This window comes from Genypterus blacodes, unplaced genomic scaffold, assembly GCF_046128005.1.
Source record: "Genypterus blacodes isolate CSIRO-AG114 ecotype Tasmania unplaced genomic scaffold, CSIRO-AGI_Gbla_v1 ptg000029l_1, whole genome shotgun sequence".
Classification (NCBI taxonomy): domain Eukaryota; kingdom Metazoa; phylum Chordata; class Actinopteri; order Ophidiiformes; family Ophidiidae; genus Genypterus; species Genypterus blacodes.
Genome location: NW_027466842.1, coordinates 2,045,001 through 2,151,155, shown reverse-complemented (window position 1 = coordinate 2,151,155; position 106,155 = coordinate 2,045,001). Strand labels below are relative to the sequence as shown.

The following is a 106,155-nucleotide window of genomic DNA, read 5'->3' as shown; positions in this document are numbered from 1 at the left end:
AATGTCTTGGATGATGGCCTCAACTACTGCAACCTCCGCAACCTGCTGACAGGTGAGTACAGACCATTGATTAACTCATGCATGTTTTTTGCCATTATGAAATCGCCTTGATTCATATTTGTTGAGGTACTGTGTGTCTGAATGAACACTAATCTTGATTTTTCTCATTTCTGTCTATCTGTGTTTGTGAATGAATGTTTGAATTCCAGCGAGTGAGCTGGACAAAGACCCGGGCTTCATGGAGACCACCAGTCCATGGGCTTGTTTGAGCTACGGAACTGCAATCTGCAAAGTCTGACATGTTGACCGGCTGGTTTAAGTCAACCAAGTTATAGCCCTGATATCATTTATTTACGTTATTATTCATGATCATGAGCAGTGTGCAGGTTATGTTGGTGTAGCAGAATATGAACCCAGATGATGTGAAGCTGATGCATGCCTGCGCTTTTTCTTCTTCTTGTAGAGCAAAATGTAGAAGCCTGAACTCTCCACCATATTTAGTTTTTTGTGTTTCAGAATTCTTTGCTTCATGTGAGCTGCTGAGCTGTAAAGATGTGAAATGAAATGCTCTTATTCAATAAAGCTAAATGCAAAACATTCAGTGCGTTCTTTATTAATGTGGCACAATAATTTCAAAAACCTAGTTAAATAACTAAAATAAAGTTATTCATATTTTTTTACATCACATACAATATAATAATATGTTATTATGTCATTATGGTTAAGAATAATCACTTGTATAATATTTTGTTATATTTTGGTCCACACAAGAATGATTTCGTGTTTGAAATATTTAACATTTTCACTATTTAACATTTTAAAACTTTTTGATGATATTGATAATTGATAAAGAAGAAAATGACCCACAACAGCAATAGAAACATTTGAACATCCAGTGTGTGTGTGTGTTTGTGTGTGTGTATGTTTGAGGCATTACATCACACTTTTATGTTGCTGATGTTGTTGACTGCATGATGATCATTCTCCAGACAGATGACTTGTTCTTTATTGCCTGTGAAAAATGGCACATTATGGTATGAAGAGGCAGGAGTGAAAGAGGAACATCCCATAATTTTCTTTACTCCCTTTGAAACACACAACCGGACCACCAAACATGTCAAGTAATCAGAAATAACCGCTGAGATACTTCAGGCACATTGGGATTCACCAGTTGTGTTATTGTGCTCATTCATGGGATGGTTGGAGATGTTGTTTGAGATGAGTGATATTGATTGATTTTGATTGTTTATTTATTTTCCTGCATGCCGCTTGTTTCCATGAAACCAAACTGCATTCTATGCATTCTGATCATTGCTGTAAGTTTAGATCTGTATGTTTAGTTGAATATTGGTCAATGTAACTTAATTAAATTAAATTTGATTATAGCTATTATATCAATTTACTTTCAACATCCAGGATCGTACTGGTTACTATTTATGACCATTTTTCACTTTTGCCTGTTATTCTCTGTGGTTGAAGGTAAGATTAGGAAAAATAACATTTGGACATTTTTCTGTAACCAGAGTGAATTCTTGTTCCTCTTTGAGACCAGCAGCTGAAATGAGGCCTTAGGTTCTTATTTTGAGAGGTAAAACATGACAATAAAGCATGAATAATTGTTTCAGCTGACGATCAGTTGTTTGTTGTGAAGTGGGACACAAAGTGGTGTGACGCTTCATGCTGATTTGAGGACTTTTTCTAACAGGTTTTATGCATCAGTTTATTTAACAGGATAGAAATGTCAAATACAGGATCAACAACACAAATTTCACAACGTATCCATGCATGTAGAGGCTCCGTATCCGCTGCAGATCCAGTCGTTGCTGTACTCTGTGAAACCTGGAGCGTAGGTCAGTCCACTTCCTGTAAATAGACAACAACATCCAGGCTGTTTAGGTGGTAAACATTCTAATTCATGGATTCTAACTAAACACTAACAGTAAATATAATCAGTATCAAATATCAGTACAACAAACGTACCTTGCAGTACACTGCGGAGATTACAGTAGTTGGTGGCATTATCAAGCTTGGTGTACCAGGTTGCAGAGACAGATGTGCCCTGAACACAAATAAAACCAATAGATCATCTGCAGATTCATCCCTACGAGAATTGAAATGTGCATGTAAATGCAGCATGTGACTTACAGCGACTTGGCAGCCCTTGCCCCTGGCCACACCCATCATGGTGAAGTTGATGCTCTGCTCTTGCCAGAACTGAGCAGTTTGGTTGGCCCGGATAAGATCTGGTGTCACTGTGTCGAGCTGGAGCGAACATGCAGATGGAGCATTTTCATAAATGATCATGAACTATTTTACCACACTTAAAAAACTTTCCTTTTGCAATTCAAGCTATCATATAAACAAAAAGAAAGAAGTGCTAAACTCCCCTACAGAAGGTTTGTTTGTACCTTGAATGAGGTCATGAGTCCAATTTGAGACACCATTGCTGAGTTCACTTGTGGACACGGCAATCCAAGCAGCCTGTGGACAGAAAAAGTCAAATATATGATCATCTATCTATCTATCTATCTATCTGTCCGTCCGTCCGTCTGTCCGGTTACTGATTCAGGAACAGATGAAGTCTTACCAGACAATCTTGCACGCGGTCTGTGGTGCTCCGGCTAGTTTGCCAGTTGTGATGACGCACATTCCCATCAAGAAAGCACAAGCTAGAATCAAAGTCCTCACAGCCATGATGAAGCTCTTCTCTTGTGTCTCTGTGAGCAGTGTTTTAACACTGTACAGCAGAGTTTATATACTGTGACTCTCGCTGAAAAGGACTTTTTGATATAAATGCGTCACTGATTTGCATGACGGCCTCCTGTTCACATGAAACCTGCTGTCTTTCTGAGCACTCGAGGAACATTCAGCAGAATTTAGAACAAAGGGCTTTGTGATGAACTAAAAGCATTTCATATAGTGTATGTCTATGAGGCAAATGTTTTTGTTATTCATGGATTAAAATTGTTACAAGTTTACGCTTGAATTGTACATATTTGAATTATTCTTATTTCTTAAACATTTTCAATTGTTGGTTAATTGCCTTTGCTTCTATTGTTATATTTTGCTTTAGCTACAGATTTTTCTTAAGTTGTTGTTTAATTTCCACTGGTTATGTTTTTGGTCTGTTGTTCTTTTTTATTCCTTAAGCGCAAAGAAAAAAAAATTATCATGCTTGATAAGTGCAATACTAATAAATTATCATGATATAGTAATAATATAAAATAATTATAATTATTAGTATTATAATTATAAATCACATTTGTAGGTTTTTGATATTGTTGTGTGTAGCTCATTCAACTACCACCCACATGATGTGAAATAAAAACAATGGCTCGTGCAAAACACAAATAGAAGTCAAGAATAAGATGTAAATTAGAGTACAGTTTCAGTACTTTAGATGCTCCCAGACAGCCGTGAGCGGTGTGGCATAAAATGTAAATTTGTCCCCCCCTTTATCTGCAATCATCTCTACACCATAGTTAATTATAGAGACTTGTTGAATCAATTGTGGTTTCATTCTTGTCGTGATCCCTTATCAGCACTGTATAACAGCATACAAATATCCCTATTGTTTTACAAATCTGGCGGCTTTGGACGGCATGATCAGTGTGAAAATAAGATCACGACCCCAAACCTCAATGGCAATAACTCAATTGGGCTTTTATGGTCGCAGATCTGAAACTACAATAACACAACCCAGTCCCCTCTCAGTGGGGGGGGTTCTGTGTGGGTACAGTTACTGTATATCTATAAAATGTACCTTTTGCACCAGATTTCAGCTCCCTGCCAGGTGCCTCCTCCTCTCTGTCTGTAGAGGGCACCAGACTACAACACTCCACCAAGTTCCTCCTCTGCATGCAGCAGCCAAACCTGAGAGGCCCACCAGCAAACATGAAGGAGATTGTGTTTTCTACAGCCTTTATATTAAATTACAAGAAATCATGAGGCTCACTGTAGGTATTTGGTGGTGGGAGAATTTTGGGTACATTTGATAAAGATCATTTGATGCCTGTGTAGTATTATTAAATCTCTGTGTATGGCCAAGAAAATGCTGTGCAACAGTATGTCAACTTTAATTGTAATTTGTGGGGCTACGTGCTCATTTTTGGATGTATACCTCTTTTGTCTGTGAGTTAGGCCATAAATTGTTGTGAGTTCTGAGTGCCTGACCTAGATGTGACGCTGTGAGAACTCGTCGGCTCCAAATGTAGATTTTGTTGGAACATCCAGTGCGGATCAAATCAGAGCCCAGAGGGCACATGACTTGTTAGCAGTCACGAGGCTGAGGATTCTGTGGTCTGATGACTGAGGACTCATCTCTATAGTCATGATGTACAACAGTGTGTCTTTGGAAACATGGCACAGAGAAGTAAACCATTAGCAAACTCTCACCAAACCAAACCAGTTCTAAATCGGTCAGTTAATCAATTAATATCAGTCTGTGCACAATGAGGTGTAATTAGACAAAGTAATTGAAAGCGCGCGCGTGTGTGTGTGTGTGTGTGTGTGTGTGTGTGTGTGTGTGTGTGTGTGTGTGCGTGTTGGGTGTGTGAGATCAGAGCTTTTAATCATTTTACCTTTTTTGCCTAACTAAAAGCCACATTAATCAATAAATAAAGATGATTTCCCAAAACATGGGCCGCCTGGGAGGCTGAGCTCAAACTCCAACTAGACATAGACTGGTGGGACGAAGTCATACGCAATCCACAAACTGTCTCGTCCAGCCTAAGGTCGTACACGGGGTCAATTTTTTCGAAATCTAGATCGGTCGAAATGTACACAGAAGTAGAGGACAAATGAAATAGATGTTTGAACCCTCACTGTAACCTAAGCCACATGTATTTTCTTTGCCCCAGGCTGCACAACTACTGGTCTGGTTACCTCAACACACTGTCTAACATATTGGGAACCTTTTAGTGTCATCCTCTGCTTATGATGATGTTGCCTTGAAATAACCTCGGCAGACTATTCAGTGTTTACTGTTCATCAGCAATAAGTATTTGACTATTATTACGTATCATATTATTATTCCTAATAGGGGGTTATTCATTTTGTCATAATGATGGTATGACTGTTTGTCAGAGAGCTTTGTTTTGGAATTCTTGAGGGGCCAATATGTGGTAGTAGGTTCAGTAATGCAGAATTTTAGTTGCATAAAGTGTTCACTTTGCCTCAACTTATGCAATTTCAATTGAATTCCAAAGTTGTCCCTTTGCACATTTTGGCCCTCACATCTGGATCTTTTTCTTTAGTCCATGGCAACATTTTCTGTGAACCTTACTCACTTTGACTTGACCCGAGTTCAAAGTTTGACATTTACAGTAAAGAAATAACTGCACCACATTCATCCGTAGGCATTGTAATTTGATGGTCAAACAATGTTATGCTAATGACAGCAGCCTATCCAACACACATCCTCAAAGAGAAAAACCAAAATCACCAATATTGATTAATACAGACAACAAAATTGTTAGCTGAGTAACAGAGATCATTTGCTATTAATGTAACAAATATTATACCAATAAAGAAATTATTGAGAAAAACAGAAGTTGAATTTAATGATGCCAATTCTATATTGACAACAGAATTGTGAGTTTAAAGGGGCAAGAGGCATTTTCAGGCATTGTTGCCAATACTTTCAATTTGGCTGCCAGAGTCAATGCTTAAAATGATGTGTAAGGAAAATGAACTGAATAGAAATCCACAAATTCTCTTACATTCTAATGAGAGATTAGTCAACTAACAAATGATTACTCAGACCTGTTGCAGCTTGTCTGGCCACTCTAATGCAGAGCTAATGATATTGACTGAAAGGCAGATTCAGGTTAAACAGTTCAAAATGCTATCCTGAATATTTTTTGATACAGGTCTCATCCTCTGGAGTTCATATCACGGGACAGAAACGTCAAATACAGGACGTACAACCTTTCAATTTATTTATTTGCAGGTAGAAAGTCCGTATCCGATGCAGATCCACTCGTTGGTGTACTCTGTGAAGCCTGGAGCTTTGGTCAGTCCACTTCCTGTATACAAACATTGAAACTGTTAGGTGGTAAACATTCTGATTCATGGATTCTAACTTTAGACACCAACACTAAAGTCACAGAAAATATCAATAAAACAAACGTACCTTGTATTACATCATGGAGATTACAGTAGTTGGTGCCATTATCAAACAGGCTGTACCAGAATGCAGACACAGATGTGCCCTGAATACAAATGAAACCAATTGATCATCCTCAGATTTATCCCAGAAAGATAAATCAGGCATGCATAGATAAACAGAAACATGTGACTTACGCCCACATAGCAGCCCAGGCCCATAGATGTGTCCACCATGGTGAAGTTCACGTTCTCCACTTGTCCATCCATGGAAGTGTGGTTGGCCTGGACAAGAACTGGTGTCACTGGGCCAAGCTGGAGGGAAAATACAGACGTGCATTTTAACAAATCATCCTGAAATGCTTCACCACACATATCAACTAACATAACAAATAACAAACATTCCTTTGCAATTCCAATTTTTGCAACTTGCTACCATGTACCAGCATAATACAAAGCTTCAAATGTTTCTTTAATACCTTGTATGAACCCATGGCTTTAACTTGGGACACTATTGCTGAGTTCACTTGTGGACATGGCACTGCAAGCAGCCTGTAGAGAGGAAAAAGTCAAAATATATAATCATCTATCTGTCAATCCATCCATCCATCTGGTTACTGATTCAGGAACAGATGAAGTCTTACCAGACAATCTTGCAGAAGGCCTGTGTTGATTTGGTTTGGCCGTGAGTTGTGATGACGCACGCTCCCACCAACAAGGCACAAGCTAGAATCAAAGTCCTCGCAGCCATGATGAAGCTCTTTCCCTGTTTCTCTCAGGGCTGTGTGTGGATAATGTTGGTTTGCCAGGGTTTATATACTGTGACTCTGTCTGAAAAAGACCGAATGATCGTTGGCATATCATGTATGGACGTGAATGATTGATTTGACTTGTAGTTGAAGTTCACATGCACCCGTGATGTTTATCACAAGGCTGAAGTCAGACTGAACGGCTTGAATTCAGAACAAAAGTAGTAAAACCAGATTTTAGTATTTATAATATACTATGTCTGTTAATATCTAAAAATCTACTTGTCATGCATCATTTTAAATTATATGTCTTCACTATCTTACTGGATACATACAGGTGCAGCTCAATGAATTAGAATAACTTGGAAAATGTCATTTATTTCAGTGATTCAATTCAAAAAGTGAAACTCTCATATGTAACAGATTCAGTTCACACCAAGTGAAATATTTCAAGTCTTCATTGTTTTAATTTAGATGATTATGGCTTACAGCTCATGAAAACCCCTAACTCAGTATCTCAGAAAATTGTAATATTGTGAAAAAGTTCAATATTGTTGACTCACGTTGTCACACTCAATCAGCTCATTAACTCAAATCACCTGCTGAGGTTTCAGAACAACATGGGGAAGATATTCCAATTTATTGAGCTGCACCTGTAGTATTCACCCTACTACAAATAAAACAATAGTTAAATTACCATTGTCCTTTAAACTTGACACAGGAAATTCAACAAATCTGCTCACATACTCAATTCGGTTCATTCTGATTTTTCAAAATAAAGCAAACTTAAATGAAAAATGGAGGAAATATGTTGATTCTTCTAAATGTTATTATTAAAGACATAATTAATTGCATTTGTTTCTATTGACAGTATTAAGTACAAATCACCCTTTATTGTAGCAAATATAACTTTAAATGTACCTGCATTTGTATGTTGTATTGTGTTTGTATCTGTTTAAACTCTCTTCTTCAGGCTGTGCATTATGTGATAAAAACTATAATCCATTTGATTTAGGAAATGTCATGTTCCTGCACATAAACAATGTCAATGTGACGGTAATATAAATGTCATAATACAGTCTTGTGTTTAAAAGCACAAGCCTGTCATCCTCATTCGTTAATGATGGTGACATTTAGAATTGGTTGTGGTTTCATTGTTCTCATGATCACATATCTCCTCTGCATTTCTTCACACACACATGTCTATTGATTAACAATCCTTGTAGCTTTGGAAATCATGTCAGCCTGAACATAAGCTTAAGACCCCAAACCTCAACTCAATAAACCTCTGGCTTTTATTGTCTTGCGCTCATTTGAAACTACAGTAAACACAACCCAGTCCCCTCTCAGGAGAGTGTGCTGTCTGTGTATATTTGTATTTATATCAGGCAAATTTATCATATTAAAAATTGCTCCAGATTTCAGCTCTATGCCAGGTTCCTCCTTCTCTCAGTCTGTAGAGGGCATCAGACTTAAACACTCACACACTGCATGCAGGCGCCAAACCAGACTCCTGTCAGGCCCCTGGCAGCCATGACGATATGCAGCATAGAAAATATAATCATATGAATGTATCCTATAGAAGAAAAGAAAGAGAAAACAAATGAATGAATTATGAATGGAACATTGTATGCGTGTGTCACATACATCTTGTTATCTCTGCTTTGGTCTCTTTGCCAGATCACATGGTGGCAGTGAGCGGATGGTTAATTTGCTCACACATGTGCAGAGATGATCCGCACAATGGTGAATATAAAGTGTTCCAATGAGCAACCATCTGCTGACTCCGCTGAGCTGTACAGCACAGAGACGGAGAGGCGAAATCAACCTGATGAGATCCAAAGGAGACACTGAAAATTATTTCAATGATCAAACAGCTACAATTGTTTCATATCCAAGTATTTGCATTAAATCAGATGGTCAAGATCTTTGTGAAATCATTTATTCTTTAACCTCGAATGCCCCCTAGAGGCTGAAACCTACACTGCAGCCTATGTAGCTCTGTGCTCACCGCCATAAAACATGAGAAGAGGAAGTAGTAGAGGAAGATTGTTTTTTTGGGCTGTCAGCTTGTCATGTACTGGCTCCATTCTCCCAGTTTGGAAATGTAGCTTGGAAATGTAGCCAGGAAATGTAGTTTAGATATTTGCATAAAAGTTACATTTTTTGTGTATTTGAACATGTATTTGTGTGTCTTGCACTGCACAAAGCCTTTCCTTCTTCTTTCTTGGCCAAATCTGTTTGTTATTAGGCACCAAATGGCATTTAAAAAATAATTAATTAATTACTCACATATTACGTACATGTGTGTTACTATTTTTGAACCCGCTTAAGTAGATTAACAAGCCATGATGAGTCATCTATTACTGGGAATTACTGGGTTTAATTGTGTTTTCATCACATCACCTTCCTGGAAATAATGTTGAGCTTCATTCTACTTGATAGTGATTTTTTTTGTGATATGCGTCATTCGTGCCAAGCATTTTTTTCATTATTAATTAGTTTTATTATCATAAGTAAGTAAATAAGTATTATTATCTTTCAGTCCTTTCCATTGATGTGTGTGTGTTGTTCTTATTTATGTTTATGTTCTATTTATTTATATAGATTTTATTCAATCGTTTATTAAATAATTTTCGCCGTTTTCTTCAGTTTTGTTATCTACATGCAATTATTCATTCATTTATCTTTAAGAATGAATGAAACAATAAGACTACGAGGAATTCGATTATATGCCGCCACACTCTCGGCAGCGGTGGGACTGTCGTATTCTCCCGCGATAAGACCCGCTGTGTTTCTCCCTGTGTGACGTTTTACGGAAGTGCAGACAGAGCTGAGGAGGGTAAGCGGGGTCTTGCAGCACTTTTCGATTTTCCACCTTAGAATGAAAACTCTTTAAAGCTCCAGCATGTGTCCGTCTCCGTGTTTCTTCGTCGCTTTACTGCGCACATATGCTCTTTGAAGTGATGTTACTGTGTTGCAGCAGGAGGTTGTGGTTATACTCTCTGTTTACATTGTTTACCGAGGACGTCCAGTAAAGTGAGAAAGGCAGGGATTGAAATCAACCGAACCGGAGACTCATTTGACTGTCCAAAGGTCTCTTTGCTAGTCAGTGTCTGGTTGTTTACATGCAACAGGCTGCTTCATGCACCGCTTCGTCCAAGTGTGAAGTGTTTCTGGTATCCAATCCTTTCAGAGTATTTAATAGAACTCAAAAGTGTTCTGGTACCAAATATAACCATGTAGCTACTTTCAGTCTTAAACTGTAAGTAGGTCAGCTGCAGTCAAGCTACTGTCTCAATAAGGTAACAATTTAATGGGGAAGTAACGAGGGATGGTAGCTACTGTAACTACATTGAAGCTACTTACAGCGGCTAAATATGTGTGCTGGAAAATGTGCACAACAATGATTAAAGTCAAATTAAAATCTGTATTTCTTTCTGCAGTGTGTTCAATAATGATTATTGTATGACTTGAAAAAGTCAGAAAATTAGTAAGATTATTCCAAAAAACAAATAAATAAATAACAAATCTTTGGCTTCATGCAGGAAAATAGCCGTAGATTAATTCCATTGCAATGTAGCTTTGTGAATGAATGTTTGTAGACCCGACTTATTCCATGAGACTAAGTGACTTCACCAAGCTGGAGTTCAAGACTTCAGCATTGCTCAAAATGGAACAATGAACTGATTAAATGGTGCAATGATGGTTAATATTTTGCATAAATGCACAGCGATCATCAACAATTTTGAGTGTAACATAAATGTGCATTAATATACTTCTAACATAAAGAGCATCAAGGTGAGAAACCCTGTATGTGTGTGTGTTTTCAGCCTTTTTGAACCCTGAACATCCATCGAGACCATCATGTCAGAGTTGAGCGGGAAGGTCCAGACCGTTCTGGGTCCGGTGGATCCGGACCAGCTGGGTCGCACCATGACCCATGAACACCTCACCATGAGCTTCGAGTGCTGCTACTTCCCTCCGCCGCCAGGTGATGAGGCAGTGTCAGAGAACCCCTTCCAGATGGAGCACATGTACTGGCTGAGGCAGTACCCCTACAGCTGCAAGGAGAACCTGCTCCTGCTGCAGGAGACGAGCGCAGTGAGGGAGGAGCTGCTGGCCTACAGGAAGGCCGGCGGGGGCACGATAGTGGAGAACACCACCACGGGCATTGACAGAGACCTGCCCACCCTGAGACAGCTCGCCAAGGACACTGGGGTCCATGTCATCGGTGGAGCCGGGTACTACGTGGACTGCACTCACTCTGAGGACACCAAGCGTATGACAGTTGAGAAGGTGCGGCCCCGGTTTTAGGTCCAGTGCAGTTGTGACAGTTAGTGTGGGCGGACACAAAATGACTGTAAATGTAACTTCCAGACGGAAAGTTCTTATTATTTTGTATTTCTGGGTTGTTATAGACAAGGATGACTGACTTATATATATCATTGTAATGTGATTCCTTCGGAGAGAGAACAGAGAAATCAGAAAAGTGAAGTTTTGTCGTACTAATCAATCAACGCCTCCTCTGATCACACATTCACATCCTGTTCCTCAGCTCACCGACATCATCGTCAGCGAGGTGCTTCACGGCGCCGACGGCACAGACATCCGCTGCGGCGTGATCGGAGAGATAGGCACCGGCTGGCCAATCACGGAGAGCGAGAGGAAGGTGCTGAGGGCCACCGCGCACGCTCAGACCCAGCTGGGCTGCCCCGTCATCATCCACCCGGGCCGCAACGCCGCCGCCCCTGCCGAGATAGTTCGCGTCCTGCAGGAGGCCGGAGGCGACATCGGCAAAACTGTCATGTCTCACCTGGACAGGTGAGGCGTCTGTGCGGACAGTTTGCTGAATCAGGGAAATGAAGGGATGGCAGGGTTTAATTGACACTATGACAACCTTTATTACATCGTTTATGTCATGTTGTCAGATATGATTATTCTTTATATTATACTTTTCCATCTCTTCTTATGTTGATAGTCGTTCCCTCCTTGTCGTGGCTTTTCTGATGTTGGCTTTCTGAAGCAAAAATGTATTGGAATTGACTTTAAGTTCATTTTCTCATCTGCCATGTAGATTTTTGGAAATTCCCAGGAAATTAAAACATACTGTACATTTATATTTAACCATTAAAAGGAGGATAAAATACAATAAACCAACAAAAAACTGAACAATCAATCCCAAATGTCAGGAGGACTTCATGGCCTTTCTGTTTCCTCACTTCAGGACCTTATTTGAAGAAGGTGAACTGCTGGAGTTTGCTAAGCTGGGCAGTTACTTGGAGTATGACCTGTTTGGCACGGAGATGCTGAACTACCCCTACAATCTGGAGGTGGACATGCCCAGTGACAGCCAGAGAGTCAAGGCGTGAGTCACAAAAACGGGAGAGAAATGTGAAATCGGGACACGTTTTACTGTCAAAAATGCTATGATCCGACCTGAGAACGTGCTGGTTTCTGTTCTGGTACGTCTGTCTTAAGCCCCTTTTGTCCTCTCATTGGCGTCCGTCTTTAGATTGGCGTTCCTGGTGAAGGAGGGCTACGAGGACAAGATCCTGGTGGCGCACGACATTCACACCAAAAACCGCCTGACCAAGTACGGCGGCCACGGCTACTCTCACATCCTGAGGAACATCGTGCCCAAGATGCTGACCAGGGGAATCTCCCAGAACCAGGTGGACAAGATCCTCATCCACAACCCCAAACACTGGCTCACCTTCAAATGAGGCAGAAATGAAACTCAAAGCAGGAGAAGTTTTGATGTAAGCAGTGATTTTTATCAAGAAAATGTTGCACTTACACAATGAATGATTCGGCAACGATCACAGCCCGGACTGATTCTGAATGGGAAGCATCAGACTGAGACCAATGAATGAAACCAAAATCTCCTCCGTCTCGAATTTTAGCAATAGGATAATTATGTACTGGACCTCGAAAATGGAACAGAACTTTAATTTGATATTTGTCATTTGTTTTACCCCCCAAACAGACACGTATTTTCATTTCCTGTCTACTTTTTCCCCTGCTCGTGCTCACAAATATGTACGCTGATTGATTCTGCTGCCAGTGTCATATAGCCGCTTCCTTTGTCTCACGTCTGTAAACAAGTTGTGGTTTAGGTTTAATTAGTGCGTGGTGGATCGTAATCAGTATGCTGATCAGTGCGCTCTGCTCTCAGCACAGTGCGGCTGTGTGTTAGATGAGTTGTCCCGTCGCCCCTCAGTGGGTGTCTGGGTGTCTGGGTGTCTATAGGAGGCAGACTGGGCTGGATGAAGGACATGGTCTCCTCTCATCTGGGGAACAGGTGGCCTCACAGGGTGACTTCACCGCATGATCAATGGCATCACCGCAGCCGACTGTGCACCGCAAATAACTGTATAACTTTGATGAATCTTTTCCGGTATAGCGGATAACAAAGTGAGACAGAGGCAGAGACGTTTAATTTCACATTTTGAGGCTTGACAGTCAAAGAGTTACCCCCGGGGCCAGAACCCCCCCGTTTCTACATTCAGAGCCTCCCCCAAAGCTCCGGAGACCTTTGGAGTGGACACGTGGCTGCCAATCTGACTGTCCAGTTTTTTGGCGGCGGTGACTAACCACTTGACCACCCAGTCCCCCCCCCCCCGCCCCCCCACTGAGCTGTCACATGGAGACGGACGAGAAAAATGAGTTACATGATCAAGTTGTGTTCCACGGCTCTTGAATACTAATGACAGATGGAGGCGGGGGGGGCTTTTGCCATTTGCCATTTGCCATTTTCTCTTTCTCTCCTTTAAAAGTGCTTTTATGCTGCACAGTTATTAGGTTTCTATAATCATGCAAACACCATATATTTTAACATTTTCCACCCAAAATGCAACTACAATCAAGTATTTGTGAATAATAAAGCACACGTATCGACTATTGACACTAAGAGTGGTGATTATGTGGATATCATTTAAGGATTATATATATATATTTATATATATATATATATATGTGTTATTATTACGTGGCAATGATCAATACATTGAACGGTTTACAGCCTCATCTACACCCGTTTCAGGGCAGAGTTATGTCATCACAGCAGCTGAATGACATAAACCTGAATTGGTAAAGCTAAACAGTTTCATTCAAGGTGCAACAAGAACACGGATAAGAATTTCACAGGCATGTTTCATAATTCAACCACACTGTACATATTTAGATTTGTGGAGCTACTCTTTCAAATGTGAACTCTGCAAAGTAGGATTCATATTTTCCCTCATTTTTCAACATGTAGATGATTCAGTGTGTCTCTAATAAATCCAGTTGACAGAGACTTAGGTATGAGCGGTGGATCAGGGAGGATTGGAGCAGATCTTCCTCCCCCTCCCCTGGTGTCCTCCTGTTAGTCTGCGTACACCATGAAGCCGGAGAAGGTGCTGTACTTGTTGTTGTTGCCCCCGTGCGCCTTCCCTCCGTCCAGCTTGATGTAAATCTCGTCCCCGGGCTCCAGATGGAGGACCACGCTGTTGCTGGCGTAGTCGTAGTTCTGATCGGCGTCTTGAGCGATGGCGCTGGCTCTCACCTGGACGGCAACACAGGCAACGGCAACGTGTTTCAGAACCACGAACAGCTCCGTCACATTTTACTCACTAAAATATGCGTTAATAAGATCGACACATGCATATCGAGTATCACGTCTCTCCTACGCAAAAGGCGTAAACATAATATAGACTATGATTGACAGAGTTAAGGTTATAATGACTTGTTTTACCTGGTTGTTCTTGCAGAGGTCAGCCCACATGCTGGTCCCGTCCCCGCCTCGCATCAGCACATGGTAAATAAAAAAGTAAATCCCCGGTATCGAACAGGTAAATTTCCCCGTAGATGGATCATAGTGGTTGCCAAGATTAGTGACCACATCGTCGAATTTCAGCACTTCATATCCCTCATGTTGCTTCTTCAGCCCCGCATAAAACGCGATCTTTGGAACAGTGTTGTAAGTGGCCGCGCTGATGGCACCGGTGGGCCCGTTTGCCCCCGCTGCTCCCGGTGGACCCGTTGGGCCCCGTTCCCCCCTGTCCCCGGGCGGACCTACAGGTCCTGGTAGCCCGGGTTGGCCGCTCGGTCCCCTCGGACCCATCCTCCCTGCGCGCCCTTGCTCCCCTTGAGGACCTTGGATGAACGTTGGCATCGACTGAACCAACCGGTTGTCTTTGTTATTAATCGCGTTGGTCGCCTTCGCCGTGGCTGTGGCCGCGGTCCCGTGGGAGTCGCACACCATCTGACAGGATCCGAGCATCTCATAGCGGGCTGGAGTCCCGGCAGAGTTCACCACGACCGGGATCAGAATCACCAACACCAGCACCAGAGCGACGCCGCAAACACCAGTTGCGATCATCTGCGCTCTGCGGGTCCGCGGTGTTCTGCGGAGTGGATGGTTTTCCAGCCTGATTGTGGGCGAGATGTTTACAGAGGAAGAATCTGTCCTGAACTAGACGGGAACTTTTCTGGAACAGCCCGGGGAATGTTTACGCGTAAAGGCGACCATCCACAACTTTTACGCGCCGCAGCATCCGTCCAAAGCCCGGATCATCTCCGCATCTCCGGATCCACAACGAAGCAGCGCCGATCTGTGACAACAAGTACATACAGAAAAGCCGTTAAAGGGGATGATGTGAAGCTGCATAAAGTTTCTGCCCGCCGCGGTGCCACATGAGAGAGAGAGTGGGCTGGAAATGAACTGTTAGCCCCTTTTTCTGTGTTTGGAGAGGTGGGGGTCGGGTGGGGGGTGGGGGGTGGGGGGGTGATGGATGGGATGGATGCATGCGATCCTTTAATCCGAGGAGAGAAAGTGAGACATGGGACAACCATTAAACTGGCACAGCACGCTTACATAACCCTTAAAGTTTCATTATTAAATACGTTATAGTTTTTTTCCCCACGCTATGTATTGTTCTTACCCTATAGGATTTTCATACAAAGTAAACAAATGGAGGCGATACTAACAACGTATACCAGCAGCTTTAAAGGTCTTAAGCATAATTAGGCTCATAAAAAAACAGATGCTCTTCTCTTTTGGTGCCTGGTCGCACTTCAGTGGCTCCCCTTGTCCAATTTATCATTTGGAGAAAATCTATAAGTCCAGGGAAAGGAAGGAGGGAGCCACTGGGAGGAGGCAATGAAGGATGACTTCACACTAAGGTACTGATGAAATGACTGAATAATGCTGAATGCTGAGGCTCTGAGAATGAAGATAGGCTGAGTTTACTTAATTAATTACCAATGAGGGATTCACGCATTAGACTCATGCATTAGATAATGAAGTGATCAAAAAGTCAGAAAATTGTTTAAGGGTGTGTAGAGGCTGATTATTGAAATCCTTAACTAACTCATTTGGAATTGTCTATCAAATGATCCAAATGATGCTTTTTGTGTGTCTGTGATTGATAGAAAATGTCCAGATCCAAAAAAAAGTTTTGCCACAGGAGCCACCGGGTGTTTGAGTGATGAAGGGCTAATTGTTGCAGTGGAGGGCAGATGTGGATGATGATGATGATGTGCTCATGAATGCAAAGCCTGTCCCCCCCCTCTGTGTGTCAGCCGCACCTCACTGCTGGGGTGGAAAGATGGATGAAGAGGAGGGAGAAACTCAGATAACCATGATTGTGTCCATCGAGAGAGAAGCTGTGATTGCAGCCTGAATGAGACCCAATGCGCAAAACACACTGATCTGCAGCGGCCTACACACCTTTTTAGCACTATTAATGCGTAATTAAAGGGCTTGTCAAGCCTTAATAGCATAAGTAATGACTTTTATTAGTTGCTTAGATATACTTAAGACCTCATACTGTCACTGAAGAGACACAATGTTCCTTTTTTTGGAGTGTAAACATCAAGTTTGGCTATTTCGTCTTTGTTCAGTGGAGACAAGTGTTTAGTCTCAGAGTTTTATTCCATTTTATCTAAAGATGTAACTTTTCTTTAAAATTCCTCCCTGGAGGCTACTCAGTAGAAGTTTTACTAAATGCACCATATTTTTTTTGGGGGATGAAGTGGTGCAAAAGTAAAAATACTGAGATAATAAACCCCGAGTTAATGATGAAATAACCCTCAGAGGTTTCAGTCAGACAGAGAACAACAGAGAAAAGAAGCCAGTGTTTCAGAGGGGCAACCAGTGACCATGACAACAGGCTTTAAATGAAAGTATTAACACGAACAGCTATACAGTACAGTCCTAGTATTTTTTGCATTATTCAAAATCTAACTTCAGCACTGAACTGAGACAAATAATAAAAGAATAGAACTCCTTTAATTGCATCTATAGAATAATGAGTCCACAGCACATTATCTTATGCCGTGTCTGTTTATTTGTTTTGTTATGATTCTGACACTCGAGGGCACTGCATGTCAGAATGAATACAACATTAAAAAAAAGCACAACACATACACACATACAGCGCACAGATCAAAAACAAACACGTTTTCTGTAGGATGGGAGCAAAGTGAGGAATAGAAGAGAATAATATTCAGAGACGTACACGTGCACACACACACACACACACACTGGCACGCACACACACACACACACACACACACATGCAGGGACATACTGTGGTGGCTATGAGTCAGTGAGCACTTGTTAGTGGTCAGGCTCTTTCCCTGCAGTTGGCTCGGGCCTCCAGTGACTCAGAGAATCTTGTCGAGCAGAAGCCAGAGTGAACAGCCGTGTCAAAACCCACCAGAACTGTGGGAAGAAAACACAATGTGGATTAGAAGCTTTTCACAGTATCACACCACCATTTTAGTTGGGGGGGGGGGGGGGGGGGGGGTTGAAGGCAAAAGCTAGATTTCACCAGTTGTTGTTGTTTATTTCCCCTAAACCAGATAGTACTTTGCTAATTCAATTAAAAAGTATAGCACCTCTCTGTCTCCTTTGATCGATCATTTGATCTCTCTGTCTGTGTGTTTCTCTTTAAGCTATTGAATGATTTTTGGTGAAATCTAGTGGGCTGGTTGGTCACGATCCAGGTTAGGGCGCCCATCCAGATTTGGTACTGGTCGGCCTCATGGTGGCGCCGTGATCGCAACTTCCACGTTTGGTCTTAGCTCTCTAAATCAAGGCCGTTATGAATTTCTTCCAAAACTATTGAATGACTCCCAAAGTTGAGCTCGTTCTGCAAAAAGTGCTGTATCTCGTGAATGCCTAAAAGAAGAAAAGAACCATCAATCAGACCTGATGGTGTTGCTATAACAACGACAGCTAAATTTTGTCAATACCTTTTTGGAAACAGACATGGCAGTTTGCTTGTTTGTCAGTGGGAGTCAGTCATAGTCTAGATAATAAACTGTTACACACACACACACACACACACAATGTCAATACGTTTATTCATGCTTGAGTCCATTTCACTAAAGACATAAAGAACAATTACCTCTAACTGTATTTTCCCACCTTGATGCTGCCGCTCGACACTTTTGAAAGGATTTCTCTCACCTCGGTTGCCGTGTAGGAAGATTCCTCTGACAGGTTGTTTTGAGCTTCGCCTCTGTTCATTTACAGGCAGTCAGGCGGCGTCCTGGGGGAGCCTGATGATTCCTGACATCCGGACAAGCAGATGTTCAGAGGACATGAATAAAACATACGGGGGGCCCATTTGACCAGAGAACAGAGGCTTTCCAATCGTCTAATGAAATGTAAGGCGCAATTTCAATCCCCTCTGTCAGTTTAGATTGGTGAAATATTAAATATGTATGACATTTATGTAGCCTGACCTGGTGTGTAAGCAGGCCTCAGCTGACAATCAAGCTAGAAGCAGAGGTTTGTCAAGGAAGCTGTGGTGTTGAATGGAGGAGAAGTGAATGAACCTCTCATTACCAGGGGCAGGAACATAAACAGAAATAATATGTGGCTATTGACAGCCAAGTGTTTATGGAGTGATGAAGCAGTATGCGTACAGGACAGCAGCAGTGGGATGAGCTTCATGTCCAACGCAGCGCAGTTCACACATTCTGCTCTTTCAGAAATCTGTTTTTCTTCCGTCTAGAAAAGCTTGGGCTCGATGGTTTTTCGTCGCAGTAGGGGGGCGGGGGGGTTGCGTTACCACACCGCCCACTCAAAGCTTGTCCGGTATTTAAGAGGAACAAGCGAACGGCATCATGCGTAGTTGAACTTTAGACAGCAAGAGGAGAGGAAAGTTCATCCAAGGTGTGACTTGATGATTGTTTTGGTGTCATTATGTACAGTTTTGGCACGTTTAGGAAGGAGTTTGAGATGTTTATTGTTCTTATTCCGCTCTATTATAGGCTGCAGGTAGAGTCAACTCAAAATACATTCAATTTATCCTGAAGAATTACCTTAACTCCTTTCTGTTTCCATTTGTTTCTTTGTTGAAGCCATACAATGCTTACAATCCCTTTCCTTTCCTTTCCTTTCCTATGAACGGTCTTTAATAGAATTTAAAGTTGAAGCTATGGGGTTGGAATAATGCTTGGATGCACAGAATTTAATAAGCACAAACTTCAGTGGGCACTCGTGAAAGCTGTAAGAGAGCCAGGAGGAGTTGACATGAGGTCAACACAGAGCTTCTGGAGACTGCGTTCACACCAGCAGACGAGTGAAAAGGTTATGACAGTGCAAATCGCGTGACTGTGTTTAATACAGCAGTCAGATATCGTCTTTATGATTCTTATTCTCCTTCTTCTCTATAGAGAGCAGACACAGGGAGGACAGGCAGGAGCACAAAACATGCAGAATATAGAGAATAGAGAAATGGAACCATCACAATAGACTGTAGACTCTCTCTTTAAACATTACAAACGTTTTTTATTCATTTTGTATGTAATTTGCTCCAATACAAAGATGTCAATTAGAGTTCTTTTTGGTAATATAGCAAAGAAAAAGATGCAGATATTCCACAGCGCCCCCTAGAGAGCGGTCCATGAAGTTGGGATGGATCTCATCACATATTTCAGACCCTTGTGGTTTCCCAGTACAGTTCTGTCAGAACCATTTCTCTTCTTTCCCACTTTTGCTTCTACACCGATTAAACAAATCCGAAATAAATTATTACAAACGCTTTGCTGTGCAGTAAGTGGCGTCTCATTCTACCATTTATCATCTCACAGAAGTTCTAATGTCACTTTTTTCCCCCTCTGCATCATCCTTCCCATCCTCCTGTCACCCTGCAGGGACTCAAAACCAAACACAGCGTAACACGTCAGCAGCCCGCAAGACATCTTGAATCATTTAAGAAGACACTCCAGAATAACGAAAATGGACAAAATGGAGAAAGAGACTGCTCACAAAGACAGACAGGAACATAAAGATCATCGGATAAAATATTATCTTCAGTTTTGACTATTTTTTACATCATAATTGTGACTGAGGGTCCCAGGGTCCAAAAATTCAAAGGAATTAAATTTTCCGGGACATTTAACAGGGAAAACAGCAAAAACTCACATTGGAGAAACTAAAATCTGTAAATCTTGGATAAATGACAGGAATTCAGACCCAATTTCCAGCCATTGACAAATTGATTCCATTAATTACAGCAACTGGACAGTCCTAATCAGATCTGTGTCATGTACACACGTGTCTATGGCCCATATAAAGGCCTTATATGTGACCTGAAGCACCATTGAAACAAGCTCTTACTTATGGATAAAATAGTCATTGTTGTGACAGAGGGTCGGAAATGTTTGCCTCTTACATTCCTCTGAGTGTTTTGATTGCTCACCGGCTTTGTGTGTCTCAACCTTGGCTATAATCACCGCGAAAGGATTATAACAAAATCAAAATCCTCCTCGCAACCAAAAATAAATAAAAATAAGTAGATTGATTTTCATCGAGATGCCAATCGATGTGGTGTTTGGCTGATGGCATGGGAGGGAGGGGTGTCACATTCTGCGCCGATGAGATTGAGCGGCAGCGAGGGGCTTAGTGGCAAATACAATCGAGGAGTGTAAACATAGCAGAGGCCGCAGGGGCCGATCAATGCCTCCAGTCTAGGATTGATTAATTACCCCCAAGAAAGAGACTGAGGTGTGAGGGCACCAGAGAAACCTGATCAGAACAAGATTTATCACCCAATCTCTGTATCATCCCAGCCCCCCACCTTCAATCCCCCACCCCTCTTCTCTCAATGTTATTTCTTTTCTTACTTTTTAAAAATCTGCCCTTTATCTTCTATCTACTTGTGTGTTTAACGTGAGCGCATGTGAGTAAGTCCCAAACATGTGACGCAAGAGAAGTAAGCAAGGAGGTCACGGTAACCTTGTGCTGCTTTGGAAAAGGATTCCATAGAAGAAGAAGAAATATCCTATAACGAAACAAGACGCTGCCGTTTGAAATGCGGAATTTTATTGATACTATTGGATCTTTAACTCCCACAAAGTCACTAGAAACCCACTGTGGAATATCAGTGGCACCAATCAGGTCCTCTATGGATATTATAATCAATATTCAATTGATTTTTCTATGGTTGTGTGAAGCTAAGAAGCGATTTCTCTTAAATTCCTTGAATAAAACAAGGGTCTACAATAGTTACATGAAATTAAAGTAAAATTTGCACCAAAAGCGTGAACTTTTTAGCTTTTTCTAGCTTTGTTTTGATGCACTTCAGTATCCTACAGGTGAGCCTGTATGTTCCAAATCTCTGACCTCCATTCTCCATCACGTTTGACTTTTCTTTTTTTTAATGATTGAGTTTCTGAGAGGAAAAGCAGTGAGGAAGACTCCGAAGAGGAAAGATGAAATCCGCTGCGGACAGAAATCAGGCTCACATTCAAACGCGAGAGAGGAAATGTTGAATCTCTTTCACCTTTGGTCTGCAATTACAGTGAAACAAAACACAAGTTGTCTCCTACAAAGTGATTGCAGCCACGCAGTCACACTCAGCATCACTTCATACCTGCAAGAAAACAATGGAGTTGTTGATTGGAGATGCTGATGATTCCTCGGACTGCATATTATGATGTAAAGATAACATGCAGGATAAAGATAGAAGCAGGCCTGCGTCTGTCATGCAGTGTGAGTAAATATTAAAGTGATCAATCCAAATCAGGTTTATTTGTATAGCTCAGTATCACATACAAGCTGCAACTAATCAGCAGTTTAACAGCAGAAAAACTTCTTCAAACTCCTTCAGGAAAAGAAGAGGAAGGCACATTGCGGGAGAAAATTCTCAAACAGCTTCAGGGATTTTGAATATTTCATTATTTCATCTCCAATTATGTGAATTTAACACTCCTGACAGTATTGTTACTACTTAAGCAAAAGAATCGGGTACTTCCTCCCATCACACGCGGAATACTGAATACAATATGATTGTCAATGCACAAACCCCGCTGAGTCTGACTGTGCCGTCGCAGTCAAATGAAGCTCAGGCTGTGACCGTGAATGAAGACTGGTCGTTGTCATTACGGGGACAGCCACATGACAGCGCTGATGTCTGATGTGCGACTGTCTCTCCGTCGCCCTACATCCTCGCTCGAACTAATGATGACCTTTGATTCCCAAAAGATGTCAGGGAGATGAGAGAGAAAACGCAAATGCGACCAATTACTTTAGGGTGAAGAGGAGCGGGATGTGTGAGCACGTCAAGCTGCGAGAGTGAGCAGTGAGGGGCCCCGGGAAAGACAAAGCAGAGTGTAATTAGGATTCAGGGGGCCCTTTGTCAAAGATAATTAAAGCTGACAGCAGCTGCGGAGTGGAAGGGAAGAGAGCAGAAAACCCCTTCAAACTACATGCTACACTTTGGCCTCTTCTCTTCTCTTCTCTCTTCATCTCTCTCTCTCTCTATACCTTGCTCTGACACATACACACACACACACACACACACACACACACACACACACACACACACACACACACACACGCCTACAGCTCCATTCATCACTCTAACTTGCTTTGAAATTGCACACAAGCCAATAAAATAGATGACAGATTAAGAGACAACAAAATCAGTTACGGTGTCTGCAGGTCCAACCTTTCGCGGCTGGACAGCATTATTACAAGCGGTGAAGTGTGTGTGTCTGTGGTGAAGTGTGTGTGTGTGTGTGAAAGTTAAGTGGAGACGATCTGACTAGATGTCTTCTGTATTATCTAGCTAATTACTTAATTGTACTTAATAGGGTTAATTTTAACCCACAACAAATCCTTTTCCTAACACACACACACACACACACGGACTGAAAGCTTGTTTTTAAACTTCAAAGTTTATTTTGCAATTGAGTTAATATGAAACAGACTTGTGTTAAATAAGACACAATACTATATATGGTATTGATATAACCTGGTCAGTACAAAAAATAAAAAGTACTGTTTTTACAAATAAACAGCTAATATATAAAATGTGTGTATATATGACTGTTTTGAATCTCACTAATGGTTTAATTTTACTATTAGTGTTGTAATTAGTAATTAGTGTTGTATTGTTGTTATTGTTTTGCTTATAATCAAACAGTATCTTTATATTCTAGTGCAGACAGTGATCAGCTTCATTCTGCATTATAACGAAACTCAAAAACAGACACAATTTAATTAGTTAGGATCTTATTTCTGCACCGTTATAATGACACATTAGACTTTATTATTGATGGTTATATAGATTGGACCATGGATCATTTGATGTATTGTGTAGTGAATAGGAGTTTTTCCAAAATAATGACAAGCACCATGCAAATATGTCACATTTATTGCGATTCTATAAAATCAAAATTAATCATCATATAAAAAGGGACGTCTCTGCACGCAGGAACGGAATATTTTACCAGGTGTGCACCACAAAGTCACTTCATCTTCAGTACCGTGTTGTTGGCTTGTCACACACACATACAGTACACACACACACACATACAGACACATCTCTCATGCACAGATTTACATCCTTCAAATATCAAATGGCACAGACTTAAGGCCACAAAGTGACACGTCCCTGAATTAATCATTTCATCTCTTTCGCTTCGTTCAGTCTTGTTTGCCGTCCATGAATGCCCAAGCGAGATCGTAGCAGAAGCTGAAGTGCATCGTCACAGAGACCACCAGAGCCGCTGTAGGAAGGCACTTACTAATAAGCTAGATAATTTGTGTTTCGCTGAAGTTGAATTTATTATGACTGGACATCTAAGAATACTGCTCGGTGAACTCCCGGTGGAACTCCTTCACTTTGTCCAGCAGGATCTTCAGCTTATCTGTCGGTGGCAAAATGGTCATTCTACAAGGAGGAGGAAGAGAAGAAAGACAAACGTGAACCATGACCTGTGTGATGTAAGTTAAACATTACTACAGAATAAAGATTCATTGTGTTGTAATTCAGTAAGCTGAGGTAATGCCAAATGTCACACTGAGCGATCGTTCCTTTTCTTAAACTCTTTGACTTTGACCCTTTGCCACAGTTTGAGTTCACATGTTTTGCACCTGAAGTGGTAGGTTCCATCCCTCTGGCCAAAGCCGCTTCCAGGCACGAGGCAGATCCCTGTCTCCTCCAACAGCTTCATGCAGTAAAACATATCCGGAAGCTGACCTTTGTCCTAAGAGGAAAATTAAAACAGAATTACAATATATCTGCAGAAGAAGGGGACCTACTATTGACTCTTGCGGGACGCCTTAAGTAAATACAAGAGCATTCCCACTGATTGATGGCTTTATACTCTGATACTATAGATCACAAAACTCTTCCACAAACCGGTCACAGCCATAATCCTAAATCTTTGATGAAGGAACTTGCTCATCTTCTACGTAATTGTGGGGGAGAGTGCACCTGCAAATGTTACACAGCAAGATGAAGATGGGCGAGCGGAGTCACTAGAATTGATCAGGCGTCAGCAGGTCACCTTTACACTGACCTTATCCTGTGTGAAAGCTAATCGGATTCTCAGTGACTGTTGCTCGTCCTCCCTCCCCTGAAATTCCAACTGTGCGGCGAACCGCAACACAGAACTGAAACAACAACATATCGGAAATCATTTGTTCCCTGAGTGGATAACACAGCAGCGCCGTGATTTATGCTCAACCAGGTTAAGCAGTTAATAATTCAGCGCTTGAGATGGAGGACTAACTTCATCCTCATGTGACATTTGTGGATCTGCAGCTTGGTGAACAGCAGGGGGGGCTCATTTCTCGTATAAACGTAAATATGTGGCACCCGATCAGCAAGTTGCGAGAGTGTTGATCAAACTCACTGTGGCCTCCTTAATGGCCTTCTCGGGGATAGTGATACGGGGGAACGAGTACATGGCGCCCTGCACAGGATTACAGCTGATTCCTGGCACAGTGTTGAGAACCTGCTCAGTGAGCTTGGCCTTTGCCGCTAAGTCACTCAGGGTGGCCGTGCGCTCCTGGGGAGAGGAGAAGAGAAAATGGAGAAAAGAGTAAAGATGACAAATTCAAAAGAGAGATTATCATCGAGCACAGAAAGCTAAAATCCCTCACAGAGTCATAAAGTCATAATTTATCAGTAAAATCCAGATAAATCACGCGTTTAAGCATTTGTCACATTATTGCATCATCACTAAATGCCTTTCAATTGTTGTTAAATTGTCAAACCTACAAGCATTTGGCAAATGTTGACAAAAAAAAATCAAAACAGAAAACATTACATTTGGAATGGAATGATACTATAATGTGTAGTAATACATAAAAACTAATTTGCCAACCACAGATCTACACATAGGAGTTTTTTTCCCATGTATATCTCACACACACACTTCAGGATTCACAATATCTAGCGAGCAGCACTATAAACACCAAATATAACAACTTCTTCTGTAGTCTGTGGTGTGGCTGTGAGTTGATCCTGCCAGACTCTGAATGTAGACGATGTACCTTCTTGAAGCTGTCGTGCGAGGGTTCCCCAGGCTGCGGAGGATTGACCACCAGGTCCATCAGAGCCTGTCCGGGTACAGGTGGACACAGGCGGACGGACACCAGCTTGGTCAGCTGGGCCTTCACCTCAGGGTCCAAGTTGATGATTTCCATGTAACCTCCGCGGAAGCCGCACCTTTGAGGAGAGACAAAAGGAGCGAGACAAAAGTGATGAAGCTTCACCGTTCTGAGATTTTGTGCTAACTTGCATGGTTGTGTATTATAAACACGAGTTATTAGAGTGGGATTTATCTCAGCATCTGCGTTTTAGAGGACTTACTCTCCCATGTAACATTTGGAGGTAGAGTGGAAAGATACCAATTCCACGTTATCGGAGTATTCAGGTCCCATCTCAAACAGCACCTTCTTAAAGGAGTGGAATTGGCAACCGTCAGCATACACGTTATCCTGGTACACCTGAGTGATGGGAGACATTATGACAGACACGTCGAGGTGAAGGATCCATTGAAGAGCAGGCTGACGGATGAGAACAGAGGCGCCGAGACGTTACCTCATCAGCCATCAGGAAGAGACGTTCCTTTGCTGCGAAGCGGATCACATCCTCGATGCATTGTCTGCTCTGGACCTGACCTGTGAGAAACAAGGAGGCTTAGAAAAGAAATGTGTGTGTCTGCCTGCTGCCATCTAGTGGCTGCCCTTCATCCAAACGCAAAGGGAGGACAAAAGTGTGGCCCAATATGTGGCCACACTTAGAATGTGGCCTATATTAGAATCCGTTGAAGCCGCACGCTTTCATATAAGTTGAGCAACCCCAGAAACAAGCGTATTCAAAACCCTAAAGAGGCTAAATCCTCCTGTGCCAAACTGCTGGCACATCAATCAGAAACCTGTCAAACGGTGTCAGCGTGTCAAACTAAACAGGGAGGAACTGGAGGATACACACATTTCCCAGGGAGATGATAGATATTGCTGACTGGCCAAATCCTTGCAATAAGTAAGTACTTGATTTAATACTTGCAAATTAGAAACATTTAGAGCGACTAGAAAGACTGAATTGTCTTTTGTTAATTTCCTATTAGTGACTAATAAAATATTTCCACGTCTCTCAAAGCCCCTTTAGTAACATCGGACAGAGCGGATCCATGCAGTTTTACCCGTGGGGTTTCCAGGATTGATGATGCACAGGGCTCGGGGGTTGCAGTGGCGCCTGGCTTCGTCCAGGGAGCGCTGCAGCTCGCTGTTGTCCAAACCCCAGCTCTTTTCCTCATTGAGGTAGTAGTTGACCTGCACGGCGCCCAGCTCGGCTAGAGCGGCGGAGTAGAGCGGGTACTGCGGTATGGAGATCATGACGCCGGTGCGGGTTGCGTCCTCGCCGTGCACCAGCAGCTTCAGCATGGTCTGAGACGGGGATGGGACAAAAAACGTCAACACAAACCGTCTCGTAGGCATCGTACGTCAACATCTCACACTAGTCTGAGTAGAGACGCCAAGTTAGTTTCAAAGGGGAATGTAAGGGGGTAGTTTTATACCACAATGCCGTCGCTGGCCCCTGTGGTGAGGTAGATGTCCTCTGGGTTACTGGGAATGCCGCCGTCTCTTCTCTTAATGTACTGGGCCACGTCCTGGCGTACGGCGTCGATGCCCTGACTGGCACTGTAAGCCCCTGAGGTGAGAATCACACAACGACGACAGCAATGGTCATGATAACACCTCACAAGCAGAGGAGGAGAACGATTCTTTGAAGTCATATTTGAAACGCAAAATCACAAGATACCTTCTAAATGACATCAGTGCACAGTTTATTTATAGAGCAAACACACTGTATACATGCAACTGTGTCAACTATGGTACCGCTCACATTACAGACTGTGATGTAACTTTGTCACATGCACACCGAGGAGAACTGAGGCACCAAATGGTTCCAGGCGTTGACAGGTGCTTTCCACCACATTGCACGAAAAGCCATCGCACCGTATACACACCCAAACTATTCCCTCCGCAGGACTGAAGAATGCGCCGCGCTCTACTTTTAGCGTCCTCCGGGAATGTGCCGTCGTTCAACAGTTCGGGATAAGAGCAGAGGGCCAAGACCTTGAACACATGGGAGAGATGGAGAGGTTTAACGGGGGTGCAGAGGGCATCGGGGAGAATCCAGAGGAGGGACAATTGGAACACAATAAGGTACACACACACAGAGGAGGAGAATAAGCTTCAAATAGACATTCGTCTCAGAGGACAGGAGCTATCTTAAGATAAAAAAAGCCAGGGGGGAAGGGTGGAGGTGCAGACCTGTCGGAAGAAGGTGATTGGCTGCTGGCCCATGGCATGTGCGTCACCGATGTTAGCCTTGATGACCTCGGCAAAGGGCTTCTTCACTCCCTGCGGGGGGGAACATACCAAAATGAAGTTACAGAACTCACATAGGGCAAGATAAGGGAAGACGCAAACGAGCAGCATCTTCAATTGCCGCTTCTCATGAGGCAGTGATGAGATAACAATTTGTGTTTTTGTGACGATTTGATTTGAAACAGGGGGAACAGTGCCAGGATGGGTGATGATTAGCCCGCTCACCCATACTGCACTTACACAACACTGACACTAGACCTACACATGGCTTACACACATAACCTTATCATAACATACAGGTGAAAGCAAGGTCAGAGTCCAGCAGCTGTGTACGGGACAGTGGACTCAGAGGTTCACTTCACAAACTCTCCTAAAGGCGCCATCGTGCTTGACTGGACTCGGTTTGAACACCCTAGCCTACAGCGGCACCTAATAGAAGTCCAAATGTTTACCTTTCCCCTCAGATTAGGTTGGCAAGACAAATACAGAAGTGGACCAAACAAACGTACAAGGGTATAAAGTATAAACCCCTCTTATTATTGTATAACTTGTGCCATTTGCAACAGCCTTCACACCGATAGGAAACCTTATCATGCTGATAACACAAGCCTCTGACACACAAACACAGAGACACACATTAACCTCACTTAGCCTGGGGTTGAAAGAAGAAGAAAGAAGGATTTACAATAAAGCAACAGCAAACTAAATGTGTCAAACAAACTCTAGAACTTGCTGCTGAAAACTATCAAACGTGTCGAAATAAGAGAACAGATGGGAGGACAAAGGCCAGATGTTTGGAACAGCGTGACATGGCAGAAATCAAAACAACAAGTCTACCCCTCAGCTGCTCCATCCACAAGAGACTTTAGGAAACAACTTCCTGCTCTCTGATTGGACACAGATGGAAGAGGCGTCTCCCCAGGCTGGACCAATGACGTTACAGGGAGCCTCCATCCACAATGAGGAGCTCATAAAGTCTAACTAAGCGGTGAAACCAACTTGAAGGTCAGCGAATCAGCAGGATGTCTTCCATCTCTAAGAAAGAAACTATGTGGCAATGCCTGAGGCTGAAAGTGGTAAACATTATATTAATTAATGACGCAGCTAAAGTCCTCGTGGATTCCAGATGATCAGTGGAAAACCGCATTGTTTAACTAGGTTGCGTCCTTCACATCCGTGCGGTTCCTCCCAACGTGATCTCCTCTGGATTCCTCATCGTCTCACTAAGTTAAAGTTAAACACAGATTGTATATTCAGACCTTATTTGCAGGGGGAACATTTTTAAAGCTCTGCATAAGGCCTTTAATACTGGCAGTGTGTGTGCGAAAGGATTGGACAAAAGCTGGCCTTGTGCGTCCCTGCAAACACTCTTCAAGCTTCAGAAAGCACAAGGTCCCCTTTTCATTTTTCGACCACTCATTAACACAAACCGACCGACCGGCATCATAACTGTGCAGCCTTCAACTGTGCACCTCTTTGTTTCAAAATCCCGTATCAGTATCAATTCTCCCCAATCGGAAAAGACAACACCTGGGGAATATTATCGACGTGGCTTTGGACGTGTAGAGATCTCCTTTCTACAGCAGAAAGGCACTGTAGGAGAGTGTAAGAACGAATCACAGCCTGCATGATTGTGCCTTGTTATTATTCAGACAAAGGGAGGGAGAACAAGAAACCCCAGTGGCCTGTTTTCTCAGAGTAATCCAACGCCGTTCACGGTTCACGTGGAAAAAGGAGAGGCTCTTGGGGAAAAATCAAAAGAGAACAAGGGAATCTTTTAACATTTTAGATCATACAAAAAACGCAGACGCATGAAAACTGTCACGAATGAATCGACTTCGCTTCATCATCAGCTGTAGACGAAGGGATTTACTGTAACAGACAACAGATGAGAGATAACATTGTCCTACAGATGAGGACGGTCCAGATCAAACGGAGCGGAAAACATTTGTTGCCCGGTGAGCCGTCTAGTTAAACGATCCCTCTGCTGCTGTTATCGTCTTTGCTGAGTGCCCCTTTCACCTGGTCGGGAGTTCAAACGCTCATTCCTTCTTGAGTAAACCACTCAAGCACAGGCAGCTTCACACCACACTGCACTCTGTACACTAACAGCTGGTTACCACATCATCATAAAGGGCAGAAGAGTAAGGGATCGGACAGGAATAAGGTCTTATGATTGGACCTAACTGAATCGTTTTATGCTGCAAGTTAAAAGTCCTGATTTTAAAGATTTACCATAGTTAACAGGATACGGCTTTACTGTGAAAGTCAAGACGCTCTATTTGTTTTTGACGACATTTTAGGATCACCAGAACTGTGGGAGATAACATGAAGCTGCCACATTTCGAGGTCACAGAAAGTCAGACTGACTAAGACGAGCAGACGAAAGACAGCAACAAGTTCAGACTTTGGACTTTCACTTCTTTCTTCTTCTTTTTTTTTGTGTTGAGAATCTCATGATCAGCTGTGGTAGAGGGTGAAAACACAACATGAGGACCTCACAACAGGGGTTAGAGAGAGAACTCAAAAAGCAACAGTGGGACAGATGGCCAAGTATGTGTGTGTGTGGGCAGGACACTTCATCTCTGCCGTAAGTAATAGGAAACAGACTGTGGCCTTTTTAAAAGCCGGTCCACAAATCTGACACGTGATCAATTTCACTTATTACTAATTAACTAATGGGACTTTTGATAAGACGGTCAGTTGGCAGCCTACAAAGACATTCCTTTAAAGGAAATGTTTCTATGATTATTGTAAGTATATGACCCAAGAACGGAAATTTGCTGACCTGTGACTATAAAGAGGCAATGAGGAAGAACGAGTTGGACTGAACAGCAGAGTCATGATCCAACATAATCAGCCTTGTTAACTAGGAACTAACTAGGAACAAGAAATGATTCATCTTGTGGTTTGAAGTATTGCAACTACAAAACTACTGTTTACAGTTTTAGATTTGAGAAAGTGTGCAGATTTGTCTGACCGGAAGTTTCATGCATGAGTTCCCAAAAGCCTTTCACACGCACACTCATAGGAATGACTAAAGGGAAGGTCAGATAACACACACACACACACACACACACACACACACACACACACACACACACACACACACACACACACACACACACACACACACACACACACACACACCACCCACCCACCCACACACACACACACACACACACACACACTAAGGTCCATAGATGAGAGATAAAGGAAGTATAAAGGCTCACATTAAACATCTATGTCACAAACCTGTGCCAGCTCTTTCTCCAGCTCCATGGCGCGTAGCACGATGGGTCCCCTCACCGCGTATTCCACCTTCTTGATGGTGGGGTTCATGGTGTCCAGCGTCAGCACTTTGGCCCGGGGAGTCGCGCGGTTCTCGGCCATGTTCTCTTTGGGGAGCCCCTGTCGCGTCGCGCTGAGTCCCGACAAGGCTCTGACGGGAGAGGAAGAGCACAGAAGACACGCGGGAGAGGTCAGCGATCGGACCCGCTGGGCCGGGGGACCACCTGCCCGACCCTCGGCCCGATGCGCCCCGGAAAACAACTCGCTTCGCCCCGTGCTCAACAGCCGGGCGCCCGTGGATGAAATCATTGGAATCCGCCTGGCAGACATATTTCACTGCTTCCTTTCAAACAGATTTTAGGGAACTTTGCAAAACTCAGCGGTGCAAACCAAAACTTGCAGCACACTGATTGCCAAACTCCAGAGACCGAAGTTGCACGAGTTTGACTACGCGCTCCTGAACTTTGGACTTCTGAAAGGGGTGAAAGTGCAAAAACCGCTTTCGAGAAAATACTCGCAAACCTCCAGATATCTGCATTTACGACTGAGAACACCGCTCAGTCTGAATTCCTCCTCTGTGCTCGTTGTACACATGGCAACACACAATTACGCCACAGAGTGTATCCCTCCCCCTTCTGGTCTCTCTCTGTCTCTTTCTCTCTCTCTCTCTCCCCGGTTTCCCCACCCCCCCATCCCGGCGAGTCCCGTATCCCCACGTACCGTTAGCCGCTGTCAATCAGGGCCGATTCTCCGGTTACCAACGTGGATGTGGATGTTGGATGTGGATGTGGAGTTCCAACTTAACCCCAACGCGACTGAAGCGTCTCTGAGCTCCATGGAGCCTGGGAGGAGACTTGAGGTGCTAATTTGCAAAACAACAATTAAGAATGCTCCTCCTCTTTGGACCACATACGTTTACACACCCTGCAGTGCAGAGGGGCCACACAAGTACAAAAAGCATTCATGGATTGTGGATATTTCAGTGTGAAAAATCACATGTGTGTGTTTAATAGTCAGTTTGCAGTCTCAGCTGAAAGATCAGAGAATGAGAACTGTGTTGGGTCAGATAAGTTAAACTGGGGGCAGTGAACACAGCATACAGCTTGTCCTGATCCTCATGGGTACTTAGAACACACACACACACACACAGTACCAGGAGCTGATGGTGATAACACACTGTGATGATTAGATACTCCACAGTACAATTCTGTGCAAGGTTAACAGGTCAAGACATTTCTAAACATTTCTAATTCAGTTAAACACATTTTTTCGCCCACTAAGACATTTTCGTGGTTTTCTAAAAAAATGTGTGAGACGCAAGCAAAGGGTGGATTGAATCTTTAATTTTAACCAACAATCACACGTTGGAGTACTCAGTAACACATGGTTACTGTGCCTGTGTATCACATTACTACACAGAGAAACATCATGATCAGATCTGTAGGGTTACAACTGTGACTCAGACACAAAGATCAATGTCATGATATTGGGAATGACAACTGTGGAGTGTCTTTGTGACGCCAATGAGTCCGAACTGTAGAAGACGGTAAACAACTGAAACATAGTCACTGAACATTAAATCCACCAAATCCAGTGTATTATGTTTTTACAATTCTCCAGTCCAGTGTTTGTAACGATCAGTAAAGACAGAATTCATGGATTACGAGGTTACCGAACAATCTAAAGGGCCTCATTAAAACCCAGTGGCTGCAGTTATATTAGAGAGAGTTTGCGTGGCCACTGTGCGCAGGGCAAAGGTCGGGACGGACGGCGGGGTTAGCAGGAAGAGCTGGTGCTGTGGAGTCTGCAGTGCGAAGCTCTTGCACTCCTCTGTAACTACATAGCACTGTAGTGGCTGATGGGGGAAGCCGAGGGAGAAGTCTTCAATGTCCCCTCTCTGAGCTTTCTCTTCAGGCGAGACGCACAACGTCTCCTCCTGTCTGAAGTATCGTGTCGTGCTGAAAATGTAGAAGAGTTTCAGAAGTTCCCTGCAACGAGTTTTGGAAGGCAAAGGGGGGTCGCCGGGCGGGTGACTAGTTGACGTTTTGACACAGGAGACGGATCGACGTGTTTCCCGGTTGATGAGCAGTAGTGCCAGCACATCAGGGCGCAGGGATACAGATGCGGGTAAGCAGCGATCCCCAACATCCAGGCAGTCTTTCAGAGTCTCTACCAGCGGGGACCAGAACCAGCCCACCAGCTCACTCTCAGCTTTTTGTAGGGAAGGGGAGGGGCCGCACAAAATGCATACATCTGCACCTGGCAGTAGCTGGAAGCGGAGTAGGCGGTGAGCCACAGTGGGGCTGCCCTGGGGAAGGAACACAGGGTAGTCGCAAGAGGTCGGTCCAGAGGATGAGACGGACCGTACCAAGGCGGAGAGCAGCACCACCTCCTGCGGTGCCAGGCGCCACCACTTCTCAGTCGCCACAGCTATTCGCCCGTGAACCATGAGGCAACCGAATTCACTCTCTGCGGCCTGCGTGAACCCGTCCAAGGCCTCCTGGAGTAGAGCAGGGTTTGGAGGCACCAGTGAGTCGGCGCAGTGCGTCAGGTTCCCCAGGATGCCCTCATGTCTGTCCTCCAACAGCTGATCGATGAGGCTGAAGCAGGAGCGCAGATCCCTCTTCAATCTCTCCACATTCCTGATATTGGACAGCTCGTCTTGTCCCAGCACCAGCACCATACAATTCCACACATTTTCCAACAGGCGCCGTAATCGGACCTCCTCCTCTTTGCCTCCACCTGCTGGTCCATTTGTCACCTGCTGCCCTCCTCCATTCACAGCGATGAGCATCATGCTGTCCTGGAACACTCTCCACACCACCTTCCCGCCGGTGTCAGTCTCGCAGTAGGACAGCACCGCTCCCTGGCCTCCTCCGAACATGTGGACGCCGTTCAGGGAGCCGATGACGGAGAACGGGAGCTGTTTGGAGGCTCCTCTAGTAAACAGAGGGACCCCGCTGCTGGCTGTGAGGCAGAGCAACTGCGTTGAACCATCCTGGAGCATCATCCCGGGTTCAATTTACTTAAATCTTGTGCTAATGTCTTCATCTAGCAGATTTACTGGACGACCTGTTACATTGATAGTCAACCAGTAGTCAATAAGCCGGTCGCTCTGGTAGCACCGTGCTCAGCTATTAGCCACACGCTAACCCGGTTATGCGCAACTACATGAGTATTGTTCGAACGAAGACACAAGTATATTATGTCAATTGTGCAGCGACGACATTTCCAACGAGCCGCGCTGGATGACGCAGCATTTGTCGCCTTGTTGGCTACCTTGCAAGTAAGTTTAACTTTGAAACTACTGACTGAGCTTACCCCGACTGGAGTTACCGTCGTTTCCACAGCAACGCTTCCACGATTCCTTCCGGCTGAGGGTGTGTTTTTAAGAGCTGGTCTGACATCCGTTTTCGCCATTCTAAATCATAAAACCACAGAGAAGCTGAGTGAAAAGACCGATCTGGAATCAGCCATTTTCTTACACTGGTTCTGTCCCGTACTTCAAATCTCGCGATAGTATCGTTTGGGATGATGTGATCAGACCAACAGATGGCGCTGTTTTATCACTCATACACATACTGTTTGTGTAATAATGCCTCTAAACTGAGACATTTTCAATCAGTTTCTGTAATAAATTTCGGATTGTTTAAGTTTTTTTGTCTTGGTTTATATTCCCATAAAGAAAAAAACACTTTACTCACCAAATGTGGTCGTTTCTAGATAACTGCAGCAGTCTTATTTTGATTTATAATACATAATATACTGAGTAACACTCAATTTAAAGTAAACTGTGGACCAACTTAAAATGATGTCATCTAAGTAGGATATAGTGAGGTAATTATGGGGATATATACTCTTTGGTGTCACTAGAGCAGCATCGATCCATTTCAAATCATTGCAACCCAGTAAAATCATCCCATAAATGCTGCATCAAACAAATGAATCCGTCTGACCACAAAGAATATAATGCGAATCAAAACTTTGTAGTAGTAAAGAATGTTTTTAATCATTAAATACAAAAACACCAAGAACAGTGATGACTAAAATAGAACAATAGAAAAGGCACGCTTATTTACTTGAAAATTACACTGTGCCATGGAAAATAAAACAGTCTCCTGTGTTCTACTGTGGTTGAAAATAGATGGTGTATCTTCCAGACGTGTTCTTTACTCAGACGTCCCATGGCAGTATAATGGCTTGGCATGAGGAGCAGTGTTGAGGTCAATGTTTCCCTGTAGCATCAAAATGAAGGCCTGGATTAAAGCAGAAACAAAAATGGAAAATAGAATTGAAATATGGCTTTAACAATACTTGATAGATGCACAGATACAATTAAATGACCCCTTTAATTGCAGCTTTATCGACCTTATTGCATTCCACTGTAATTATACCTGTAGATGTCCTAAGTCATATTGAAAAGTACTGACTGTCCATTTGTAGAATCTCTTTCTATAAGTCAATATCTATGAGTAGAAAGAGTTGTGAACAAAAACAGAATGATGCACTCACCAATGAATGCTGTTTGTTGTTTTACAAGAAGGAGCAGACCTTCTGCGGCCTGAAAGGGTTGGTGCTGGAGGACACGCCGGTGAGCAGAGGGTCCTGCAGGGCGTTCTGCATGCAAAACTGCTGAAGGTCTGCAGCAGCCTGGGAGACCTGGATTGAACAAAGAGGGAGTAAACCATCACTTGTGGAGTAATTGCAGAAAAAGCTGCATGCAGAGGCTTAACGGCTTAAATAATAAGTTGTTTTTTACGGTTCTTTCTCTTGGGGAAGTCTATGGAACGCCTAGATGAGATCAGCATTATTTAAGTTTGTTCTCCCTACGTGTTAACGTCAGATGAAGCATTGGGAATCTGTGTGAATATTGTTTGTTATTAGTAATCTGATCAATTTCCACATTTCTTTTGTACATATTACCCTTCTTTTGTGTACTCCGTACATTTACCTGCATTTGTTTTTATTCTCTATAAACCAATGAGCCTGTAATGAACACTGAACTGAAGAGGAATAACTGCCTTCCATCAAGTGACAGCTAGAATCATACGAGCAACTTCAGCTAATGTGTTTAACAGTCATGTGACACGCCCAACGCCGGTGCTTAACTTCCACAGATGCTGGCTCCCGGTCAAAGACCACCTCCAAATCATCGTCGCGATACAGATTGATCAAATTAACCGTAGCAGTGCAACAATCTGCTATTTCAATACTTCCCTATTATGTCTGACGACGTTGCGGGGGCTAACGGACCGCTGCTAGCCAATGGCTAGCTGCTAGCGCCGTTAGCGGGCAGCCCAACAAGTCCGCCCTCCGCTCTTTTAGGGAAGAAAAGAACAAACATAACCGCGTTACCTTCACTCTGTTTATGCTCGCCTCGAAGCGGAGCTGCTGCACGACTTTTTTCATCGCCACAAGACTGGATGAAGACGACATTTTGGCTGCGTTTTGTCAGTGAAATAGACGCTGGCCGGCGGTAGAGTTTGGGCAGGATCGGGGCTGTTGGATGTGGACTGAGACAAAAAGCAAAGATGATGACATCCGGATTCCGGTTCCTCGCGCTTGGAACAGTTCCCCGTCAATACACTAGGGGGCAGCAAATCAAAGTAAAGAAGAACAGTTCATTTAAAATACCTTTATTCTGTTGATACATTAAAAGTAAATTAGATCATAAATAGTATAACCAATATATTATTCTATTAAAAATGGTAGTAATTATCCATCCATACACCTACAACTTGTAAACATCATCTTACATAACAAGCATTTGATACCTCACCAAAATACAGAAAAAAGTGTGTTTTTGAACTAAAATATATCCACTTTGTAGGCGTCCTTCGTGATCTGAGTTTATTTAATTATTTGAATAGCTACTACTCATAATCTGCTTGAAAATGAAAGAAATGTAAATTTGCAGATTAATCAAAGTGCTTTCTTGTTCGATCAGCTTCGGGGAATGGTACACGATGAACAGCTATGACAAAGCAAAAGAAGAGAAAAGAATAATGACATTTAAAAAATTTGGTTATTCAATTTGCGGCATCCTGAGGAAGTGTTGATGGATTGATTCAGTCATGGATTGTCAAGTGAGCTGACTGCGGAGTCATGAAAAAAAAACAATGGCACCAGATGGCCTTCAAGTCAGGCTATTCTCATCTTCATCCACAGAGAAGATACTAAAATCTCCACAACGAGCTCGATGTTTTGACTTCACATCAGTATCTTCAATGGCACTGGACTCCTGCCAGCGACCTCGATTTGAATACTTGGAGCTGGAATTGAAATGGGGTGGAGGGGTATTAATTGCGTGTTAAGTTGTACCTTGTAGGTATGACGCAGCACCAGCACCATTGTGATCCTCACTCATACACCAACATTGTATACAGTACATTCAGAAGACTTTCAAGGCATTCAGAATGTTATCAAGTCTGAAGGGTGAGGCAACATTAAGTAATATCCTGTATAGCTTAAGAAATTGATGGGAAAATGATCTGAATTTAGAGACGACAGAGTGAATGTATGTACCTGCTGTCTGGTATTAGGCGGAGAGTTCGGTAAAGTTCGGCTGTCGATGGCACTGCAGGCCTTTGTGCAACTTTAGGAGTGGAGAAGGTAGAGTAGTTTGATGATTTGGCCAGCTGAGACGATGACGAAGACATCCTCATCTCCGGCTCACTTTCTGTAATTTAATACATACACAAACAAGGATTAGGATATTTCCTTACAACAGAGCATCATGTTATAACAGGAAGAGTCCCCGTCTGTGAGAAGGTGAACCATTACGAAGATGCGTCACCTCCAACCCCCCCTCTAAGCAATAATCTATGTGTTGTATGTTTATGTTGTTATTACAGTGGCTTACTAATTGACAAGGCACTTTGACCGTCTGATGAGGAACATAGTCGTCGGTCTGCAAAAGGAGTCGAGTTCAAAAATTGATTTTTGAGCCAAGAAGCTCGGTCTCCCTCAAAGGCCTTTTTCTGTAACAAAAACAGACCGACAGAAATCAAAAGAAGGCAATGAACAATGGACACAAAATACGACATCACATCACAAGACCTTTCATACCTCTCTGCCCAGGCGTATAGCCGCCTCCGTAAAGTTCTTTCTCTCCCTCTCAAAGTTTCTTTTCTGTTCCTCAAAGAGCTTCCATTCCTCTTTGAGTCGCTCTTTCTCTTCTAACGTGTAGCAGTCGTTCAGGAGAGCTGCTGTCTCATCATCAAATGACGTGTTGAGCTGCTGCTGCTCAGGCAGAAGTGGATAGAAACACATACACACCGTTTAGTCATTAACAAATGTCAGAACAACATCTTAAATAGGGACACATGCACAGGAATCCTTCATCCCAGCTGCATTTAACATCCTAAAATGTAACAGAAACACTGTGTACTGCACGAGATCATCTGATCATCTACTGGCCTTGTGAACTGGTACAGATTTATACCTGGAGGAGTTGTTGCTGTGCATGAATGAACTCTTTGCACTGCTGCACTTCACACCTCATCCTCTCCATTTCATCCTCATGCGTCTCCCTGGGTATCACCTCTTTGCTGGACTCCAGCTGATTCTGCACTTGAGATGCTTGGCAAAGCAAAAACATTGTTGTCAACACACAACACAATGTCATTCAACATCCTTCACCGACACGCTGATAATCTGTGCGACAGTCACCTTGGCTGTCTAATTTCTCCATATGGCTCTTCAGTCTCCTCCATTGCTGGCGGATGCTGTTGGTGAGCTGCTCCCTCGCCTGCTCACAGGATTGGTCCATAGTTTCCCTGCTAGAGTCGCTCACCTTCTCCTCTCCATCTGAACCAGCCTGAGCAAATAGCAGAGAAATAGACCCACATTTCAAACTTCATGCTTCTTTCTTAACAAGTGGGGGTGCAACATTTCAGTTGTGCAGGCTTTTGTCAATATTCAGAGCTTTCTCAAACCCATTCAGGTGTGTGTGTGTGTGTGTGTGTGTGTGTGTGTGTGTGTGTGTGTGTGTGTGTGTGTGTGTGTGTGTGTGTGTGTGTGTGTGTGTGTGTGTGTGTGTGTGTGTGTGTGTGTGTGTGGGGGGGGGTTGTGTTCTCTTCTAAAGTGAGCAATAACAAATACCTGCTCCAGGCTGTCGTCGGAGGCGGCTCCTCTGGAACATGCCTGCTGTGGACTCAGGATATGCATCATCTCCCTCTTCATCTGCTGGAGCACTTTCTTAAGCTCGGTGTTCTCCAGCATCAGAGACTTCTGGTTCACTTCATAGTCCTGGAGCAAGGACTTGTACATCTCACCCTCATGACTGCAGAAAGCAATTCAGAAATACACTCACCTGATGAATACTACACATTCTATAACTCAACAGATACAAACTGTAAAAACTGCTTTCTACCTGGCTGCCACTTTTGCAGTCTTCCATTGGCCCCTTTTTCCATCTGTCCGCCCGAGGTAATTCAATAAATCAATAGCTACACAGGGAGGGGAAAAAGAAATGAAAAATAAGTTAACCTGTTGCAGAATTTCAGAATTAAAGCAGAGACAAGGGTGCTCACTCAATTTCTTGTCCCTTCTGTCGATTAGCAGCTGGCCCAGGCGTTCCTTGAGCTTTGCAGATTCCCTCTCTTTTCTCTTGGCGTCGTGGCTGTACTGAGAGGCACGGCTGGCGATGATACTCTGAAGCTTCTGAACCTGTCCAGGATGATTGAGACAGAAGAGTCTGTCAGGTTCACGTATACACACAAAGTAAGTGTTAACCCATTATCTGACAACGAGGGGTGTTTACCTCATCCTTTTCTGTTTTTAAGCAGCTCTGCAACGTCTTGATTTTGAGTTGTAGCTGCCTCTCTGTCTCATGTAGACCTGATTTCTCTCTTATGGACAGTTCCAACTGATCCTGGGAAGAAGGAAACAAAGCCTAATTAATGAGCATAGTGAGTCAGCAGTTGCTTTGTGTAAGCAGTTAGCTCAGATTTATTGAAATACTGTGGGCTATTTAAATCACCTTTATGAAAAAGGAGCCGAAAGCACTTTGGCTGCAAGGTTCTGACTCAAACAGAAGCTGCTTTTGTATCCTTTATACCAGGACAAATGACCTTCACTTGTCTGCCACCAAAACCATCCCTGTGCTATAAGGTCTTTTCTTAGAACTCCTCGCCCAGTGGTCAGTTCTTTTTTAAGATTTGCACTTATATAGTCAATAAATCAGCAGCCATATGCATTTATTTTTGGAACAGAGGAAAGGAGATGATGTGGAGTCACTTGTACAAGTTATATATATGAAAAGTCTGTAGGTAAACAGTGTGATTCAAGAATGAAAGTTAGCAACGCATCATTCTGACACAAGACTAATCAACTAATCCCTGCCTTGACAGACCTCCATCTCTCATACCTTCAGTCTGGAGTTACTGGTGTACATATGTTCCAGAGCGCCGGAGCTCTTGAGCTGCTCTTTCTCCAGCTCCTCCACATTGCACCTATTGCGTCGGAGAATCTGCAGCAGCTCATACATGGCATTCAGGGCTGGCACCGTGTTCAGCGAGGCTCCCCCTGGTGATCCGGCCTCGATGCATGTGGAGAGGAGGCCCAGAGAGGCGAGCTCCTGTGAAAGAATGCAGAGTGGTGTCAACGTGCGGGTGTTTGATGGGTGCATCTCTGCAGAAACAAAAAAGGCCAAGGACTGACAATACGCAGCAGTGGTGGAACGCATGCTGTCTAATTATTACCGCTGCAAGTACCTGATTGATGTATGAGATGCACTGAGGAATATTGTCCTCTGTGCAAAAGGCACTGATGACATTGTAGGAAGTTTTGGCCAGGGGCAAAGAGGAGTAGATTGACATAAGGTTGTTCTGTCGGGAGGGAGACATTGTCACTTGTGATATGCTGGAGATCTCATGGTTCCCTAAAAAAACCAGAGGACAGAGAGAGACAAAAGAAGCGGACACATTACATCAGATCTGCCCTACTAAAAGCCTTAAAATAGGCTGGTGCTCTGAAACTAGAACATATAAGTAGGGCGCCTTTAGCTCAACCCCAGAATATATCTTATGGGAATTTCTATTTTTGTAATATTCTACCAGATATAGCAGCCGTTTTACCTAGAAAGGTTTCGATTGGTGCATTTGTCCCCCAGTCTCCCATATCACCAACACATCCGGACAGGAGGATGCGATGTCATCAGTCAGGAGCCGGGTGGTGGATTTGCAGTCAGACGGTGGATCAGAGGCCCTGAAATGAAGCATCAGTCCATCACATACAATAGCACTGGATAATCTGGGTGGATGCTTCACACGGGGGATTAAACAGTCAGCTGTGTGTGCCAATGGCAGTTAGTAGGGTTGGAATTTAACCCTGTGGAGTCTGTTTCACACTTGGGTTTGGCATTTGTTAACAACCTAAAAAGCGGTTTTGAAGCTGAAAGGTACAGTATTCCTTTCCCCCTAACAAGCTGGGCCCTTGAGCATATCAATTTTACAAGGGTGTCTGATTTTTTGGGAAACTTTAACATGAAGGTAGAAGCACAATATAATGCTAATCCACTTTTATGGATAGATAACACAAGATTCCAACATAAACAATTTAAACTTCAACTTCAAATAAACTAGAAGGTCAGAATCTGGCCTTGTGGGAGGTTTTCTCCATATATTTCCACATATTATGAAGGTGAATCACTGAAAATGACGAGAAAAGCTCTTCTTTTGCATTACCGGCAGGCAAGTTTTGACAGGGTTTTTGCACTTTGTAACAAATTGCCGCTGGAGATAATAATGTGCTTTTCAACAAGTGTTGTTTGAACGAGCTAAACTAGTTTCTCGCCACTCCCACGAGTCTCCTGAGTACGGTAATGTTCTAATTTGGGAGTCGCTGTTTATCGTATTCAGTCATGCAGACTTAATAGTGAGCATGTTCTCCCTCACAAACACACACACACACACACACACACACAACTAAAACCTCCCAGCACGCTTATCTATTAAAACCAGAACACACACACAGCCTCTATCTGAACGCACAGCAACACAAATGTATTTACCTGCAGCTTATATGACACCAGACTTGTGTAGTTCAGTTGTCACTTTACCGCCATAGCAGCTAGTGAGTTTACAAACTAAATCCCAGTGACGTCACCACGCTCACCTGGACACGAGCTGTAATAAACATACTTACGGTGCGAAATGGGGGCAAAGTCACCGAGAGATTCAGAGGTGTTGGAACGAATAGGTCAAGTTGAAGACTGTGAATCGCTCCCCGCGGCTCAGGTCGAGTCGTCGCCCTGTCAGCAAAGTAATAACTCCCGTATGGAGGCTCCGCGCCGTGCCACACACACACAGACCGTAGCTACAGACGTGAGCGGGGCGAGCTGCTTGTTTTTTTTAAAGCGTATTCCTTCGCAGGCGTCAAACCAAACTCTTCTGTCATTGGACGTGGCGTTGTTAGGCAACCAGCATCCGAGCCGTACATTGGAGGTGAACTATGCTAATAATAGGCGCTATCAGGCGTCACCGAGCGCTGCGGTGACGCCACAGGGGGCCTGTTTCATAATGAAAGAATAATAATTTAACACATATCATATACGTTCAATATTTATATTCAAAACCGGTTGTGCAATGAAAACATTTACAAGTAGACAAACAAAATAGACATTCAACACATCATTCTTATACATACACATCAAATGACATGATCTATCGCAATTCAGTAGTTTTATGTTATTTTATGATTATTATTAGTAGTCGTAGTAGTAGAAGTAGAAGTAGTAATTTAACAATATTATTTATATAATACAGTAACATTTCAAGCAGCTCATAGTCCATTACAGAAAGGATACATCCAAAATGGATACATTAAAAAGGTTACATTTGACTTACTAACTTACTCAACAAAGGTGAGTATAATAATAAAATGGTGTCATGAATCAGACGATTGAATGCTTTGATTATTACTGTGAGTCTATTCCGTAGTTTCGATCCAAACCTGTAAAATGTAGCTTATCTACTAGTCCTTTAGTTTCTGGCACACTAGTTTAAGGGACCAGTCATCCAAAACAGCAAAATGGTTTGGGGCAGCAAGAGGCTGGCTCTGCATCAGTCTGGTATCTTCCAGACTCCGGCTGATCCCTGCACTCTGCTATAAAGGCCTGAAGCTGGGACACTGGAACCTTGTCCTGCTGGTGATGCTAGAAAGAAAAAGGTTACAGTACAGTAAGTCCACTTGTGCGTAGACATGAATAACATAAACTTTAAGTAATTCATTATCAACTGTATCTGTGACTATAGAAACATGGCAAAAGTCTGTGGTATGTCTCTTTGTGAATCCTTAGCCTGACTGACCTTAATAGTCTCATAGGTGTCAGTGATGACAGCGATGAATAGGCTGAGCACCATGTAGATGAAGAGAGAGATAAAGGAGTAGAGGTAGACTCTGCTGAAAAACCACACCATGTAGCTTTTGTCCCTCATCTTCAGAAAGGTGGAGTACATGTCATCTCCGTTGATAAGAGAGAAGAGGCAATCTGTCACCTTGTCCAGGGTCCGGAACTGGGAGCAAATAGTTGAAAGGAATGTTGCCAGAATATGAACCCCACAATACTAAACACTTATACAATCTTACGCTTTACAAAGAATGATGTGATGAGCAATAACAGTAATGATGTGAATATTAGTTATGATTATGGCTGGTTTGTTGGTTTGTGACCTACTTTCTCATGGTAAGGCCCAAGCACGATCCAACCACAGAAACAGTATCCTAAGTAGATCATGGCGGCACAACAGGAGAATCGGATCACATTTGGGAATGCTGCCCTCAGCGTTAAGATCAGGATCTAGGAAGAAATTAAGGTTTTGGTTTTTTCAACATACAACTTTATTTGCATAGTTTGGATGATGCAATACGAAAAGGGAAGTTCTTACATTGTATTTCTTGAAGAAACCAAGGTAACGAATCACACCGACCCACACAAGCATTGTGGCTGTTCCCAGCAAAATACTGCAGACATCATAGTTCGTCAGGTACTGTGAAAGGAAAAAAACACACACAACTGTAGATACTAGATTCTAAATACATGCCACATGGTATACAGTATGCTTCCCATAATCATGACTGAGGCAAAACAGATACAACTACATGTTGTATGTTGTTCATGCAGCGAGTAAGTGAGATGTGTACAAACCTTTGTTTGTATTCCAATTTTAAGTGCCGACCCAGCAATGGTCAGTGTGTCACTGACAATAATGAGGATATACCAGCCATTCACAAACTCCATGCGGTCTGACCAGGTCACAGTTTTACTGTAGTAGGCATGGAAGTATACACTGTACTCCTGCATGAGAGAAATCCATACAATGTGAATGTTTTACGTTTACATTTAAAATTGTACAAAGACATAACTCATTACAGGAGTGTCTGTGACTGGGGTCAAACCTAGGTTAGGTCAGGTTAGACAACAGTGTCAATCTCTGTTCCACCAGTTCTTAACTTACTTTGTCTCATCTATACTTACAACTGCTAATGACAATGATTAATAACTTGTTTCTTAAAACGTACAAACTGCAGTTTGATGCCGTTGATGACAGATCGCGTGCAAAGGACCAGAGAGGCGAAGCAGGCAAGGATCACCAGAGAATCAAAGAACAAGAGGAGATAATCGTTCTTCCCAGCTAGAAATCAGAAATACAGATTTCAGACTTCTTGACACATTTGGAAGGGTTACAAAAATAAAAATGAACTAAACTTACAAGAGCCTTCGACGTTCCAGTCTCTACATTCATAAATTGTGGCGTCATTTTCAACTTCAATCTTTATCTTTCCGCTATGTGCACGATTGTCAAACATTATCTGTGTGAAAAACAAAGGAAGATCTTTGTCACATTGGTCAAAGTCACAACAAAAATCCTTTAATTCCACAATATGAGAAAGCAGAATGCATAGTTTCCAGTCACAAACCACTATATGGAAGTCATAACAGTCTGGTAGCTCGTGGTGCCGCACAGTCTGCAGATTGATGGTTTTCAGCGTAAGGTAGATGTTCACTGATAGCAGCCTTGAACAGACAAACACTTATTAGTAGGGCAGAACGCTTATCACCTGATTGAAACCAGTATTATTAGTAGGTTACCTTTTAAAATCTAGAGAGAAGTTCAAGTGTTTTGCCAAGCTGCTGTTGTCAAATGACTGCAAAGGGTAAATGGAAAAACACTCTGTCCGATGGAAAAACAGAAAAAAGAGCCAAGAAATCACTTCAACAGGGAAATTGTGTGAAAACGTCTGAGCTTCCTCTTTTCATGGTCACAAGTAATTGCACATTATTTTCCATTTGTGCCACAAATCAGTTTTCCTACATACCAAAGATCAAAACACAAAACATCAAACAATGTAGATGCAATCAACTCCAGTTAGATAAAACAATACATTTTGTATTCATATCTATTTCCTCTGTGTCTGTGTACCTTTATCAATATGTGGATCAATGTCAAAGGTCTCATTGCCCGGATTGATGCTGCCATTCCTGTAGAACTCTTGACAGACAGACAGAGGGGTGTATTTGCCATCTATCCTCTCATATGCATGATTTCCTACTGTCAGGCGTTGGAGGTTTATATACTGAAAACAATATAGAAAATGAATAAGATTATAAATATAATTAGGATAAGAGAGTACATCAGCAGAGGCCCTTTCATTTTACTTACCCTGTTGATAACATAAAAGATGTGATCGTACACCTCCGTCTTTGTATACAGAGCGTAGCTTCCCTGCTTTCGTTGCTGGTATCCTTTCAGCAACAGATGTTTGAACGTCATCAGATTTTCATCCTTGAAGGTGACCATCATCTCATTGCTCAGGCCAAAAGAGACTAACTGAAAGGGCAAGAAGAGCAAAATAACATACTTAAATGCTAAATAAGACACACAAATTGACCATCTAGACATGTGCTATATGAACCAACATTGACCTGGGCTGTGATGATTGCAATTTTCAATATTTGTAACATCAGTTTCCATGGTTTGCGACCCCGGGCCTTGTACTTCTCACAGGGGTTCATAAAGAAGTATTTCAGCCTCCGCCTTAAGTCCTCCACCACATTGGAGTCTGGTCCCTGCTGTGTGTTGGTGCTCCATCTGCAGCAACCATTGGCCATCCTCTCCTCTGATCTCACAGCCAACAGGCAGTCAACGTCCTCCATCTGCAATAGAAAGCAAAGAGACGTTTGTCCAGTCTGGACAAACGTCACAAGTCTGTAAGTCTGTCCCAAACGTCACAAGTCTGTAAGTCTGTCCCAAACGTCACAAGTCTGTAAGTCTGTCCTTACTCAGATTTTGTGATAGACTGTGTAAAGTGTAGCATTTTGTTGAATATTTTCTAAATTTAAAGTTCTTTTAACAATGACTTATTTGTGTAATGTTTCACTTCAAGTTCAACATTCATGAAAAAGTTACTTTTCAAAGTAGATAAGACGTCTCAAGAGTCTCCACCATTCCAGTCATTCTGATGATTATCCAACTGGTTCTCCCACATGTACATGCACTGCTGTGATGCTCTACTCTCTTTAAAATGTACGTGTTTCGAAAGATTTCATTAAAATAAGCAACAAAGCTTGAGAGAAGCCACAACTTCTCAAAACAAATACTACTATTTGACTAATCATATTTATGAATCACTTCTTAAGTTAACAAAGATTATTAAGTAAACTACTGCAGTGAAATCATTCCAGCAAACACGCAAAAGTTACTTACATTATTGTTATAATAGCCCTAGATTTAGTGTTAGTGTGTATAATAAGGTCAGTAAAGGCTTCTAATTTAAGGGTAAAAGTACATTTACTAAAAGGAATAATAATACTACTAATAATAAATGAATTACCTGCCGACACCTGCAACACAAGGAGCTGCTGCCTAGTGAACTCCAACACTTGTGCGTCTCTGCAGACTGTGAAGAGCAGACAGTGCTGTCACCATTCCAGACTTCACCGCAATGACTATCATTCCTCTGTGTCACGCAAGCTTGTCCAGTTTTTCCTTAACAAAAATAGAGCTACCGGGCTGGAGCATGATTGTACACAGAGGAGTGGATATACAGGTATCTAGAATCTGCAAATAATTTCCTTTTCTATACATATTTATGTAACTAATATGAAAGTATGGCTGTAACCACGGTCACAGACAAATCATCAGAATCTGATGTCATCTCAGTTGAACGGTTTCACTTACAGCTTCTAATTACAGTCCTGAAATCAAAGACAAGGTTTGGCAAACAAGATTTTAATTTATATAAACAAACTGTAGTATGCAAATGATAGTTTCATGTGAACACAGTTTGACAAAGTAGTTTGTATTATTATTGGAAACTTCTGTAGTGATGAAAATGTAAAGCAACTTTGTTTGTGCTTAATGCTGCACAGACAGAACTCATATCATTATCTGGACCTATGTTACTTTGTTCAAAAGCAGTGTATTAAAAGATCAGAATGGTTCTTTACACACATATACTTAAGTTATTATATCCAGTGATGAATACAGTTTGTTTCTCCCTCTGCACCCCACGTCATAGCTGCCGTGTTTTCACACTATAGTTGTTTAGAAAAAACAGGAGATCAAAAAAAAGGATGATGAGAGGTTGAGGTTTTTTGGGGGGGGCTTGTGATTAAGTACCTATTCGCTTTCCGAAAGCAAAAACTGATTGGTGTGGTAAAATGCAAACCATGAGTAAGTAATTGCCTAATCAAACAGGCACCAAGGAGACGGGACAGAAAGGACTAAATGGGAGTGAGAGATGTGTTTGTACGGCTTTAGCTTGTCCCTTTAATTGCATTAGAAGTGCCTCTTTGAGGTTTGTGGAAAGTTAAAAGACGTTCCTGTTTGATGTGGGAGTGAGAGAGCGTGATCGGAGGGGCTGGAAGTTCGGGTCCCCTCCACTGCTGGTGCACCCTTGGGCTCCAGGATCTATGTTGGAGGTAGATTCAACTTGTATCTCCTCCGGCAGCGGTGGTGCACCGGGGTCCCCGGGCTTGGGAAGAGACGAGGAGCTCACGGAGGAAGGCGTGACCATGCTAGCTCGGCCCACAGAGGTCAAGTCCCCGCCTCTCAGTAACGATGGCAGCTGGAGTGAGCTTCCTACATCTGAAATAGCGGGACTTTTTTCACCATCTGGGTGGACCAGCATGGTGGACTCGTTAGAAAATGTCCTGGAGAGGTCGCTGCTGGTTGTTCCTGGAGTGCTCAGGCTGTAGTCAGTTGAGGAACTGGAAGCCCCTGCTGTGGAGTGAGAGAGATGAAGACAAGATTGAGAAGACATAAGATTAGGATAGTGGGAGGAAAGCCATCAAGAACATCTGGTAAGTATGATTTCATATACCAACCTCTAAGAGACTCGATCTTGTCACTTTTGGCCCTTTGCACCTCGTCTGTGATCTTGGCAATGATGAAATTTTGCGAGCGGGACAGCTGGATGGAGTCGATGAGGGCATCCAGGCCCCGCGGGTTCTCAGACAGCATGTCCAGCATTATGCCCGTCCTCTTGGTTTGTGTTGTCCTGCAGGTGATTTCCTCCGCGTCGTCCCGTGTCAGGATCCTGCGTGAGCGTAGGTAGTCCAGATGGCGCTCGGCTCGGATTTTTTCGCAGAGGTAGGGACGCAATTTAATCAGCACCTGGGAGGATGCAGTCAGCAGCAAAGGAAGGGAAAGAACAGAGTGAGATTTGGGCCCCTGTCAGAAGGGACGACTCTGCGACAATGCAGCTATGAGCTCGGATTTGTTGCAGAGAAATTGATGATTTGGCATTAAAACAACATGTGACTTTTGTTAGGCATGATGTAAGTGTATTACTGGAAATCTATTTCTGTTTTTTGAATGGTTGTCCAGATCCCCAACAAACTTCTCAATGGCTCACATGATGTTGGAGTGTTTCCCCAAGAATTTACAGATATTCTTCAATTTTCCAGATGTATTACTAAAAAAGAAGCTTCCAGAATTGAATAATTATTTCAAACTTATTTTAGTCAATTTTTACAGGAACACATTTTGAAAATTACTTACATTTATATTTTCAATTACTAACATTTTCCGAAAAACATTTTAATAATTGACTACCATGGCAAAAATGTCCAGATTTTCACAAACCAAACTAAATACCCTTATAGTGTCGCTATTGTGTCTCAAATGAAAGATAAACTAGGTGGAAATAGGAACAAAAGCAGCGTAATAAAGCCTTTAGAGTGCATAGGAAGCGTGTGAAACGAGTGCACGACCCTGATGTGGGCTCAGTGAGGGTGTGGTGGGATATTTCCTTCTTCAGCAGGCCTTTAAAGCCAAACAAGCTAATGTAGTTTACTTTCTGTACACATTTTCCTTTGACTTGATTAAAAAAAGACGTATAATCCGTTTTGACAGGCAGATTCGACAGAAAATTGACAGAATACTCACGTCTTTTTTAATCTCTGCCATCTCCTCTTCAGTGAGTTGAGGAACATCCATCCCACTCACCCGTACAGATTAAATTTAGGTGTTCCGGGTGTTTCTCAGGATAACGCGCTAGTTACAGTTAAATAAACTACAGCGACACATTCGTTACACGCTTTGCGAGGCGAGACTCTGCATTATTTGTCGTTAAATCGTTCGTATCGAGAGCCATTCAACTTTTGTGTGGCAAGAGCCGTAAAATCCCCCGGACTTCCTGATTCAGAGGCGGTTTACGTAGACGAGAGGAGAAGTACAGAGAGCCTGTCTGTTTGTACACTCAAACGTCAATTTTTACAAGGTTATTCGCTCACAAAAGATTTGTATTAATGCTGAAAGCTTTCCCATAACGACTCATGCTCAATTATTATGTTAATGATTCGTCTTGGTTGCATTTAATCTCCAAGCAATGTTTGTGATGCAGGTGAGCTGCTATGCCATACAGCGCCGCTAGATGGTGGTGTTGTGTAAACCCACAGTATAATGTATAGTTTACCACACTAACAGCTGTAGTGGAAATCAAAATCTTAATTTCAGCAAAACTGTTGGAAACAAGTAAAAATCCGACTCAAATCCATATAGAGGTAACCTTTTATGTACTCAAATACCTACAGGAAGCTTAATCATAATGAAAATAAATACCACACGAATCATCATGCATCACTTAAGGAAATCCCCCAAACTGGTGCTACAAGTTTATCATCTGACAGTTTGAACAACCTTGTAGTAGTTGTGGTAAAAACTCAATGTTAAGTATTAGGAAGTAGCATGAAATGTTCAATGTATACCAAAGTAAAGAAGAAATCATTTAAAATCTTTATATACTGCAGTACTTGTATTGACTTTCCACTGACAGTTTAGAGGTTCAGTTCATATTGTATACATATGTGCCTGGCTTGTAATTTGTATATAACATGACAGCTGAATGGTTTGCATTGAAGCTGATACATTTGCATTTGTTTGTATTAAGATGTTAGATGTCAGATGCACACCAGAGAAACGCCTACTAGGTCAAAACATGCGGGCGAGTGCACACAGAATATTTGCAGCACAAATACAACACATAAATATTTTTTGCGTGTTTGACGCAAATAACAATGTCCATAAGTTGGATTATAGGGTTTAAGGGGAAAAACTGAGAACCACCGAGGTGAAAGAGGAGGACAAGGAGTCAACATGTGATCTGACAGGAAAGAACCAAATTGTCAGACCGGTATACACAAAATAAATTTCAAAATAGCATCAGACAGTATTTCACTTCCCTCTAATCATGATGCGCCACACACTCTCTGAGGACATGTGCTCCCTGGGGAGATTGTTGTCAGGCTTGTTTTGTCATGTCCTTCAGTGTAATACCTACTATGCAAAGCTAAAAACACCATCCAACACCACTTCTGGCTCCCCGGAACGTTTCTGAACATGTAACTATAATGATTTGAAATAAAGGGGAAATACAGACTCCAATAAAAACAGAGTGCCTGCTGTTTGTTACAAAGCTGTTCCTGAAAAAGTCTGTTGAAATATCAGGTGTTCAAAGGTCAAGCCTGAATTCTAGGGATGCCAGACATCTTTCCCTTCCTGGGGATTAGCATCAGCTCATGTGTGGGTGGCCTGCATATTCTATTTTCCTTTTCATACCCAATCCCTGAAACACTCTAACTCTACTTTAGGGTTAATAGAATAAATAAGCAATCAATGTAGAAAGTAAATCAAATTTCCCATGTATTTGATTCTGCTCTCATAAAAAACATTCAACAAACAAAAGGTAACATGCATATTAAATTGAATTACTGGTGCAAAACGCAGCGTGCACAGTTTACTTTTGCCTTGCCTAACAACAATAAAAACCCTCCCTTTCTCCCGCTCAGGAATGTTTAATAGGAGGCTTGTACCATGTTGAAGTGCCCTTGAGCAAGACACAATTTCTCTGCCAGCTCACCGCGAGACTACAGCAGGAAAAAAAGTCAATTAATTTTGTGGAATGGACCGATCAGTATCACATCAGGACGGAGCTTGTTGAGAGCAGCAGTCTTAAGCACGTCGCTTATGCTCTAACTAACAGCTTTGAGGGAAACGTTTCTTCACTAAAACGCCAACAGTCAGCAAGTTCCAAGCATCATCTGACTGAGCTGGCACCGATATGAAACGGCCCTCGTAACCTCAGCTAGATCAAAAAAGGAAGCTGTGCCAGTCGGCCATCATCATCCTCTTGTTCTCACAGGCCATAATGAGAGCAGAGGCATTCTTCCCCCGATAGTTTCCATTGTTCTTTGATGTGGAGACAAGAGGATGCTTTTTATCCTTGCGGTCTTTCAAAAGAACCTGCAATGTTCATCCTGAGTGGAATGTTGCTTCAGGCGCTGCTCAAGTTTTCTTCTTTCTTTTTTTTTGTTGGTGTGTTTCTCAGTCTGGACGCTCTCATTCAGACCTGAACAAAGGCATCCGAGGGTTCAAACATTCCAGGAGGCACTTGTCCCTTTTTGAGATATTGAAGTCAAACACACTCTAATCCATCCACGCCCTAATAAATGACTGACAGGAATTTCAACCTGACTATGGACTTTTGACACTGACCTCAGACAGAGTGCAGCAGTCTAAATACCATTTCAGACTTAATTTACAAGATAAATTAAGTTGGTCATAGAACTATGTAGCTTATCTTCAGTATTTCTGTCAGAGCTTGTAGTGGCCTGGTGTTAAATCCCTATATGGGACTGCCATCACATGCACAGGCCTGATGAAATATTACTTATAAATGTGCTTCATTCTGTTCTATGTCACTAGTTTTGGAAACAACATTTGTCAAAGCAACAATTTAATAAGGTCTACAGTTTCTCATAGAATAGAATAGAAATAGCTTTACCCATAGCTCCATAACACATTATCTTGTGTGTGCCATATTTTATTCAAAAATGTATTCTTCATTGTCGAATTAGTTGTGGCTTCACTCCAAAGGATTAAAACACGTAAAAACTGAAAATTACATGTTTGAAATGGAAAGAAAGTGGTGGAAGAATGGACGATAGACAGGGAGGTTCTTGGCACACGGAGTGAGAGGAGAGGAGGAGGAGGAGTGGGGGGGACTTGGCTTATGGGAGGACGCGCTGTGAAACATTCCTCTCATAGTTTCGGGACACCTCGTCAGTCTGCGCATACGTCAGATTTTGTTTCGAGTGTATAAAAGGAGAAGTGGACACACAGGAGAGACAGAGGCAGAGAGTGAGCACCCCTGCGTTCAGTGAGGACGTCTCCTGTGATACAGAATCTCTTTCTCAGTGTCTGACGATGTGGACAATCCTCTCTGTTGCCATCCTCTGTGGGACTCTTATATTGGTAAGTAAATAATCTCTTCTAGTTGTTGTCTGAGTGTGTTTCCATGTTATAAACATTGTTTAACATCATGTCTTGTTCTCTGATCATGTAGGTGTCAGCCTCATGTCCTAAGGACTGTCGGTGTGCCCCTGACATCCCCACATGTGTACCAGGAGTCAGTCTGGTGATGGACAGATGTGGCTGCTGTGAGGTTTGTGCGAAGCAGCTCAATGACGACTGCAGCGAGACAGAGCCGTGTGACCATGTAACGGGACTGGAGTGCAACTATGGAGGTGGATATCACTCAACTAAGGGCATCTGTCGAGGTACAAGGAAGCCACACAGCAAATCTCTCCTCTCCTCTCCTCTTCTTCTTTCTTAACTAACTTCTTTCTCCTCCAAACAGCCAAATCAGAGGGAAGATCCTGTGAGTACAACAACAAGATTTACCAGAACGGGGAAAGCTTCCGTCCAAACTGCAAACACCAGTGCACTTGTTTGGATGGTGCAGTTGGATGTGTCTCCCTTTGCCCACACAAGCTCGCAGTGCCTGGAGTGGATTGTGCCAAGCCCAGGTTGGTCAAGGTGCCAGGCAGTTGCTGTGGTCGGTTGGTGTGCCCAGAGGAAGCAGAGGCAAAAAGCTTCATGAAGGAACACCACAGTAAAACACACAAGAGGGGCCGACAGTCTGAAGATGACCTCACTAGAGAGAACGAGTTGGCCCCTGCGTGGAGTCAACGGATGAAGTTATTACCTGGTGAGCAGTTTTATAAGTCCAGGCTTCCCTTCCTGATTTTGCAATTTGATTCATTCATTGATTGGCTTCTCTTCCTCTAACTCTTCCTCACTTCTTTCTCTCAAAAGCTTTCGCAAATGACCAAGTAAGCCACCTGATGGCCAGTGGAGACATGTGTTTGCCTCAGACCACAGATTGGTCACCTTGCTCCAAATCCTGTGGTGCTGGCGTGTCTACCAGAATGACCAACAGCAATATCCATTGCAATCTGGAGAAAGAGTCTCGGATCTGCGAGGTCCGCCCATGCGGCAAAATAGACTCTGCAAGGCTGAGGGTAGATTCCAAACTCCATTATTTCATGTCATGTTCACCTTTACTCCCATTTTCTTTCATGAAATACAACTATGAGCCCTCTTAACACCAATCTCCTCTCTCAAACAGAATGGTCAGAAGTGTAAGCACACAGAAAAGGCCAGACGCCCACTTAAACTATCCTACGCCGGCTGCAGCAGCCTGAAGAAGTTCCGGCCAAAGTACTGTGGATCCTGTGCGGACGGGAGGTGCTGCAGTCCTCACCGGACCCAAACGCTGCCTGTCCGTTTCCGCTGCAAAGACGGAGAAACGCTCAGCAGAAAGGTGATGATGATCCAGTCCTGCAAGTGTGACTTCAACTGCTCACACTACAAGAGTGCTCCACTTTGGAATGACATCTAAGGAGAAGGCTGAAAAATTCCGGGTTTGAGTGGAAAAAAAGAAATATTATGATTGTGGATTGATGGAAATTTCTGCAATTTAAGTTACAACCATCTGTCAAATGAATTCATGGTTTGCGCTTTTGCTTCATAATATTGGAGCTGAATTTTTTTTGCTTCTTTCTGAAGCTTCTTTCTTTAATTAAACCATATATTATAACATATATTTCCAGTTGTACATTAAATGCATTGATTTTATTTAATTCAAGGTTCTCTTGACAAGACGCATCACAGGACAACATCAAAATGAAAAAATAAACTATGGCAGCTACTAATTCATCAATTGTTATGTCAATGTTTCTTTGTTTATTGTATTCAATTTATTTATGAATTATTATATTTAGATGCAGGATATTGTGCATTAGTAATGGTACTAATTTTTAGGTTTTCATATTTCACAAATAAAAAAAACAAAAACATGCAATTTCAAGTCATTTTTATTTCTAGGAAAATAAGAAAAACGGAAAAGTTGTGTTGTTTTTCTTTGTGTGTATATGGATACAAGCTACATTCTCTCTACTGCAGCTGGATGACCTACATTCACTGAATAGTTCAGGGAACCATTGTAATTCTCAGAATTGGTAGTTGTTTAGTAGAAAAGTGAGACTTTAAAGATCAATTGATCAAGATTAACCTCTTATTCATCACAAAAAGGCCACATTATCACAGTATGGAAGCCTGAATCTGAATTCTTTGGCTCTTAGACCACAGACTCCAACTGAGATGACTGTAATGTGCTGCCAGTGTTGATAATAAAATGCTAAAGATTTTTATCACATTCCCCCCAAAGAAATTGAAAACATCATGAAATCTGACCTATTACATTCTGATCTGTATGGTGAATGCAGCTCTGAGGCTTTATCTTCACTCTGCCAAATGAAAGTGTCCCAAGCAAACAAGCTGTGAATCTGAGTTTAACTAAATGTTCTCAATAAATGCAACAGTGTTTCTTTGTTTTTGATAATTGGCTCAGCTCATTAAATAAAGACAAATTGCTCATCCCACTTACTGGAGCCTAATAAGCACATAAGCTCTGGGTGTGTCCATCGTGGTGCTGAAGTTTGATACCCACTAAATTGCCAAGTCAGATGTAAGCTTATTTTCCAGCAAACAGCAGAGAAAACAAATTCCCCAAGTATGATCAGCAGAATTACGTAAACAGGCAAGACCAAAACACCAAGAACAAGAGTGAGTGAGGGGAAAAAAACAGGCACTGACGCACGCAGAGATGAAATGGTTCCATCCGCAGACGCAGAGCACAATAGAGCTTTGTCTCTGAGAACTTGAGAGGAGCTCTGCTTACTCAGGGGAACCGGTCCACTGCAGGAACATATCAGAGCAGCAGCACAGAGGTCCGGACCTTTGGTGGTTTCTTACCACAGATACCGTACGAGACTTCAAATCTTACAACAAAAACAGCCAAACAAGAGGAATCGAGCACAGTTCTGTTTATAAGGAATCATTTTTCCTTCCTGTCACAATGTAGCTCAAATTTACTTACAGCCTGGTTGGAACTGAACACACACACACACACACACACACACACACACACACTCACACACTCGCTGCAGCTATTCTATAATCATTACAGATGCCAACAGAAAAATCACAAGCTGGTTTTCAAGACCAGCGGGATTACAGCGAAGAGGGGTGGGTTTCAAGTGTGTCAGAGCTCAGGAATACACACGTCATCACACATGTCAATCACGGTTCCAAGAGGGAATCACAGCGGTTTGGGGCGCATAGCTGAAACAGTCTGTTTGAACGTAAGCTGTGTGTAAACCCTGGTTTGTTCCACCACACGTACTGTAAACAAGGCGGGACATACAGTAAGACAACCCATCAGTTTTACGAATGAGTACAAATATTTCCTTTCAATGGCTTTGATCCACACGTATGGGGACGATACACAGTAGAACCAAGAGTTTCCAGTACAAAATGTACACACTGATCACGAAGAGATCTGAAACCATTCATATTCACATTCTACTCCAAACTTGCCCAACACATTAGTTGAGAGGTCCAGCATTTGTATAAGGTGCTTTTCATTTCATTTCATTTACATACAATCTGCAGTTTTACTTTTTATGTGCATTACCAAATTATACTTCTGGGAGACATGAACGGAACCACCCTAGCAACCCCCATAATGACAACATGAATGATGTCACAGTTGTAACCACCCCAGCAACTCCCCATCGTGAATGACATCACATACACAGTGGAAGAATGTGCCAATGTGGCTGCAGTGCAAACTTGCCCAAGAAATGAGTTCAGGGGTCCGGTGTTGACGTAGGAACTTTTCATTTCATTTTCATTAACTCTTGATTATTGAGGAGCACAATAATAAAAGAGGTGTATGTGTTTTTTTTCCAATTTATCCCCGCACAGCACTTTAAAAGAGTGGAGAAATTGGTGTTATTAGATGGCTCCCTGCTGGATAAACCTAGTATTACACTATTCTAGGTTTCTATACTAGGTTGTATAGAGATATTGAGACATTGCAAACCTCGGAAATCATAAATGCTTTGTCACTTTAGAAAATATGCTGCTGAAAATGCCGTGGAAGTGTGCACTCCGTCATCAAACATGGTCTTGTATGTGTTTTTGAGGAAATCCACATAGTTCTGAATACTTTGCTTGTGGCTCTCCGATTGGTCCAGGCTGACCTGCAGGTCTTTCAGACGCACCTTGAACTGTTTGTCTGCCTACAGATGAAGATACAAACAGGGATTTAACTCTGAGTTCCATCAGGCATTTGCGTAATAACAGCATCCGTGTTTGCCTTAAACTTGAATTCAGTTGCACGAGTCAGAATGTGTCTTGTTACGCATTAATGAATTGCTTTGTGTGAAGAAAAGCGTAATACTCACCATCAGCTTGCTCTGATGAAGAAGCTTCAACTCTGTTTCCCGTCTGCTCTTCTCTGCTTCCAGTGACGTGACTTGGGTCTTTAGTGCCTCTTCCCTGGAAGAAGCCTGGTCTTTGACCTTGTTGAGCTGCGCATGTGAAAATAGTAAATGATCCAAAATGTATTGATTTGATAAGCAATAAGTTGAATGTATATAATAAACATCATTAATGTATCTCTCAGGAATGTTGATTGGATTGGTTGATGATGCTAAAGTATTTGCAACAAGCTCAGGGTTTACAGCATGACACAAAATGCTCTGCAACCTCTGACTGTTTTATCTGGAACTCAAACATCTTTATTTGATCACCCGGGGTCACGTAAAGGTCACAGCTGCGTACCTGCTGATTGATGTCTGATAAAGCTGTCTCCAGCTGTTGGGTGAGGGCCTGACACTCTGACGGGTACTGTTCCAGCTGCCCTTTACTGTAGCTGAGGATTTGGTCTTGTGCCGCCAGCCTCTGTACCAGCCCAAGGTTCTCCTGCTGCACACTGTCCATCTTCCTATAAACACATCAAAATGTCAAGAGTGAAGTTTGAAATACTGATATTTAGGTCATTCACACGAGAGGAGAACTTACTTTTGAAGTGAATTCACTTTCTCTTGTAGCTGCAAATTGGCTTCTTGTATGGACTCTTTCATCTCGCCAGTGGACCTCAGCAGTTTGCTTTGACTTTCCATCTGTGCATATCAAAATTAAATCTTCAATTTGCTGCTGGGACAAAAATAAATGTAGCATAAAATAATGTTCCATGCCACATGCAAATTCATGATTGGAGGCAATAACAGCCCATTTAACACGCTTTCCCACAGCACTGCAAACACTGAATGGGCAAATTTAGGTTCACCAAATTAACACGATTGATAACAAAAACCTGTGCACAAGTAAAAAGAACTCACAAGCACCAAACACTCACAGGTGGATATGTAAACACACAGAGGGTTGCAACCTAATGCTTTTGCACTGCAATCAGGGAACAGAATATCCCACAAACTAACACACAACAACACCACCAGAAAACAAGACACTCTGTCTGAGCAGGACATGTGGGATTGTATCGCCACCTAGTGGACAGGGGGAGACACGAGACACAGTCTGATCAGCGCAGGTCAAGTTTGCACACCTGAACCTGCAGCTGCTTAATGGACTCGGACTTTTCTGAGCAGTTCCCCTCCAAGCGGCGCAGGCTCTGCTGGCACTCGAGGAGATTCTGCTCGGTTGCGTTCAGTAACTCTGTGTAAAGTTTCAGTTCCTCCACACGCCCCTGCAGCTCATGCCTGACCTGAGATCCAGAGGAGGATGAAGGCAGGCGTGGCGTGTTGGGGACAGACAACATGTTAGCCTGGACACTTAATACACCTCTTGCAAGAAACCCTGACTACTCAAACACGCATTCATCCATCCAGTAAAGCACATGTTTCTGAGGAGTGAACATGCTCTTTAAAATGTTTGTTGTTTGCCAAGAGGCACTTTGGCAGGAAGATAAAAATGTGCAGATCAAAGCAATAATACTGTTGGGAAAAATGTTAACAGGATTTGTGCAGAAGGTCTGTATGAACACAAACATTTGGGGCTTTACCTTATCGACCTCTGAGTCTCTTCTAGCTCGCATCTCCTCTATCCCACTTACGAGACTTGTGCATTTTATCCTTAGGTCGCTCACCTCAGCTTGAAGCTCTGCAATCTAGGAAACACAGGAAGATGTTTAACATAAAAGGCTGTGGATGATAAGCTGAATAAGCTGTAAACATCCATTTCTTTTCCCCGAAACACCATTGAAATCTCTTTCCAAAATAAACAATGATTAGAGTATCAACCTGACTCTGGCACTGCTCGGCTTGGTGTTCCCTCTCCTGGGATACGACCTTCTCCTCTCTCAGGGCGGCTTCGGTATCGGCTACTTGCTTCTCCAGCCCAGCAACAGATGTCTGTGATCACACAACCATCAGAAACAAAATGCTTCCATTCTAACAAGTATTGAAACAGAGACACTGGCCTGCACTGCCGAAAAGCCCTTTGGCCTGAAATGTCCCATGAAAATCACTGAATTCTGGACATCTTTCTGCAGCTTCTTCTTATTGTTGTTGTTATTGTTGTTAAACTGTTGGCTGTTTTGCATGTATACCTTCAGTGCTACGTTCTTGATGCCAAGTTCACAGTTTTCAGATTTGAGCATTTCAATCCGCAGAGTCGAACTCGCATTAGCCACTGTGATGTCATCATCCTCCTTCTTCAGCCTCGCTGTCAAGTCTGTAATTTGACTGCATTGGAGATACGTTAAGATTTAAGATACTTTATTAATCGTCATTTTGCATGCAATTCACAATTTATCTTGCACCCCCTCATATCACACAAACACATGCATTACATGCATGCATGTAATGCATGGCTTATCTGTAAAACTTGAGCAAGAAGGTGAAGGAAGTGTAAAGTAAAATCAACTCACCCTTTCAGTTGCTTAATATGAGCTGCTAGTCTGCCCTTCTCCTCCATCATTCGCTCTGTTCGGCTTTTCCACAAGTCCCATTCTGAAAGGGCCTTGGCCAGCTCAACATCCTGTATGTCCACAAAGATTTGACAACCACAGTGAGATGTGTTCATCTATCTACAAGAATGAGAGGCCACTTTTAAAACCATGACCCTGACCATGACAAACGCAGACCTTTTCTCTCATCTGTGTGTAACACTTCTCAATAGCAGCTTCAAACTTCTCAGCTCTCCGTTTGTGAGCTTGAGACGCTCTCTTGAACGATTCTTTGTCCTGTGCGGCTTTCGCAGTAACGGACACGACGGACCCTTTAAGAACACCGATGTCTGTCCTCTGTTTGATGTTCTTGAGCTCCAGTTTCTGAAAAGAGAGCACAAGCCCACGTAGATAAATCACAATCACATTCTCTTATTAAACGCGGTCTGCCTTGAGATAACTCATAACTCGGGCTTTCATACCCGTAGCTGCATAGTCAACCGATTCTTCTCAGCTTCCTTGCTGCGTAGCTGTGCCTGCAGGTGAGCACGAGTGGCCTCCACAGACTTGGTTATGTGAACTGCAGTCTTAACCTTTTCCTGTGAAGGTCAGCGTGGACAGAAAGAGAAGAAAAAAGAAAAATCTTTTAGGCAACAGACAACACGTTTTTGCTTTGACATTATTTCCGGCCAGCGGGACCACTGTCCAATACCACCAGTGCGTCAGAAAGAGAAGAAAAAGTAAAAATCTTTCAGGTTTTGAGCGTGAAAGTTTTGATCAGGGGAGTTATGTATAGTATATTAATCAGCTGTACATTTCACCATAGCAACATTCACATCAAACCCCTGCTATGCTCACCTGGTGATGTCTCCGTACGTCCATCAGCTCTTCCTCTGTTATCTTGCTCGCATACAGATCTCTTTTTAAGAGCTTCAGGAGAAGAAATGGAGTAATCAAGGAATTAGACATTAGAAATCAAACTTCTTGAAGGTTTCATGCATTAAAATAGTCCTTTTTTATTTACCTCTACATACATTATTGATTGAATCTTTTGTGTGTCAATTTTGGCTAAAAACTAAATGTACATATAAGATATCAAACTCACACCAACATATTAATCATTTATATGTTAATAATGATAAATACTCTCAAAGGGTTCTACTACTTAAGCCTTAAACTCCTTCATAAAGTTCTTTCCAATTCTCCATAACACTCACCTCATTTTCACTTTCAGCCCCCTCAATCCTTTTCATTAAGATGTCAATTTGCTGGCTGGGGTCAATTTGTTGAGACTAAATTGAAACAGAGAAAGAGGATATAAAACAAATTAAAAGAAAAGACCATCTTCTCAGAGAATCTCCGACTTCCCTTCATGTTGAAGCATCTCTCCCCTTTATTTTTTCAAGGTCTGGGTAATACAATCAACTCCTGCGTGGTACCTGCCTCTATTTCTCGGAGGAGTTTCAGTTTCTGTCGGACAGACTTATTTATTCGTTTAAAGTCCTCAAGCTTCTCCAGCAAAAGTCCTCTGTGTCTTCTTATGTGCTGTTTGTCCGAAGCTAAATGTCTTGAAATCTTAAATCACAAGAACAAAGCGGGAACAATATTGGTGCGGGGGTGTCAAACATTTACAGTGAGTTACAACATGATGAAACAACAGCTGCCAATGTAAATCATCTATACATGATCCCAAATTGTGTTTTGCAATGTTTTGACCAACTTACAACAAATTCGTCATCCATGGCGTCTTTATAAGCAACAAGCTGAATGGCTGCAGAGTGAGCAGCTGCTTCAGCCTCAATCAGTATTTTCACCAGAGCACTCTGTCCCACAACTGCAGTGTCCTTAAAACTGTCAATCAAATCAAATCATAATCAATTCCAAATGTTTTGAATCAGTACCTGCTGTGATTTGGTAAATATTTATCCTTGAGGAACATTATAAGTGGATCTCACCACTTGAAGTCACCCTCTGGGGTCTGTGGAGTGTTCCATGCCATGCTCATTTTCCTGGTCTCCATGAATCCATCAAGATCAGCCCAGCTCAGTGTGTCATCCTCTTTAATAGAGCTCAAACCTTGGGGGCGACCTCGAAAGGCATCATCTGCAGTCATGACTCTCCCCACTGACAACACAAAGCATATTCGTTATACCTCACAAGTATGAGGTCGGGAGAATTGCGTCAAGTACCATGTTCAAGCCACATAGAAGGGAAACGACATGGAAGCGTTTGTGCTGCCTGCAATTTGAGGGAAAATATAACGTTTAGTACGATTTAAAACAACAAAAAAGTAATATATATAATATATATATATAATAGGAATATTTTTGTGACTACGTCTGCTATTAACGCATGTCACGGAAACAGTGACGTCATGGTGAACTGAAGAATGGAAAACCTTGGAAAACTCTCGCAATTGAAATTTCCCAGTTGAGGGACGTTTTCATTTACTTAATTTGAGTCAGAAAATGCGAGATCAGAGGATAACACGTTGCGTCGTACCATAACTACAACAAAAACATCTTCCTGAAGGTACATTCGGTTGCCAAGCAAGCCAAACGCTCCTGTGCAACACAAACCAGCAAGTAATGAGATTAAGTAGCGGTTTAGCCTGCACTGAACATAACGTGGTTGAAACTATCTGCTAGACATGGATAGCAATATGTAAATTACGGTTTTTGCATGTAAATTCAAATGTACGTTTAAAAAACAGGGTATTTCTATCTTACGCTTTCGATATTACTCAGCTCGGGGTACTCCGGAACTGAAGAGCACTTTCTTGTAAGATCAAACGCGATTGGTTGCTTACGATGTGACGTCGAGGACATCCGTGTTTCCTCGTTGCTGATTTGTCGTCTGCAAACAGATTGGGCGGTACTTTATTTGATTTCACTTAGCAAGAACCAATGGGACTGCGGAATGTAAGATAGGCGTTGAAACCATAGAAACAAACAGGAAGTGTACTCATGGTGCTTGAAGGAACTCCTCGGCGAAGTTCCAAACATTAACATTTCGACATTTTATCGTGTGACTGCGCAATTTTTAGCAACCAACTTAGAATACGTATTTAGAAAAACGAATTTTACGCAGCCTGTTTCGTGGGGAAGCCGTTTTAATATCCATAATAAGTTAAAGCATCGCCAGTGCTAGCGTAGCTAGATGCTCGGCTTCTATTGACTGGAAATGTTGAAAGCCAAAATTCTCTTTATTGGACCGAATGAGGTGAGGAAACACACATTTCGGTCTGCAATGACTTTGTAATTTACTGTCAGATGTCGACAGGTAGACCCAGAAGCGCACGTTGATGTTTTACGTAGTTTGGAACACAAACTACCGCTGGATGAGCTTTTTTTTGGAAATTGATTATTGACTTGTGTTGTATTTCAGAGTGGGAAAACGGTTCTTGCGAATTTCCTCTCAGACACAACAGAAAATGTGGGAGGAGAATACAGACCTACTCAAGGAGTCAGGTACAGACACTGTTACTTCAAATCACTGAGAGATTACAAGTGACATCTCAAATGACTCACTGTGATGGTCAATTGGGTTTAACAACCCAAGGGATTAGATGATCAGCTCCAACCTGCCTATTTGCTAATGTTACCATTCAATCCAGGTGGAATCGTTTAAAGCTGTTGTTTTCTATTGTTTCAAGGATTCTTGAATTTGAATCACAAATCGAAGGCAGCAGTGGCAAACACACATGTGATGTTCAACTTTGGGACAGTTCAGGAGATTTCAAGTAAGTCAAATATAAATATTAACTCTGGTTTAGAAGTTATCCTTCCTCACGAATGCCTGAGTCTGTGTCTTACCACCTATATGTGCCCCTCCGATACAGATTTGAGTCCTGTTGGCCAGCACTGATGAAGGACTCCAGCGGTGTGGTGATAATCTTCAATCCAGATGTTCCAAGTCACCTCAAAGAAATCGAGACGTGGTATTCCATGTTCATCTCCTCCCAGGGTTTGCAGGACGGCCAGTGTCTGCTGATGGCTCACCACAAGCCCGGAAGCGGAGAAGAGGAAGGACGGCTGCCTTTAGGTAATCTCGCTACACACCACCTGTAACTGCTGTTGAATTATTGTCACCATTCACCTGCTAATATAGTCATTCTTAAATGCAGCTTCACATTTGGCCAGACTGCCGCTTATTCACTCAAATCTGGAGGAGGAGCCGGAGGATGTGAGGCAAGCATTTTGCATATATTTGGGGAATGTTGTAAAGGCATTATCAGAAAGTAGAGAGCGGGAGGAGATGTCTATCATCACATAGCAAAGTAGCAAAGCATGGACAATACAACATTTATCATTTTTGTGACTATAAATAATCTGTGTTTAGGTAAGCTTCTTTAACACAGTTCTCATTTGTAAGGTATTTGTTTGATATATTTGCATGATAACTTCCCTTTCACATACTTTATATTTAGCTGTTTTGTACATAACTACTTGGAACATTTTTTGTGAATCAATTTTAGACTAAAATAGGAAATAATGTGTCATGTAAATAAAATATATCTCGTACTATAGACATGTGTCTACTTATATGCCAATGTAGAACCACAGTAGATCCTCAATATCCATCCGTCCACTCCTTAAGGTGTCCGATGAAAAACATTAACGTTCATAATTCAAGAAATTAATCTGCTTTAATGCCTGGAACATAATATTTAGATGAGTGCTGCATTTCATAGTTTATACATGACCTATTAGTCTCTCTCTCTCTCTCTCTCTCTCTCTCTCTCTCTCTCTCTCTCTCTCTCTCTCTCTCTCTCTCTCTCTCTCTCTCTCTCTCTCTCTCTCTCTCTCTCTCTCTCTCTCTCTCTCTCTCTCTCTCTCTCTCTCTCTCTCTCTCTCTCTCTCTCTTTCCACGGTGCTCATGCAGAAGTATGTAACAAAATGTAGGTCAATTACTCTCCCTGTGTATGGCACCATTGTGTAGCTTGTGTTATCACATCTTGCTTCATCTCATGGTAACTCCGCTAAACCCCTTCAATGCAAGCTGTTCATCTTTGCCCAAGCAGCAGCATAGAGTCATGAATAATGTTGCTTGATCGGCACATGTCACATTTGCTCACATACAGTACGACTGTTCAGACTCAGAATCTGTTTCACCAACACGAGTGAATGTGGCTGAAATCTGAATCTAAAATGTCTCTTCTTCTTCTTCTTCTTCTTCTCTTCACTGTATGAGTAAAATACTACAGATTTGTTTCCTACATAGAAGAATAAAATAAAGTAAAACATTGAGGCAATTGTCATCTGTGTGATTGTTGCTGTGCAGTAGCTGAAAGTCCACTGCAGAACATTATGTCCAAGTCATAGTTACGCGAAGGAACATCAAACAGAACACACAAACGCACACACACACACTGCATGCTACAGACCAGATGGAGCACAAAAGTACACATTCAGTAAAAGCTTCTGGGGGGGAAATTATAGGTGAAGTGAGTGTGTAGAGTGTCTGCTAGAGATAAAGTGCGTGTCACATGGATGACTAAATGTCTTTGCTCTTTTGTGACTCAAACAGAAGTTCCGCTTTGCCATACTTGTCCTGTGCCTGTACAGAAAGGTTAGAGAGTTGATTCGCCACCCACCTATGGATGGTGACAGAGGCTTGTTCAGGAGAGGGAAGAACAACCTGCAAATGTCTGACAGATGTAAAAGAAGCAGCAACAAAATTCCCCTTTTAAGCTTGAACACAAATGGAAAAGAAGGGTAGTGTGTTTGTGTTGAGCTTCATCAAGCAGTCTTAAGAATTGGTAGAATGGGGGAGGTGATATGAGGAGTAGTGGACATAAGCAGAACCCGTGGGTGCAAAGGTTTAGACTTGCTTCAATAGATGATCATCGTTCACTAGAGGGCGCTCTGCAATGATGATTTAGAGAGGAGAGTGTCTCATAAACCACACAGAATTCAGTCATTTCATTCTTGACTCATTTTCCTAATGGGAGAGTCCTTAACCTTTTTAACCTCTGTCTAATCATCATGATGTGCTGTAGGGGGGGAAAACCTGTTCAAAACACAGAACCTCATTTACAATTCCAGTCAAATGACCAACGTTCCCAAAGATGCCAAATATTGAAATCAAATAGTCCCCCTCAATAGAAGATGCTTCAACCAGATGACTGAACAAGCAGCAACAGAATATGATAATTGTATTCATAATACACCAGGACAATCACTAGAGAGCAGAATACAAGGGCAATAAACCAAAACAGAAAAGAACAGCCACATCTCTGTATTGCTGATGTTTAGCTGTCCAATCTGAGCTAATGAAAGTTTTCTTTGTTTACAAAAAAGCCAAAGCAAGGGATTGATTTCAAGGATCAATAAATAAGGGATTTTTTCATTTTGTGTCCTTGTAAAATCTATGAGATCATAGATAGAAAGACCGCATGAGTCATAAGACTGACAGAACAGATGCCGACAGACAGGAAGAGAGGATGCACAATCAATTCTGCCTTTCGTGCTCTCTCTGTCTCTGTCTCTGTCTCTGTCTCTGTCTCTGTCTCTCTCTCTGTCTCTGTCTCTGTCTCTGTCTCTGTCTCTGTCTCTGTCTCTGTCTCTCTCTCTCTCTCTGTCTCTGTCTCTGTCTCTGTCTCTGTCTCTCTCTCTCACACACACTAAATGTGTACTTGGTGACAGCACAGCAGCATAGGGCAGTAATCTGTCCGTCCTGGTGGGTAGTCTGTTGTCTTTGTCTCTCTCTTCTCTTTCTGTCCACCCTTCTCTCTCTCTCCCTATCTCTCTCTCCCTCTTCCCTTTGTCATCGGCTGTCTGGCCCTGTGGAGGAGCTTAGAGATGCCCAGATTGTGTCTACATCTCAGTGGGAAACAAATTGAATTTCGTTACTTGCATTTAAATGGAACTGATTTAGTCTTTGGAGTGTATTAGCAGCAATAATGTGGCTTTATTTGTCTGACTGCAGACGTTATGAGAGTCATTAAACCCACAGCACTTCTCTTAATTTACCAATTGATCTTTGATCCGATTCTCACGTAGCCAGAGGATAGATATAGGGAGCAGAGATGAAGCGTCTGTGTGTGGCCAGAGTCATTCTGGATGGCTAGAAGAGTGTCATACTGAAGAGAGTCAGTATTGTTGAGGCGTCCGGGTCCGTTGTCATCTCTCTTTGGAAACGGGACTACAGGGGTAAATCTGCTCAGTTCGACTCGATGCCACCTGGGTCCATGCGAGAGACAGCCGCCTGCAGGATGGATCGAGTTGTGAGAATTATTTTCCAGCACAAACTTTAGGAACCAAGCACCACAGCTCTTGAATAAGTCATGTTACTGTATGTTTAGGGTGGAGGGGTTTTGCATTTTGAAATCCAGCTGCTCGCAGTTAGAATGGCGGTAGTTGTGACATCACAATGAGCGGTCGGTTTTGGAGCTCACGCTTTTTAATTGTACACAGATATTGCAAAGTGATGACACACTTACCTACATTTGAGGCGATGTAACTATGGTCTGAATTTGCTGTGGGTTTGGGTGTTGAGTGCAGCGGATGGATGGATGATGATCGATGATGGAGATGCAGAGAATAGCTGGTTACTAAATTCTAGCAGATTACTATAATCAAATTTTCTCAATTTCTGTTGTTGTTGTATGTCTCTGCCGGGGAGGCTCAGTTTTGCCTTTGTGTGTGTGTTTGTTTGTTAGCAGGATTATTTCAAAAATTTGGATCCCCCATGTTATTATTTTCAAGTATGTTCCAAATATTTCAAAACATTCAAAAAGCTTTCAGTCCTCCTTCATTGCTGAATTGTAATTTCTGAATATAAAAAACTGCAGAAAAATAAAACTGGGAGGCAGTGGCTCAGTGGGTAGTGCTTCTGCTTGGAAACCGGAGGGTCGCCGGTTCGAGCCCCTGCCGAGGTGCCCCTGAGTAAGGCACCGAACCCTCACTTGCTCCCCCCTCTGCGAAGGGTGGTAATGTAATGTAAGTCGCTTTGGATAAAAGCGTCTGCCAAATGATCGTAATGTAATGTAATGTAATAAAATACAATTCTAGCGAGTGAGACGTCACAGATCAGTTTGAACCTTAACACGAGTTTCAAGTTGTTCATTTCAGCGTTACAGATAACAGAATGAGATCTTAAGTGCAAAGGTTAAAGCAACAGTACCCAGACAATAGAGCCAAAAGCAAATGTTCTGCTCCCTGCTGTCGTTAATGCACTAAGAAGACGATACTCTTCACTTTCGTACTCACTCAGGTCAAAGAGCACAGCTATAATCCTCTGATTTCTTGAGAGTTGCTCATTGCGCACTGGAACCAATTATAGAGCCTTAACTTGCCTCAGACTGAATGTTGTTTATCTCATAAATCTCCCTGGCTGACTAAGAAGAGAACACTATTGAAATGAAAGTATTTCCAAATCCCAGAAATACACAGATCTCATTGTTTATATTGATTCGGTTCAGATGTGCGACAAGTTCACCGAGGAGCCAGCGTATTTAACTACTGATGTCAGGTTATTCTGTCACAATCGATATCATTTCAGACCTCAATCATAATCCAAAGACTGCTTCATTAGCCTTTATCTATGTATAGGCCTTTATCAGATATAAAGGTCAGAGCTGTTACAACCATTTGACCAAAGAAGAGCCTTAACACTCTATATTTGAACGTTTTGGCGTGTTTAATCACGTCTAAAGGATCATTTCTAAATGTAAGAGTGTGTCTACTCCTCGTCTCCAAATGTGAGGGCTTATGGTGGGTTTGGCTTTGAGGCTGTCACAATAGACGCTGTACCAGCTCTTATAAAAGATTTATTTTCATATTGAACACAAAGTCTATGCAACACAGACTCACACACAGCTGCTGTGGTTTTGCTGATAGGCAAAGACGATCTGCTGTCACGCGAACCGGCTTCTCCTTCAGTGTAACATTACAGCTGTGTTTTTACTGTCTCACAGGCAAGAAAGTGGAAAAACCCGTGGTGTTGCTACATGAATGTGGAGGTTTTACAGTTTGGATTGTTTTTCTCTGCTAGTTCCAGTGTCAAAACAGGTTTAAAACATCGATTTACATTTAATTTCACATCAGGGATTCAATGCAGCATTGTTAACTATGTGATCCACACAGCTGGCGTGGCTTTACTGACACCAGGGCTTTGGCGTATTCAGTATGGGAGCTTGTGGGAGTGTATACAGTATGTACCTGTGAATAAGCGCGCTTTATGTAAGAGAGACCTGTTTGTGTGGATGCAGGCGAGTTGTGTAATAATGTGACGGCATTGTGTGACTTGCCAGATAATTAACAAAAACAGGTACATGGCTTATGAGTGAAACTGCACACAGGACAAAATGGCTGAACCTTTTTTTTGTGTTGTTGTTGTGTTTGAAAAGCTGTAATCACATGGAAACATCAAATGACAGCTTTTATGCTTCATCAGATTTCTTTATTACGATGGTAATTTGTCTACATAGATTACAGACCGACACATTTCACACCGAAAGACGCTATATATGATGCTATATTCTTCCTCTTCACAATAGATGAACTCTATTATGAACCAGAGTTGATGAGCTTATTTGTTTGACAGCCTCTACAATGATCTGTGATTTTGTGTAACAAGCAGAACTCATTTGGCATCCATGTTTGAACAATGATTGGGGAATATTTGTATCTTAGCTCTTTTGAGTATCAGGAAGAAAAATGATTATTTTCCTCTGGCACATAGTAAAGAAGTGAAGACGACAGAGGCAGGTCAGCCCCCCAAAAACACCCTGCTCCTGTTTTAAACGCAGACAGACAAAAGCTGCATTTGTGTTGGACTCGATTTACGTGAGGCCCCTGTAGAACTGAAACCCATCGCTAAACCGCTACAGTTTTGCCAAAGTGGCTACAAACTGAACTTGGTTTTCCTCCTGATCTGACTGTTACGAGTTACTAATGTAAGAATATGTTAATTTCCTTTCTCCGTTTGTTGCTGACAAGTCAAATCACAAAGAATGACCGCAATCCCATACATAATTTAATGGCAAATGATTACACGATAGGACATTAAAAGAGACGTTCAGGCATACGGCACGGTCTGACAGTAAATGGTGCAATTAAAGTGCAATTACTTTGTCATCAGCAACTATCTTTCATAAAGCCACAATATTGGAAAGACAGTTGTGTGTTTACTTTGTTGGAACAGCACCCGCTGTTACAACAGACGAATGGAAAAGAAGTTTGATAGACCAACTCCAACTCCCATATGTACATTTGCATATATTATTCATAAATGCAGAACTTTCAGCTAAAAAGTAGCGAATGTCTTAAAGGCCAATGCAAACTGACAGATGGATATAATATCCCCCAGGAAGAGATGAGCATGGTGTCATCTCTGCGCATATCCAAAACTCCAAATAGGGGATGAAAATAAATAAATCCAGGGAAAAGGCGTCTGTGGCGATGCTGCTAAGGCTCCCAGCTCGGTCTGTATGCACTCTCATCACATTTAAATACACATGTTAACTGCTTTGATACACTGTGACCCACGTTATTGGAGAAGCTCCCCGGATCTTCTTGCCGCAGCATATCGAAGAGAATGAAACTGGAAAAACTCTGCTCCGGTGATCTTTCAGAAATACCAAACCAACAGAAGCAGATTTCCTCCATTGTCAGATTAAGAGACATGTGGGCAGACTTGGGCTGGCATATGTGTGTGTTCTTCACCATCCTGATTTATGGGGGATTACACTTATGTAGACTAGCCTCGGTGAGGCTTTGTGGAAAAAGTGTAATTGCGTTTTTTGGGCTGTAAAGACATAACGAGAGATCCAGAGGAGAAAACCTTGGTTAGATGTCCATGTCCTTAATGCAGGAGATCTTAAAGATGATGTTTCTAGAGGGCCTAACTCCGGTTCCTGCTGAACTGAGCCAGTGCTTGTTTTACATCCAACTGTTATCAGCTCAGTAGGCACAGGAGGTTGAGCCCAGGTACCTGCACCGCCCTGTCTTTACCACTAGGGGAAGCAATCAGCAAGTATCCTACCACAGGAAGACTGGCCATAAAAGGAATCATAGACTCATAGACTTTTTTACCTTAAATTAATTTGGCTTCTTCTTTTATCATTCTGATTCAATTTTTGGTAAGGAAAATAATAAATAAAAACATTTATAACTAAAGTCATATCTGCTAACTAAATTCATTGTAAGAACGTTCGAGTACATAAAGCAAATACAGGACAGAGCAGAATAGAACACCAGTATGTATCTCACAAATTACTTTTACTAAGACAACAAAATTCAATTAAGTGAACGAACATTCAAAAGGTTAATCGGTGATATAAAAAACATCCATTACGCTTAAGGTCTGACAACAAAAACACTGAAAATAACACAGCGAGCAGCTCTGCTTTCCCTAACAAGATACCTGCATATAAATAGTTGCAACACACACACCCACACACACTATGCTTTCCCTCATGGCCACCCAGACAGTAAATGAGCTCAGGGTTCATGATTACATTGCTACTTGTTTTCCCGATGGGACATTTCCTGTCTTTCCTTCCTGTATGAGTAAACCCTCCCTTCCCTGCCTCCACTCTTTATCCGTCTCGCTCTCTCTCTCTCTTTCTCGCTCTCTCTCTCTCTCTCTCTTTTCCTGTGTGTGTGTGTGTGCTTGTGCTTCGCCATGATCCTCCTCTTCTTTGTCCTCTCTGCAAATGTACCACTTAAGGCTGCGTTTCCTCCGCTACTGTTGAGAGAAGATAAAAGTGACGGTCAGACAAAAATTCAAAAAGTAATTGTTTGATCATCACAGCACAATAGAGTTACAGTACACTTGGTTGATTATTCCTAAGACTGTTTTTGATTTCAGCTATGTGATAAGAATTGACAAGTCCCAGAAGTACCCGAGCGTCTGTGTGTTGTACAGGATGGACAAACAATATGAGTGCGCACACGTCTCGTCACCCTCGCTGCATACCGTGATTGTTGCTTTGAACTTGTTGGGCAATAACCCAAACTGACCCAATGCGACCCCTCAGACAATCAACAGTCTTTTACTCCATTACTTTTATCCGCTGGCTCATGGATGGATTACTGCTACATTCATGCATCAATATTTGATCTCTGAAAGTAAGTTCTTCCAGATTCGCTTTTGATATTTGGGTTTATTTTTGCTGTGAATGCTTGCTTAGGTTGAATGCAGTTAGTTCTACTTGTAATGGAGAAACGGGAGAATATTTATTGAATATTCGCAATGAAATGTAGGATGCAGCGGGATATTATTTTGAAAACCCCGCAAAATCCATTTTAATGTTCCACAGCTGTAAACACAATGAGAGTTAAAGGTTGGAAAGGCTTGTGAGATGCGGAACTTAGCCACTGTGAACACAGGCTTTGACTGAACTGTTCACTGAGCGAGCCAAGTCCTGCACCTCCAACAAACCAACACACACACTGAGGGCATGTAGAGGACACTGTTTCTCCTCTTCTGCCTTCTAAACATGCTTTTCTAATGCATTATATAAGTATATATTATATAAGTATATCACAATTAGCTTATTATGCATGGAATCTGTCATAAAACATTTAGAACTAGACGGCTCTATGGACTTCCCCTAGACCTCCATTAGGACTCCATCAAAAATGCATGAAGAAATACAATGTTTTGGAAAGAAATTGTGTGATTGAAGAAAGTTATAGTAAAAGTGATAGCTGCATCGTACATATAATACAACGGAGAACATAACTTCCTTGGCGGAGGTAAAAAAATATGGAGCGTGTGTTCTGAGTAGCGGTCATGTGCGGGAGATTGGCGTGGCTTTCAGCTGTAGCTGGTTGGAAATCCCTGGCAATGTGATTTACATGACATCACAACCAAATCACTCTGCCAGGAATCCCTCCAGCTAAACCAACCGTTCAGTATCCTGTTTGGGGAAGACGGAGAGGAGGATGAGGAGAAAGAGAGAGATGGCCAAACAGACAGACAGACAGACAGACAGACAGACAGACAAGTAGACCAGAGACATCATGCCCATGAGAGATTACCGTATGTAATGATGCATGTTGTGATGAGAGATAGACGACTGACAGACTGAAAGAGAGGATAAGGGAGGTGGGATGTGAAGAGAGGGCAGAGAAAGAGGGACTGTAGGTGTGATTTACTCCCTCGTCACTATGTAATTATGGGGAGAACACACGCCCAGACCTCACCACCACACACGCACACACACGGACCTCACCGCCACACACGCACACACACACACACACACACACACACACACACACACACACACACACACACACACACACACACACACACACACACACACACACACACACACACACAGAGTCGTGGAAATTCTTTTTTTCAACGATGCACCTGGACAAACAGAACAGTATTTTGAATTTAGACTGTGTTTGCTTATGTGTGCATGTGCAGGTGTGTTTGAATGTATTTCTTTGGATGAATGAGCGTAATTTCAACAAAAATTACAAAAAGGTAAACAGTGCCTTTTAGAGTATGTTAACTCAAAGGGTACGAGAGTGTAAATTCAGAACAGAGCCGTACATAGAAAAGGCTTTGATCCCGTGTACAAATATTGGGAGATTCGTTTTCACGGACAGAGCTACAGTATGGCTGCTTTACAGTGTATTGTAACTCTATAAGACCAGATATTTTTAGCACTCTGTAGTTCTGTGTGTGTGTACGTATGCCGTAGCTGCTCCTGGTTGTCTGAGGTGCTTAAAAGGAAGCGATTTGTGGTTGTCGGTGAGTAAAGCTGGTTTTTATATAGGACTCCCAGTGGGAGTAAGGATTTAGCAATATGTCACAGTTTCAGTCTAAATTTAACCTTCTGAAAGCATAATAATAGTTGCATTTATTCATAACCACTTGTTTCCTCTCATAATTCAGGAGAGAGAAGCGAAGTTGGAGAGGAGAAGAGAAAAAGGGGGAAAGTACTGTACGATTAATGTCAGTGTTCTACAAACGGTACCACTGACACTCCAATGAGCCGTTCAGTTCAGCTCTTAGTGGACACAAGAAACAAATTCAAAATGGCAGACAATCCAGCGAGGTGAAAATGGGCGTGGCCTGTATGAATAAACCCAGACGAACCAGGGAATTACAACAAATCCTGCACTTGTAGGCGCAAACGATGACATTTTAAAAACAGGAGTGAATGGTGAGAACATGGCCGGCCTTTGCAAATATTTATCTCAACACGCCGTTCGATAGAGCAGGAAATATGAACGAGCAATCCAGCATAAACAGCCGGCTTCCTGTGCTGCTGACAGCCATGTGCTTAACAGTCTCTGCTGTGGCTGCCCAGAACTCAGCCCAGAACCCCATTCATTCACCCAGAGTGTCTACTTTAAACTACACAGGGAACAAAGTGGCCTGAGGATATCAAGATTAATTATTAACATGATAGAATCACCATCTGAACTATAGATTATGAAACTAATTTCCAATACGTATCAAATGTTTCAGTGTTATCTCGATACAACACTGACTAGACTCAAATACAGGAAAAAACAACTCGATTCCAGAGCGTTTGGATCGAGTCCTTGCTGTTTGCTCCGGCTTGTTTGCTATCCATAGGTTCCAATGCTGTAAACATGTGTGTTATATCCTTAATTTAACTTTGTAATTTCAAGCGAGAGAGAGAGAGAGGGGTTAAGGAGCAATATGCAAAAAGCTGTTGTCCTGTTTTTAAGACATTAACCTGAATGCATCACCTAATCAAGGACATTTATCTGAATTTGTGTGCTTTTTTCTATATGTTAATTACAAGAAATCTTATTAAATGATTATTTTTTAGTTCCACATTGGCATTTTCATTCCAATTCTCTAAATTGAATTGAATATTTTGCACCTTTCTAATTTTTGGAGTGTACTCTTGACTATAAAAGCAAAAACTCCATAAATCTAATGATAGCGACCACGTTAAGACCTCCTGACACTTTTCTTTGTTATTTGTGAAACCGCTGCAGCCAACAGAGTAGCAGAACGAACATAATTCAAGCTTTAGTCGACTGAAACACGCGGCGGGCAGCTTGTTATCGATATTTGTCTCTTTTATGAGTTTTAACGCTATAGTAGTTCACGAGTTGATCTCATCCTCTTGTCACTTTTATCTGCAGTCACAGCTGGCTTAGTAACAGCCCCGAGCCAGTTTCTGTGCCACAGCCAGACACGGTAACACAATATCCTACTGCTGTCTGCTTCTCTCCTGCTAGTTTCCATCTCCCTCACCCTATGTACACACATTGTATAGCGATTTTTCTTTCGTTTTGGCCACCGAAGAAGCCACATCTTGTGCAGACCCAGAGAGATGCACAATGTCTTCGAAAATGAAACCGAGCCCTGATTTCACCCTCGCAGGACTGACCACGTCCTCTTAAAAACACACTTACATGACAACATGAAAATAAAGTCTTACATTTCACCAAGTATAAAACTTGTTCCCTCCTCGCCTGTGGCTGCCTCTTGGCTATGGCTGCTTGACAGCTAAATGAGCAACAATTTGACTGGCCGAACTCCAGACCGCCTGAGCTACCCAATAACAGCAGGAAGTACATGACTAATGCCCTCCACTCGCACTCCACTTTCTTTTTTCTGCTTGTTTTCCGCCTTCCTTTCTTCACACTGAAACAAAGACTGAACGGGTAAAGGCAGTGCATCTAAAGACATGAATAAAGACTAGAAGAAAAGGCTATTCAAGCTTAATTGCACATACATATGTTAAGCATTCATCCCGTGACAGGAATGATAGGATGGCAAAGTTCCAGTAGCGAAATGTGGTATGTCTGCCTCTGGCTTAATCAAGAGAGGGAGATGTCTCGTGACAAATAAAAGCCATAATCTACACCATTTATGGAGAGACAAAGGTTTAATCCACATCTGTCTAACACAGCTCGTTTCCTCCAAGCTCTCTGGAGCCTCAGCACCTTAAATGTCAAAAAACACAAAAGAAGAAACTCATTGCAACAGAGCCTGAAGCTCATCTGCTGGCTTATCTCAGCAGAAAATAATAACTACATCTCCATATCAGCAAGTACAATCATGATCTGGAAGTTTGAGGAAAATTGCTTATTCCTGCCGCCTTTAATCAGCCAAATAGGTGTGTTTGAAACATAGTGTGCTGCGGTGGTCGGTGTAAAATGGCATCCATTATGATGGCACCCATAACACCAGGCAAGAGGCAATCTGGGCATGCATTATCGGGCACTCCACTCATAGATTGGCCTCATGTATGGGAGCCTTCTCCATCTGCCAAGCAATCACAGGGTTTTAGCCCCCTAAGCTTACCTTTTTACTCTCTGGAGAGCTGAGAGCCCGGGCCCTTCTCGTGTGATTACCACACGATTTCAGATGCCTCAGCTGTTCTGTATTTTGGCTAGACTCTTTTTTTTTTCCCTCTCCTTTTTTTAAAGCTAGTGCACGCAATCGGTCAGACTTTGTCTCAGACGCACAGATGTTTGGTTACTCTATTTTAACTTAGCTCTGATCACACATAATTTGTATCTGGAATAAGGAAGATGATCACTTGTGAGCATAGTGCGGTGGCATCATTTCATCAAAGAGATCTGAGAGTGTGGACGCCACAGTGTCCATGTCAGCGTGGACAAAGGAGGCATTACATATCGGCCGGATCTGAGCGAGGGCTTCCCAAACTGAAATCACAGCTGGCTTTGTGCCCGTGGCCTGAAAAGGGGACAGGGCGACAAGCAGGAAGAGAGAGAGAGAGAGAGAGAGAGAGAGAGAGAGAGGGGAAGGAGGGGCAGTCAGAGCGGAGACATGACGTCAAGATCAGACTGCGACAACTGCTGGAGGAGAAAACAGAAAAGCCTCACAGACCAGAGAGATTTAACTTCTGATAGCCTGCAACCATTTTTCCACATAAAGACCACGGGGAGCAGCGATAAGGCGACATGGAGCGACAGGAAGTGGTGAGAGAGCGCACAGCTCTGTCAAACAAGCGATTTGCCGAAAAATAAAGTTTGTCAGTAAAATGAACAAGTTAGTGTTTGTACCTTACAAATAGATTGAAGTGAACCCCGGTAGGCCTGTTGGACTCATTGGAGCAGATTCAGATACCAGGCAAGATCCAAGATAAAATTCACATCATATCAGCTATCAGCTCAAGTCATGAGGTCAGACGGAAGTCTGACTCTCTTACATCCGCGTTTGTCCAGTAGTCTGCAGCTACATTATGTCATTGTATTTGGCTACAGACGTGATCAGGTCCAGTTATCACAATGACATAAAGATCCAACTGTTCTGCTTCCACCCCCCAGACTGTTATTCATTCAGCCATCGCACAGGAATGTTGCATGTCCATTGACAAGAGCACATTTATCCCCAATGTGAACCATCTGAGAGTCACAGACAAAACAATAAATCTGGCAATAACGTGAAGGTTTCAGTGGAGCAAAACTTTTGAACTTCATGTTTAGTAGGAAAAAGCATAATTTTCTTTTCCGTGCTCATTGTCGGTCACATAAATCAAAAGTTAAAAGCATGGTCCCGGATATTTCATTATTTCTACGCTCCAACATACTGATTTCATAATTAAATGCATGTTTAACAGCTGTCCTGGAACGGTTTTGCAGATTTTCAGCCTGAAAATTGTCAAACATAAGCTGGATTGTATCTTTTTCCAACTTAGGCCTTCATCATCCACATGTGTAACTTAGAATTAAAAGGACCTAAAGAGGGGCAATTACACACCATGGGATGGTTTAGATTTGCCTGTTAAAGAAATCAACAAAAAAATAATTTTGTTGAGGTTTGGCCGACTTTTAAATCACTTCTACAGAAACTCCTCGCCCACTAAATTTCTTACAGACCCACGTCCCAGCAAAGAAAAACGGTTCCTAAGGAGCTCTTAACTTTATTTACCTCTCAACATGGTACCGGGGCAACATAAGCCCCCATAGCCTTTTAAAGAGCCCTCTGGGGATGGATCAAGCCTGGACTGGAAGACCAAATTGATGCTTTGGGTCTTTGAGACCAAAAAGAGTCTTTAACTACAAAAGACGTTACATTGCAGAGGAGGAAGGACGAAAATACTAAACACCAGGGTTCACTCCTGTGTGTCTCTTTTTCTGGCCTTCATCAGTTTGAGACTCTTAGTATCTTCACTTACAATTAAATGAAAGGGAAAAACGGTGTTCCTTTTTATTTATTTGTGTGTGTGTGTGTGAAATTAGGCCTCTACATTTATTTTAATCATAAGTAAAAAAAATTGAGTTTTCAATCACTTTCATCCCTTGTATTTTGTTAATTGTATTATTTATTATTTTACCCTATCATTAGTTTGAGTGGTACTGCCTTGAACACACAACGCAATTTTGAGCGATAAGTAAAAACAGCTGGAAATGAACATTTCAGTAAACTAAATATTTAAAGAAAAAGGGAAAAGAAACATGCGCGTTTAATTAAAATGAAATTGTACACACACATGGTACAGTCATAAACACAATAATGAACATGGACAAGAAGTCAAATTTAGTTTTCTCAGAAGTCTGTAGCGTGTGTGTGTGTGTCAGTTGTTCAGGTAGAGATGAAGTGAATCAGTCTTATCGGGTGTTAAAATCACTGACCTCAAAAAACACACTCGAATCACAGTGGGTGAGCCCCTTCCCATACCCCCCACTCATCTCACACACACACACACACACACACACACACACACACACACACACACACACACACACACACACACACACACACACACACACACACACACACACACAGGCTCACAGAGAACAGTGAAAGACAGAATTATTTGTCAGAAGGTGATGATTGCAAGCAGCCAACGAGTGATTCACTTTGATGAAAACTCCACATGAGACAAAGTTTGAGCCAAGCAGCAGCTATCATACTTTCCCACACATAAATGAAGCTATGGGGAGAGTTTACAGGCCTTGGAAAAATGCAATAAAAAGCCTTTCTGTGAATACAGCCATCTGTGGGACTTTAAAAGAACTTCCTGTAAACAAGAACGAAGGAGAACAAATCGTCTCACACTCCTCCGACACTCCTCTGCTGCCTTTCATCTTTGTTTTCATCCATTTTCCCCCTTTGCTCTGCCTCAGACTAGTTCCTCGGCTCGTCCCTCCTTTCCACGACTCGTCCCCCTGCTCGCCTCTTTATCTCGCTGCTTCTCTATCTCTTCCCCTTGCACTCGCTGCCCTCGCCCTCCCGTGACTTGTCCTCAGAGCACCTTGCTGACGTAAATAGGCCTTTTTCATTCGTGTCACTGAAATACTATACGCTCTTTTTTCACTCCAATCCACAGTGCGTTCAGTGCCGCCATTTGCAATTTTCACGCCATGTTTTGAAATCTCCTGACGTTTTTGATAATCAAGCCCTTAATTGAGTTACACTGTCAAGTATTGTTTTAGATTCGGCTCAGGTTAACTTAAACTATCATAAAAGGGGCCTTGCGTTCATCTTAAAGATACGTAAAGCTGATTTATGGCAAGATGGATTCTAATTTGAAAAAAAAATCGTTTCTAAACAATATGAGCTGTAACAATGTCACGACTGCTTTGGGGGATCATTGTCCCTGTATCCACTATGTGCGGTAAATATACCAGGGTCAGTAAAATTCAATCAGCCGGGCCTGGACACCATCTCCATACACCTCTTCTGACGTGTCCTATTTCATTAAATCCAACGCTGATCCAAAGCAGATTTACACAACAGCAAGCTGCGGACACATCGCAATGAAGTATTGTCTTATTATTTTTGTATAAGTAAACAAACAGAAAGTGTGTTTAACATTGTGTATCGCTACATCAGCGAAACACAAATGAAGGTTATTAAAACGGTTATTCATTCAATGTTTATTCATGACTACTGTACTAAAAAAAAACTCCATCAGAGTCACTCTGTTACCACGTCAACAGCAATTTGTCATGGCGGCGCGTTGGTTCAGTGCTGTAGGGTGTCAGTGAAATGAGATCGACCTCGGGCTGCCTGGCACGCTGACGTATGTAGATGTAGCCAGGCGTGTTTTTCAGTCTGCGTCGGTGTGCTTTGTATCAGTTCCATTTTAACTACTCGCCGAGGAACCCTGCATGGACTAATAAAGCCAACCGGACTGCCAATAAACTGGGGACACCATTGTGTGTATGTGTGTGTGTGTATGTGTGTAAAATCCTAAAGTGAGGTCAGGTGGAAAAGTCTGGTTACCCCGTCTGTCTGTGCCAACTTTTAAACATATGGAAAGAGGGAGAGAGAGAGCGAGACAGAAAGAGAGAGAGTCTAATCGTCATTGTCGTAATTTGTTAAGAAAATAAAATGCTGTTCTTGCACATTTCCTGTTTTATGTTGAAGTAATCACCTCGAATCACCTCTGAAAGAACGTTCCAGGTAAAGTTACGGTTTAAAGATCGATCCTGAAAGATTTTTGTTGATGGCCGAGTTGATTCAGACGAGAATTGAGTCGTTACTCTGGAAAAAGGAGTCAATCAGTCATAGAGGAGGAGAGAGGGGCCCAAAGAAAGGATGAATGGAGGAGCTGATGCGGCCGCCATCATTACAGACAATGGAAACTTTTTCAGTTTGAGCGTTAAACGTGTACGGCTGGGTCGTGGAAAGCACGAGGTACAATCTAACTACGTACTCCAGTATCTAAAAACATAAAAAAATCTCAAGTAGAGAACTTCATTTGCTTTAAAATGGAAATAGCAGAACAACCCGAAGCTAAAACCAGGAATGATTAGTGAGCTAACACAGAACATGACTCACAGGTGGGGTTGAAACAAACAAACAACATTTGCACTTTTTCCTCGTTATCTCGTCTTATCTTCCGTGTTCTGGTTTGTTTTGTACATCACGACGGTCAAAAATCAAACCTCTATCTCTTTATCGTCAATCATGTGTCGTTTGGTCTTTCTTGGTGAAATTACCACCCAACAAGCACTTTTCAAAGTGTTCAGCGTGTCCAACATTAAACACCTCTGACTGAGTGTAACTTTAAGCGGGAATTCATATTTTACACCAACATTTTCAATACAGAAGAACATTTTGAATGGAATAATTACACAGCGAAAATTTCAACAAAAATGTATTTTCAACTTTCAAAAGCACAACATAAACACCCCGGCTCTGTTTCTCTCATTTCCCCCCTCTTCAGAGCCGCCACATGCAAACTTCACCAACTTCAGCACATTTAGTGGATGAATAAATGACTCTAATACTCACACCAGAGAAACTCTCAGGGTTCTGTAAAGGGAGAACCGATCGCCAACCTGATGCCTCTCCAGACCGAAGGGATCCAAAAGTCAAGAGAGTACAGACAGACAGAGAGAGAGAGCAAGAGAGAGAGAGAGAAAGAGAGAGAGAGAGACGACGCAGCACCGGCTATTACATACATGTTGCCTACAAAAGATCCCGAGCTCAAGTCTGAGCTCCCAGCAGTTTGCCCCACCTCCACCTCCCTCTCTTTAAGTTTGAAGGGTGTGGACTCGGAGAGGTTACATCACTCACAGAAGTTTGGCTCACCAAAACCACACCCAGAGAGAGAGAGAGCGAGAGAGCGACAGAGGGACAGAGAGAGAGAGAGAGAGGGAGAGGGAGCAGATGGGGAAACACTAAAGTTTTCCTTAAATAACAACAGAGGAGGAGTGAGGAAACTTCTGGTTTCAGGGTCACCCGGAGCCTTGAAATAACCAGGCGGTAGGCTCTGTTATGAAAACAAAATTATGACGCAGAGCAGCGGTCATTCCAGGATGTTTATGTTACTTGGCAGGCGCTCTGTACTTTTAAAATGGCGGTGGGCGTACGGTGGGCCCGGACATTAAACACTGGATTACAGAGATAAAACGGAGTAGTCTGAGACTGCGTATGTGTACGCGCCTCCACACGCTGCTCCTTGCGAATGCGTGTGTGTGTGTGTATATATCCGGCACATACGTTTCTGAACATGTGCATAGGCTGAGTGGGCATTGCGGGCCTATAGTTTGGGGTTCCCTGCATCTCCCGCTTGATGGCGAACAGCTGCCATCTCTTTCCTGTCTGAGTGGGTATACAATCCGTGCCATAATGCAGTAATCATACAGTGTGCCCACATGTGTTTGCTGTTAAGTACACACGTGCAGTCCCAGAGCATTTCTTCTGCCTATTTGATCTCACTTATTATAACATAACATAAGCCCTTTGCTGGCTGCTTTCATCAGAGGGGCTTTTATAGTATAGCATGAGTGCAACGTGACGCTCCTCTAGTGCCAAGTTCTAGCTTTTGATATGTGTATTAGTCCACATTACAGTTAAAGGTTATGAATAATTCATGCTCTGAATTAGTTTGAGCCAATAGGTTTGAAGGAAAACATTATTATCTCTAAGCGCAAATGACTCTATAGAGACTCTGAAAGTTTTCTTTAATGATTTGCTGTTAACACGACTGCTACTTGAGGACTCTGTGAGACTTTGTACATCTATTTCAGATTTATTTATTTTTTACTCCTATATATTTTGTTCTGATACTTTGAGACTGAGACTTTAAACTAATTCACACATTTTCGAAAATAGACAAACCATACCATACCATAAGAGTATGAGAGTATATTTTCCTAATACTTCTTTAGTTTGAACTTTGAACACACATACTGGACTTACTTTTCAATCGAGATATCACTTTTATAACACAGAGGATTTCAGTACTTGGCTGTTAATTAAACTGCATCTAAGATCATCACCAATTGCTTCACTTAAAGAACTAAGGCTGAATTTAGTCAGTACCACTCAGTAAAGCTCAGATTTGAACCCTCATGTACTATAAATATGTTCATAATTTGGGCAACTCTATGTTAAAAAAACATAAATATATATATTTTTTAGAAACCCGTCTATTCTCAGGTTTACTCCAAAGCAAACAGGAAAGACTGATTACTGTGACCAAGGTGAGAAAACAAACAAACTCTTATTCGGGGCTTGTTTATTTCCTTTACACAGTTCCCCTGGCTTCTGTTTATGACACATTATGGCAAAGCTCATCCTCGCAATGTTTCCACAGCAAGAATATTGCGATTCATACAGATTGCCATCGAAACCAGAGGTGGTGTTTGGAAGATAGCCAAGTCAAGCCGTGTTTGTCCATTAGTTTCTATTTACGGCCAAATATTATGTTGCTAGGGAACAGCTGGCTCTATCTAAGTTATCATATTAGCATTAACAGCTTAGCCAGTGACAGCGACGTATATGCCAAATCTCATCATTTCCGTGTTAGCAGGCTGTGGGATCATGACGCATTAAGGAGCATACAGAGAAGTTTCCTCTGCTGAATAGAAGCCGAGCGCAATCAATGACAGCCGAACCACGCCAACTCCCGTAAATGATGTTTATTTGTCCAGACAATGTAGCTGACTGAGACTAGACGGATGCTGAAATGTTGACATACCCATCCAAGGAGCGTGTTCAAAATCCTGTCTGACAAAAGAAAGCTCTGGAAACAAACTATTTTAAAAAGTCTTATTTGATCTGGCAGGCGGCCGAGGCGGCGAGTGAGAACAAAGGCTGCCTACGCAAACGCTATCAGTGACAAGAGAAAGACATTCACACCGACCGGGCTACCAGGAACACTTTCACCTGTATCCCTGCAGAGGAAACTGTGAGGAATGTGTGTGTGTGTTTGTGTTCGTGTGTGAAAGAGAGAGAAAGATGGCGGGAGAGTTGAGATTTGCATACAGATTTCATTTGTACATGCGATCTGAGTTTAGCATTTAGTCATGTTGTCTCTTGTCATCTTCAATCATACTGAGCACCACGTGCATTAGATTGCACTCTGCTATTTTCAAGATGAATGATTTGATTTGTCTCAGTGAGATATTCAATCTACTTCACAGTTTGAAGCTGAACGTGTCTGAACAGCTGCCAGGTTGGTCGACAGAATAATGTCCCAAATAAAATATATTATTAGGGCCAACATTTGAGGAAATCTTCCATAGAACAACATCATTTTTCATTCAGTCAATATCAATCACCTACTTCTGTTATAAGACGCTAGAAAATGTTATTAAAATGCAAAATATCTTCCTTATTTATGTTGGGATGTTATTTTGTAGTTTTGTGTCAACAGTCTGGTGTGTGTGAGAAAGTTCTGTGTATGAACGGCAAGCTGTAGTGTGTGTGTGTGTGTGTGAGCATGAATGAGTCATCCTGGAGTGACCCCACCCTACGTGGGCGGTTGATTTGGCGGGCCGGGAGTATTTGGCCTCTGTCAGTCTGGCTGTCCCAGAAAGAACTGCTCACATAACTGGCTTCTTTGTTCCAAATGTCACTCCACTCAAAAGAAGAAAAGGATCTCATCTCTCTCACTTGCTCTCTCTCTTTCGCCATCTCGCTCTTTCTCGCTTGCTCTCTGTCTCTCTCTCTCTCTTTCTTGCTCTCTCTCTCTCTCTCTCTCTTGCGCTCCTTCTTCCTGTCTTTTGCTGTGCTGCCTTGATCAAACCCTTCCCACACAATGCTACGTCACTGTCTTATTGGAGGCTACGCTCATGTTAAAACTAAATTAATAGCACATTTAAAAAGACACAATCTTCCATTTAATACAGTAGCCTCAAGGTTTGTCATGGTTTTATTTAGCTTTACAGAAAAAACATCAGGAACTAACATGCAAACCTGAATAAACTGATATTGAACAAAATGTCTCTTTGTATTGGAAAAGGTTACTAATAGTGACAAACTTGCAGAGAATTAGCACCCAACTCTGCAACTCTACAGAGATTCAAACACTTAGTTACGCTAGAAAGTTGCTACTTAAAGCTTCTCATCTTACATGTAAAGCTTTGCATTCCCTCCAGATGAAAAATGGACGCAGACACACTTCACTTACATTTTGCACTCTGTGTTTGCACAAACATTCAACCCCATGCGCACTAGAAATCAAAATGGCGATTCACAACATCAACAGGAGTTCATTTGTCTGTTGGTTTACAATGAGTCCAAGGCTTTTGCACTCTCGTGATGACGGATTAGAAGGCGCAGGTAATGACAGTTTGCACAGCCTCTCCTCAAACACAGCGTCCATTTTGTTTTGTTAACACATACACACACCGTCACTTTCGGATGAGCACGGGTCAGCAAGGTCACAGAAATTGGGGAACTACACTAGACAATTTTGATGAATGTAAGCATATTTCAGTTTTTATGCTACACAGACTCTTGTGGGCTTGTAAGTGGAATTTGGATCATAATCTTATATAAAGCCAAAGCCAGTTAACATATCAACACAAAATGACTGAGAAGCAAAGTAAACGAATAGGTGATGAAGGCAGTTTTGCAGCGAAACAGCTAACAGGAGGAAGAATAGGCTTTTTGTTGTTGTTGTTTCTCACCTGACGCACATAAAACCAACTCCTGCAGGTTGATCACTTTGCTGAGGGTGCGGAACATGAGGAGGCACTTGTCGGTAATCAGTGAGCTATAACAAAACAGGGTGTGCAGGGCGTTGAATGAGTACAATGAAGCAAATATGACCAACGTCTTACTAAATACAAATCCTGCTTGTAAACGTGGAGTCGTTTTGTTCTCCGCTATCAGCAGAGACACACCAGCAGGGCAGGTGAACACACAGTTTATCTATTGAAGCTATAACTGTGTACTTTAGTGGCAGTGTTTGTGAGTGTGTGTCATCCTGCAATCAAACATAATTTTCAAGTATTTTTATGCAAAACGATCTCTCTCTCGTCTCTCTCCTCCTTTTCTTCTCACCTTTTGCATTATTTCGAGTTGTAAAACTGAAAATGCACTTTTGTGGTTGTATTTTTCAAGTTGTTAAATAATAATAAAAATGAAATAAAAGCATTTTCAATTTCGGCTTTATTCCAGCTACCATTTCTGTCTCCACATAATAAGAGAGTGCACACACTCACTTACATTTTTGTGTGTGACCACTTGCTACGCAGGTTTCAATGGACACTCATTGACATGGATAAGAGCAACTCCAACCACTTCACCGTGACACAAACAGGCCCGATGCTGGTTCTTTTCCGGTGGATTCTTGAGATTGGCTAAGTGCCTCTGTAGAGTGAATCCGAAAACAGTGGCACTTATTAAACCTGAATTACTCAATTGACTGCACTGAAGAGTCCTTAATTTCCTCGGCCCTGACTTCAAGTGGCTGACTTGGCTCTACTTGAATACAAAGAGAGAGCAAGGTTGCGTACCTTAGTGTTAAGAGCATAGGGCATATGAAACACTTTCATGCTTTTTTAAATACTTTATACTGTTTGCTTTAGATTATTTACATAATTGAAGCGTGCATTGAGTTGCGCTGAATCAGTTTATGGGTTTATCAAGGCGAAGCGGTGATTCACGGATTCTTGAAGCATGAGAGGGCTCAATAATAAAGAGAGTTGTAGACCAGGCCTGCAGACCGAGCCTTGAAAAGCTGAATAACTATACAATATTACAAATTAAAAAATTATGAATGAGAGAGGGAGCCATTTGAAATGCGAAGAAAACCAGAGGGTTTATTTTTACGTTTTTGGAATATTAAAATGGCACGAGGAGAGAGTGGTTGCATGAACTACCGCCAGTATGACAGCAATAAGACGAGTCGCACACACAGTATTCTGAAAAATATACAATAATGCACATAACATGAACATTTTATCTTTCTAGGAAACATGTTTTAGTTGTATCAGTGTGCTTTCTTTGCATTTGTCTTTGGGAAACATGGACTGAATTCCAAATACGCTACTGTGGCTGATTCCTTGTTGGACTGTTGAGTTTCTGCTGTAGTTCAGTTACAGTTGCAGTTTTTTCCTTTTTTTTTATGCGTGCCTCAGTTTTACAGCTGTTCCTGTCTTATCATGTCCCCCTGTTAAAACTAATTTAATGGTGAATGAAGCAATGTGTGTTGAGAAAGCATCAGATTATAAATAGGCATGCTGTGACTCTGACACATGAATGAGAGAAAGGTTAACCTTGGACACGCTCTGGTTCTCTTTAATAAGATAATCTGTCAACTTTCATTTTATTTCATCAGGGTTCAGACTGCAAGATAACTTTTTTTTTACTACAAAAACAACCTTGCGTTCGCCACACAGGGTTGCAGGCTGATCCACTCTATACTATAAAATATAGCTTGAAAGGTAACTTTATCATATGGACAAATAACTGTATTTGCATGATAACATAGCTACATATTATAATAATTTCAATAAACACAAAATAATACCAATTTGACGTTATTCCTCATCAATTAAAAACATTATAATCAATGATAATAACATACTACATGCATGACCCCAGGTGCAAGACTAAACTCTGTGGCATGTGTGCAACCAATTCCCAGTATAGGTTGTAGTGGAAGTGCACTTTATTAATCCCTTACACATATTTTTAACAAAAGTTGTTTAAAGCTTTTAAAGCCGTAATAATTGGAAATCTATGTAAATGAGCAGGTTGCAGTTCACTGAAATGAGAGACACCATGCAAAGTGCGGCTTAATTTTGCTTTAATGAAACTACACGTCCTTTGAGTTCACTCTGTTATCCACCACAAAAAAACAGAACCTCTTTTCAGTTAATGCCCAAATAATCACGTCTATGTAAAAAGTAGTAATAGCATAATCGTTGCTTAAGGCTTCCTTTGCCTGGATAGTTTGCTACTGTGGCAGCTGCTTTGTGAATAACTGAAATCTGCATGTTTCAACAAAACACCATTGGGTTTTTGTCAGAGAAACACTTCCCGATGTGTCATTTCATCAAATAAAACCCAGAGCAGGGTAAATTATTCTCAGAGGGTTAAACAAGCTGCAGTGGGAGCAGTGGGACTCCAATTCATTCTGTTCCCAATTAAAGATGAATCTGTGCTGGTCTTCTTTTGAAGTCTCATCCTTAGCTGATGGGTTAAAGACCAGAGTAGCTGGCTAACTGGTAGATCAAGTCAGTGTGTGGCCATGTGGGCCTCTTAACATTTCTGCAGTGCCCGCCATTATCCCTCACTCATGCCTGCAGGATTACTTATCCTCAGCCAAAATCATTTAAATAAAATGAAATGTTTGCCATAGCTGCTGTTAGAGCAGAGATTTAGAGTGTGTGTTGTGTTTCTTGCCTCGCAGCTCCTGCATCTAGTATCTATGTTAGATTCGCTCAGGCTAATTATCTTGCAGTTTGTCCAGTTTCACAGCCTCCATACAGAATCAGAACATCAATATCTCAACACCCATCTTGGTAAGTGAAACATTATGCATGCAAAAAAATCTTTAGCATTGCATAAACAATGCTGTGGCGAGAACACATAAGTCAATAAATCATACTGATCTTGCTGTAATTCCTACACAGGCTCTTATTCAGGCACAGAAAAACAATGGCGATATTGCAATGCAGCCTCATTTGAATGCCAGGAAACATTAAACTCGCCTTGTATTTTAATGACACGTGAGCTGAGAAGGCACAGAGGTGAAATGTAACATGAAAGACTCAAAGGCAAACAGCAATATGGAAACACTTAACCAGGGGCAGGCGAGCTCCATCAGTTCTGCACTGCGTATACAATCATTGAGTGGAGACAGCTCTCATTGATCAGGTTTAAAGGAAGCAAATGATCTTTGTCACCTGAGTGGAATTACATCGAATAAAATAAAACATGTCAAGATATCTAACATAATGGCAGAGGAGTGTATGAATGTAAACACGCTCTCACATGTATGACCAGCAGAGCGTGGAGCGGGGGTTGAGTTTCATGTTTGGCTCTCGATGTGTAATTATCTTGACAAGTCTTAAGATATTGTAAATGCATTCATCTTTGATCCATGTGATTAATCACAAAGAAAGCACATTTTTCCTGTTTAAACATTTACAGGCAAATTTACCATCACCAGCATTTGTGGTTGTTCTCGTAACTTTTTCTGCTTTAAAAGTGCATTCTGTGCACGACAATTAACACATGTGCAGGAGTTAAAACAGTGGTTCTCTTTAAAACAATAATAATTCAACAGTAAAGCAATATTCATTAATGAAACCCATTTTTTGTGAATAATTTGGATCTCCGTAGATTCCAGTGTAGTTACTGAAAGAGACCAACTCCTATTTATTTTCTTAACCATAGGCTCAGATTTCAGATGGGTTTTCCATTTGCAAACAACAAAATAACTTTCAAATGTAAGAGTAGAACTTGTAAGCATAGAGCGACTGAGGAATTTAAAGTTTTCCGTCCTGCACGATGTTCATGTTTTGCGTGCATACCCGATCTTAGTAAACCAGTCTGACACAGAGCGAAGGCTGTTCTCACGTTTTGGGATTTGTGCGTTGAGTCAGTAAGCATGTTCCCATGTTTGTGTGTGTTACGTGACATGTGTGACGTCTAGAATAATTAACTAAAGTCATTCACATGCTGATGTAGCTCAACCGGAGCCGATTATGGACCAGGAATTTAAACAAAACCTAGTGAGTCAATCCAACAAGTTTAAACAATATGTCGATGACTCCTTGTAATGAATCTGATTTTTCTCCAGCAACGCCCAGCAACTGTTGTGACTGATTCCTTTCACTGCGTGCGGCAGTCTAGAAAAGAATGTGGCGTTAAATGCAAACGTTTTTCACCTCGTGTCAAACTCAGAGGCATTATGTGGACATGCAGTAGTACTTTGGGTCAGTGACTCTGAAATTGGAACCATTAACCTTCAGCTATGGCTCATAATACCTCCATTGTAGCGTTTGTTATTCGCTGATGGATGAGGATCAGGTTACTAATGTCCAGGTGACCAATTTTCTTACACGTTAAACTTAAACTAGACCACGGGTTTGAATGATGTCATGTTTTTCCTGGCCATTACTTGTCACTGTGTCTTTGGGAAAATAAATATATGCGTTGGGGTGATCCGCATTTTCATCACTAAGGAGTGAATGACTAAGATAATTCTGCATCAGTCATCGTAGACAGTTTGCAGTATATGAGATAATGAAAACATACTTTCTGTATTCGCTCTCATAAATTAAAACAGACTCCCCAACTGTACCCAACATGTCCCATCCTATAATTATTATATATTTCTTTCAGCTTTGGTGCTTGTGTGATTATATGTCAACCACTGAAAGACAGAAAGCTAATTGCCTCTTCAAGTATGATGATGGATTGCTTCCCCTTTCTGATGAATAATAAATGACGGCTCGGTCTGGTGGCAGATGCAGATTTCCGATAATATCCTGCTTGCCATGTTCTCCAGATGTATGGAACGGTCTCTAGAGATGACTTGCCAGGATCCATCACTCAGGGCTTTTTGTTTTAATATTCCTTTTAATTTGACGCTAACCATTCATACCCAAGAGGAAATTATTATCTATTGTTTACTTCACTGTCTGTAGTATAATGCAGCGTCCCTGAGTGAGGTAGGATGAAAGCATGTCACCTGAGTTTAATATGACAGGTGATGGGTGATTTAATATTATACTTGAATCCTCTTTAAACTTTAACAAACCAGCTCCAAACAACTGAAAGATTCTCTGCAAAAATCTGAATTAAAATGTAAGCAATGCAGTCAATCTTGCCTTGACTCATCTTTAGCTCGTCTTTAAGCCACAGACCATTCCTTGAGTCACTCGTGTAAGCATGTGGTGTGAAAGATCCACTGTTTGGTTGGTTTGAAGTCATTTACTGGCAGCACACCGCACTATATGAAGACATTTCTCATGGAAACCCACATTTGTGCCAGTTCTCAATTTCGACTAATTTAAACCTCAGCTGGTAAAATGTGCATAAGCTGAAACATATTTAAACATTGCAATACTGGAAAATATTTTATAAAAGCCTTGACAAAATCATACGTTATTAAATAAACAATTAAAACTCATAATACGTTATACTGTAAATAGCCGCTGGTTTGACTTTGATGTGTATTTCTGTCTTGCTTTGGCCCTTAAGGGGAATTATTGAGAATTAGTGAGGACGTGAAGTAAAATCGCCACTGGAAAATCACTTGACATAAACCTGAATCCCTTGTGTAAGATTGCTAGGAAGACACGTACACACACACACAAACAAACACACACAGTAAGACACACACGCAACAAGCCAAGGCAGGGTTTTGTCTCGTGAGCCATGTGCTTGTGGATATCTGTTGGCATCTGGCTCTTATTTCCTTTCTCCATGTCACAGGCGCAAAGGCTTTGAGCATGAGTCACAGCCCTCAGACCTCCGGGGCATCAGACTCGCCTCTAAAGACACAATACACCATCAGTGAAAATGTCACGAACAGTATGGAGAATAATAGAATCAAAGGCAACCTTTAAGTAATGTTTTAACACCGCTGGAATTTTAAGTCAGAGTTAGGATCAGGTTTACGATAACTCAGACTGGATTTCATGTATTCTTACCATACTAATTTCTAATCTCTTACTTTACAAGGAATATCACCAATGCCTTGTTGTTTTATAGCTCAACTTTATGGTTTAATTCTGCACACAAGTTCTTTGCATTTCATTTCATGGCTCATTTCTCAAGACAAGTCATATATATGTAAAAAAGACAACAAACACATGCGGTATTCCAAGGAAAACTGACACATCAAACACAGTACGGCTCTGCACGCTGTATCAGACAGACCACACAGACCTGGCTTTCATGTGAATCAGTTGATATGGCCAAAAGGCAAAGATAAGACATAACTGCTCATCACCAGAGTAAACAAAACAAAATGCAACATTCCTTTCAATTCCCGAGTCTAGAAAAATTCCCGTTTGCATTCATGAAATGTTCTTTATTTTGCAAAGCGATTCCTCCAGAAATATTGCTGTGATACTGATGCCTACAGGGACACGTATGCTTTGGTTCTTTGTGCCGTGTTTTGCTCTCTCTGTGATTAGCAGTGGAAGTGTGGGAACAGCACAGTGGCCAGAGGCCATGCTTTGTTCTCTTTCTGCTGTGGTCTGGTCAGTCTGGTCTGTGGGGGCCACTTTGAGGAAGGTGGCCATAACAATGTTGCACTGACTCACCAGGCACTTACACAGGCTGCACGATCATTTCCACAATGCGTCCAAATGTGCGTCACAAATGCCTGGAATCGCGGCTTCGGAATACAAAAACTTGCCCGAGGAACCAGTTGCATGACTGATATCAAGGAGACGCTACAAAGCGTTTGGCAGGAGTGCAGGAGTCCTCTGCCCCCTTTCTGCTGCTCAGTCTGGATGCCTTCTGGTCGTAAAGCATCCAGCTCAAAACTGCTGACTGAAATCCAGGGGAAACACAGCAGACTGCCACATCCAGACCTCATAACAACAGGGGCACAAATGAATTATTAAAGACTAAAGCATAAGCTCTCCAAATTATACCAGTCTAAACTCTGAAATACCTAAATTTGAACAAGGTGCAGGTTAGTAAGGAGATTTTCACCCAGATTTTATGCCCTTATGGAAAACATTCTGTCTGGTTAGCCAGTATTGCACAAAGTAAAACATTTAGCTTGAATAAAACTGGACTTTTATTATTTCATCTTTTCAAATGATTTTTACTATTCAAAATAAAGCTTTAATCTTTCTAATTTTCACAATAAGATAAGAAATAATGACATTTGTTCATTCAAAAAGGTTGACTGAACAAATGAAAGTTGCAACACAGGAAGGCAAGATAAAAGCTCAGCAGCAGTATTAATAATATAAACACATTTATCACTTTAATCAGCATAACCTTGTATCATTATTAGTGTTTTGTTTCTGGGCAATATGACCTCATTCTGGCAAATAAAATACAAAGAGGTATAGTCATCCTGAAATGCCAGTAAAAAGAAGTGTAGTGTAAAAATGGTAATGAGACATACTTAATGCAGCTTTCTAAATGCTACCATATTGAATGAATAAAGTGAATGGTTGCAATAAAATTTTAAAGGAAAAGGTATTTTAACATTAGAACCGAGGTCTTATATCCACTATTTTCCCACAGTCGGGGTAAGAGGCAACCAGAAAGCTGAAGCAACCAGTACCTTCTGCTGTGCTTCTGGTCGGCCTGTACTGTTGTCCAGTCAGCCAGCTGGTCCTGACAGTCAGCAGGACCACAAGTCAGGCTGATGGTAACCAGATGCTGTTGCTCTCTCTCTCTCTCTCTCATACACACACACGCACGCAAAGATGGGCGAATAGCACAGAAACTCTCTCCGCTCCAATAGGACCTGTAGCTACCTCAGCCGACCTCGCAACACGCCGCCTTCACTCGTGAGACAAGCAGGAGCGAGTGTAACACGAGCTGTGGGGTCAGGAGTGAAGTTACATGAATGTGTCACAGCAGCACAGCACTGTCACAGACGACACAAAGCAACACCTCCGCTCAAAACATAATGGCAACAGACACTTTGAATTTGTCCGATTATGTGCGTCTACATCTGGACTTGGTAAGAACAGCTTTGTGGACATTTGTAGCCCTGCTGTGTGACTGGACCCACTCGTCATAGCTGTGGGATCCCCGGTAAGCTTGGGTGGGAGGATGGTATGCTGCGTATTATGGCCGTGACGTGTTATGAGCATCCCACAACCTCCTGTAGTCATTTTCTCTGTTTATAGTTCTTCAAACCTGAGACAGCAATCACAATCGTTACGGTAATAATAATAATCATGCTGTACAACTATGATTACTGTAATACTTAAAGCATGATGTCATATGTATAGTATAATGACATGATACAACATAAAGGCGGTTTATCCTCATGTCCTCATCTGAACTCACCTACATATATATTTCTGTTTTGCGGGCATTCCCTTCTATTTTTCTTTATTTGAAAAAGAAAAAAAAGAAGCCAGTTTTAATGTCCTTAGTGTATAAATCAACCAGCAAACATACGAAACATTTCCAAAAAACAGCTGTTAAAATTACTGTACTCCCTTTTCTCCAGATTGTTAAAATTAAATATTTCTTTTTTCTTTTTTGGCCATGTGCAGAATAATGTAAACAAGGTTTCCCCTTTAACTTGACTGGCTCCATTATTTGTGTATAATTTACACCCGTACAATAAAAACATACTGTACATAGTCTAAAGTATATATATACAGATGGGATTACTTTACAGAATACTTTAAACCTGCTTAATCATGCATACTTTTTTGCTGGCAAGAGAACATCATGTACAGTACAATCTCTTAGAAACATGGAGAAAAATACACAGACGTTCGATTCAGTACTAACATCTGTTACATTGTTAAGTGTGTAACCCCAACAGGCCATGAGTCATGTTTGTCTAAACTCTGCTATTATCACCTCATATTTAATGTCATTACTCATGTTAATGAAAGGTCCTGACAGGCTCTTTTCACTGTGATGTTTGACCAGCTGAACTGGATGAATTGTTCCCCAACAACAGTTCCAACCTCAGCACCATGAACGCACTGAAGCTCAGAGGAAACGTGGTCAGAAAAGAGAAAATAAATGTAAGGAGACTGTGGCTCAAAGTTTAAGTGTAATTGAAGGACAGCAGAGAAAGAGCGATAGAGTTTTTCAGGGTTTGTGTGTTTTGTGGATGCCATATAAAATAATCCTTCTGATAGGTGACGGTTAAAAGACGTGCAAATACTGTTGTTCAAATAAAGACACGTCCAGTCCAATCACTGACTGCAGCTTCACTTTGCTTACAGTGGTTGTTTCCTTTGGTTTTCTTCTGTGTGACTAGTGTTTATCTGAGAAACTGGACCAACGTGTATTTCTTTTTGAACACTTGGACTTGTACCAACAGTGAATATTGTGCTGTGGATGGTAGTGCTTCTGCTGAAGTGGACTGGCACACAGCCTGTTCTTCAACTACAACCATGTGTTGATGCTTGAACGTTGGTAGTCAAAAACATCTCGACTCCTATATGCTACTTACTGCTTCTCACTGATGCCTTTGCCTTATTTGTTAGGGTTTTCAACTGCTTTTTGTACACATAAAGGTCAAATATATTTATATTTAACAATTTATGTCAAAGAAAGCAGCTGTGCAAATTCTACTGTTGTATTTTTGTTGGCATTACCTTTCTAAACCCATGTTTTTATGTATATAGACTGAAAGATATAAAAAACAATATGTGAATATAGAAACAAAAGTAAACAGAACCACATGGTAGCTTTTAACTCTTATTTTAGCTTCTTCATATTTAGTTTTGGTGATGGTTTGTTTTCAATGTAAAGTATAGTTCTAGATTCTTACGGGTTACCTATAGTAATATTTTAGTCTGTTTCATATTGAGCAAAGAGGAGAGAAATTGTAAAATAAACAATCGTCATTGTCTGATAAATGTCACTGAAAGTTGTGGAGTTTTTTTTCTTGTCCACTAGAATTCATCCAGCAGTGTTTTACTGTCCTCTCTGGACCTATGCTGGATGCCTTCCCAGAAACTTTGGAGAAACTTTGGAGAATTAAAGTGAAATTCATCTCCTTCTCGGGAGGAGGATTCTACTATAAAAGGCGTTACGGTGGAGACCACCATCCGTGCTCGTCATGCTGACAGTCTCTGTTTGTTATTCCAGGCAACTGCACCGCCTGATAGGCCTCCAGCACCCGCAAGCAGTCTCATTCAAAATCTGTCTCTCTGATTCCCCGCCACAAAACGTTCCCCGCAACTTCATCTGTTCGCTCTCTGTCCTTTGCCCGCCCCCCCTCCCTCTTGCAGCTCATTTACCCATGAGTCATCGCTGTGGTTTGGACAGGGGATCAAGCGAGTACAGATGGATGGATATGTCTAGAAACAGAAATGGAGTTAAATCCAAGGGTTAAAGGAAGGCTGGATGCAAACCGCTACAAAATTTCATGACTTAATTATGTGCCAAAGTTGCCATCCAGCCATTTTTTTTAGATTGTGGTGGAGGAGAAAGTGAAAAACCAGGACTACAATTTTTTAATGTGAGAGGGGCGGCCCATCTGGGGCTAAATCCATCATCTATGTGAATCCACCCTGAGAGGAGAGGTTAAGATGCGAGGCTCATTGTAGAGGAGAGAAACTCAATATCTGATTTCAGCTCAGTGCTGAAAGCGTTTGAATTCAGAGGGAGGTTTAAAGAGGATGTGGAGTTTTTCTCCCACAGTGGGACCAACGTTTCATATTTACACCTCCCCTTACATCAGCATTTCATGTCTTTCGGAGCAATATTGAATATTACTTAGAAGGAATAGTCCATCTCCTTTATCGAATTTGACAAAGGCACGCTGAGTCTGTTGGGTTTTTTTCTTTTCATCTGTTATATTATTTCTGACTGTTTCCTGCATCAATCATTGTGAGCTGAACCTCTATACACCAGTGACACCACCCGCAAAGATTGACATTTTGATTTTGAATCACAACGAGTCAAATGATCTATGAGCAATGCCAAGAGAGAGCTATTTAAAGAAAGGCAACAGCAATGAATCCATATTTAGTTAGATTTGTGTGGATACGTGGCTCAGCTCATCACTTGTGCGTGTTAAGCCTTCCTGAGTTGAGAAAATCTAATGATGCTGGTGTGTTGTGTTGGAGCAACCAGATTTAGGGGGTTTGAGCTTCTAAATTTATTGAGATTAAGTCCAGGGGGCAAATTTAAAAGTTGCATTTACAAGTCACAAGTGGCCAAATTCCTCATAATTAGCGGGGTTTGCCTCATCTGTATTTATTGTAATTGCTGATTCCACTCTGGGTGGCCTCGGCAAAGACGCTGGGTCAACGCCATTAGTCTTGAAGTGGAAGGAAGTTTGAATCCGCATTGCAGAAACCCTCATGTAAAAGTCCTGCAAGCGCTATGGAGAATCTATCCTCCATTTTACATTTAGTTCAGCAAGACAAGGTTTGTTTTCTCCCTTTCCTCATTCGTCCTCCCATAATCCGAACTAGTTGTGAATTCACTACAGGGTGAAATGTTGACATACTGATTGATGCAGAACCATAGACGAGTATTTGTGCGTCGTTAACACCTTTGATTTGCTCAAGCACATCAAACATGCGTATCCAATTATTGTATTTAACATGTTGGATGTTTGCGTGCAGCAAGACGTTGGCATGTTCTTCATTCTCCTGTTAAGCCGACTGAAGGCAACTCGTCTGGGAAGCAATATGCAGTGTTCCTGAAGTGGATACAACATTGGCATACAGTAGATTTGCTTGGTTTATGGCCTAAATTATGACTAGGAACATATGCCAGTTCAGTCATGGTTCCATGTTATTTAGTTTCATGGCATTGTGTCTGTGTTAAATCAAACTGAACCAAATTTACAACAAAAGTCACAACTTGTTCACCGTTGGAGAACAGCAGAGAAAATGGACTGCAGGTTTGAAAACAACTTCTAAGTTTCTCATCAAACTTATTTGCAGTGGTAGAAGGCATTTGTTTCTATTAAAACTGTAATAAGCAGACTGAACTCTACCTGGGGAACCAAACAACAGACAGGGTAGCAAAACAGAGTATTAAGGAGAGTGAATACTTAATTTTCATTAGACAGAAACAGACTCCAGTGGGTTACTAATGTTGCTCCATGTCTGCTGAAGGCGCACTTAGGAAACGGTTAGTGAAGACATTAAAGAGAATTATTTTAAAAGTTATTCCCTTACCAGCTTCCTTTTGTGCAAAATCAATGAAAATGTAATATACAGTGTGTCCAAGTTTACGACCTGCTTACAGATAAATTCGGTTTTGAATCTTAAACCTGCAGCGTAACTATGACTAACATATTGTGGAATTAAATGTACTATATTTTCTTCAGTAATTTAATGAATCTTTGAGTCAGCCTCCCCAGATTTCTATTCTATTTTACACTAATTATGTTGAGCTCCCTTTAATGTAAATTGTTTTTCTAAAACATGACCCCGCGGTTATTTGGTTCCGCATAAACCGACGTATGTTTCATTTTCTTTTTTGACAAAGTGGGTGAGTCAGATAACCACCCACCGTATAGCCCCATGTTAAAATATTTAATCTGTATCTAAAGCTCACCAAGCTGCTGGGGGTAACGTAAACCAGATCTCGGTTAATCTCTGCTCTAGTCAGTCCTCATTATGGCGCTGGAGGGGAGAGATGCTGCAGACCCAAGCCCCAAATTGTAGCCCTGTCATCTGCATATGCTTGATGTGGGAACATTGGTACTGACAAGGACATATATTGTTAGAGTTGAAATTGCAACATTGCACAGAGAACCTTTGTTTTAGTGTTGGCTTTCTCCCTATATATGAATAGTTCTCTCTTTAATTCTTTTTCGTATGACAAACATTTCCCATATATGATGGCAGAAGAACCCAAAACACGAACGCATGTCATGTCAAATACTGACATTCTCTTAGCTGCTGTGTCCAATTTGCTTCTGTACATTAAAGTTTCATCATCTTGCTGTTAAACTCCAGCATGGAGTCACGGCAAAACACTTAAAATCAAATCCAGCCAAAACTCAAAATGCGTCATAAAGCACCGTATCCATCTATGAGTGGGCTGTATTCATCACAGCATACCGTGTGTGGTGGTATCCATGTTGTTAGCTCGCAGTAAGGAGAGGAGCAGGGCAAAGTTATACACACTTTCTGTAATTACACCAGTAGTAGAGTCCCCAGCATCCTGTCGGAAAATAATTGGTTGAGTTTTTCAGTTGTAAACTGGTCTGCCCAGCTGATGATTCACAGACTTGTGATTACCTACAAATGTTCCTGACCTTTAATTTCTATTTCAAGAATTCTTTTGTATTTCCAGATGGAAGCTCTAACGATACTAATTAGCTTTTAATACAAACAATGTGCTGGGACATAAACGCAGATTTGAAATTATTGTTCCTGTTTTATTTGTGGGTTACACGCTGTAATAATATGTTTGACCCATGACCTTTGACCACTGTTTGCCTTCCTGCCCTTTTGTAATTGCCAGCTAATCTCTGCAATTAAATCCTAATCTTGTGTTTGTCGTGGCAACGCTTGAATACAACGGCAGAGAATTTGTTTTTATGACAGCTTTCTGACTCCACTCCTTGCGGGTTATACGTATATGTAACATTTTATTCTTGGTTATTTGATGCACTCGTTGCACGTGTAATGGTTTGATGGTTTAACACTGGCTTAAGGAGAAGTTTGGGTTTGAGCTTAGTTTTAAAAATGGGATTGGCTGGAACCTACTTGTGGCTTTAAATGACAGCATTATATTTAATTTGTCGCATGTATGAAAAGTCTTTTACGAGTAAGTGTACACAGGAGTTGGAATCGTACATACTATTTAACACCAATGTTAATTTTGTTCACTAGCAATGTCTGTTAACACTAACGAGGGACAGATTAATCGTTTTTTCAAATGGTTATGTGGTGGAAGAAGTGCCAGTTTAATTTCTCGTGTCCACACCCTTGGATGCTCTCTTTTCTATTTCTCTTCCTCTGTGGAAAAGGGAGGCGCATGCCAGCCCGTTACTGGAATAGCCAGCCGACCATGTGGAAAGTCTGCTTCAGTGTGGCTTTCTGTCAAAAGTCATGGGCGTTGCATACACGTTCTGTAGTGTGTGTGTGGGTGTTGGTCCATTATTTGACTCACTTCAGGGTCTGAATCCAGTAGGTATTATCTCAGATGGGACGCCATTTAAGAAAGACCTTTCCCACTGCACCTGTTTAAATATCAGCGAGGAAATATCACACCAACTGAATCAGTCTTACACGTGTTTTTGTGTTAAATGAGATCGTTCAGAGTCGATCGTAGGCTGTTAGTTGAGTACTGTACACTCAATTAGAGGTGCTAACACTTTCCTTTTGCAGCTATGCTGAGTCCAAACTGCTGCCAAAAAATGTGAATTTGTTTTGCCAATTTGCCAATTTAAGTCAAATATTGATTTAAATTATTCAAATATTGTTAATAATGGATAAGGTCAGGATAGTTTATCATATATAGGGTACATTTTGTTTCTATGTATCAGATATATATTAAATGTGTGTTTGACATGTTGTCAGAGAGGAAAATCAGTTTTGCTTGTGCGTCAGTTGGCTTGTCTTCAACCTGGTTCTCATTTGAATAGTGAGCAACTGGCTTGTGATTTCACGAGACTGTCTCTTTTTTTCAGTCAGGTTATCACCGTTCAGTGAAAATCCGTCATTCAAGGTCGACGTGACTCTCATCACGGCTGCATTCATGCCAATGACGAACAATGTCGACAGTTTGCTTTCAAATGCAAAAAACCCGCATCCATTCATAGTTTCGGAGAGCGATCATACATTCAAATCTTCTATGTGGGCTCACAGCGAGCAGCAAGGGCAGAGCTGCGGCTCAACCCAAAGACTGCGTCACTTTAAACACATTACAGCTGATGAATTCAGTTCATCTCAACCTTTTTTTCCCCCCTCGCTTATATGTGTTTGACAGGCGCCGTGTAATCAATTGAGCTTTTATGCTGCTCTCTTTTTCTCACATCTTTCACTCTTACATTGCGCACTACTAATAGCAGACTGTGCAGCTAGAAAGGACTTAATTCCAGTGTGTATCCAAGCACTTCGTGGAAAGTGCTGCTGCAAATGAGGACTGATCGTCTCTATGCCCATTATTATTCCGCCACAGTCGCGCTGTTACAACTTGACATTCTGGTGTCACAGATGCACTTGAAATAATGGGTATTGTACTGTGTGTTTGTTTGTTTGTTCCCCATCTATTCATATGTGAAGTACCTGTGTGAAGTACCTGTTATTCCCTCCTGTAAAGACGCGGCTTTTGAAGAGGTAATGGCGATAAAATAAGTGATCTTTAGGATTCAGTCGCATAAACTCCTTTCATGCCACAGTTGTTCAGGTCTTTACGTCATATATAATGATCATACCAACGTCTATCTGTTCCTGCTATGATAAATAACAAAGAGCACATAATGGATCTAGAAAAAACTAATTATAAAGATTGCATATACAAACACACGGGATAGCTCTGTATATTGGAGAGGGCGCGCTGTTCTTTGGATATGGTGTCTTTACTTCTCGCTATCTCGCTCAACTGCTTTTGACTTGTTTGGCCTCCCGTTGTGGGGACGAAGTAGAGTGCACATGCTGCCTTCTCAATAATTCATGCTTTCTTTGCAGTCTTGAAACGCGGAGTTAATAGTATGTAGGAGCTGAGTCGTTCTTTCTGTAAAGGGAAGTACTTTTTGATTTACTCCCGCAGTACGACGTTGTGTGATCCGTGTCTTTGCAAGCGTAACATGTAGGTAAACGAATCAGAATATGGCACACTTTTAACGTGTGAAGATCATCCGAGTGTGTATTCCTGCATAGCGTGAACCACATGCTTGTACATGTGTGTTTGTATTGTAAGCGCATGCTGTGTGCGTGCGTGCGCGTGCGTGCGTGCGTGCGTGCATGCATGTGTGTGTGTGAGAGACTGAGCATGAACCGGTTGAGTGACTGATGGGTGTGTGTAGGGGTGTGACTCGGGTGACTCAGTCGTCAGCTATGTTCTTCTTCAAGGTGAATGAGTCATGAGCTTCCTCTGTGGGGAGATCGCTCTTTTCCAACGGATATTTGCCTCTCCAACAAAAATCTCCTTCACCGTCAGTGTGTAACCGAATCCAACATGTCCACTAAAACACACACGACGCCTATTTGAACCCTAAACGTGTGAAGTAAGGTGAAATAGAATGTGTTGACTCATGTCCAATCAGATGAAATGAATCACTGGTGTGGCTGGATCTTTTGTTTTTGAGCAATAATATAAAACCGTTTATATTTAATATTTCTCTTTGAGTGCAAAACACTCTAATCACGTCTTCCAAGATTGAAAATGGGGGAAGTGAGAGGCGACGTTATGAGCTGCAGCTGCTGATCTTAATCAGGTTGAAACGTTTGCATGAGCAGAAATCAACAACGAGGCGCTCCGAGAAAAACTTTATCATCTTTACATTATCGCCACGGACGCTTGAAAGCCTTTACTTTTCCTTTTTAAAAGAAATGAGCGTCGCCTTGAGACGAGACAGGAAGGAAAAGGAGAAGTAAAATGGAAAGTACACTTTACCCTTGAAAAGTTTCATTAAAAAGAAGGAATTAATACTTTTAGAGGTTTTGGCGGCGCATTCCTGACTCATATTGGTTTTAAATTAACTGGCTTCCTTCCTCCTCTTTTCTCCATTTCGTCTCCTTCTCTCTTTCCCTCCGTCTCACCCTCACCTCCTTTCCTCCCCTTTGCATCTCTTCTTTTCCTTTTCACCTCTTTTGATTTCTCCTTCGTTCAATGATCGCCCCATCTTCTCTGCCGCCACACCCGAAACCTACTTGCATGGAAACCGGGCAAAACACACATAGTATATAACCTGACTTGCCAGACGTCTGCAGCCATATGGAATGAAGCCGTAGTAGCGTGAATGCTCTCGGCTATGTGACGAGAGAAGAGTTTTCATCTGCTCTAGATAAGATCTGCCTCTGAGGGAGACATGATTATTGAAATTGAACATCCAGTATTGGCTTGAATCTCATTTCTCCAAAGTTATGGCAACGGGCAATATGACTAATTACATTTTAAAACAATCCTAACCATCCAGTCACCCTATTCACAATGAGCCTCCATCTAGAGCAGGATGTATGTTTCAACATGCCGAGCGGCGGCTAAATGAGCCACTTGTTGAGAGTCCCACAATGCTGCTGTGAGTAACACAGGAAGAGAGCAAACAAAGAGCAGAGCGTGGAGCAGACCAGGTTCTCCGGGGGGTCACGCGGGAGGTTAGCGTGATCGATGGGCCGATGGCTTTTCTTTGTCTCTAATGGGGCGACGGAAGGAGGAGACGCAGCGGGAGGAACTGGGAGATGCGGCAGGGAGGGAGAGAAGGGGAGCGAAGTAGAGGGTTTGATGTGGCAGTAGAGGAAAGGAGGTGTCAATTAGAACGGAAATATGCTTATTAATCAAATCCACATAAAACATCACAGTGACTCATTCATGTTATTAGGCCGTGAAGCTCATTTCCATCTCCCGCTGCGCCAAGTTTGCATTCTGAACGGTTGAATTTATTCATGTTGAGATGAGGCTACACACACTTTCTGCAGCAAATCACACACAATACATTTACACAAAGGGAAAATGTAGATAAACACAGATTAAGGCAAACATGGTGTAAACACCATTAGCAGGCTGAGTCGACCCTTATGAAAGCAAGAATGTAAATCATGATGCATTGTTATTATTAATGATTATTGATTGGCAGTTAAATCATGTCTATTAAGCAACATTGTTCTAGTTTAATCACTGTTCAATACTTTACATAATTCTTTTTAAAATAGTGTAAATATCTACGTAATTATGACAGCAGTATAGTTATAAATTGTGCATATAATTATATTCTCTATTTTGAAGTTTCTAATAGAGACACAAACAGGCGTGATGCTTTTTTTCTTACTTTTGGGATTAATTGTGTTGAAACATAGTTTAACTTTGGTGTTTTTGTGTTTGTGATGTCGCCATGGTAATCAGGCCGCTCTCCTGCGGTTTATAATCCTGCGCCTCAGAAGAAGAGAGGAAACGCACAATGTTTAACAAAAAAGGGAAAGGAAGAAGAAGAGAGAGAAGGGAGATAATGAGAGGGAGAGATGAGTAAAAGGAGATGAAGAAAGGAGGAAGATCCTGTTCGTCCTGCACGTTTAAGCCTCATAACTGAGCCCCGTGTCACTTGGTGTTCTTGCAATTTTCAGGTAATTAATGTCAAACTTTTATTATAGCACCTGAGATCACGTCGTTCTTACTGGTTTTCAAGTTGCCTACAGCTTTGGCGCCTGAACAAATGAGAACAGCCGCCATTGAGAGCAGATGGTGACAGCGCCCATGGGCCCAGGGGAGGGGGTGGGGGGGCGTCGGGTAAACGCAGGTATTTCTACACGTTTTCGCCCCAAACACGAACATTATAATCCAGAGTTCAAGACTGAAATAACGATTTATATTCATAACGAGAGCAAGAATGTGATTTTCTTAGCTCCCTGTTCTCCATTTGACAGGGAGCTAAACTGTTGCAAAAGCCGTGAAAACTCTTTCACTCTCATTAGGAGTTCTGAACGCAGCGTGAATGTTCAACTTGTTTCTAATTATTCTTGAAAATATGACATTTTCTGCAGCTCGGAGCGATGAAGTTACGCCGTCTCTCTGCCGCTTCCTTTATATTTTTATTGTGCTTCGGCCCTTCACAACAATAAAGAGCGAGTGTTTATAAGTTCACTGGCTGTAAACACTCTCACACGCACTTGGTTGACGAGCTCTGTAGAAATCTCCCCGGCGTCAACGCTCGTTTGTTTGTCATATTTTCATCCTTTCGCTCTTCTTCTTCTTCATTTCTGATTCAACTTTGCGACTCTTGCATGATTTGTTTTGGGTCTGGAAAGTATTTTGTACTTGACGGCGCCTCACCAAAAGTTCTGTTGATTCACGATTTGATGACAAACCTTCTTTACTGCCTGAATATCTGAGGGCTGAAAATATGCTGCAATGAATTCAGTCTAATGAGAGGGGTCATTGCTTTTAGAGGGAAAAGTCATTCCAGGGCATTTCGCTTTTGGAATGAGAACTGAGTAACAGAATGTGAACAGCAGAACAAAAACAGAACAGACTACACACACACACACTCTCACACGCACACTCTCACACTCTCACACACACTACTACTACTTTCCATTCATGTAAGTGTGTGTCTTATTTCGCAGGCAGGCTTACGCTGTGTGTCTGCTTCTCTTCTCTTCAGGTTAGAACATGGCAGAGGCTGTTTAACTGCTCTGACATGCTGTAATGACCTCATTAACTCCATTTATACCTGCGTGTATGTGTGTGTGTGCATGTGTGTGTGTGCCTGCGTGCTTAAAACATCTGATACTGCTTAAAACTTGCCCCGCAGTTAATGATGAAGAAAAAAAACCCTCCTGGTCTCCTGAATTCCAGGATAAACATATTTTATTGCATGATTTAATATATTCTGTAAATGTACAAAGAAATCATTTGGGTTAGTAGACGCGCTCAGAAGCAACACAAACATGTGTTTGATGTTCGTACAAGTTTATTCCAGTAATCACCCTAAATTGTTGTAAATATCATGGCGTGTTATTTTTTGTGGCGCTTGTAAAAGTGTTGAAAAATCCATTTCAGGTGCTCAGACGACCTCGTAAAAGATTACGCTCGGCTACGACGAGGAACAATAGCAACAGATGGATTCAAATGAATACATCAAAAGTAATAATGAATCATTTATCTCTGGATGTAACATTTCCCCTGGGCCATTAGTCATAAAAAATGATGTGATGTGAAAGTGTGTGACAGCATGGAGCGTGACAACGTTTTACTCCTGATTCTCATTCATGTCTGACATTCACGATTGAAATTATAATTTATCAAATTTTAATGAACTTAAATGAAATGAAATGAATCAATGGGCTATTTAAATACACTAAAAAAAAACTACTTGTCATGGTTAATGATGTAATGTCTTAAATCTAAATCTAAGAATAATATATTTTAATACACTAGATAATAAATAATACTGAACATTACGGTTTTATTTAATATTCTGTGTAAATGAATGTGTAATACTAAGATTAATAACATGTAGTGTGCTCATGTTATATTTACATATAATGTCCTAAAATGCCATTTTAAATTACACACGCTCTAATGAAAGGTAGGTTTCTCACACTCACACTCACACACACACACACAAACACACACACACACACACACACACACACACACACACACACACACACACACACACACACACACACACACACATGCCCTTCTTACTCATTCCAACATATTTTAGATTAGTTGTAACATGTTTTGGATTTTCCAATAATCACACACCTGGGTCGGCATCTATAATCATCTATGATGATCTGCATTAATGCAGTGACCGCACCTCATCAATTCACTTAATGAGATGATAACTGTAATTTATGAAATGCTTTTCAGAATAAAAGCCTGTGACAATCACTTTCAACTTTTAAAAGTAAACATTTGTATATTAGAAATATAATACATTTGATAAAGGAAAAGTAATGAAAAAAAAAGTATTTTAATATAATAACAGCACATGATAAGATCTCAATTAAAGGTTTTTACACTGTGTCTGATAGTTATAACCATAACTCACACACTCTGTCACACATTTGTGATTTATACAACATAAGAATCTATTCTTCATGCCAACATTATAGAAAGTGACAACTGATTGTCTGACGGTACAAAACGTTCTGTGTGTGTGTGTGTGTGTGTGTGTGTGTGTGTGTGTGTGTGTGTGTGTGTGTGGGAGGTGTGTGTGTGTGTGTGTGTGTGTGCGCGTGCGTGTGTATGCGTGTGATGTAATAAATGATTCATCAAAGTTTTGGCAACTAACCAAGAAACAATTATCAAGAACAAGGTCGTGATTGATGGAACATTTAAGACATGTACACAGTTCAAGTAATTATTGAGCACAAAGAAAAG

General features: G+C 41.9%; 11 protein-coding genes across 16 annotated transcripts; 3 read left to right on the top strand and 8 right to left on the bottom strand.

The window, feature by feature from the left end:
• The first annotated feature begins 9,610 nt into the window (after positions 1–9,610).
• Positions 9,611–13,761, top strand: pter (phosphotriesterase related). 2 transcript variants are annotated; one of them, XM_076144999.1, is made up of 5 exons: positions 9,611–9,696; positions 10,688–11,153; positions 11,413–11,678; positions 12,082–12,222; positions 12,370–13,761. In XM_076144999.1, the coding sequence occupies exons 2-5, from the start codon at positions 10,722–10,724 to the stop codon at positions 12,578–12,580; spliced, it is 1,050 nt and encodes a 349-aa protein (XP_076001114.1). In that variant the 5' UTR covers positions 9,611–9,696; positions 10,688–10,721; the 3' UTR covers positions 12,581–13,761. The 2 variants fall into 2 exon arrangements, with proteins under 2 accessions (XP_076001114.1, XP_076001113.1); XM_076144998.1 differs by having other exon boundaries at positions 9,690–9,817.
• Positions 13,762–13,938: 177 nt separating this feature from the next.
• On the bottom strand, positions 13,939–15,219 carry c1ql3b (complement component 1, q subcomponent-like 3b). Its single transcript, XM_076145000.1, has 2 exons — positions 14,593–15,219; positions 13,939–14,403 (listed from the first exon to the last, which is right to left on the bottom strand). Exons 1-2 carry the CDS (start codon positions 15,217–15,219, stop codon positions 14,224–14,226), a joined length of 807 nt encoding a protein of 268 aa, XP_076001115.1. The 3' UTR covers positions 13,939–14,223.
• Positions 15,220–23,497: 8,278 nt separating this feature from the next.
• Positions 23,498–31,898, bottom strand: gpt (glutamic--pyruvic transaminase). Its single transcript, XM_076144840.1, has 11 exons — positions 31,246–31,898; positions 27,934–28,023; positions 27,627–27,735; positions 27,174–27,307; positions 26,799–27,042; positions 26,195–26,274; positions 25,964–26,100; positions 25,645–25,819; positions 25,002–25,157; positions 24,238–24,350; positions 23,498–24,034 (listed from the first exon to the last, which is right to left on the bottom strand). The coding sequence occupies exons 1-11, from the start codon at positions 31,609–31,611 to the stop codon at positions 23,944–23,946; spliced, it is 1,695 nt and encodes a 564-aa protein (XP_076000955.1). The 5' UTR covers positions 31,612–31,898; the 3' UTR covers positions 23,498–23,943.
• Positions 31,899–32,618: 720 nt separating this feature from the next.
• Positions 32,619–34,790, bottom strand: fuz (fuzzy planar cell polarity protein). The gene has a single exon (XM_076144946.1). The coding sequence runs from the start codon at positions 34,289–34,291 to the stop codon at positions 32,975–32,977; it is 1,317 nt and encodes a 438-aa protein (XP_076001061.1). The 5' UTR covers positions 34,292–34,790; the 3' UTR covers positions 32,619–32,974.
• Positions 34,791–35,264: 474 nt separating this feature from the next.
• LOC142994257 (guanine nucleotide-binding protein G(I)/G(S)/G(O) subunit gamma-5-like) lies at positions 35,265–36,717 on the bottom strand. Of its 2 annotated transcripts, none has more exons than XM_076145002.1 (3): positions 36,637–36,717; positions 35,794–35,940; positions 35,265–35,537 (listed from the first exon to the last, which is right to left on the bottom strand). In XM_076145002.1, the coding sequence occupies exons 1-2, from the start codon at positions 36,715–36,717 to the stop codon at positions 35,815–35,817; spliced, it is 207 nt and encodes a 68-aa protein (XP_076001117.1). In that variant the 3' UTR covers positions 35,265–35,537; positions 35,794–35,814. The 2 variants fall into 2 exon arrangements, with proteins under 2 accessions (XP_076001117.1, XP_076001118.1); XM_076145003.1 differs by having other exon boundaries at positions 35,265–35,516.
• Positions 36,718–37,157: 440 nt separating this feature from the next.
• On the bottom strand, positions 37,158–42,654 carry ssx2ipa (synovial sarcoma, X breakpoint 2 interacting protein a). Its single transcript, XM_076145001.1, has 14 exons — positions 42,430–42,654; positions 41,361–41,490; positions 40,998–41,164; positions 40,652–40,861; positions 40,046–40,156; positions 39,816–39,951; positions 39,656–39,731; positions 39,385–39,565; positions 38,953–39,100; positions 38,726–38,862; positions 38,350–38,523; positions 38,144–38,261; positions 37,807–37,960; positions 37,158–37,553 (listed from the first exon to the last, which is right to left on the bottom strand). Exons 2-14 carry the CDS (start codon positions 41,401–41,403, stop codon positions 37,418–37,420), a joined length of 1,791 nt encoding a protein of 596 aa, XP_076001116.1. The 5' UTR covers positions 41,404–41,490; positions 42,430–42,654; the 3' UTR covers positions 37,158–37,417.
• Positions 42,655–42,832: 178 nt separating this feature from the next.
• Positions 42,833–47,233, bottom strand: mcoln3a (mucolipin TRP cation channel 3a). Of its 2 annotated transcripts, none has more exons than XM_076144437.1 (13): positions 47,119–47,233; positions 46,211–46,474; positions 45,948–46,115; positions 45,708–45,861; positions 45,377–45,458; positions 45,205–45,301; positions 44,997–45,096; positions 44,806–44,918; positions 44,432–44,581; positions 44,172–44,273; positions 43,961–44,083; positions 43,593–43,799; positions 42,833–43,438 (listed from the first exon to the last, which is right to left on the bottom strand). In XM_076144437.1, exons 2-13 carry the CDS (start codon positions 46,439–46,441, stop codon positions 43,298–43,300), a joined length of 1,668 nt encoding a protein of 555 aa, XP_076000552.1. In that variant the 5' UTR covers positions 46,442–46,474; positions 47,119–47,233; the 3' UTR covers positions 42,833–43,297. The 2 variants fall into 2 exon arrangements, with proteins under 2 accessions (XP_076000552.1, XP_076000553.1); XM_076144438.1 differs by having other exon boundaries at positions 46,211–46,441.
• Positions 47,234–47,892: 659 nt separating this feature from the next.
• bcl10 (BCL10 immune signaling adaptor) lies at positions 47,893–50,015 on the bottom strand. 2 transcript variants are annotated; one of them, XM_076144436.1, is made up of 3 exons: positions 49,677–50,015; positions 48,614–48,902; positions 47,893–48,506 (listed from the first exon to the last, which is right to left on the bottom strand). In XM_076144436.1, the coding sequence occupies exons 1-3, from the start codon at positions 49,725–49,727 to the stop codon at positions 48,097–48,099; spliced, it is 750 nt and encodes a 249-aa protein (XP_076000551.1). In that variant the 5' UTR covers positions 49,728–50,015; the 3' UTR covers positions 47,893–48,096. The 2 variants fall into 2 exon arrangements, with proteins under 2 accessions (XP_076000551.1, XP_076000550.1); XM_076144435.1 differs by having other exon boundaries at positions 47,893–48,509; positions 49,677–49,965.
• Positions 50,016–52,881: 2,866 nt separating this feature from the next.
• LOC142994367 (CCN family member 1-like) lies at positions 52,882–54,901 on the top strand. The gene is made up of 5 exons (XM_076145163.1): positions 52,882–53,042; positions 53,134–53,347; positions 53,428–53,778; positions 53,886–54,091; positions 54,199–54,901. The coding sequence occupies exons 1-5, from the start codon at positions 52,995–52,997 to the stop codon at positions 54,469–54,471; spliced, it is 1,092 nt and encodes a 363-aa protein (XP_076001278.1). The 5' UTR covers positions 52,882–52,994; the 3' UTR covers positions 54,472–54,901.
• A 90-nt stretch (positions 54,902–54,991) lies between these two features.
• LOC142994366 (outer dense fiber protein 2-like) lies at positions 54,992–62,656 on the bottom strand. 2 transcript variants are annotated; one of them, XM_076145161.1, is made up of 16 exons: positions 62,616–62,656; positions 61,842–62,010; positions 61,611–61,737; positions 61,330–61,461; positions 61,104–61,178; positions 60,745–60,816; positions 60,369–60,485; positions 60,085–60,270; positions 59,869–59,978; positions 59,548–59,683; positions 59,240–59,350; positions 59,002–59,106; positions 58,002–58,102; positions 57,762–57,924; positions 57,383–57,508; positions 54,992–57,217 (listed from the first exon to the last, which is right to left on the bottom strand). In XM_076145161.1, the coding sequence occupies exons 2-16, from the start codon at positions 61,997–61,999 to the stop codon at positions 57,041–57,043; spliced, it is 1,896 nt and encodes a 631-aa protein (XP_076001276.1). In that variant the 5' UTR covers positions 62,000–62,010; positions 62,616–62,656; the 3' UTR covers positions 54,992–57,040. The 2 variants fall into 2 exon arrangements, with proteins under 2 accessions (XP_076001276.1, XP_076001277.1); XM_076145162.1 differs by lacking the exon at positions 62,616–62,656 and adding an exon at positions 62,389–62,609.
• Positions 62,657–63,069: 413 nt separating this feature from the next.
• ift22 (intraflagellar transport 22 homolog (Chlamydomonas)) lies at positions 63,070–65,243 on the top strand. Its single transcript, XM_076144915.1, has 5 exons — positions 63,070–63,108; positions 63,274–63,356; positions 63,542–63,628; positions 63,728–63,930; positions 64,013–65,243. Exons 1-5 carry the CDS (start codon positions 63,070–63,072, stop codon positions 64,159–64,161), a joined length of 561 nt encoding a protein of 186 aa, XP_076001030.1. The 3' UTR covers positions 64,162–65,243.
• The last annotated feature ends 40,912 nt before the right edge of the window (positions 65,244–106,155 follow it).

Excerpts from the sequence above, each read along its gene's own strand:
- LOC142994257 (XM_076145002.1), bottom strand. The coding sequence starts at position 36,717 with ATGTCGTCTTCATCCAGTCTTGTGGCGATGAAAAAAGTCGTGCAGCAG. Across the intron at positions 35,941-36,636 it reads CGAGCATAAACAGAGTGAAG|GTCTCCCAGGCTGCTGCAGA; the intron begins GTAACGCGGTTA and ends TGTTCAATCCAG.
- bcl10 (XM_076144435.1), bottom strand. The coding sequence starts at position 49,727 with ATGGATGTTCCTCAACTCACTGAAGAGGAGATGGCAGAGATTAAAAAA. Across the intron at positions 48,903-49,676 it reads TGGCAGAGATTAAAAAAGAC|GTGCTGATTAAATTGCGTCC; the intron begins GTGAGTATTCTG and ends GCATCCTCCCAG. Across the intron at positions 48,510-48,613 it reads CAAGATCGAGTCTCTTAGAG|CAGGGGCTTCCAGTTCCTCA; the intron begins GTTGGTATATGA and ends CTCACTCCACAG.
- LOC142994366 (XM_076145161.1), bottom strand. The coding sequence starts at position 61,999 with ATGACTGCAGATGATGCCTTTCGAGGTCGCCCCCAAGGTTTGAGCTCT. Across the intron at positions 57,509-57,761 it reads TATCAGACATCAATCAGCAG|CTCAACAAGGTCAAAGACCA; the intron begins GTACGCAGCTGT and ends TCACATGCGCAG. Across the intron at positions 57,218-57,382 it reads TTCATCAGAGCAAGCTGATG|GCAGACAAACAGTTCAAGGT; the intron begins GTGAGTATTACG and ends CTTCATCTGTAG.
- pter (XM_076144999.1), top strand. The coding sequence starts at position 10,722 with ATGTCAGAGTTGAGCGGGAAGGTCCAGACCGTTCTGGGTCCGGTGGAT. Across the intron at positions 11,154-11,412 it reads AGCGTATGACAGTTGAGAAG|CTCACCGACATCATCGTCAG; the intron begins GTGCGGCCCCGG and ends CCTGTTCCTCAG. Across the intron at positions 11,679-12,081 it reads GTCATGTCTCACCTGGACAG|GACCTTATTTGAAGAAGGTG; the intron begins GTGAGGCGTCTG and ends TCCTCACTTCAG.
- gpt (XM_076144840.1), bottom strand. The coding sequence starts at position 31,611 with ATGTCTGCCAGGCGGATTCCAATGATTTCATCCACGGGCGCCCGGCTG. Across the intron at positions 27,043-27,173 it reads GGGCCAGCGACGGCATTGTG|ACCATGCTGAAGCTGCTGGT; the intron begins GTATAAAACTAC and ends TCCCCGTCTCAG. Across the intron at positions 26,101-26,194 it reads TCTTCCTGATGGCTGATGAG|GTGTACCAGGATAACGTGTA; the intron begins GTAACGTCTCGG and ends CCCATCACTCAG.
- c1ql3b (XM_076145000.1), bottom strand. The coding sequence starts at position 15,219 with ATGATCGCAACTGGTGTTTGCGGCGTCGCTCTGGTGCTGGTGTTGGTG. Across the intron at positions 14,404-14,592 it reads ACCTCTGCAAGAACAACCAG|GTGAGAGCCAGCGCCATCGC; the intron begins GTAAAACAAGTC and ends GTTGCCGTCCAG.
- fuz (XM_076144946.1), bottom strand. The coding sequence starts at position 34,291 with ATGATGCTCCAGGATGGTTCAACGCAGTTGCTCTGCCTCACAGCCAGC.
- LOC142994367 (XM_076145163.1), top strand. The coding sequence starts at position 52,995 with ATGTGGACAATCCTCTCTGTTGCCATCCTCTGTGGGACTCTTATATTG. Across the intron at positions 53,348-53,427 it reads AACTAAGGGCATCTGTCGAG|CCAAATCAGAGGGAAGATCC; the intron begins GTACAAGGAAGC and ends TCCTCCAAACAG. Across the intron at positions 53,779-53,885 it reads ACGGATGAAGTTATTACCTG|CTTTCGCAAATGACCAAGTA; the intron begins GTGAGCAGTTTT and ends TTCTCTCAAAAG.
- ift22 (XM_076144915.1), top strand. The coding sequence starts at position 63,070 with ATGTTGAAAGCCAAAATTCTCTTTATTGGACCGAATGAG. Across the intron at positions 63,109-63,273 it reads TCTTTATTGGACCGAATGAG|AGTGGGAAAACGGTTCTTGC; the intron begins GTGAGGAAACAC and ends GTTGTATTTCAG. Across the intron at positions 63,629-63,727 it reads GACAGTTCAGGAGATTTCAA|ATTTGAGTCCTGTTGGCCAG; the intron begins GTAAGTCAAATA and ends CCTCCGATACAG.
- mcoln3a (XM_076144437.1), bottom strand. The coding sequence starts at position 46,441 with ATGGAGGACGTTGACTGCCTGTTGGCTGTGAGATCAGAGGAGAGGATG. Across the intron at positions 44,274-44,431 it reads AAATTGGAATACAAACAAAG|TACCTGACGAACTATGATGT; the intron begins GTTTGTACACAT and ends TTCCTTTCACAG. Across the intron at positions 43,800-43,960 it reads TTGGGCCTTACCATGAGAAA|TTCCGGACCCTGGACAAGGT; the intron begins GTAGGTCACAAA and ends ATTTGCTCCCAG.
- ssx2ipa (XM_076145001.1), bottom strand. The coding sequence starts at position 41,403 with ATGGGAGACTGGGGGACAAATGCACCAATCGAAACCTTTCTAG. Across the intron at positions 39,101-39,384 it reads CCGACGACAGCCTGGAGCAG|GCTGGTTCAGATGGAGAGGA; the intron begins GTATTTGTTATT and ends CTATTTGCTCAG. Across the intron at positions 38,262-38,349 it reads CTATACGCCTGGGCAGAGAG|AAAAAGGCCTTTGAGGGAGA; the intron begins GTATGAAAGGTC and ends TTTTTGTTACAG.